Here is a 139,686-nt window from a genome sequence, read left to right on the forward strand (position 1 = left end):
GTTGGTTTGAGAACTTATGGGCCAAACCAGGGTTTCACACATGCTTGGGAGTACTACACCTCCAGCCCACCTCAGGATGGTCCTAACACATCCCTCCGCTCTCTTCCTTCTGTTGTGGCACTGCTCTTAACTGTCCCTTTCTGTATTTTCTTTTCTTTCTTTTTTTTTTTTTGGAGGGGGTGGTGGTTTCAAGACAGGGTTTCTCTGTGTATCCCTGGCTGTCCTGGACTCACTTTGTAGACCAGGCTGGCCTCGAACTCACAGGGATCCTCCTGCCTCTGCCTCCTGAGTGCTGGGATTAAAGGCATGTGCCACCACCACCCTGCTTTTCCCTCATTCTTAATCACTTTCTGTTTCAGGGAAGCGAGTTCCACCCAGTGACTTCCATCCCTTCCAAACCTGGAAGAGCAAGTCCTGTCAGTCCCCTCTGGTCACAGCCGGCTAGAGTTGGGACAAGCTGAATCCTGCTTATACCGGCAGAGAAAAGCTGAATCTGGGACCAGAGGGTAGCCCTCCGTTCACTTCCAGACTTTTCTTGTTCCCTTTGCTTTGTAACTTGATGACCTTATTGGCCGAGTCTTTCTTCTGCACGCTAGAGTCACCCTAGGCAAAGGCCTCGAGGTCGAGAACGAGCTTCGCCTGCTCAGCTGACTCTATCCTACTATGGAACAACCTCTGGCCGAGCACTCAGCTCCTAGTAAGGCCAGTAGTGCGCAGGCTGTTGACTCTGGAACACTGGAGGCCCTGTCCACGTCACAGAAGCACCCTCAGGACACGGACAGTGCAGAGCCTGAGGGAGAAGCTGGAGAACAGGAGCCAGGGGACCAAGCTTTGCCACCAGCCCAGGACGGCGAAAATCTTGAGTGTCCTCCTCCTGAAGCCGGCTCAAGTCCTCCTGGGCCGGCCTGTGGGGCGTCATCTGAGGTAGAGAGAATAGAGGCGTGTCCCAAGCCACAGGAGCTTCCCCAGTCTCCCAGGGCCCAACGGCCGGAACTAGATTTCTACTGTGTCAAGTGGATCCCTTGGAAGGGAGAACGGACCCCCATCATCACCCAGAGCAGCAATGGCCCCTGTCCCCTCCTGGCCATCATGAACACCCTCTTTCTTCAGTGGAAGGTGAGTGCAGAGAGCCAGTGGGGGGCAGGGCGCTGAGCAGTTTAGATGCCCACAGATCTGCCTTTCAGATATTCCTGCTGTATCCACACAGGCACCCCTTGCTGTAGAAAGCTTGCTACAATCTCACACACACAGACACCTCACCAAGTGCGGAACGGTTGGTTGGGCAGACAGCGATTCGGGGAAAGCCTCTCCAGTATGAATGTTTTGGGAGCTTCTTTTTTCAAGCTCAACCCACGTCCAGCATGACGCTCTATGGCAAGGCCAGAGGTGGCACTGTCAGAGGTCCCAGAAGATCCTTGAGAGCACTGGCCGACAGCTGGGCACGTGTGAAGTGGGCACGGGTGCTGCTGGAAACTTGAGGGTCCATGAGGCCAGAGCAGTCACACAGAGGCCAGTCTCTAAGTTCTCTTGTGGGTGTGTATAAACACAGAGCCTTGAGATGCCGGCCCCGGGAGTGTGGCGGTGTGACCCTAGGGTCACTTCCAAATCTCCAGTTGTTTTATTGCTTCAGTACTATTTGTTTAGTTGGTTGGTTTTGGTCTTTTTGAGACAGGGTTTCTCTACGTAAAAGCCCTGGCTGTCCTGAGCTCACTTTGTAGACCAGGCTGGCCTGCCTCTGCCGGGATTAAAGATGTGTGCCACCATGCCTGGCAGTGGGCATTAGTTTTGTGCTATTGCAGCTCACAGCTTAGAGCTGGTTCACTGAGAAGTGACTGCTGCCTTGGGGCTGGTTTGTTAATACATCAGGGCCTGCCTTCCGGCTGGCTCCTTATCATGCGAGCCTTAGGTTATTGTTTGTTTGTTTTTCGAGACAGGGTTTCTCTGTGTAGCCCTGGCTATCCTGGACTCGCTTTGTAGACCAGGCTGGCCTCGAACTCACAACTACCCACCTACGTCTGCCTCCCGAGTGCTGGGATTACAGGCGTGCGCCACCACGCCCTGGTCTGAGGATTTGAGACTGTCGGCCTCACTCTTCCTTCTACTGCTGCCTGATACTGGAATTACATGGTTAACCACCATGCCAAGATTGCAACACACACACACACACACACACACGCGCACGCACGCACGCATGCACGTGCACACACACACATACACATGCACCACACACATACATGCACACACCACACCACGCACATGCACACACCACAAAAAGCACACATCACACACCACACCACCTGCACACACACACCACACGCACACCACACACTACACCACATGCACACACACACCACACCACAAACACCCCCCCCCACACACACACACACTCTGTCCTGCTCCTTCACTGCTAGTAGTGAAAGCTCACCTAGGACCACCCTTCTCCTTCAGGTGAAGCTGCCCCCTCAGAAGGAGATGATCACATCAGATGAACTCATGACACATCTCGGTGAGTGACGTGCTGCAGGGGACCCTCGCTGGCACTCTGACGTGGCAGTGGAGGGTGAGGAAGAGCCGTGTCTTTTGTGTAAAGCTGGAGAGTAAAAAGCAAAGATGAAGGGGTCAGTATATTTGGGTTGCCGCACCCGTTCTGCCTGTACGCACTACCCCAGATCCCGCTGCTGGGGAGCAGACAGTGGGCGAGCGCTGTACCACGGAACAGCTGCAGACCTGGCCTCTGTCTGTAGGCCTTGCCATTACAACTGGGTGGGTCTTTTCAGCTCTATAAGTCTGTTTTTTTGTCTGAGAAATTAAAATCCTGAATTAGAGTTTGAAAACCTACGGTCCTGTGACATCACCCGTGTTCTCCAGAAGAGGCAGAAGCCAAGCCTTGGGCACAACGGGCATGCAGGGTAGGCTGATGAGTTTCCTGTCTTACAGGAAACTGCCTCCTGTCCATCAAGCCCCATGAAAAGTCTGAGGGCCTTCAACTTAATTTTCAGCAGGTGAGGCGAGAGGGCAGTGGACACAGGGCCTGCAGGCCTGTTGAGAAGCCTTTGTGGGTAACTCCTGAACCTCTCAGTGGGGAATGTATCTCCCTGTCTTAGGGGGAAAAAAGTTCATTTTTTTATATAAGATAAAGAGGGACTAAGGCGGCCCAGCATAATGAGGCAGAGGCAAGTAGATCTCTGCGGAGTTCAAGGCCACCCTAGTCTACAGAGTGAGTTTCAGGACAGCCAGGGCTGTATAGTGAGATCTTGGCTTGGGGGTGGGGGGGAAGAGGGATTGAGGTAAGAGAGGAGTGAAATGGATGGTGGCTGGACTAGCCGTCTTGTCTTCTCTCCTGTCAGAATGTGGATGATGCAATGACCGTCCTCCCTAAACTGGCCACTGGTCTGGATGTCAATGTGCGCTTCACGGGCGTCTCGGACTTTGAGTACACGCCCGAATGCAGCGTCTTTGACTTGCTGGGCATACCTCTGTACCATGGCTGGCTTGTTGACCCACAGGTGAGGAGAGGAGGCCCCAGCGAGTCTGGGCCAAGCTGGCATGAATAAGACCAAAAAAAGTTCTGGGGTGGGTGGCCTCTGGGAAGCGCTGGGTTGGGTTGGTTGGGGGAAGGGTAGGATTTGGAGACTGACGGGGCGGGCGGATGCGGAGCTCCTTTAATTTTAATACTGTTGGGTGGAGTCGCATCCCAGTACAAGGAACCCACACACAAATAAGATCAGGTCTTTGGACATCAAAAGTTCAGGAATCTTTGATCACAGAATCACAGTCCAATGGGTTTGGTTGGTTTCCTTCCTTTAAAACAGAACAGTTTATTTTTGCCCCACCCCATTGCACTCCCCAGAGCCCTGAGGCCGTGAGCGCTGTTGGGAAACTGAGTTACAACCAATTGGTGGAGAAGATCATCACCTGTAAACACTCAAGTGACCCCAACCTGGTGACAGAAGGTGACGGTGACACCGCGCATTCTTGTATCTCTCACGCGGAGGGCAGGGAGGGGGAGCAGGCTTAGTGTTGTTGTTTTGTGCAATGCAGAGAGAGGAAGTTTTTTGTTTTTGGTTGTTTCTCCTCCTCCTCCTCCTCGTGCTCCTCCTCCTCCTCCTCCTCCTGCTCCATACAGGGTCTCATGTAGTTCAGGCTGGCCATGAAATCACTACACAGCCTAGGCTAGCCTCAGTCTCCTGACCTCTCCTGTCACAGCCTCCTGAGAGCTCAGCTTACACTCCCACTCCTAGCTGTGTTGGTTGAATGAGTAAATCCAGCCAGGCTTTAAGGAAGGGTGCAGCCGGGCCTGTTAGCTCAGGCCTGCTTTGTAGCTGAGGATGATTTTGAACCTCCAAGTACCAGGATGAGAGGCATGCATTAACCAAGCCTGGCTCCAGGTTCTGTGTGGATTATGTGTGTGTGCTGCTGGGACTCAGAACCGGGGTCCTGTACATGCTGAGCACACAGCCTAACACTGACCTACCCCAGTGTATAGAAGGGGTTCCCCAAAGTGGGACCCAGGAGAGCACCTTGGGGCTTTTTTGGACAAACTTCCTTATTTTGGACTTTGTTTTGTTTGCTTTGGGCTATGCTCTGGCTTGTGTGGCCTTAGTGTTTGTTCTGAGGGTCTCTCTAGCCCTGGCTAGCCTGGAACTTCTGTGTGGAGCACAAATCAACCTGCCTCCACCTCCCCAGGCCTAGGATTGAGCTTAGGGTCTCTGTATGCCCAGCCCTTTGGTTGTGCTCTTTGCCTCTCTCACAGCGTTGGATTTTCTCCCATTCTCTGTCTCCTGGCAGGCTTGATTGCGGAGCAGTTCCTGGAGACCACTGCAGCGCAGCTGACCTACCATGGCCTGTGTGAGCTCACAGCAACGGCTAAGGAAGACGAACTCAGTGTCTTTTTTCGAAACAACCATTTTAGCACCATGACTAAGCACAAGGTGATGGGGCTTTGGGAGAGGGGAGCGGGAGCCGTGTCATTTCCCTATGGCTCCTCCTCTAGGTTCAGTGTGTCAGGCAAGATAAAGTGGGCCGAGCCACGGCGACAAATAACCACTAAGGTCTCTGTGGTTTACCACAGCAAGTGTTTGTTTCTAACTTACGGTGCATGACCAGTGCAAACCAGTCACGTCATGTCCTGTCTCATGCCGTCTTCACCCTGGGACTCAGGTTGACAAAGAAAGGTTTTGTATATGCAGGAACATAGGTAAGAAAAGAGAGTGGCGTGGCGCATCCTTTCACTGCCTCTGCCTGGAAATGGCCCGCCGTGGGCCTTGAGGGATAAGCTTGCTAGCACAGGACAGGGGAGTAGAGTCGTCCCCCAGAAAGGCACAGTGGGAGCTGAAGTTCTTTAGGAACGAGTGGAGTGGAAGAGAAAGAGATCTCTGCTTCTGAGGCGCGCGTGTGCGCACACGCACACATACACTCCACCTACCCCCATCCAGGTCTCACCAGGCAGCCCTAGCTGGCCTGGAACTCCGAGTGCTGGGATTAAAGGTGAGCACTGCCACACCTGGCCTTGCCTTGAACCGAGGCTAAGATTAGTCATGTGTCACCACCCCGTCTTTCTGGTTCTCAAAGGGTTTATGTCTGTGGACATCCACAGACACAAAGAAGCGGAGGAAAGAGGGCAGGAAGCTGAATTTGGCGTGACACTCTAGGATTCCTTAGCCACAGCTTACCCACCTGTGCCCACCCACCTGTCCTGCTCCCGTGGCCACACACGTATGAAATAGTGGGTGCTCCCAGTGCTAAACTCCAGTTAGCACATGGACAGATTCAGAAAGTCTCAAACTGCACCTTGGCTGTAAGCTGCCTCTGTGTCATCTGTCCCACCTGTGTGTGTATTTGTTTTGTTTTCTTCAGCTCATGGAGGGCTGTGTAAGGAGGCAGGGCACACCGGGGATCAAATCCAGGGAACTTGTCCTTGTCAGGCAATTGCTCTGACCCTGAGCTAAATCCCAGCCCCGGCTGTCTTTCTCTTTTGCAGAGTCACCTGTACCTCCTGGTCACTGACCAGGGCTTTCTACAGGAGGAGCAGGTGGTGTGGGAGAGCCTGCATAACGTGGATGGCGACAGCTGCTTCTGCGACTCTAACTTCCACCTAAGTCACTCCCTAGGCAAAAGCCAAGGGGCAGAAGGTGGCAGTGGCTCTCCAGAGAAGCAGCTGCAGGTGGACCAGGTGTGTGAGGCCTTGCAAATGGCGCAGAATGCTGCAGAATGCATTGGCTGTGGCATATAAATGGACTTCATTGGCTGGACAACACCCACACCTCTTCATGTTACCCTTGAGCCATGTCCTGGCTTGGCATATATTTCCTGGCACCACAGATAATATGCTTAACTGTGTTTGGTTTTTGTTTTGTTTTGTTGGTTGGTTCTGTTTGTTTGTTTGGTTTTTCTTTTTTTTGTTTTGTTTTGTTTTTTTAGGGAAAGTGGGGCTGGAGAATTTGAAGGAGACATGGTTTCGGAGTTTAGCCTGAATCTCTCTCCTTCTGGCCTGTGTCCATCTTGTGACTTGTTCTCTCTCTAGGACTATCTTATTGCCTTGTCACTGCAGCAGCAGCAGCAGCAGTCACCGCAAGGCATGCTGGGCCTTAGTGACTTGGAACTGGCTCAGCAACTTCAACAAGAAGAGTACCAACAACAGCAAGCAGTTCAAGCTGTGCAAACAAGGGCCCCTTCCCCCCAGGTGAGCCCCCCCTGTGAGCCTGCCCCCCCATCTTCCCCCCAAGTCAGCCTGCCCCCCCCCTTTGATAGGCAAGGGAGTTGACCTTGCTTGATGCATATGCTTTCTGTACAGGCCTCTGAAGTTTTCCCTCTTAACCTTCTTCGGTCTGTCTGTTGACCCCAACCCCCATATCTGTGACCTCTGCCAAGATTACTGGATAACTAATTGCTAAACCTTACACAGGGGAGAGGCACCTCATCTGGACGCCCAGCTGGAGAGAGGCGGCAAAGGTCGAAGCCGGAGTCAGACTGCACTCTGCTGTAACGCTGCCCCGTGCAGCGTGCATCTGCCCGCTTCTTCCAGAGGCTGTGACTAGTTTGCTGGCAGGACCCCCTACCTCAGACCCTGAGGCATACAGGGTAACAACCTATGTGCACTGTTGGGGATACGAGCAGACAGCAGGTGCCAAGGTCAGACTTGGTTCCATTTTTGCCCTTCTGTGTTGCTGGCTTCTCTTCCTCTCAGCAAGGGCCACGTGGTTATGGGGGGCTGCAGGGAGGACAAAGGTCTCTGGTTCCCAACAACCTTTCCTGGTATAGCCACCTGAATATACAGACGCAGGCTGCTTGGCGAGGTGCCCCTCTGTGAGGCTCCCTGCCTGCCTGGCGGCTCACGGGTTACCACAGGCCTGTCTTTTGTGTGTTTCAGGGTTTGACTTGAGTTTCCATCAGTTATTTTTAATGCTTTCCTAGGAGTTTGGAAATAAAACTTCTTTCCTGAGATAATGTTGTTTTCCTACCCTGGAGCGGTGGGGTTAAATATTTGACCCTGTTGAGGAATGTGAACAGGGGAGGCAGCGGGGAGGTGACAGGTTGCCTGTCATTTCTCACAGAGCCAGCAGAGGGAACCCAAAGGTGCCTCTTCTCTGGTTTTGGTAGGTGCCCTGTGGGAAGTCGTATTTCCAAATCCCTGCCATGGGTTGAGGGGGTGTGAGGGACTCCCAAGGCCAGGGGTTCCTGTAGATGGTCCTTTGCTAGTTCTGAGCCCCTGGTCCCTATTCTTGAATCCCTAGCCTGAGGTTTTCTAGGGAGGAGACAATGATGATGAGAGGCCCAGGGGTGGGGTGTGAGGGCAACTGGTAAGTGCGGTGCTGGGGCAAAAACAGGATTCCCGCTGAATAGCAAAGTGTACTTCAAAGGCACCTCCAACTGCAAGGCCTCTTCCTGGTCCATGTCCGGCTCCACGCACACTTTAACCGTGGAATCATAAGAAGACAGTGAATTTGCCAAAACGTTTGCCTACCAGGGAGCAGGGATTGGTGTGCAGGGCAGACTCTCTAGAGGCGTCCTGGAATGGAGCTGGGAGACAGCACTGTGAGAGGAGGGGAATCCAAGGATATCAAAGAAATTTTGAGGTCCAGCCTCAAGAAGTTAGGGTATATGGTATTCCTTGGAGGGGGGGATGTTTCCTATGTGTTCAGTCAAATACAGGAATCTCGGAGCATCACCACGCCTTTAATCCCAGCACTCGGGAGGCAGAGGCAGGCAGATTGCTGTGAGTTTGAGACCAGCCTGGTCTACAGAGTGAGTTTAGGGTGTGTGAGTGGTGGTGGGGGGGTCTCAGATGTCTTCAGCTCTACACAGGGCTAGTAGGGCTGAGCGACAGTCCCCTCTCACTGTATCCTGTAGGTAAGAGAAGCAGTGTTAGAAAAACTCATTGTCAGCAGCAGCGGCACCACAGTCCAAGCATTCTAACCCCACCCTGTGCCGATCATAGCTCAGTCAAGGAAAAGACTCCTCTCTGCTGCTTAGAGTCCACACTCAACCACAGGGAAGGTGGGTGGAGGGGAGAGCTAGGACACCAGGCCTCCAGGTTAAGAAATGTCCTGTAATCCCAGCACTCGGGAGGCAGAGGCAGGCGATCTCTGAGTAGGGGCCAGCCTGGTCTACAGAGTGAGTTCCAGGACAGCCCAGGCTATACAGAGAGACCCTGTGTTGAAGAAGAAGAAGAAACAGCTAAGGTTTACCTGGAGAGAGGAATACAGAGACTTCCCAAATCTCTTCTTGAACTCAGTCCGAATGCTGAGAAGGTCACTCTCACTCCGGGAGATGAGGACCCGCAGCAGCACTTGGAAATTGGGCTCAGTTTCCTGGTAAACAAACAGATTGGGGCAGCAACACGGGACATTCTCACCAAGAGCAGGGCTGAGTGACACACACGGACAGGAAGCAAAGGGGAGGTAGGGTGAGGAGAAGCAATAACGCAGAGCTAAACCATATCCTCACAGGATAAAGAATACAGATTTTTCTGTCCTTTTTTGGGGTACTGAGGGATCAAGCCTAGGGCCTTGAACATACTCCTGAGCTGCATTCTCAGGCCTTTTATTTTTGTGTTTGTTTTTTGAGACAGGGTCTCAGTGTGCCTCTCTGGCTGGCCTCAAACTCATAAAGATCCAAGTGCTGGGACTAAAGCTGTAAGACACCAGGGTCAACCCAGGATTTCTTTTTCTCCTCTCACCCGCAGTGGCTGTATGCTGACAGCCCAGATAGAATGCACATTGCAGATTTTATTTTTAGGTTTTTTTTTTTTTTTTTTTTTTTAAGTTTTTTGAGACAGGGTTTCTCTGTGTAGCCTTGACTGCTGTCCCGGACTCACTTTTGTAGACCAGGCTGGCCTCGAACTCATGGATGCACCTGCCTCTGCCTCCCTGAGTGCTGGACCAAGATTTGTTTTTTATGTGGAAGAAAAAGAAACTCTTAACCATTGAGCCCTCTCTCCAGCCCTATGTCTTTGTTTTTGAGACAGTGTCTCATGTACCTTAGACTGACCTTGAACTCACTATGTAGCTGACACTGGCCTTGAACATTTTTTTTTTTTTTTGAAGTAGGTCTCATCATGTGGCCCTGAACTCACACAGATTCAGAGATCCACTTCCCTCTGCCTCTAGACAGTTTGACTTTTAGGTGTGGGTCGCCCCGCCTTACAAGCCTTGGACTATTGAGTGTCTTAACATCTATTTCTCAGGTACTGGGATTACAAGTGTGTGTCTCCTGACTAGTCTGACTTCTAAAATAAACCTCTCATTTATAACCAGTAGTTCAGGTCTCATAATCCTGATACACCAGGATGTATGTTTGCATCCTTGTATGCGTGTCATGGGCCAAGCAAGTGCTCTACCATGGAGCCACTCCTAGCCTGTAGTTTTGTTTGTTTGTTTTTCAAGGCAGGGTTTCTCTGTGTAGCCTTGGCTGTCCTGGACTCACTTTTGTAGACCAGGCTGGCCTCGAACTCACAGTGATCCTCCTGCCTTCTGCCTCATGAGTGCTGGGATCAAAGGCGTGAGTCACCATGCCCGGCTGTGGCCCGTCTTTATATCAGTATCAGGAACTCATACACATAAAAGCACAGGTCTTCAGATGAACCCCGGTATTGACTCATTATAATGAGCCAGGCTTTCTCAGTTAAGTATAATCTGCTGTCAAGATGGGGATCTCTGGGTGATGGAGCAAGGGCGTGTGTAGACAGCCCTTTGTATAGTCATGGTGGGCGTGCTGCTGAAGGTTTCTTGTCTACCAGAATATGACACCTATATTACAGCTCTTCTTCCTCTTCTTTTTTTTTTTTTTTTTTTTTTTCTTTTGGTTTTTCGAGACAGGGTTTCTCTGTGTAGCCTTAGCTGTCCTAGATTCACTTTGTAGACCAGGCTGGCCTTGAACTCACAGCGATCCGCCTGCCTCTGCCTCCTAAGTGCTAGGATTAAAGGCGTGCGCCACCACACCCAGCCCCTCTTCTTCTTCTTAAGTAATTTATTCAGATTACATTCTTTTTGGTTTTTTGAGGCATGATTTGTGCCAGTGTAGCCCTGATTGTTCTGGAACTCTCTTTGTAGATCAGGCTGGCCTCGAACTCACAGAGATCCGCCTGCCTCTCTCTCCTGAGTGCTGGGATTAAAGGTATACACCACCACGCCTGGCTCCTTTTGTTGTTGTTTCAAGATAGAGTTTCTCTGTCTAGGCCTCGCTGTCCTGGAATGTTCTCTGTAAACCAGGCTGGCCTCAAACTTAGATCCACTGGCGTCTGCCTCCTGAATGCTGGGATTGAAGATCACCGCCTAAAGCAGGCGTGGTGGCGCACGCCTTTGATCCCAGCACTCGGGAGGCAGAGGCAGGTGGATTGCTCTGAGTTTGAGGCCAGCCTGGTCTACAGAGTGAGTCCAGGACAGCCAAGAGGGACCCTGTCTTGCAGAAGAAAAAAAAAAAGACCACCACCTAGCTATTATACTTCATGTAAATACACACACATGCGCGCACATACATACACACACATACATATGCACACACACACACACACACCCGTACACACATACACACATACACACACATACATATGCATGCACACATACACCACACACACATACGTACACACACACCCCATACATACACACACATACACACACGTACACACACACACCACACACACACATGTATACACACACATACACACACCACACGTACACACACATACACACACACACCACACACAGATATATACACACACACATACACACACCACACACGTACACACATACACACATACACACACATACATATGCACACACACACACACCACACACACATACGTACACACACACCCCATACATACACACACATACACACACGTACACACACACACCACACACACACATGTATACACACACATACACACACCACACGTACACACACATACACACACACACCACACACAGATATATACACACACACATACACACACCACACACGTACACACATACACACATACACACACATACATATGCACACACACACACCACACACACATACGTACACACACACCCCATACATACACACACATACATATGCATGCACACATACACCACACACACACACGTACACACACACACCACACACACACATGTATACACACACATACACACACCACACACACACACCACACGTACACACACATACACACACCCCATACATACACAAACACATACATATGCACACACACACATACACACACACACCACACACAGATATATACACACACACATACACACACCACACACGTACACACACATACACACATTCATTCTCAGAGGAGACCTAGTTCATCTAGCAGAATTACTAGATTTTGTTGGTGTAATCAAACCAAAGCCATCACTTTTTAAATAAATACTATGCCTGGCACTTTTTGTTTTGTTTTTGTTGTCTCAGGGTCTCATAATGTAGCCCTGGCTGTCCTGGACTCCCTATATAGACCAGTCTGGCCTTGAACTCAAGAGATCTGCCTACCCCTGCCTCCTGAGTGCTGGGATTATGGGAGTGCACCAATGCATCTGGCTCACTAGGCATTTTTTAAGGTGGCACAAAGATGGCATTGAGGCCTTGGGCATATGCAGCAAGTGCTCCTCCACTGAGCTCCAGCCCAAGAGGATAGAAAATAAGAACAAAATCCAGCCAGTGTGACCGGGTGCTGGTGGTGAGAACAAAATCCAGCCAGTGTGACCGGGTGCTGGTGGTGAGAACAAAATCCAGCCAGTGTGACCGGGTGCTGGTGGTGAGGACAAAATCCAGCCAGTGTGACCGGGTGCTGGTGGTGAGGACAAAATCCAGCCAGTGTGACCATGTGCTGGTGGTGAGGACAAAATCCAGCCAGTGTGACCGGGTGCTGGTGGTGAGGACAAAATCCAGCCAGTGTGACCGGGTGCTGGTGGTGAGGACAAAATCCAGCCAGTGTGACCGGGTGCTGGTGGTGAGGACAAACTCCAGCCAGTGTGACCGGGTGCTGGTGGTGAGGACAAAATCCAGCCAGTGTGACCGGGTGCTGGTGGTGAGAACAAAATCCAGCCAGTGTGACCGGGTGCTGGTGGTGAGGACAAAATCCAGCCAGTGTGACCGGGTGCTGGTGGTGAGGACAAAATCCAGCCAGTGTGACCGGGTGCTGGTGGTGAGGACAATCTTTAATGTCAGCATTGGGAGGCAGGCAGATGTCTGTGTCTGAACTCTACAGAGTGAGTTTCAGAGAAGCCAGGGCTACACAGAGAAATCTTGCCTTGAAAAACCAAATAAAGGGGGCTGGAGAGATGGCTCAGTGGTTAAGTGTACTGCCTGCTCTTCCAAAGGACCCAGGTTCAATTCCCAGTGCCCACATAGGTGGCTCACAACTGTCTGTAACTCCAAGATCTGATACCCTCACACCAATGCACATAAATTTAAAAAAATGTTTAAAAAAAAAAAAAGAAAAACCAAATAAATAAATAAATAAATCCAGCCAATGTGGTTATAGGAGGCTCCAGGGTGTTCAAGGCATTTAACAATTCTTTGTCCAAAAACAAATAAATAAAAATTGAGCCAGACACAGTGGCACCCCCCTGTAATCCTGGCACTCTGAGAGGCAGAGGCAGATGGATGGCTCTGAGTTTGAGGCAAGCCTGGTCTACAAAGTGAGTTTAGGACAGCTAAGGGTATGCAGAGAAACCCTGTCTTGAGAAACCAAAAATAACATGTCTTTGATCTTCACTTTTTTTTTTTTGTTTTGTTTTGTTTTTTGTTTTTTGATACAGGGTTTCTCAGTGTATCCTTGGCTGTCCTGTACTCGCTTTGTAAACCAGGCTGGCCTCGAACTCACAGAGATCCGCCTGCCTCTGCCTCCCGAGTGCTGGGATTAGAGGTGTGCGCCACCACGCCTGGCTTGATCTTCCTTTTTAAAATCTAAGTGAACAAGAACAGTGCATGAGCGGGCCGTGGTGGCGCACACCTCTAATCCCAGCACTCGGGAGGCAGAGTCAGATTTCTGTGAATTCGAGGCCTGGTCTAAGAAGTTAGTTCCAGGGCAGCCAGAGCTGTTACACAGAGAAACCCTGTCTCAGAACAGAACAGAACAGTGCCTAATTGTGAAGGTTAACTGAAATATAATATGCTGAAAATAGCACCGAAGTTCAGGGAGGTCCTGGCTGGCCTGGGACTTGTGACGCTCCTCCGTCTCCTGACTACTGAGATGACACGTTCTCCCCACGCCCACTCGAGAGCAGCAGTTCTCAGCCTGGGGGTCGCGACCCCCTTGGGGGCTGAACAGCCCTTTCACACTTACATTATGATTTATAGCAGCAGCAAAATTACAGTTATAAAGTAGCGATAAGAATAATAATCTTGACCAGGCGGTGTGGCGCACGCCTTTAATCCCAGCACTCAGGAGGCAGAGGCAGGTGGATCTCTGTGAGTTTGAGGCCAGCCTGGTCTACAAAGCGAGTCCAGGACAGCCAGGGCTACACAGAGAAACCCTGTCTCGAAAAACTAAAGAAAAAAAAAAAATCTTAGAGCTGGGGGTGAGCACATCACGAACTGTGTATAGGGCCACAGCGTCAGGGAGGTTGAGGACCGCTGCTCTAGAGAATCACCCTCGCCTCTGACAACAGCTAGAAGCGGGCAAAGCAAACTCACATCTGGGCCTGGTGCGTAGACATTATGGAGAACTTTGACGTTAGTGCCTTGTGGGTCAACTAACTTAGTTTTAACCAAAGCTCCCTCCTCTACCCATGACAAGACAATGTGTAAAGCCAGGGGAGGCGCTAGCGTGCAGGTTGCACGGTGGGTTCCGGAGGGCAGGAAGCGGCGTGTCTTACCTGAAGGGCTCGCTGAAGTTTGTCCGCGAAGTACAGTGCTGTGTTTCGCATCACGGACGCTAGAAGCCAAGGGAGAAGGATAGAGAGCCGTGCCAGGGGCCCAGCTTCGCATCCCCGGAAAATCCCTCCGGACACCCCGAGCAGGTACCCACCTAGGCTGAGCAAAGCCAGCTGGGCATCTCCATGGAAACAGTTCCTGATCGCATCCTCCAGTTCTTGCCCAGTGCATCGCCGATACCGATCAAACACTTCCGGTACGTGTGGGGAGTGGTTAGAGAGGTAAATTGGTGTTGGGACTGTTACTTAGCACAGAGAAGGGCGGCCCTCCCACCACTGGCCCCTCCCACCAGCAGAGCGAGCAGGCTGTGGATAAGAATGCTTGGGTACCTCGCATGAGGTGTTCAGGACTGCGTTGTGTAAGGAGCAGGACCCATTGGCCTGCTGTACTGGATCCAAGGAGTGCCTGGGGAAGAGGGGGGAATCAGTGAGGAGTGTGTTAGGATCAGTGGAGCCTCGGTTATGATGTCCCCCGAGATCCACTGTGGTGAAAGAAATGGGACCAAGGGTGGAAATGGGTAATTTAGTCCCAGTGCTCTGGAGGCAGAGGCAGACCGATTTCTGAGTTGGAGGCCAGCCTGGTCTACATAGTGAGTTCCAGGGCAGCCAGAAAAACAGGCAGGGTTAAGAAAGGGGCTCGGCTCAGCTGCTCTCACAAGCAACTAATCCCCAAGGTATGATCTGAGGAGGCTTGCTTGGTCCAGCCCACGGGAGGGGAGAGAATCTGCCAGCTGAGGAGATTGTGTCCTGTGAACTCAGAAGGCAGAGAAGGCAGGAGCAGCACAGACGGATGTATAGGGATCCGGGCCCTAGGACAAGGCAGAGGAGGGACTCTCCAAACTGCACATGGCGGCTACACACACCCTGAAGTTCCTCTAAGGCTCGCTCACCTGAACATCCTGTTCCTCCAGACTGTAGTCGATGATCCCAGAGTAGCTGTCACGGGCCCCCTAGGTGAAGACACAGCTCTCAGGAGGACTCTTCCTGGAAGGACAGGGTCTGTCCAGACCCGGGCTTCTTTCTCTGAAGCTGCCTCTTGTCTGCCACAGGACAGCAGGGCTCCCTACCCTGAGAGTCCGTGCCCAGCCCATGGAACAGAGCTCCCTTCCCTTGTGGGCCAAGCCTCACCTTGCTCAGGGCCAGAAGCAGGTCCTGCAGGATGCCATGGGTCTCAGTCCTGATATCTTCCTCAGCTTCCACCTGGAAATCTGGGGGAGGAGCAGGAACTCTTTGTCCCCTTATTTTCTTAGGGCAGGTAGCTTCAGGCCTTGTCTGCGCCTGACCTATTGGACCCTAATGGTCTTTCTTCTTCTTCTTCTTCTTCTTTTCTCAAATCTTTGTTTTTAGCCAGGTGCAATGGTGCACACCTGTAACCCCGGCGCTCAGGGAGGCAGAGGCAGGTGGATCTCTGTGAGTTCGAGGGCAGCCTGGTCTACAGAGTGAGTTTCAGGACAACTAAGGTTACACAGAGAAACCTTTTCTTGAAAAAAACATTTTTTAAAAAATTTGTGTGTGTGGTGGACAGTGCCTAAGGATGCTGGAGGAAGGCGTCAGGTCCCCTGGAGCTGGGGTTGCAGGTGGCTGTGAGCCATCTGACGTGGGTGCTGGGACCCACACTCAAGTGGCCGTCCAGCCCCCTACCAGGCCTTCTGCCTCCTCCCCAGAGCAGCTTAATAGCTAATGGTTCCTGGGATGGAAGGCCTGGGTGGGCACCTTCAGAGCTACTCGGAAAACATTCCTGAGCTGTGAGTAGAGAGGGTGGCCTCACCTCAAACCTTCCTGCTGGAGATTCCATCCATTGTTAACAGATTAGGAAGCAAGCTGGGTAGGCCCCAGCCCTCTAATCAATATCCAGGAAGTGATGTGTGAGGAAGAGAGTGAGCATGTCCAGCATGAGCCGAAGCCCTGGGTTCAATCTCCGGGACAGAAAGAAAGGAGGGGAAGAAGGAAGAGAGAAAAGAAAACAAAAGCAAAAAATGCCAGCCATGGAGTCACATGCCTGCAAGCCCAGCACCTGCTAAGAGGAGGGGGCCTGGTGGGGGGAGGGGGCCTGGTTGGGGGGAGGGGGCCTGGTTGGGGGAGGGGGCCCGATGAGGGGGCGGGGCGACACAGGACTAAGTCATGAGAATCCTGAACAGAGTATCTTACCTATGTGCAACTATACTGCTGGGATTGGGGGGGGGGAGGGGAGGAAGAAAGAGAAGAAACCAGAAGCAAGGGAGAGGGCATTGAGGGAAGAAGGAGAGCGCTGAGACATCTAAGGAAAACTGAAGAAGAACTGATGAGGGTGGGAAAAGCCACTCACAAATTAGTAGGCTAGGCAAGTGGCAGACAGGCGGGGACAGCAGCCTCTGACAGGTCACACTATGGCTTAAAAAGGGGGCAGCCGCCTGTCCCCGAGGCCTCGGCATGTGGTGTGATAGTAGAGACAGCAAGGGGCTGGGAAGGTGACAAGGGTACCTTGGGGACTTTTACAGTGACTAATTGTCATCCCTGTGAAATTGGCCCTAGGGCTCCAGACTAAGGTAATCATTGCTTCTGTTTCTTTAATAATCACTGTGGCTCTCTACCCTGGGGAAACTGAGACAGCGGCCGTAGGGGAGTGGAGAAATGCTGGGAGCACAGATCTAAGGAACTAGGGTCCCGGATCTCCAAGGACGGGAGGGGAGGAATGGACTGTGCTGCTACCCTTCGGCTCTCAGGGACCCTGGAACATTCTTACCGTGCTTATACACTGCCAGGCACTCCCGCAGTCGAGGCCCCGCTCGGGTGGCCAGGATTTCCAAGGCCACATCCTTGGAACCAGCAGAACCGGAGGCCTACAAGACATTGTGGGATCCCATGACCGGGCCATGTCATGAGCTCAGCAAGATGGCAGAGAGAGCTGGGGAGTAGGCGCTGACTGCCTCTCTACCTCAGGGTTACCACAGAGTCAAGGGGGCCTCTAGGCCAAGGCCAGCCAACTAACTGTCCTTCCTCCTCTCTGCGGATGTCCTTGCTCCCCAGACAACCCAGCAGTTGTCCTCTGCAGGTACCTTCAAAGCTGCCCTCAAGTCCTGAGCATCACACTGGGCTTCGGGCTGTAGGAGAGCCACCACAGTCTTCTCCAGGTTGCCAGAGAGTGCCGCCTGCAAGGACTTCAGCAGATCCTATATAAACGGGACCCGGACAGACACAGACAGAGGTCAAGGAAGGGCCCAGAACCGTGGGAAGCTCTGCCTTGGCCAGCAAGTCCCTGATTAGTCAGGAGGGAGGGGTTGGCCTTGGCTGGAGCTCAAGTCCTCCCCCCACCCCTCCCACCCCCTCCCCCACCCCCACCCCTCCCACCCCCACCCACCCCCGTGTCTGCCATGCCTGTGAAGTCAGTGGTCCCACCTGCTTGGTGCGCTCTTGGAAGGCTCGAGAAATGAGTTGCCTTTGCTCTCTGCTCCGATTTGTCAGTACGTCCACAATGGTGCTGTGGTCCACACCTAAACCAAGACAGAAGCAGGTTGAAACAACAGAGTTGGCAGCTGTGACTTCCCAGCTCCTTAGGGAAGGGAACTTCCATTTAATCTCAACAGAGAAAACATCCCGGACATCGGACATCATTTAAAGGGGCTGGAGAGGCGGCTCAGGGGCTAAGGGGTATGTAGTGCTTTTTCAGAGGACCCGAGTTCAAGTGTCAGCCTCCTCATCAGGTGGCTCATGACCACCTGCGACTCTGGTCTGGGGGATCCATTGTGTAAAGAATAATGTCACACAACAGAGCTGGTGTGAAAGGAGACTTATTGTATGAAGGGAGAGAGAGAGAGAAACAGACAGTGGGACAACATAGGTGGGGGGAGAGACAGAGACACGGAGGGAGAGAGGGACAGGCAAAGGGAGAGAGAAGTAAGAGAGTGTGCAGGATGGCTGGCCAGTTTTTTTCCGGCACCCCTGGTGGCAGCAGTGGTGGCAGGTGATGACCTCGGGTTGCTAGGCAACCGAGAAGCAGGCTATTGGGATAGCCTTGTGAAGGAACACAGCATCTTCTGGCCTTGGTATGCACTGCACACACACAACACACATGCACACACTTAAGTATTTAAAATGGTATGGGAAGCCGGGTTTGATGGCACACGCCTGGGAGGTAGAGGAAGGATGGCCGGATGATCAGTCATTAGGGGGAGCTTAATGCTAGCCTGGGTTACATGAGAAGGAAAGAGAGGGAGGGAGGAAGGAAGGAAAGAAGGAAGGAAGGAAGGAAGGAAGGAAATCAGATCAACAATGAAAGCTGGACCCTGAACGCCAAGGCCATGAGCTTACCATGGCCTGTAATGGCCTTTAACAGCCTCTGCACATCCTTGTCCACACTGAAGCTCAGGAAAGTCCTGAGGGTCCCCAGAGTCCCCCAAGCTGCGGTCTACAAGAGAACATGGTGCCATGAGGAGGGACCCACTGTCCTCCTCCCTTTTCCTTCATTGTTGTGCGTGGGCATGAGAGGTCGGAGGACAGCGTGAGGTGGGGCTTGTCTCCTTCCGTGAGGCTCCTAGCGATTGAACTCAGCTCATCAAGGCTTTTACCCTCCAGAGCCTCCTCCACTTCCCTATTCCCCAGCACCTCCTGACCCCCTGAGTTGACACAGTTTACTGTCAGGGCTTGGGGTGGGGCTCAGTGGTAGAGCACTAACCTGGCAAGGGTGAGGCCCCAGGAATCAGATCACCAGCACCACTGACTACGCAAATCAGTTTCCGAAGCCCCAACAGCCCGTACCTTGTTGGCAAGACCCAGGGAACTGAGGATCTCCTGGGTCAGGGATGTTCCCAGCGTCCCACAGCTGACAGACATGGTGCGACTGGCCTCCCTGTGGAAGGAAACAGGAGTCAACTGAGGGGAATGGCCCACTTGGGCTTGCTGATGGCCTCTAATCTGAGGCCTGGACTTTCTCAACCCATTCCTTTCCTTTGCAGCAGGAAATAAATGAACAAATAATAGGATACAGAACTAGCACTCAGGCCTGATAGCGGAAGAGGAGGGCAGGCACCGGCTTCCCTCGCTTCCCCCGCTTCCCCGCTGCCTTCACCTTCCCGCCAGAAGCCAGGATTGCCTACGACGCTGCCGGAACCAGCATCCACCGGCCGATTCCCTCCACGCAAGGCCCCTAAAGCCTTAGCCTGAGCCGAGGTTCATGTTCCTCCCTTTGCTGGCCTGGATCCTCAGGCTGCTGAGGTGATGCTTGGCAGAAGAAGAGTGGTCCTGGGTGGGAGGCAGCTCCTTTTCACACCTCCTTCCGCAGGTAAGATCCAACCTGCAGTGGCTTCCTGCCCGTCTGCCCTTGCTGCCAGGAGTGGCTTTTTAGACCAGCGAGTGTAATCTGGGCTGATGTGTGGGTCCTTGTAAGAACATGGGTACCTGGACATTCTCATGCTGCGAAAGGAGCTCATCCACTCCTCCCACAGTAAGTTCTCTCTCCCCCAGATCAGGGCTCCATTCCAGTACTTACCCCAAAGATGCTAGAAGTGGGGTGGGTGTTAGGGCTTGGTGGCTCGACTGTGTGGGCACCAGCTCCGGTGTAGCCTGGTGGAGGAGAGGAGGAGTGGACGGCCCAGGTGGAGCAGCCAGTCAGATGACCTCTCGCAGCCCAGCCCAGCTGTTGTCTCCAACTCCGGCCCCTCCCAGACGTGGGAGAGAACCAGGCTGTACAGGGTCTACAAGCAAACACCTCCCCGCCTAACGTCTTCTCCGCCCAGGAACTGGCCCTGAACCCACGAGCAGGTGCCACTTGCCCTGTGGCCTCTCAGCCCAGCCCAGGACACAGGAGGCTCTGTGCATTGCTTTCCCTGCGGGGCCAGGCTGGGACCACAGATACCTAAGTCTCTTGAGTCGGCATCTGACCTGGCTTTACCAATGGCTCCAGCTCCCTGGAGGTGAAGGGGGGCGGGGTGAGTGAGGGGAATGCAGGTCAGACAGGCTCCAGGCTGATTTCAAGGTTGATAGAGAAAAACCTGTTGGGACGCATACCATCAGGGCACCCCAGCCTGCACCCCTCAGGGGGGGTCCCAGCCCGTAAGCTTCAGTGATTTTTTTTTTTTTTTTTTGGCCTGAGGAAAGCCAGTATGGGTGGGGAGGCAAGGGAATTGTGTAATATCTGCGAGGAAGGAAGGGCACAGGTGATCAGGGGTCGGAAAAGATCCACAGAGTTGAGAGAGAAAAGCAGAGGGTGTTCCCTGCAGGCAGGCACAGCACTTGGGAGCACCCTGCTCCCAAAGGCAGCCAGCAGGTGGAAGAGGCTCACGGGGCCCGGGTTTCTCAGACTCCTGCTGCCTTTTAGCTGCCAGTGTTCCCTGGCTGTTTGGGTTGCAGGTAACGCAATCCCAACAGCAGAGAGCAGCAGGTGCACAGTCCCTCGGAGCCTCAGGGCACCCAGGCAGCTGTTGAAACCTCAGAGTTGGTGCCTTAGGGCTGGGGACTAGCCATTTCCCTGCTTCCAGTCCTTTGCTACTCTCCCAACCCAAGAGCGGCTCTCCTTGATCTCCCAGAATCCTGGAAGGAGAGGGTTGCGGCATATCCACTGTGATCCCATGAAAAACAAAGCAAAAATAAATAAATAAATAAATAAAAAGAAAGAAAGAAAAAAAAAAAGACTTTGGTGTCATCGCCAATTTTATTTCTCACTAAAATGCAAAATATACTTCAGTTTTAGAACCAGAAGATGCGTGATCAATCTCTAATTTTGATTTTATTTACTCATTTATTTGGTTTTGTTTGTTCATTTGTTTTGAGACAGGGTTTCTCTGTGTACCCTTGGCTGTCCTGAAACTCACTCTGTAGACCAGGCTGGCCTTGAACTCACAGAGATCCACCTGCCTCTGCTTCCTGAATGCTGAGATTAAAGGTGTGCGCCGCCACAGCCAGCAAGCTCTAATTTTTAGAAATGACTTTATTTATTGTGCATATGCATGCTGCAGCATGTGTGGAGGTGAGAGGAAAACTCACAGGCAGGGTCATCTCCTTCCTGCATGTGCGTCCCAAGGTGTTCAGGTTTGGTGGCAAGTGCCCTTCCTTACTGAGCTCTCTTTTTAACCTTTTCTGGTTTTGCTTGCTTATTTCTGGGGAGGCACAGGGTTTTTATTCTGTAGCCCAGGCTAGCCTGGAACTCATGATGAAGCCCAGGCTAGTCTTGAGCTCACAGCTCCTTTGCTTCAGCCCCAAGTACTGAGACTTACAGATGTGAGGCCTTACTCTGCCTCTTACAAACTGTAATCATTTTTTAAAAAAGATTTATTTATTATATATATATAATATATATTATTATAGATGGCTGTGAGCCACCATGTGGTTGCTGGGAATTGAACTCAGGACCTTTGGAAGAGCAGCCAGTGCTCTTAACCACTGAGCCACCTCTCCAGCCCCACACACTGTAATCGTAGCTATGCATTTCATAATCTCTAATTGGAGAGGGTGGCAGAAACTGCAGGGATGAGAAGAAGATAGGCTGGGGCATCTAAGGACAGATTTCTTGGGAGTAATAAATGAGGCACCGTGTGTGATAGCACATGGGAGTGTAAGATCGCCTTGTGAGTTAGAATAAGTAAATAAAAACATGCAGCTCCCAGTTAAATTAGTTCAGATAGTGAATAGTTGGTTGGTCTAAGTGTGACCCAAGTATTTAATGTGATTACTTCTGCTAACATTGTTTACTGTTTACCTGAAATTCTATTCTAATGGGATTTTGTCTACCTGACAACCCCCAAATAGGGCATAATCTCTGCACAGCGCCTAAAGCTGAAAAGTGCGGAGCTAGACCTCCCAGAGTCAGGATTCTGACTTTCTGCATGGTGCTGGACACATGTGGAGACCTTCCTGCGCTCAGTTTCCTTATCCTCAGAACAGAGGCTAAGGGCTGGGGCACAGGAAAGATGGCTCCATGGTTATAAGGGCACTGGCTGCTCTTGCAGGTCCCAGCACCCACATGGCAGGTCACAACTACTGTAATCCACTTCTGGGTCTCCAATGCCCTTTTCTGGCTTCTGTGGGCACTACACAAACAGAGTGCAGATATGCATACAGGCAACAGGCGAGAACATTCATATGTATAAAAGTAAATGCTTTGTTTGTTTGTTTGATTGAAACAGGTTCTTTCTATATAGTCCTGGCTTTCCTGGAACTTGCTATGTAGACCAGGCTGGCCTTGAACTCAGAGATCCTCCTGCTCCTGCCTCCCGAGGGATGGGATTAAAGGCGTACAACCACCACTGCCCAGCATTTATAAAACCAACCAACCAACCAACCAACAAACAAACAAACACAGTTCTGGTAGCGCACGCCTTTAATCCTAGCACTTGAGAGGCAGAGGCAGGTGTGTTGACTCTGTTTCTTAGCAATTAAACTTTATTATACAACCCAACTAGCTTATACAAGAAGGAAAAAGGTTAAAGGGACAAAAGAGTGAACCTTCCGGTAGCCGTTCCACGGGACGGGTCCTTAAGTGTCTCTCTGGCCTGCGTGCTGGTCCAGCTGGTCCGCTGCCCCTGCACCCTCTCTCTGCAGCCGATTTTGTTATTCTCTCTTCCCCAACTGCCTGAGTCACGTGGGAAGGACCGGCTCCTTCTCCCGGTGAGGGTCCATTAGAAAGACAATAGTCCAGGTGGGGTTCCCAGGTCTGCTTCCTGAATTCCAGACCCAGGATGGCTCCACTCAGTCTGTCACAAGGTATTCATGGGGTGCCCCAAGGGTAAAGCCCGGGTAAAGCCCGCCAAGACTGCTCCCACCTGTGACAAAGCTTAATCTTTCCCACACAGGTGGATCGCTGTGAGTTCAAAGCTAGCCTGGTCTACAAAGCGAGTCTAGGACAGCCAAGGCTACACAGAGAAACCCTGTCTTGAAAAACCAAAAACCAAACCAAAACAAAACAAAAAATCAAATGTGAAGAGACACCATGAAGATGGCAACACTTAAAAAAAAAAAGATTTTATTTATTTTATGTATCAGTGTCCTATCTGCATGTACACCTGCAGGCCAGAAGAGGGCATCAGATCACATTATAGATGGCTGTGAGCCACCATGCGGGTTACTGGGACTTGAACTCAGGAGCGGACAGTGCTTTAATCCACTGAGCCATCTCTCCAGCTCGACCATGGCAACACTTATAAAGGAAAACATACGATTGGGGCTGGTGTAAAGTTCAGAGGTTTAGTCCGTTATCATCACGGCAGCATCCAGGCAGACATGGTGCTGGAGAAGGAGCTGAGAGTTCTACACCCAGATCCACTGGCAGCAGGAAGAGACATTATGAGCCACTGGGCCTGGCTTGAGCTTCTAAGACATCAAAGCCCACCCCCTGGTGACAAACCTCCTCCAAATAGTGCCTCTCCCTATGAGCCTGTGGGGGGCCATTTTCTTTCAAACCTCCACAAGCATTGTTTATGTTACAGATTGCTGTGAGAATTAGATAAAATATATCTATATCAGGATGGAGGTGCAGTTCAGGGGCTCAGCCACTGCCTCTCTAGGACGAGGCCCGGTTCTATCCTTAGCAGCCCACCTCCAAATACGTATAAAATACTTAGAAAAGTGCTCGCCACAGAATGCTAAGTATGCATGTCAAAATGCTAACTTGTGGCAAGCGTTGATACAATCTTATTTTGTACTAGTAACTGTTAAATCCATCTTGACAGGCTTCGACTTCCTTCTGCCATTCCTCAATCGTGCCACAAGAGGGCGCAAGCAACCACTGAGAGTGTTATTGATACTTCACGTTCCTGGCCCCACTTGGACACATCCAGACGCCCTAGTTATCCGCTGGTGGCGAGGACCGCATCCCGAGTCTCAGGTTCCCGGGTGGACTTGGTGGGCAGCTCAGGTAAGAAGGAATCCCGGGGAGATTTACTACTTCCGACTTACCTACCGGCTGATTGGGGTGACCTCTGAGGACATGCCGGGGACACACCGCCCGCCTTCTGGCCCTTCCCCGGGTACCACAGCTCGCGGTGATGGGGAGGAAGCGGGAAGGAGGAGAAGGCACCTGTTTGCTCTGGCCAAAGCTTCCCCAGCCACGCCTGGCAGGAGTGTCTGCAAGTTGAGCTCTAAATTCCGAGAGGTCATGTGGAACCCTAGTTGTGTGGTGGAAGCCTCGGCGTGTGAGGGGTGTGTGTGCTGCACCCGCAGTGTATTTCACTGCTGCTCAGCCTTGAGTTTTGTCTTGTTTAACACTAGGAACAGGCAGGCTGTTTTCAGATTTACTACTCAACTTCAACTTCCATGCTCTACATTTCCTTTTAATTTATTATTATTATTATTATTATTATTATTATTATTATTATTATTATTATTATTATTATTAATTTTTGGTTTTTCAAGACAGGGTCTCTCTGTGTTAGCTTTGGCTGTCCTGGACTCGCTTTGTAGACCAGGCTGGTCTCGAACTCACAGTGATCCGCCTGCCTCTGCCTCCCGAGTGCTGGGATTAAAGGCGTGCGCCACCACGCCCGGCTCTTTAATTAATTATTAATTTATTTATTTTTATTTATTTTTTGGTTTTCGAGACAGGGTCTCTCTGTGCAGCCTTGGCTGTCCTGGACTCGCTTTGGAGATCAGGCTGGCCTCGAACTCACAGGGATTCGCTTGCCTCTGCCTCTCGAGTGCTGGGATCAAAGGTGTGCGTCACCACGCCTGGCAATTAATTAATTATTAATTTTTTGTTAATTATTATTATTTTTTTTGTTTTTCATGGCAGGGTTTCTCTGTGTAGCTTTGCCTGCCCTGGACTCGCTTTGTAGACCAGGCTGGCCTTCAACTCACAGTGATCCACCTGCCTCTGCCTCCCAAGAGCTGGGATTAAAGGCGTGGGTCACCACCTTCCAGCTGTCTTTCACTTTTTCATCGTTTAATGAGGTCTGGGTCACTTGTGGTGTCCTTACTGGGATACTAAGGCACAGCAATGCTGTCCGGGGTGCCTCTGGCCTGATGTTGTTTTTTTCTTTCTTTTTTTCTTCTTCTCTTGGGCCCTCCCCACTTTATTTATTTATTTATTTATTTATTGGTTTGGTTGTTTATATACATATATATGTATGTGTGTATATATATGTAATTATTTATTTTTTATTTTTTTATTTTTTGGTTTTTCGAGACAGGGTTTCTCTATGTAGGTGTGAGCCACCACGCCCGGCTTACGTGTAATTATTTTTTTTGGGGGGGTTGAGACAGGATTTCTCTGTGTGTAACCCTGGCTCTCCTGAAATCAGTCTGTAGACAAGCCAAGCCTGGCCTCAGACTCTCAGTGATCCTACCTCTGGGATTAAAGGCTGTGCCACCTTTTTTTTGTTTTTTTTAAGATTTATTTAATAAGCATACAATGTTTTGCGTGCGTGTACATCTGTATGCCACGAGAGGGCACCAGATCTCATTGTAGATGGCTGTGAGCCACCATGTGGTTGCTGGGAATTGAACTCAGGACATTTGGAAGAGCAGTCAGTGCCCTTAACCTCTGAGCCATTTCTCTACACACACACACACACACACACACCGTTTTTGTTTTTGTTTTTTTGAGACAGGGCCTTACTCTGTAGCCCTGGCTATGTAGGCTGTCCTGGAACTCCCAGAGACGCACTTGTCTCTGCTGGGATTAATTGGTACATTATGATGGGCAGGCTTCTATGTTTCATAATCTATGTTTCGCCATTAGGTTCTGTGTGTCTGTCTTCCCAGGAGCTTGCTTAGCTACCTAAACTCTGGCCCTATGGACTGTTCGCTGCCTTGGGACACCTCAGCAGCCTATTCAGAGGAAATGAGTCATCACAAGCAGGCCACACTTGGGGCATTGTGGGCATGGCTGTGCCACTTAGGGTGGGGGATGGGCTGGGAGGGCGTGGTGATGCTAATCTCCTGGTCCAGTCCTGGGTGTGTGGGGAACATCATCCTGGCCGCCCAGGCTCCACGCCCAGTTTCTCCCTGTCTCCATTTTCTCTGTTGTACACCTTATCTTGACTTCTCAGTCCCTCGCTATCCAGCCTCTGCCCACAAAACTCCCCACTGCTGTTTTTTGTTTTTCTTTCTCTCTTCCTTTCTTTTGATGTTAACTTCGCTCGTCCAGAGAAGCATTTATAAAGTCTGGTGCAGCTAGGTGCCTTGGTTCACACCTCTAAATCCAGACTCAGTAGATGGCTCTGAGCTTGAAACCAGGCTGGCCTACATAGTGAGATACTGTCTCAAAATAAAATAAAATAAAATAAAAATAAGTTCCAAGACAGCCAGGGCTGTACAGAGAAACCCTGTCTCGAAAAACAAACAAACAAACAAAAAATATCTGGTGGGGACTGTGGGAAAGCAAATAAGTCTTAAAGAAAGAAAGAAAAGTCATAAGCTAAAAGATAAATGGACAATTCATCCAGAGGTGTTGGGAGGGGCTGAAGAGGGAAGCTAGCTCTGAAGTAGCCAACTCTCTTGGAAAAGGGTGTGAGGGTGTGTGTGGCAAAGGAGCACTTTAGGAAGAGTACTGAAGGAAGACAGAGCAAAGTGCAGGGCACGGACTAGGGGACAGCCAGGTTTTTGTGATATATAATCTATTGGGGGAAGTGGACAAACAGGGTGGGGGTCATCTGCGGCCTCTACACGCCCCCAAAGAGACAATATCTGCAGCCAAACACTCCTCCTAAGACAACTGGCAAAGAAAATACTGGCCCTTGATTGCATTGTGAGGCAAGTCTCCACCACAGGTTTAGTGAGGGCTGGCGAGATGGCTGGGCGGTTAAGAGCACTGCTGCTCTTCCAGAGGACCTGGGTTCAATTCCCAGCACCCACATGGAGGCTCACACCTGTCTGTGACTCCAATTCCGGTGGATCTGACACCCGTACACAGACATGCATGCAGGCAAAATCCCAATGCACATTAAAAAATTTTTTTTTCTTTAAAATGCCACATCACGGCCAGAGAGACAGCTCAGCAGTAAAGAGCACTTGTTCTTACAAAGGACAGGGTTTGATTCCCAGCACTCAAGCGGCAGCTCACAACTGTTTGTAACTCCAGTTCCAGGGGAGCTGATCCCCTCACCTGACCTCCTCCCCTGGCACCAGGCGTTCGTGGTACACATGCATGCAGGCACACCACTCATACACATAACAGGAAGGTTTAAGGGGAAAAAAAAAAGATACTATGGGGATCCCATGCTTCATTTTTCCAAATGCTGGGACCAAGCTCGAACATGAGCCACCAAAGTTTGACCAAGTAGTTTTTATTTATTTTTCCCTCAGGTGCACCCGGATGGGCTCCTGGCTACGTCCTTCCCCTGCCGCCCAGTGAGGCGGTGGGCGGGAATTGTGGCCAGCAACCGGGGGAGGAACGGAGAGCTGAACGCCGGGCTGGGCTGAGGTCACTAACCATACCAGGGCCGCAGGGTGGGGCACAGGGCCAGGCCCTCCGGCACCTCGGGGGGGGGGGTCCCTGACCTCGTCCCGGTGGGTCGCACCCGCAGCACCCAGAGAGCCGGGCATCTCGCAGAGGCACGCGCCACCCGCCCCGTCGGGGCTCCTAAGGCTCCACCACTGGCGCAGCGCAGGGTTCCGGGGACCCGGCGGGCCCCTCCCGGCCGCGGCCCACGCCCAGCTCAACTCCCCTAACTGGGCTCGGCCTGGGCTCGCTGGGGCTCGGCGGGCAGAGGAGGAAGGAGGGAGGGAGCCGCGGGCGGCGGAAGGGGGAGGAGAGGACCCGGCCGAGCCTGTGCGCACTGGCCGGGCGCTGGAGGACGGAGACGGAGCAGCGGCGCCCGGGCCGGTCAGCTCTGCAGCGGCGGCCGAGTGAGTGCGCGCGCGGGGGCGGCGGGGGCGGCGGCGGGGGCGGCGGCGGGGGCGGCGGGGACACAGCCGGGAGGTAGCGGGGCCTCCCCCGGTTCATGGCGGCCGGCCTGCCGGAGGGCGGGCCGAGCTCTGCGGGAGCGGGCTTGGGCCTCGGCGAGGTCCGGTGCGCGCCCGGGGCCCGGAGAAGGCCTGCGGGGCAACAGGTAGGGGCCGGACTCGCCCAGCACCCGAGCCGCAGGCGCCCCTTTGTCGGGAGTGGGAGCAGCCGCGGGCCTTTGGCGCGAGGTCCACCTAGGAGCCCGCGTGCGTCCTGGGGCCTGAGTGTGGAGGCCGAGGAGGAGCAGTGGCGGCCCCTTGCCGCTGTTGCTGCCACTGCTGTGGCCGCCGCCGCCGCCTCTATGGCTGCTGCAAGGCCCCTTGTGCCCACCCCGGGAGGGAGGTCAGAGCGTCCATGTGCCCCGAACGGGAAGCAGGAAGGAGTACGCTCTTGAGTGTCCTGGCTCCAAAGGGCTGCGATTCTTATACCGTTATGGGGCGTGCGTGGCTAGCCCCAGGAGCAGCTGGGGAAACCAGCTTTACGGGTGGCAGCTTGCTAATTACAGGCTCAGAGGCCCTCAAGCTAGTTGGCTGTCTGCAGGAGAGACCTTTTTTTTTTTTTTTTTTTTGGCCTGAGCTTGAGAGTTCCTGTGCCTAAGACTCGCACCTGGCATCCAGACTAGATCTCTCTTATTTGAGTTGCCAGCGTCAACAATTAGCTGGTTCTAGGCATCGTGAGGCCTGGAGTGAGCCGATCTTCAGGGAAGCGAATTAGGGAAGGCCTCAGGCAGACAATTGCTTCACTTCGGTTTGTGTTAGAGCTGGGCTAGGAGGTCATACCCCATGCCAGGTGTAAGGATTCTGTACCTTGGGTCTGATTTCTGGCCACACAGTGCCTATTTTCTAAGGTGTGCGTGTGTGTATGTGTCCGTCTGTCTGTCTCTTGTCTGCACTGCTGCCCGTGCTCCGCTGTCCTCACTAGGGCCTCTGACCAGATTTCACTCCAGGAGGAGCAGGTCCCCCAGGGTAGGCGGGGCGATCCCTTGGGGTTCCTTGGAGCATCCCTAGCACTTACTACTTCAACCTGCGGACCTCTAACTGTCTCTGGGGGACATATTCTTACCCGGTGTTTGGGTTGGGTTTAGGGGACAGCTATAGGCCACATACAGCCCGAGGCCACAGTGGTCACCGCCTCACCTTGGTGCTGCACCGTGAGGCAGCTGACACACCTTTTTGCTTCACCCACTGTGCCTCACCTTCTAGAAAGAAGTCCGTGATTAGCCACTGTTACCTGAAAATAAAGTTTTTAACGAGAAAGCCCTCCTCAGGACTCCTTCGTCTTGTTTTATGGCTTCTCAGACTCGAGAGCCTGTGAAACCATCTCTTTAGCTCTCTGTGCAGAAAAAAAAATCTCAAGAATCTCTAGCACTGGTTTTTTTGTTTGTTTTGGTTTGGTTTTGGGGTTTGGTTTTCTTTTCTTTCTTTCTTTCTTTCTTTCTTTTTTTTTTTTTTTTTTGTTTGTTTTTCAAGACAGGGTCACTCTGTGTAGCCTTGGCTGTCCTGGACTCGCTTTGTAGACCAGGCTGCCCTCCAACTCACAGTGATCCACCTGCCTCTGCCTCCCGAGTACTGGGATTAAAGGCATGCACCACTAGTGCCTGGTGAGAAGTTTTTCCTTTTCCTTTTCTTTTCTTTCTTTCTTTCTTTTTTTTTCTTTTTTCTTTTTTTGAGAAGTTTTTCTTATAGGTTAAACTTGCACCACCCAGCCTCTGGGTCTGCAACCCATCTCCCTTTTCACTTGCTTAGGAGGGTCTTGGGTGAAGGATCAGTCAGAGTTGGAGCAAAGGTTGGAACCCTGCAAGAATCCTGCTTAAGTTCCCAGTAATATAATGCTTGTGAAATCCCTGCTGGGCTGGCACCTCTCCAGCGGGTCTCTGAGAGTGGCATCTGCCTCTGAGGCAGGCGCGTGTGTGAGGAAGGCAAATAGATGGACACACACACCATATCTCTTCCTGTGCGCAGGCAGTGTAATTTTTGGGAGTGGAGACGTTGCAGGTGTAATCAGCCCTTAGGGGCTGGAAGTCAGTTTTTCTCAGGGTCTGATATCTTGGTTATGGAATGCCTCCTCTTGGTGTGCCAAGCAGAGGGAGCAGACTGGTTCTTCAGAGATGTGTGAGGCTGACTGGAAACCCCAGTACCTTCCCTGACCCAGCTGAGTGCAGTGTCTCTGCCTTGGAAGTTCAGACTGGCAAGGGAGGTCACAGCAAGCTGGAAGCTGTGTGCAAACGCCCCATCACCTCCCAGTGACGCACGGCTTCAGGCATGAGTGGAAACGCACTGGGGCTGAGATAGATGTGCTGTTCTGGGAAACCCACTTGGGCTCACTCATCCCCTTAGCTTCTTACCTTCTTTGTAGGGATAAGACAGGGGTTCTCTCCATGTTCTTATGCTGCTAGAATCCAGGAGAGAGGCTCCACCCACCACTAGGGCCTTAGCTGTCAGCTAGCCCTCTGAATCCTTAGCCCTCAAAGGCTCTACCAAGAAAAACATCCTGCTAATGGGATGAGGTGGCCCAAGGCTAGGATTGCCTGCACGCTTAATTTTAGGTCTCACTGGAGAAAAAGTTAGGCAATAAGAAGCACAGTAGTCATGCGACAGGGTCAGGCATTGGTTCCCCCCACCTCTTATCGCGGTCACCCAGGAGGAGGAAGGGAGGGGGTGGTGGGTGTCCAGCTTGCCCCCCAGGTTGGCCTTGTGCCCTCTTTTCTTTCCTCAGTTTTCTACTTCTCTCTAGGAAGAGTGTGTGCTTGTGTGGGCAGCTACATTTAATCTTGTTCTGTTGAGAGGCTTCCTTTTCAACAACAACAACAAACCAAACCAAACCGAATTATTTATTCAGGTTAAGGTGGAGGGGGAAGTGGTAGTCCCCTCCACGTTGAGGCCTGAAATATGTAGTAGGTATGTGCAGCTAACAGTCCTTTCTTGTCTGTGCTGACCTCTGATTCCATCCAAAAGAGCAGTGACCAGGAGTGAGGACAAGAGGGTAAAGTCCTTGAGCTGGAATACTGACTGACCCGTGACATGCTGAGAGGGATTTCGAAAGCCCTTCTGTGGAGGGTGGAGGCGCCTCTGTGGAGGGTGGAGGCGGAGCTGTTGAAAGAGCCAAGCAGCCAGAGGCCCAGCCCTGCTCAGTTGTGTGTGGGCTGAGGGTTCCGCCTCCTCCAGCAGCTCCACATTGAGTGCCTGGTGTTTCTGCTTACACTGGCCCAGAAGCTCTCGCTCTGTCCCTCTCCATCTTCCTCCTGACACAGCTTCTCTAGGTCAGTCTGAACGCCGCCCCCTCTCCTCCCTGTTCGGAGGAGGAGGAGAGGCGGGGAGGCTGGAGGTCCCAGGGTCTCCCACTCAGCAAGTCTCAGTGTTTTCAGACGTTGTGCTGCTCAGTGACCCTTTGGAGACATCTGGTCGCTTCTCTACCCTGAACAGCTGCCAAGGACCATCCCTCGCCTCCTCTGGGTCCCGGTGGCCAGTGCTACATCGTTCTTTCCGTGGATGGACAAAGGGAGGTTGAAGACAAGCGCTCTTTTCTGGCTTGAGGATGTTGGTTGGTCCTTTTCTTTGTAGGCAGCTTTCTGTGTTCTGGGCAAGCCTTTGTGAGAAATGGGTTATGTCAGCTGTGGGCATGAGTTTAATTTCAGCACTTGAGCTGCTGAGCCAGTGGGATTGTGAGTCTGAGACCAACCTGGACCATGAAAGTGCTGTCTCAAAGAAGAGGAGGGCGAGGAGGGGACAGCTCAGCGTTACCAAATGTCTTGGTCTGCTGTCCAGATTCCCTGTCTCCTGTCCTGATTCTGTTATCTGTGCTCTCCCTCCTTCCCTCTCTCTGGTTTCTCTGTGTAGCCTTAGCTATCCTGGAACTCACTCTGGAGACCAGGCTGGCCTGGAACTCACAGAGATCCTCCTGCCTCTGCCTCCCGAGTGCTGGGATTACAGGCATGCGCCACCATGACCGGCTTCACTTCCTTCCTGAACGGAGGTTTACAGGTCATTTTCTGCCTCACATGTATGGCTGAATGATTTGGCATGGTGTCATTCTTGTGTAGGTACTTTGTGCTCACTGTCCTTTGGGGGTGTCCTGTTTCATTTGTTCAAAACTGAGCTGTCGTCCCCTCCTCCTCCTCCTCCTTTCTTTGAGACAGCGCTTATGCAGTCCAGGTTGGTCTCAAACTTAGGATCCTACTGGCTCAGCAGCTCAGGTGCTGAAATGAGACTCCTTGCATGGCTCACAGAACCTGTTTCTCACAAACTTTGTAGCCCAGGCTGTCCTGGAACTGGCTCTGTGGATCCACCAGCCTCTGCCCCCTGCTAGGGGATTAAGACCTGCATCCCCATGTTCACTCAACCTGATTGACTTTGCTGATTGTTGATTGACTTTCTCAGCCTGGGTCTTGCTTATCTTCCTGGTTGAGATCCAAAAGATAAGATTGATAAGAAAAGAGTGGCTGTTTTGTTTTTGTTTTTTTTGAGACAGGGTTTCTCTGTATAGCCTTGGCTGTCCTGGATTCACTCTGTAGACCAGGCTGGCCTCAAACTTACAGAAATCTGCCTACCTCTGCCTCCCGAGTGCTGGGGTTAAAGGCGTGCGCCACCACTGTCCGGCAAGTGGCTGGTGTCTTTCTTTTTTTCCCCTTCAGTGCAGTGAGTCATGCCTGAGTGGTGTCAGCACTACCTTAGGTTGCATCAAACTGTGGGTGCTGGAGCTGGGAAGCCACTGATTTCCTATTACAGATAAGGAGAGCAGCTCCTTCAACCCAGACAGTTTTGTTCCCAGGCTGTGTCCAAGACTTGAGTCACTGACAACCAAGACAGTGCTGACTCCTCCTGTTGCTTGCAGAGCTCTGTCACTTGGCCTTCTAACTTTTCCCCTCCTCACTTAGGATGCTCCAGACCCTGTATGACTACTTTTGGTGGGAACGGCTCTGGCTGCCTGTGAACTTAACCTGGGCTGATCTAGAAGACAGAGATGGACGTGTCTATGCCAAAGCCTCCGACCTCTACATCACACTACCCCTGGCCGTGCTATTCCTCATCATTCGATATTTCTTTGAGCTGTGAGCATGCCCTCAAACCTTCTGACTGCCAGCCAACCCATCAGACTACATGGTTGTTTCTGGCCACCCAGGTCCCTACTCACTGCTCCCACTTTCCCCAGGCCACCATTGTCTCCCTAAGGGCTCAGCACCCCCAGCCTTTTCCTTCAATGGTTGTTTGTTTTCACCCTGTACCCGCCTCCTTGCCTGGTCAACAGTGAACATAGACAGCTTTGTCAGCTGAGGGCAGCCCAGAGGCTAGAGGAGAGATGGTTGCTAGGCAACCTGGGAAACTGAGGACCAGAATTAAGATGCCTGAATCCTGCAGTACTTTCCCCTCTCCGTTTGGGTGTTAGGGGTGATCCAGGGGAACCAGACACCTTTCTCTCATCTCTTCCCCAGTTATGTGGCTACACCCTTGGCTGCCCTCCTGAATGTTAAGGAGAAAACCCGATTGCGGGCACCTCCCAATGCCACTTTAGAGCATTTCTACCTAACCAGCGGCAAGCAGCCCAAGCAGGTATGAGCCACAGAGGACTCTGGGATCTGCTGAGTTTGGGTGGGCCAGAGTTTGAAAGCCATAGCCCTGGAAGGTGAGGACTTGGCAGTGGGTGGGCCGGACTCAGGTTACTATGGGGAGAGGTTGGGCAGAGTTGGGGCACTGTTGATTGGAAGACTGAATTTAACAGCCTGACTATGCCTAGGTGGAGGTAGACCTTTTGTCTCGGCAGAGTGGGCTTTCTGGACGCCAGGTTGAACGCTGGTTCCGCCGCCGGCGCAACCAGGACAGGCCCAGTCTTCTCAAGAAGTTCCGAGAAGCCAGGTGGGGTTAGCTTGTGCCAGTGGGGCTGGGTGGTACAGTGGGGTTTCCCTTGCTGGGAGTATGCATGCTGTGGTGTGCATGAGAGGTGAGGGGATCTAGGGCCAGTGGGAAACTGCTGACCCACCTAGCCAGCTCTGCTTCCTCTTGCAGCTGGAGATTCACGTATTACCTGATTGCCTTTGTTGCTGGCCTGGCTGTCACTGTGGATGTGAGTACTGGCATGTGGGAGCAATCCTTTGTCAAGATGGGCTAAGGATGTGAGTTCTTCTTTACTCTTTTTGCAGAAACCCTGGTTCTACGACTTGAGAAAAGTTTGGGAGGGGTACCCCATACAGGTATGAGAGCAGCAACCCCGCTCCCCGACGGGTTCCTGGACCACATGGCAGGGGAGTTCGTCATGGGACAAAGAAGGGTACCGAGGGGCTGGAAGTGATGAGTTTGGAGGTGAGCCCCTTGGATCTCACTGTTCCGCCCTCCCTCACCCCTTTCCTCTCCAGAGCATCGTCCCTTCTCAGTACTGGTACTACATGATTGAACTTTCCTTCTACCTGTCCCTGCTCTTCAGCGTCGCCTCTGATGTCAAGAGAAAGGTGGGTGGAGAGGCTGTGGAGAGGGGTGGGATGAAACCTTTGGCCTCCTGGGGATCTGGGCGGAGCCGCTGGCATAGTGGGGAGGACGGGGAAGAGCCCCTTGGAGCCTGCATCTTCTCTGCAGGATTTTAAGGAGCAGATCATCCACCATGTAGCCACCATCGTTCTCCTCAGCTTCTCCTGGTTTGCCAATTACGTCCGAGCCGGGACCCTCATCATGGCTCTGCACGACTCTTCTGACTACCTGCTGGAGGTTAGGGTTCCTCACAGTGGAGGCCCCGTGCAGGTTCCCGTCCCTCTAGTCCTCTAGGGGGTTGAGAGGGTATAGTCACCGCACGTCTTAATGTCTGTTTATACAGTCTGCCAAGATGTTCAACTACGCGGGATGGAAAAACACTTGCAATAACATATTCATCGTCTTTGCCGTCATCTTCATCATTACCCGACTGGTTATCATGCCCTTCTGGTGAGTAGATGCTCAGGCCCTTTGCTCCTTCTTCACTCACCTCACTGTCTCACCATGCCGGCGCTGCCCCTCAGGATCCTGCACTGCACGCTGGTGTACCCTCTGGAGCTCTACCCTGCCTTCTTCGGCTACTACTTTTTCAACTTCATGATGGCGGTGCTGCAGACGCTGCAGATGTTCTGGGCCTACTTTATCCTGCGCATGGCCTACAAGTTCATAACTGGAAAGGTGAGGAAGGCCTCACCAGTCCTAACCCCAGAATTGCCCACCCTCCTTGTCGTACCAGCAGCTCTTAAAGTATGAGCTTCTGGGGGTTCACAGGAAACCCAGAGGCAGCCCTTGGGAACGGGGGAACACAACCCTTTTTATCCTGTTCACAGATGATAGAAGACGAACGCAGTGACCGGGAGGAGACAGAGAGCTCGGATGGGGAGGAGGCCACACCTGGGGCAGAGACAAAGAGCCGGCTGCTGGCTAATGGCCACCCCATCCTCAATAACAATCGCCCTAAGAGTGACTGAACCATGTCCTAGCTCCTCCCACATTAATACATGAAGCCAAGAACATGCCAACCCTCCCTTTAGGGGTATCTCAACGCTGGGGAGAAGGGATCTAAGGAGAGGGGTCCACACAGCCTCTCCTTACTCTTGTTGTCACCCTCTAACCAGGCAGAGAGGAGGGGTCCGCACGGCCTCTCCTCACTCCTTCTGTCACCCAGCTACCTACAAGCCCTCTAACCAGCCTGTCTCCAGGCAGAGAGGAGGCTTGTTATGTCCTGTCAGAGAGGGGATGGTCTTATTTCCCTCTCTAGCCAAGCCCCCCTTTCTCTTGCTAACCTCTCCTCAGCTCTGAGGGTTGGACATAACTCACATTCCTTATTAAGGATTGGAGCTAGCTGTTGCCTTTGACTCCCTGACTTCAAGCCAGGGTTGTGCCTTACTGTCCCTTCTCCGGGCCTCACTCTGCCAAAGCTGGACCAAGGTTCCACCTTTCTGAGCTCCCAAGCTCAGGCCAAAAATGCAAGCTGAGCTACTTTTAACTTTTGCTCTTCCTTAAACAGAAGTCAGTTAAGTGAAGGAGGGTACACACACCCCTCACCACACCCCAGGGACCACAGTTCCAGGATCTCACTGCCTCCTTTCTTTGGTCTCTTTCCCCTCCCTTCAGCTAAGACAAGCTGGCGTGGAGTAGAAAGGCAACTAGTTCTGTTATTTATTGAACATTTGGGGTTTCAGTTTTAAAGCCAGAACTACAGCTACAGCCTGGCATTTTGGCGAGGGACCATTTCAGACCAAAATGTACTGTTAATGGTTTTTTTTTTTTTTTAATTAAAGTATATTAAAGGTAAAATAAAACATGACAGTGTGTCAGACTATTAAAATGAGAAAGGGCCGGGCGTGGTGGTGCACACCTTTAATCCTAGCACTTGGAGGCAGAGGCAGGCGGATCTCTGAGTTCAAGGCCAGCCTGGTCTACAAAGTGAGTCCAGGACAGTCAAGGCTACACAAACCCTGTCTGGAAAAACCAAAAAGACTTGAGAAAAGGGATAGTCTTCTTAGGCTGTCCTCAGGGTTATGTAACACTTTTTGTTAAAAATTACACAGGGCAAATAGAAGAGAGGATTCAGAGTAATTAATGATAGCTGCCCACTAGGAAAACATGGGTTCTCCTGGGAACATCTAGACAGGGACTGAGGAGAGAAAACAAGTCACAATCTCTAGTATATTATCTTGTTACAAGAATTTCAAGAAACTATACAAACCAGAGATGGCAGATACACAACCCAACCCATGGGGGTCATGAGCACACAAATAAATCAAGGGGGAGAGGGATCTCAGACCAAGGCTAGAGTGGGCATGTCTCCACCCTAGTGCCTGCTAGCACCACACTGGCAAAGTCATGATCCAGAAATCCCCAATTCTATCTACTAGGAGTTGGGGAGAAGCCAGACCAGAGACTTGGGGTCAAAGTTCAAGAGTCAGGAAGACCCAGTTCCTGGGGGAAGGAATCCAAGGATTTCCAAAGTTACAGGAGAGTTTTCCTCTAAAGAAGCCGTCCTCTACATTCAATGGCCCCACAGCAGCACAGTAGTTCTTTGCCTTCCACACTGCCCACTTCGTAGTTGTAGTCCCAAGTGAGTTCTGTTCCAGCCCGGATTCTCCTTAAGAGGGAAGGAAGGAGGATGTGGTAAAGGTCTGAGCAGTGACGCAGGCCACCTGGGCTAGAGCTTAGTGGTAAGGCAGAAGCTTGAGCACAGAGGCAGGCAGCCCCCCTAGCCTCCCGGGACTGCCCCTTCCCACTGTCCCCCTAGCCTCCCACAGGATGGCCCCTTCCCACTGTCCCCCTAGCCTCCCACAGGATGGCCCCTTCCCACTGTCCCCCTAGCCTCCCACAGGATGGCCCCTTCCCACTGTCCCCCTAGCCTCCCACAGGATGGCCCCTTCCCACTGTCCCCTAGCCTCCCACAGGATGGCCCCTTCCCACTGTCCCCCTAGCCTCCCACAGGATGGCCCCTTCCCACTGTCCCCCTAGCCTCCCACAGGATGGCCCCTTCCCACTGTCCCCCTAGCCTCCCACAGGACGGCCCCTTCCCACTGTCCCCTAGCCTCCCAGGACGGCCCCTTCCCACTGTCCCCCTAGTCTCCCAGGACTGCCCCTTCCCACTGTCCCCCTTACTTGCTGGCAAAGAAGGCCACCCAAGGGAATCGAAGGTCATGGGTATCCACGAAGACATTCTGGACAAACAGGTTGGGGCTGCAACTGTGCTGTAAGTTTAAGGATGACAGTTACTCAACCAGAGAAGCATCTGGTGATAGAAGGATTGAAAGAAAAATGGTCTACCCCATCACACATCATAGCAGTGATGTTCCCGAGAGACGCTTACTTCGTTGAGATCAACTTGTAACAAAAAAAAAAAAAAAAAGAAAAAAAAAAGAAAACAAAGCTGGGCGGTGGTGGCGCACGCCTTTAATCCCATCACTTAGGAGGCAGAGGCAGGTGGATCGCTGTGATTTGAGGCCAGCCCGGTCTACAGAGTGAGTCCAGGACAGCCAAGGATACAGAGACACTATCTCAAAAAACAAAACAAAACAAAACAAAAAAAACCCAAACCAAACAACAACAACAAAAGACAAAAAAACAAGAAAAAGTGGGTTTATATAGTATTTTAGGAATATGGAATTTGAGGGCAATGGAATAACCCTGCACCTAGAAGTGGTTCAGGGCCGGAGAGATGGCTCAGTAGTTAAGAATACTGGTTGGCTGGGCGTGGTGGCGCATGCCTTTAATCCCAGCATTTGGGAGGCAGAGGCAGGTGGATCGCTGTTGAGTTCGAGGCCAGCCTGGTCTAAAATTTGAGTCTAGGACAGCCAGGGCTACACAGAGAAACCCTGTCTCGGGGGGAGGTGGGGTAGGGGTTGGGGGGAGGAGGAGGGAATACTGGCTGTTCTTCCAGAGGTTCTGAGTTCAATTTCCAGTAACCACATGGTGGCTCACAACCATCTGTAATATCATGTAGATGTACAGGAAGACAACACTCACACAAATAAACAACTATTTTCTTTTCTTCCTTCCTTCCTTGACAGGGTTTCTCCACCTGCCTCTGCCTCCCGAGTGCTGGGATTAAAGGCGTGAGCCACCACCACCACCAGGCTAAATAAATGGATCTTTAGGAAAAAAAGAAAGGAAGAAAGGAAGAAAGGAAGGAAGGAAGGAAGGAAGGGTGGGTTCGGAGTCTTACGTTGAGGTAGCGGCCTAGGTTGCCTTCCAGCTTGGCATCAATGATGTAGCAGGACTCCTCTCCATCATAGAACTGGCGTGTGTTCTTACGAACCGGAGCATTCTCCCCCTTGTCCACAGACGCCATGTTGGTTGATTTAATGGCGATCCCATGGGTTGATTTAAGAGCAAAGCCTCGAGTTGATTTCACTGCTACCTGGCGCTTCGCTGGTCCTGGAAAGCAAAGAAAATGGGGTCAGGGCTCATCCCAACTCAGGACTAGACACTGTGCCTTCACTATAACCCAGGCTGCTCTCCAACCTCTGATCCTCTGCCCCATTTCTCCTCAAATGTTTATTCTACTCATTGCAGTTTAGGGATAGCAATAATCTAGCTAAACTTCAGGCTAAGACCCTAAGTAACTACCAGGCAGTGGAGGGGCACTTGGGAAGCAGAAGCAGACAGATTTCTGAATTCAAGAATTCTGAAGTCTACAGAGTGAGTTCCAGGACAGCCAGGGCTACGCAGAGAAACGCTGTCTTGGGGGAAGGCATGCGGAGGACCGTAAGTCACACTATTTCAAATACGTTCTCATACAACTCAGGGTGGCTTCTAACCCATACGCCTCCGGCCTCAGCTTCCCAGGTGATGGATTACAGGACTGAGCCACATGGTAAGCATTTTAGTCACACTTTTATTAAAAGCACAACTAAATGTGTTGAACTAAGGAGCTGAGGAGGAGGAGGGGGACAGGGAAGAAAGGAAGAGCACGTGCGTCAGTGTAACAGTTTAGCTGAGGCAGGAAGTCTCCCCAACTCTTAGAATCCAAATTACTTCTTTTAAAAATGCTTTCCTACTTTCCTGTTTTTTCTTACTACTCCCCAAACATTTTCAGACTACCAGACAAGTTCTTCTTGTCCTCAAAGTCATCGCCATCAGAGCCAGAAGAGATGGTCTGGATGTCATCACTGTCAATGGCTGTGGCTGAAGTCTGACCAGCAGTGGGCTTTCGGCTGGTTCCGCTTTCCCCCTCACTTTCTGTGCTGCTGGACAGGGTCAGGATGTCCTGGGAAGACAGAGGGGCATGTGGAAGGAAGAGAAGCCAATAGAAAGGTGGCTCAAGTTCTTGCCTTTACCTATGATTGGACAGCAAGGGCTGTGGTGACAGGAAGATGAGTAGATGCTGGAGAACAGGGCGCAGAGTCAAGGCCAAAGAAAGAACAGACTTAAAAGCCATCCTAGGAAAGGACTTGGGGTGGGGCTGTGACAGTTCCTTTACTTGGACTAAACAAAACAGAAGGCAGGATAAGCTTAAGGTCACTCACATCAGCGTTTGACTGAGTAGAAGCCACAAGTAGCCGGCTTTGGGGCACGCAGGATTTGCTAGCTGGCCGGCGAAGCCCTTCAGACTTGTGTGCATGGTTCTGAGGGCCTTCAGGAAACCTAGGGAAGGGCCAAGAACGAGAGGGTCAGGTCACTGGCTGTTTCTTAGGCTTCTTTTGTGAGCTTGAAAGGAAAGGGCTGACTCAGAAGGATAAGAAAGCAAATACTTACACTGACATCTTTTTTCGATCATCACTGTCCTGGAAAGGAACATATAAAGGTTAAATGCTCTCATGGTCCAAGGTAACAGAAGATCTCCAAAGACAACATTGGCACAGGAGTAAGAGGCACACTAAGGCAGGGGATATGAAGAAATCCCGTGTCCTGCCTGGTATCAACAACCATCCTCTCAACAGTCTGCGCCCCTGGCAAGGGCATTTAACCTTTCCCCACAGTGGGACATTGCAGCACTCTGAGCAAATTATTCCAAAGACCCACAGCCTCACTATCTGCTATGGTTATATTTCAACATCAGAGATACACTTGTATAGCAAACGTCAGTCTAACCTGGATTGCACTATGACCCTGTCTAAACAAAAGCAATGAAAAACAGAAGCAACAAACCCTATATACTTGGAATCAATTTTTTATTTCTTTGGTTTTGAGATGAAGTCTTGAATGAGGTGACCCCTGCCTCAACCTCCATTTGCACCAATATTTTATATTTTAATTAATTAATTAATTAATTTCTAGCTTTTCAAGACAGGGTTTCTCTGTGTGCTTGGCTGTCCTGGACTCGCTCTGTAGACCAGGCTGGCCTACAACTCACAGAGATCTGCCTGCCTCTGCCTCCTAAGTGCTGGGATAAAGGTGAGTGGCACAGCGCCTGGCTGTCATTGCTTTTAATATGGATTCTTGCCATGTTACTACCTTACATTGCCTCGGGAATCCGCCAGCCAGAGTGCAGCTTTATACCTCCAGGGTCATGGATCAAAGTAAGCAATTTTGGGGAGGGAGCGAGCTGCTCTCAAGTGCGCCCAGCAACTGCTCACCTCTTTCTTAGGCTGCTTGCTGTCTCCTTCATCCTTGAAGCTCAGGCCTGAGGCCTGAGCCTCTCCTCGGCCTCCCCCACCTTCACTGGTCTTGAAGGAGGAGCGGCTATCAGAGTCGGCAAATGCCCCTTCACTGACGCTGTTGCAGCTCAGCCACGAGGCCACCTTGTTCTTGGGTGTCTCTTCAGAGGAAGGTGGATTGCAGCCCCCGAGAGATGCTGAGGGCGGGATAGGGACGTGTGGAGGCCCGAGGTCCGGGGGGCGGGAGTCCTTGGAAGCCACCTCAGAGAGTCCGTTCTCCTTCTGACCCCGGGTCTGCCGCCGTGTGGCATAGCTCCGCCACACTGAGCTGGTGCTAAAGTCCTCGTCTTTGCAGAAGTTGTCATCCGAGCTGTCATCATTGGATTCTTCAGGGTCCTCTGAACCGCTGTTGCCATCTTCCTGGTCCTTCATATCCACCCCGCTGCTGTCAGAAGTAGTGGGAACATCACTCTCATATCCTTCCTTGAAGTTCTCCACACTTTCAATGTGGTCCAGGTTTGCAAAGTACTCATCACCCATCTCCAGCCCTTCTTTGTCTGCAAAGTCGTCTGTTAGGATTTTGCCTGAGAATGAAGAGAACTGAGTCATCAGCACCACGCCCACGAGCAGGGTGAATCCTGTACTCTGTGCTTCCTCTGGATGCCACCAGTTTTCACCATACGAGCACTGTCACTGCAGCCTGTCACTTTGCCCTCTGACTTTTCCATGTTTCTGTTCAGTCCTTGACACTTCCTAGCTATGCTAAAATATCTCTGGGAGAAAACAACACAGTGGAATGGAAGTTTCTCATTTAAAGAAACATCAACAGCCAAAATGTGCTCCTGCTCCCCTGTCCATGAAGCACCCGTGCCCTCCCTGGCTGGTCTGTACACAGGTGCGTCACTCATCATGTCCTCTTCCTTCCAGCTCAACTGTCAAGCACTTCCTTCACCCACCCTTCTGCTCTGTAGTTCTAGGGATGAATCTAGCATCTCCTGCAAACAAAGCACATTTCCACTCCTCAAACAGTTTTCTGAGTCAGAGTCTGGGTACGTAGCCCAGCTTACCTTCAAATCTCAAAATCTCTACCTCACCCCCTGAGTGCTTAGATTACAGACGTATGCTACTGTGCCAGCCAGTGCTTTGCTGCACCCAGCGTTTCCCTGACCTAACATGTCCCAAACCCCACAGGGTGACAACCCTCCTCTTCCATCACTAACCTGCATAAATACAGACAAAAGAGCCTTTGGCAATGTCATCCAGGCAGCGGATGCCCCAGCCCTTGTTCTGTGTCTTGAATAGCTGTAGTCGAACCTGCAGTCCATGCTGTACCAACCGATTTGTGCACATGTTTGGGTCACATTTGCAGCGTTTGTTACACTCATAAACCCTGGGAGGTTAGAATACAATCAATGACACGATCACTACAGTACTGAGATCTGTAAAACACGTCATGAGGAAAGATCATGAAGCGAGCTGGGTGCAGTGACTCACACCTTTAATTCTGGCCCTCAGGGAGGCAGAGGCAGGTGGACTGCTGTGAGTATGAGGCCAGCCTGGTCTACAAAGTGACTCCACAACAGCAATGCTACACAGAGAAACCCTGTCTCAACGTCGCCCCCCGGGGGGGGAAGATCATGAATAGATCATGACCTCAGTGACCGGATTTTTTGGAATGATCCATGTTCTTGGATTCTTTTGAAAATAAAGACAAGGAACATAATTCAGAAGGGAAAGTATGTCACTGCTCATAGTAATACTGTGCATAAATCACCTCTTGGAGAAAGGATTAGCAAACGCTGACGTAAATCAGACTGCAGACATAACTTTATAGATTATTTCCATTGATACAAGCAGGGAAGCTGATGAGCTGGCTCAGTGGGTAAAAGCCCGTGCTGCCAAGTGTGATGGCCTCCAGAGCTCAAGGCCTCGAGTCTGCATGTTGGAGGGAGGGGGAGAACTAATCTTGCAAGCTGTCCTCTGACCTCTGCATACCTGCCCCTGCCATAAGTGTAAAAACAAACAAACAAAACAACAACAACAAAAAACCCTTGACACCTAGAAATAGATACAGAAGACAAACAGAAACCAGATTACATATACAAAGAGGAAGTAGGAAAACCATAATGTTGGTACACAATTGTTTTCTTAAGACAGAGTTGATATTCTTTCAGTAAATACTTTTTTTTGTTTACTTTCCCTTTTTTTTTTTGGTTTTTAAGACAGGGTTTCTCTGTGTAGTCGCAGCTGTCCTGGACTGGCTTTGTAGACCTGGTTGGACTCCGACTTGTAGAGATCCAGCTGCCTCTGCCTCCCGAGCGCTGGGATACAGGCACGCACCACCACGCCCAGCCCTGTTTACTTTCTCTGAGACAGTCTCTCTCTACACAGCTGTCCTGGAACTCACTACATAGACCAAGCCTCTCTAGAGCCCACAGATCCAGCTGACCCTGCCTCCCCAGTGCTGGGATTAAAGGTGTGTGCCACTATGCTGAGCTGTCAGTAAACATTTATTAAACAAAAGTTGTGTCAAACATTGGGAATTGTAATCTTGACCTAATATTCCTAATTCAACAACTGAAGAAAAGAAAAAAATATCATGGGAGGCAGAGGCAGGCAGATCTGATTTCAATGCCAGCCTGGTCTACACACTGAGTTCTAAGACAGCCCAGACTACCAAGAGAGACCCTGTTTCAAATAACAAAAATCCGACCCAGCTGGGCATGGTGGCGCACGCCTTTAATACCAGCACTCGGGAGACAGAGGCAGGTGGATCGCTGTGAGTTCGAGGCCAGCCTGATCTACAGAGTCCAGGACAGCCAAGGCTACACAGAGAAACCCTGTCTCGAAAAATAAAAAAACAAACAAGCAAACAAACAAAAAAACCCACAGAAATCCAACCCAAAACAAAAACCCCATACTAATAAGTACAAATAGTTGCCAGGTGGCGGTGGCACACACTTTTAATCCCACCATGTTGGAGGCAGAGGCAGTGGATCTCTGAGTTTGAGGCCAGCCTGGTCTACAGAGCGAGTTACAGGACAGCCAGGACTATAAGAGAAACGCGCGTGCGTTTGTGTGTGTGTGTGTGTGTGTGTAGCATGAGGTCACATGATGTTGACCTCTGGCCTCCATATACACTGTCCCCATGACCATACACACCCACCCACACCCATGAGGACAGGGGATCTAGCTTATCATGCAAGAATCCCAAAATTAGGTTCCTAGCACCACATACACCGGTGATGGTGGTATGTCCCTGTAAGCCCAGCATTTGGGAAATGGATGTAGGAGGTTTAGGAACTCATGGTCATCCAGGCAACATTGAGAGTTCAAGGCCAGCCTGGGCTATCTGAGATCCTGTCTCAAAACACAAAACCAGAGGCTGGAGAGATGGCTCAGGACGTGAGGGCACTTGTTGCTCTTGCAGAGGATCTGGGTTCAACTACTAACATTCATAGGGTGGCTTACGTGCTCACAGATGCGGGTATGAGAGACATATATACACTCAAAGTAAAAATAAATCTAAAACAATTCAATAATCAAGTAAAAATCCCCATCAACTTTAGAAAGCACTGTTAAAATGTGGAAGTAGCGGGGGGGGGGGGGGGGGGCAGCTACCCTTACCTGACATAAAGACCTGGGCTTGAGCTGGGCAGTGGTGGTGCACTCTGGAGGCAGAGGCAGGTGGATCTCTATGAGTTCAAGACCAGCCTGGTCTACAGAGCCAGCTCTAGGACAGCCGAGGCGAAGGCTACATAAAGAAACTCTATCTCAAACAAAACAAAACAAAAAACAACAACAAAAAAACCCGCAAAACCTGTATAGACAGGACTATAGCTCAAATTCTCAGAAACTGAATACCATTTATCAGCACCTCCCCAGGAAACAGGTTTACTGTGTACAGCTTCCTTAAAAGCCTTTTATATGTAGTGGTTCATGGCTTTAGTCCCAGCACTTTAGAGGTAGGAGGAGGCGGCCCTCAGTGAACCTGAGGCTTGCCTGGTCTACACAGGACGCTCAGGGCTAGGCCTAGGGAGAGCCTACTGAGACTCAGGAGGCCATTCCTGTGCATGTATCTGTTAGCAGCACAGGAAGCTTCAGAGCAGCTACACTAAGTATCATTCCTTCATTGCTCAGAATGTCTTTCAGTGGCTGCTCTGCAACACTGCACTAGACAACGCCTGGTGATACAATGTGTATGAGAGTCAAGACAAGCCGGGTGGTGGTGGCGCACGCCTTTAGTCCCAGCACTCGGGAGGCAGAGGCAGGCGGATCACTGTGAATTCGAGGCCAGCCTGGTCTACAGTGTAAACCCAGGACAGCCAGGGCTACACAGAGAAACCCTGTCTCGAAAAAACAAGAAATAAAACCAATAACAATAACAACAAAAGACAGACAGACAGGGCGCAGAGAGCTTACATTCTAGTGGAAAAAAAAACAAAACTGAGTCAACAAAGTTGTTAGGCTACACAGAGAAATCCTGTCTGGAAAAACCAAAAAAAAAAAAAGAAAAGAAAAGAAAAAAAGCACAAATGCCATGGTGCTGCAAAGGAGAAGCCAAGAGTGAAATGGCCTATATACTAAGTGTGTGGCAAACACCTGCCGCTCCAGCACTTCAAGTGGGGGCAGAAGGACAGCTATGCAGTTGGCTGGAAGCTAGCCTAGGCCCTGAGACCACATCCTTCAAACAAAACAAAACAAACTCTCAGGGGTAAAAGGCCTACTTTTCAAGTGCCCAGGGACAGGCTGAAAACAGGAGAGTGAAACTGAGAGATCAAGGTCAAAGAGAACCAAACAAAAGCAGTGGAAGGTGCCAGGAACACAGCTCCTGCACCCAAAAAGCCAGAGGCTGGAAAACCCTGAAATGGATTGACGAAATAATGAATATAAACACTTCAAGGAACTCTAGAGAAAAAGAACTAGGAAGGGGCTAGGCTAGATAGTTGTCTTTTCTTTTCTTTTTTTGAGACAGGGTTTCTCTGTGTAGCCTTGGCTGTCCTGGACTCACTCTGTAGACCAGGCTGGCCTCAAACTCACAGCGATCCTCCTGCCTCTGCCTTCCGAGTGCTAATTTTTATTTTTTTAATAATTTATTCTGATTACACCCCGATTGTTATCCCCTCACTTGTATCTTCCCGTTGCCCCCTCCTTTCCTCTTTCACCCTCTTCCCCTCCCCTATACCTGTGATAGAAGGAGACCTCCTCCCCTACCATACGATCACAGCCTGTCAGGTCTCATGTAGATAGCCTGCCTCCCAAACGGAACCTTCTCTGTACTGCTCCAATTTTTGTACATGTGCTGCCAAAGCGGGCGCTGTTTTTGATTTTTCAAGACAGGGTTTCTCTGTGGAGCTCTGGCTGCCCTGGAACTCTCTCTATAGACAAGGCCGGCCTCAAACTCAAGAGATCCCCTTGCCTCTGCCTCCCAAGTACTGAGGTTAAAGGCGTGCACCACCATGCTCAGGATTCCAGTATATATTTTGGTTATTGTTTTTTGAGACAGGGTTTCTCTGTGTAGCCTTGGCTGTCCTGGACTCACTCTATAGACCAGGCTGGCCTCGAACTCACAGTGACAGACCTGCCTCTGCCTACTGAGTGCTGGGATTAAAGGTGTGTGTCACCATGCCTGGCTCCAATATGTTTTGATATTTAAAACTGTCTCTATATATTTGCGATGGGGTCCAATGTAGGTTAGGCCGGCCTCAATCAGTGAATTTGACCTTGAATTCCTGCTTCCTCCTCCGCTAGAATTGTGTGCTTTCAGGCCTCACAGGCATGCACCACATTTACTCAGTGCTGTGGACCAGACCCACTGCTACATGAATACCAGGCAAGCACGGCACGAAGCTGCACTCTTAGCCCCCACTTTTCTCTCAATTTTTCAGACTTCTGGAGGGTCTCCGTTTCATGCAGCACAGGCGGCCTTGCATTCCTGACCCTGATGGTCCTCGTGGCAGGCTGTCTTCTCAGACGAGGTCTCACTGGAGCTGACTGGCCTCCAATTCGCTACTACTCTGCTTCAGCCTCCAAAGCTCAGGGTTATAATAAGTGTAGCGACAAGTCTGGAATTTTGGTTTTCTTAAAAAACAGAAATAGCCGTGCATGGTGGCGCACGCCTTTAATTCCAGCACTCGGGAGGCAGAGGCAGGCAGATCACTGTGAGTTCGAGGCCAGCCTGGTCTACAAAGTGAGTCCAGGACAGCCAGGGCTACACAGAGAGACCCTGTTTCAAAAAAGAAAAGCCAAACCAACCAACCAACCAAAACCCCCAGTGAATTATTATAAGAATGTGCTTTTGTTTTAATCCCAGGTGTCGAGCGGGGGCTGCCTTGGACTGTCCACAGAAGCCTTCACTTGCCTCGTGCTCTAGCAGAGGCACGGCTTTGCCTGCTGAGAACAGTTTGATTACAGTTTGTTGGTTGTTGTGCTCGAAGAAGAAATGAAAGGAAGGGAGTTAGATTCGTGAATCTGGGTCTTTGTTTCTCTTATCTAGTACTAGGGGATGAAGGGGAGAGGGGTGCTGGGGGAGGGGGTTGGGTATAAAGGGCGGGAAGAAGAAGAGCCCACAAAGTAGCAAAGACCAGAGACATGTAAGCATATGCTATCATACCTGACATGGGAATACTTTTCAAACATGCACCAAAGAGTAAGACAGTGGTGGCGCACACCTGTAATTTTAGCACTTGGGAGGCAGAGAGGCAGGCGGACTGCTGTGAGTTCGAGGCCAACCCGGTCTACAAGCATTTATTTATTTAATGTGTATGAGTGCGCTATTTGCATGTATGCTTGTATGACAGAACAGGATGTCAGATTCCATTATAGATGGTTATAAGCTACCACATAGTTGCTGGGAATCAAACTTAGGACCTCTGGAAGAGCAAGAGGCCAGTGCTTTTAACCCCAGAGCCATCTCTCCAGCCCTCCACCATCCCCTTTCCCCCCCAAGTCTGGACTCACTTTGTAGACCAGGCTGGCCTCAAACTCAGAGATCCCCCTGCCTCTGCCTCCCGAGTGCTGGGATTAAAGCGTGCGCCACCACGCCCGGCCCAAGCTGCTATCATGTCATTATTATTTCATTCCTGGGCATATTAGCCGTGCTCTCTATTGAGCTGCGCCCAGGCCTACCCCCCCCATTTCTGCCACCGTTTCTACTCTGGCACATCGCCTATCTTCCACTACTTGATAATTTATTCCCCTAAAACTATCTAATTGGTCTTTGAAATTCTATTTCTGTTGATCTAAGATATATAGATGCCTCCCGCCCCCCAATTTTTTTTTAAAGGCTACTCACAAAACTAACTACTATTTATTGTACCATGATTCTGTTTTTTTGTTTGTTGGGGTTTTTTGGTTTTTCAAGACCAGGTTTCTCTGTGTCGCCTTGGCTGTCCTGGACACATATTTTAGACCAGACTGTCCTTGAGTTAATCTTATGTACATGAGTATTTTGCTGGCCTGCATGTCTGTACCAGATCCTGTGGAACTGGAGTGACAGGTGGCTGTGAGCCTCTCTGTAAGTGCTGGGATCAAATGTAGGCCCTCTGCAAGAACAAGGGCTCCTAACTGCAAGAACAAGAACACCAGCAATGCCACTTTTTTTTCTACACAAGTTCTTGCTGCACAATCCAAGCTGACCTAGAAATCAAGTGTCCTTTTGCATCCACCTCCTATGGGCTGGGATTTCAAACACATGCGACCACACCCTTCTATGTTTTCTATATGAGAAAACTAGAAACTCTCTACTCACCCTCTGTCGTTTTTTGAGCCAGGATTTTGCTATTATAGCTCAGATGGGTCTGAAACTATTTCCTGCTTTGCCATCCGAAAGGCAATAGCTCGCTGAGGTTGGAATCACAGGATGTCTCACCACACTCACGACAATCCTCAGGTTCCCAATGGTTCTTACAAACAGGAAAATAAGAACATACTCCTCTTAACTGAGGATCTCACCAACCTGACTACTCACCCTGTGGGCAGACACTCTTCTAGTCTTTTGTACTGGTAGCCAGAGTTAGGGTTGATTTGACCTCCTGGGGTACAGGCCGTGGCCTGGATAGTTAGCTGATGGCAGGCACATTTGGATCTGTAGAGAAAAGGATGACAGCTAGAGCTGGGACTTTCTTTGGGCACCTGAAGCATGGGAGCTGTACTGAGTGATGCAGATCTGTAATCCAACACCTGAGACACGGAGGCGGGAACATCAGGGCTCAACCACCAGCCTCATCTACACAGTGAGTTCCGGGCCGGCCTAAGCTACAGAAGACTGAAACCAAAACTGAGTCCAGAGCCCACAACTGCAGCCACTCGTCTCTGGCCAGGCTCTGCCACACCACACCCGAGGTGCCCCATGTGTGACAAGGAGGTGTACTTGTTGAGTGACTTTTCTGGCAAAGCTTGCACAAAATGTGAGAACTATAGAAAGACTTGACTTCAACCTCCATGGGCCAACCCGAATATGAAGCAAGCCCTATTGTGGGCAAGGTGGAGCCAAAAGACACCACACCCAGCTTTGTTTCTTTCATTGAGACAGAGTTTCTCTGTGTAGCCCTGGCTATCCTGGAACTCTCTTTGTAGACCAAGCTGGCCTTGAACTCAGAGATCTATCTGCTTCTGCCTCCTGAGGGCTGGGATTAAAGGCGTGCGCCACCATGGCTCGGCAAAAAAAGCACCATGCTTCAGCTCACAACTGTCTGTAACTCCAAGATCTGACATTCCCACAGCAACGTACACAAATTAAAATTAAATAAATATTAAAAAAATAAATAAATAAACGGACTTCTAAAAAGCGCCATGCTTTAAGGCAGTCTTTGGTTATAAAAACACTCTCTCTGACCAGGGAGAAGCCAAGACCTTACCCTCAGTCACCAGGGACTCTCAGGGGTCCTTCATGTCCTCAATAAACTTGAAGTTTAGGGTGAAAAACAAACAACAAAGGATGGGGACACGGTAATAGCAGCGAAATATTTTCTTCTTCTTCTTCCTTTTTTTTTTTTTCCCCCCAAGACAAGGTTTCTCTGTGTGGGGACAGAACACACAGATATATATGTTCCCAGGATCACTGGTGGGGCCATACCAGACTCTTAGACCCTGGTCTTCCTACTTGATGACTTTTTCTTTTTCCTCTTTTCTTTCTTTCTTTCTTTCTTTTTTTTGAGATAGGGTTTCTCTGTGTTGCCCTGGCTGTTCTGGACTTGCTTTGTAAACCAGGCTGGCCTCGAACTCACAGAGATCCACCTACCTCTGCCTCCATGACTTTCTTATTTTCAGTAAAATCTCACTATGTAGCTAGCCCAGCCTACCTTCAAAGTTGTTATAAAGCCCAGGCTGGCCCAAAACTCAAGATGCTCCTGCCTCAGTTTCTCACATGCTGAGATTACAGGTATGTGCTATTACACCCAAATTCTCTCTGTATTTTATGGTGTCTTAGCAGAGTTCTAGCTGAAAGAGGGGGAAGGAGAAGGAGAAGGAGGAAGAAAAGGAGGAGGAGGAGAAGGAAGAAGAGGAGGAGAAGGAAGAGAAGGAGGAGGAAGAAAAGGAGGAGGAGAAGAAGGAGGAGGAGGAGAAGGAGGAAAAGGAGGAGAAGAGGAGGAAAGCAATTCAAATAAAAAGAATAAGAGGTAAAAAGCTGAAGGCAGAAAAAGCAATCCCCGCCAACCCCGCCAACTCACTTATCCCGACACCCATCCTTGCAGTCACAGCCAACCAGAAACTCAGGGCCTGTGTTAATGAAAACACCCTTGCCAGGGATGCGCTCCTTGCTGTATGCCACCTGGGGTGGGGGAGTCGTGTCAATCTCATTAACACAGGACAAGGGAACATCTTCCTTGCCGTAAGTGATGTCCAAAATGTAGTAAAAAGGCTTAAAGGGCTGGAACTTTCTATCAACAAGAACATATGGATCCAAGCAGAACATCTCCAGGAACAGGAAGTCACAGCCAGTCTCAAAAAGGTAGCGTTCTATCTCCTGCATTGTCCGAAGGCAGAGACCACAGGGTGTCTTATAGATAACATGGAACCCCATCTTGCGGTTAACTCTCCGCCGGGCTGTCATCCTCCGGAAGTCATACAGGAGCGGGACTAACAGAGGGTTCTTGCCCCGGTACTGCGCACTCCTCATGGGTCTGACCCGCGACAGACAAGTGTAACTGCAGACATGAGGTAAGTAGAAAAGCTTCTCCATGGGGGCACGGTAGGACGGCTCGGCTGGTGCCCGCTCTAACATGCCATGGAAGGCTGGAGGAGCCGCAGGCCCTGCGGGGGCTGGGGTAGATGTCACTGAGGCCAAAGGTGATCTACAAATTAAGTGCAAAATATCAGATCAGAAGGTAACGTGCCTCTCTGCTGCACAGTCATCCTTCCTGTCATCTTTTTTTAAGGACAGGGTCTCATCAAGTAGCCCAGGTTACCCTGCGGCTCCCAACCCTCTACTATCGTCCCCATGCACCAGCTGTGCTCTGGGTGCTAAGGGAAAATGGCAGAGCCCTTGCCTTAGCAAACAAGCCTGGACAATGATGCAGTGACACCCGGTTTACTCGTCACAGACAGAGTTCAGCGGGCTGCCTTTCCCTAGTGCATGTCTTACGCTATGAAAGTAGTCTAGTCCAGCACAGCGCCTGTGTGCTTTGTGTCCTCAGCGCCCCGGCCGACTGCGAAGGGTCTGCTGAAGCAATGATGAGGACCCCAAATTCCAAAGTCTCGGCAAATGACTCTCTGATGACAGAGTTTCTTAGACATGACATTTCTAATTTAACCACTCTTTTCTTTCAAGACAGGGCTTCTCTGTGTGGCTCTGGCTGTGCTGAAACTCAGAGAGATCCACCTGTTTCTGCATCTGAAGTGCTCGGTTTTAACTTAACTATTCTTATTACCAAATTCTCAGAAGTTGCCTTTTTAAGTCCAAGTTTCTCACTAACATAACTTCAAAGGCCCTTAGAGACCCCGACAGCGGAGCACCTTGTCAGGCTGCCCGGAGTCTGGGGTTCCCTTACCTGTGCGTCTGGTTGATCCCAGGTTTCCCAGCAGGCGCAGTTTCACTGAGTGTGGGTGAGGCCGGGGAAGAATGGCCAGAGCCCACAGACCCTGGCCGGAACGACGTGCTCTTTTTGGCCACTTGCTTCCGAGACTGAGAAAGCTGGCTTTCTAAGCTTCTAGCAGGGTTGAGAAGAGACCATATAGTGAGGATTCAGATGATATGTGTGGTTAAAAACAAACAAAACAGTTGGGCTGTGGTGGCTTATGCCTTTAATCCCAGCACTCAGGAGGTAGAGGCAGGCGGATCTCCATGAGTTCGAGGCCAGCCTGGTCTACAAAGTGAGTCCAGGACAGCCAGGGCTACACAGAGAACCCCTGTCTCGAAAAACAGAAGAAAACAAAACCCAAAAATAAAAACAAAAGTAGGAAAAAGAATGAGAAGGACTCACTCGGTGTCACCTGCTTGCGGGGAAAGAGGAAGTGCAGCGGGTGGGGCGGGTGGGGCAGGTGGGGCTACAGGCTGTGGGGGCTCCACAGGCTTGAACTGGGTTCCAGTGCTTGTTAGATCCTGTGTGTACTGAACCACAGGGCCTTTGCTCCTCACAGCACCTACAGAAAAACAGACAAGGGCTGACTGCTGAGGGGCGACAGCTCTGTCAAACATTCTTACTCACACGCCCGATCAACTAATACATGAAAGGGCAGCACATGGCTGGGCAGGGCACGCCTTTAGTCCCAGCCCCGGGGAGGCAGAGGTAGGGGCATCTGAGGTTGAGACTAGGCAGAGAGAGTTCTAGGACAGAGAAACCCTGTCTCAAAAAACAACAACAAAAATGCAACAATGTAATGTGGAGATGGCTCAGCACAACGAGCATAAGGCCCTGACTGCAAATCCACAGAACCTACATAGTAAAGTCAGGCATGGGGCTGCACTGTGTTATCCCAGTGACCCTGAGGAGAATGGAGAGTCCTCAGCGCAGGCAGCTCGCCCTGCACGCTGCAGCAATGAACAATGGAGCTTGGCTTAAACAAGGAGGGAGACAGGCACTAACCCAAGACTGTCCTCGGCCACAGAAGAACTTGGACATGTGCCAGGCGTGGTGGCACACGCCTTTAATCCCAGCACTCGGGAGGCAGAGGCAGGCGGATCACCTGAGTTCGAGGCCAGCCTGGTCTACAATTCAAGTCCAGGACAGCCAGGGCTACACAGAGAAACCTTGTCTCAAAAAACCAAAGAGGGGAAAAAAAAAAAAAAAAAAGAACGTGGACATGTGCATGCCTGTATCTATACACAATATGACAAATAACAATTTTCTAAGTGTTAAGATTATTTGTATTCATTATTTCTACCAGTAAGGATGTGTACTAGAACACTGGTTTTGTTTTGAGGCATGGTGACACGGACCCATGGATGGTCTTAAATACCTGGTATTCCCACTTCTGCCTTCCAAATGCTGGGACTGGTTACAGGCGGCCTTATGTGATATTTAGAGAGACTCAGAGCCACAGAAATGTAGTGGCAGCTCCACAATCCATCACCACTAGTGGAAATACTCGGGACACACAACGCTATCAGTGAGGCTGTGGCGCTGCTCTGGTAAATAAGAGGCTAGCTGCCGTCCGTGATCCCCTCCGCTGCTCTGTCCTGTCCCTCCCTTCCCTGGGCGTCTTTTAGGACGCACCCACATTAGGGCGGGTTCTGAGCTGCCCCGCTTGCTTCTTTTCCATTGCAGAGGCTGAGGATGTCTTCATGCTGAACATAGGCTCCAGGCGTGTGGAGCCTCGGTAGATCCACTCACATCTTTTGTCATCCTGGGAGGCAGAAGGAAAGGAACGCAGAACAGCAGGCTCAGGGTTAGAATCAGTCCTGTCTCCCGTGGAGGCCTGGCCACGATCACCTCTGATCATCGGGCCTGGCAGCCACCTGCCCCTCAGCCTGCCACAGCTCTTCTTCAGAAGAGCATTACCAGAAACAGGATCCTAACGAGGCTGCCGTCCACCTCTTCCACGCGAGACTTCCACCATGTGCCCTCCCACTCAGTCTTGATAAGCTGGCCGCTCTTGAGAAGAACCATGGGGCGGTTTGGATAGGCAGTGATGTACTCCTCGATGAAGTCCCGGCAGGAGCTGTCCTCTATGTCCTCCCAAGTCTTCTTCACTGTGCAAAGGAAAGCAGCACAGCTGAGGACAGGAAGGACACGGATCAAAAGGGAAGAATGGGGGCACTTTTAAAACTGAAAGAAAACAAATAACTTCAAGGGAAGCAAAACCAAGACCATCTTTTTTTTTAATTTTCTTTTTTTGAGACAAGGTTTCTCTGTGTAGTCCTGGCTGTCCTGGACTCACTTTGTAGACCAGGCAGGCCTCCAACTTGTAGAGATCCACCCGCCCGCCTCCCGAGTGCTGGGATTACAGGTGTGCAACACTGCCACCCGACTGAGATCATCTTAAGTATAGAACCTAATGTGCAAATGCAAATAAAATCAGGTAAATATTAAATCAAGCCATACACAAATCTAAGCAATTATGTAAAACACAGACATTTCACTTTATAGAGATTCTTACTAACTAGTAGATGAAATAAAAAATTAGCGCCCCCCCCACACACTTTTTTTTTAAGGCACGGTCTCACTATGTTTGCATCTTCTTCTTTTTTGGTTTTTTGAGACAGAGATTTCCTGTGTAGTCTTGGCTGTCCTGGAACTCACTCTGTAAACCAGGCTGGTCTCCAGAGATCCTCCTGCCTCTGCCTCCCTGAGTGCTGAGATCGAAGGAACGCACCACCACTGTCTGGCTTACTTCTTTTTCTTATCAATGTTGAGGTGATCAAGCCTAGAGCCTTCCACATACAAAGTAAGAGCTCACCACCACTGAGCTACACTACTGCTTACTGTTTCCTTTTTCAACTCCTAAAAACCTTATTTCTTTTAAAGAGTTATTATTTTTATTTTAGGTATGAGTGTTTTGTCTGTATGTATTTCTGTGTATCATGTATGTGCAGTCAGTCCCCAAAAAAGTCAGCAGAGGGCATTGGGTCCTGTGGAACTGGAGTTATAGACAGCTGTGAGCTGCCAAATAAAAGTGCTGAGAACTGAACCTGGGTCTTCTGCAAGAGCATCAAGTGCTCTTAACTGCTGAGCCATCCTCAATCCACACTCACAAGGGCTGTGTGACACAGCACACGCCTGCAACTCCAGCAATGTGGGGGGAAGGTGGATCCAAAGAGTCTAACGCCTCACCCAGCAGCAAGCAAGCCAGCCTAGGGCCCCCCCACACTATAGTCATGAGGGGCACCATGTATCTATAAGCCTGGCATTCAAGGCCAGCCTTGGTATGCTAGGAATTCAAGGCCAGCTGCACCACTGGAGAGACAGCACCTGCTACACAGGCATGACAAGTGGAGTTCAGGCCCACGAGCCCTGGAAAGGCCAAGTGCTGTGCAGGCTGCCTAGAGCCCGAACACTCAGGGGGCGGAAACACAACGTCCTGAGGGCAGCCTGGCTAGCTGGGGTTGGCTTAGCCAATAACCTTACAGTAAGTAGATAGTCATTATGGAAGGCATACAATGTTGATGTTGGCCTACACACACGCCCAAACACATGTGAATATGCAAACATAAAACTTAAAAACTCAAAACAACAACAACAAAAAACTTAAAAACTCAAAAGATGCTGTTTATTTCCATGGTAACACTGATAAGCAGAAAACTACTCTTCTGCAATTGAAAACAATTGTGGATCTAGGGATAGCTCAGTGGGTAAAAACTCTTGTAATTAAAGTGTGCATGTGGACATGTGCAAAAGCTTCAACAGTCATGTGAAAGAGCTATGTGTGCCTGTAACTGCAGCCTTAGGGGTAGATACAGGTGCATCCTGGGAGCTCTCTGGCCAGCTAACCTACTCAAAATGAGCTGGCTTCAGTGAGGTCAAATTTCAGGCAACAAGGATGTGAGTGACAGAAGACACGGGGCATCTTCACCACCCGGCTCAATGGGAGTGCACAAGTGTAACACACAGAGACTAAAAATAACTGTGGGAGCAGGTGTGCGTGGTGGGCACGCCTGGAATCCCAGCACTGAGAGGTAGAGGCCACAGATCTCTGAGTTTAGAGGCCAACCTGGTCTAAAAATTGAGTGCAGGACAGCTAAGGCTACACAGAGAAACCCTGTCTCTAAAAAATAAAACCAAAAACCAAAAATAACTGTGGGAGGTACAGGCAGGTAGGCCACTGTAGGCTCGAGGGTCCCCTGGTCTGTGTAGTTCTAGACAGCCAGGACTACGTGGACAAGCCCTGTCTCAAAAGGTAAGTAAAATAAGCACAGTTATGAAGGCTGCGGGGCTAACACAGCTGTTAATGTGCCTGCTTCGCAACTATGAAGATCTAACCGTGCGGTGTGCACTTGCACTCCAGTGTCAGTCCAAATCCTAGCACCCAATGGCAGCTCAGAACCAGACCTAACTCAGTCCAAGGAGACGCACATGCACATATGTGGCAGCACACTCTCATCCAAATACAGTAAAGCATTAACACGAAAACCAAAGAAGGTGGGCACACCACAGGAGTAAAACCCAATGCTGCCACACACACACACGCGGGCATGCACACACACACACCCCCACGCGGGCATACACATGCCTGCACGCACACGCTCACACAAACACACACAACACACACACACACACACACACACGTCTGCACACACGCACACAGCTTCTTAGACAACACTAACAGAAGTGGGAAACGTGAGGACAGCCCTCTTTAAGCCTTAGTGTCTGGAAATCAAAGCACATCTGTAAGATGCAAATGTCAAGGGCTGGAGAGATGACTCAGAGAGTAAGAGCACTGTCCGCTCTTCCAGAGGTCCTGAGTTCAATTCCCAGCAACCACATGGTGGCTCACAGCCATCTATAATGTGATCCGATGTCCTCCTCTGGTGTGCAAGTGTACATGTAGGCAGAGCACTATATACTTAATAATAAAACACATCCTTAAAAGAAGAAGGAGAGAAGGAGACTGGAGCTGAGGAGGTGTGTAAAGGACACTTACGTGGCCGGCAAATGGGGTACAGCTCTGCCTGCGTAACATAGGAAGCATAGCCATCATCAAAAAAAATGAGAAATCTGAAGGGAAAAAGAAAAAGCACACGGATGTTATAGAGAACACGTTTTCCTACGACTACATTATAACACTTTATACAGTCTCTGAATCACAGCAGTCCAGTCTTTTACTTCCATCCAAAGTTTTTTTTTTTCTTATACTAAGCAAGAATCCACCCTCTTTTCTAAAAATCATTCATGCTTTCAGGAATGGTGGCATACACCTTTAATCTCAGCACTCAGGAGGAAGAGGAGGAGGATTTTTATAAATTTCAGACCAAATCTACACAGTGAATTCCAGGCCAGTTAGGGTTACATGGAAGGCATGTCTCCAACTCCAGCACTCAGGGGACAGAGACGGGAGGCACATGAATCCCAGACTGACCTGGCATACACAAGAAACACGACAGCAGCCTAAGCTACGCTATATTTGTACATGTATATATATGTATATATGTATATATATTTATTTAAAATTACATAAGACATATGCATATATAACGCACATGGAAAAACAGAAGGCTTTTGACCCTAAGGGACTGAGAACACAAAAGCCAACGGTGAAATCTGGACCACAGGCCACAGCATGTGCAGATGGGCACTGTGCTCCCCCCTCCTGCTCCCTATAATTTACAGTCCTTGTTCACATACCGGAGCTTGTTCTTGACGTTGGGGGTCTCAGCTACAATGCCCGCGTAGAGCCAGACCTGACTGCCGTCTTTGTACTTGGCCACCACTCGACTGCCCACAAACAGCTCGTCAGCGGGAGGGTGGTAATCATAGGCAATATGGTTCCCAGACAGCAGACTCTTTCCTTTGTTGTCAAATTTCACTTTGTATTTCTTTCCTAGCCCTGTGTAAAAACAAAAACAAAAACAAACAAATAAAATTTTAGAAAAGAAAAACAAAGAAGCGCTCCTTTCTCTGTAAGTCCTGGCTGTAACACAGGCGACAAAGGACAGGCTTTTGGGGAGACTCAGCAATGGAGCCCTGCAGGCCGCCCGTCCCCGCCTCCTTCCTCCTAGTGGGGCATTCATACCGACAGTCTGGATGGCGATCAGGGTGCCCTTGTGCCACGTCTTGGTCCTCTTCTTGCCCAGGATCCGCATGCTGACTACCAGGTCTCCATCTTTGCTCAGCTCTCCAGACATCTGACCCAAGGCTCCTATACACAGACCTTTGTTATACAGCGATGTTAAGGTGGGATGGAGAAAGGACATGTCAAGAGACTGGGCTGGGAGCAGGGGCGTGGCTCAGCTGGTGGAGGGCTTGCACAGCGAGCACAGCGCTCTGAACCTGCACCTCAGCTCTGCACACGGCGGCACAGTAGTTCAAGCACTCACATAGGGAAGGCAGAAGGACCGAAAGGTTAAGGTCATCCTCAGCAAGATAGCAAGCTCAAGGCCAGCCTGGGACATACCAGATACAGTCACAAACAAACAGAGAGTAATATGCAAACTAGGGCAACAGGTATTCTGTGACCATTAGCCACTTTTGCTGAACCCCTGCACAGGGGCAGAAGCACAAGACAACTCAACTGTTTGTGCGAACAGGAGAAACTTCCTACAGAACACCACGTGTTTCTCACTCCTTCGGCATACCCTACCAACAGCTGCCACCACAACGCGTAGCCCTAACTCCTTACTGACAGCACAGCAACAACAGTCAACGGCCGAGTCACCCCATCAATCAACAGCAGACTGACTGTGGACACAAAGCTAACGTTACAAGAAGCAGACAAGTAAGACAGGGTTTGGGATGCAAAGCCGACCGCCGGTGACACCTCACGAAGAACTCTCCTCTGTCCATGCAGGCACGCCTCCACACTGACCTTTATGTAGATCCTGAGAACTGCTCTTCTTGTTGACGGCGTCCATGAACTTCTGGACATCTTGGGCTGATTTTCTTAGTGCAGCCATAGCTTCACGGAGCTGCAGGAAAATAGAAGACAAAGAAAAACTCAGTATCATGAGGTAGACACACCGTGAGACGCCAGGGACTCAGGAGGCAGCACTGGCATGTGGCCCTGGTTCACATCGCTGATCCTGCCAAGCCAGTCAGTCAGTGAGGAAAAAGAGCGCTTCCTGTGAGCAGCCTGTCTTCAACACTTAAGATGGATGCAATTATATTTGGAGGCCAGAGTGAGGCAAACTCCCCATTTTTCAATATTCTTGACCATCTACCTGAAGATTCCAACTAACGAGGCTTCTACATGGGGAACACAGCGAAGCGTCACAGACAGTGCTCAGAACAAGACTGATTACCACTAGCAAAGCCTGCTTCATTTCATTTCACGTCCATTGGGGTTTTGCCTGCATGTTCATCTGTATGAGGTGTTGGATCCCTAAAACTAGTCACAGACAGTTGTGAGCTGCCATGTGGGTGCTGGGAACTGACCCTGGGTCCTTGGAAGAGCAGCCAGTGCTCTAGACCCACTTCTTTTTCTTCTTTTTTTAAAGGAAAAGGTCATCTTTTTTCCCTTTTCTTTCTTTCTTTTTTTCCCCCAAGACAGTGTTTTTGTGTAGCCTTGGCTGTCCTGGACTCACTTTGTAGACCACCTGCCTCTGCCTGCCGAGTGCTAGGATTAAAGGCATGCACCACCACACCTGGCCTCTTTCTCTTTCTCTCTTTTTTTCCCTTGGTTTTTCGAGACAGAGTCTCTCTGTGTTAGCCTTAGCTGTCCTGGACTCACTTTGTAGACCAGGCTGGCCTCAAACTCACAGCGATCGTTGCCTCCCGAGTGCTGGGATTAAAGGCGTGCGCCACCACGCCCAGCCCTTCTCTCTCTTTTTTAAAAAATTTAATTAATTTATTCAGATTACATCTAATTTGTTATCCCATCCCTTGTATTCTCCCATTGCTCCCTCCCTCCCACTTTCACCCTATTCCCCTCCCTATGGAATGCTTCAAGAATTTGCGGGTCATCCTTGCGCAGAGGCCATGCTGAGCTTCTCTGTATCATTCCAATTTTAGTAAACGTGCTGCCGAAGCGTGCATAGGAAAGGGTCATCTTCATCCTAGGCCTCTGAGGCTTCAACTTCTGACCTCCCTCCCTCCCTCCCTCTCTCCCTCCTTCCCTCTCTCCCTCCGTCCATTTCTCTTTCTCTTTTGATTTTTCCAGAGAAGGACTCTCTACGCAGCCCTGGCTGTCCTGGAATTCTCTATGTAGAACAGGCTGACTTTGAACTCACAGACATCTATCTTCCACGGCTTCTCCAGGGCTGGGATTCAAGGCTTATGCCACCCTGCCTGGCTTTAAGAATGTTTTATATCGCGAGGCGTGGTGGCACACGTCTTTAATCCCAGCACTCGGGAGGCAGATGCACTGCGAGTTCAAGGCCAATTGGTCTACAAAGTGAGTCCAGGACAGCCAAGGCTACACAGAAACCCTGTCTTGATAAACCAAACTAAACCAAACCAAAGAACCCCACAAAATAATGTTTTATGCCTGTTTAATTGTGTATAGTGAATGTCACTTCTGTGTAGGTACCTGCAGAATCCAGAAAAGGGTACTGGCTTCCTTGGAGTTAGGTTACAGTGGTTGAAGGCTTCCCACCATGGGTGCTGGAGCTGAACTCAAGTCCTCCAGAAAAGCAGTGTGCTCTCCGTAAACACTGATTCATCCCTCCAGCCCAATTTCATTCTTCTTCACTGCCTATACCCAGCCCCACTCACCTTCTGGTCCTTTGGAGTTCTGCTGCCAGCATCACCTATGGAGCAAAAGAACTCGAGTGAGTTTGTAAAGATGTCGGCGCTGGAATCCACAATGAAGCAATAACGCAATGCCCTCACACCCCGAGTGGAGAACATCATTGACAGAGCAATTTAACATCTGGAGATGGAGCACAGGGCAGAGTGCTGGCCCAGCATGTGTACGGTCCTGGGTTCAATCCTAGTACCAATAAGAATAACAAAGTATTTTAAATAAATATATATAAGAAAGAAAGTATCGAAGGAAAGCAGGGTCTGGAGTCAAAGCCTAAAAAGCCCAGCTCTGTGCAAGGCTGAGCCAGGAACACGGCACCTGCAAAACCTGCCTTGGCTATAGAACAAGAACTGGCTACACTGGGCAACTTAGACCTGGTGTCAAAGTAAGAACAAGTAGGGCAGGAGGACCATAGCCTAGTTAGGGCAGCCTGCTAAGTCAGGGGGTCTACAGACAGACACGGCCAGTGCCTGCCAGTGCTCACCTCTGCATAAGTACTGAGACAGACAGTAGATTACAACACTGAAGGTAGTCATTGTCCATTGAAATTTTATAGCAGTAGTTTATTAATTATTCACACAATTTAAAAATGAGACAAAGTTATAGAACTTGAGCAAATGCTTATTTCAAAAAGCATGGTGTAACAGAAGTGCTGATGATGACAGAAATGCCCCAGAAATATCACTGTCCACGCCATTAACACCTGGCTCTTAGTGTATGTGAAACATGGCTACTTTATCTAAGGAAATCATTCTAAAATTCACTTAATTTTAAAAATTCTTACTACCAGGCAAGGTGGCACACACCTGTAATCCCAGCACTTAGGGAGGCAGAGGCAGGTGGATCGCTGTGAGTTCCAGACCAGCCTGGTCTTCAGAGTGAGTCCAGGACAGCCAGGGCTACACAGAGACACCCTGTTTGAAAAACAAAACCCCAACAAGTGCTGTGCCCCTGAATGTGTGTCTCACAGGCATGCACAGCAGTTAATGAGTGGCTCCATGTACATGTCGCCCCTGATGAGTGACACTGAGCATCTTCTCATGTACTTACTGCCATTTGCCAATCTACGAACGCCAACGGTGAGGCACCCATGTGCAACCTCGGCGTTTAGCAGACAGGCAGAAAGATCAGGGAGTTAGAGGCACCTTCACCCACACATGCAATTCTAGGCCTGCTTGAGTCACAAAAGACCCTGTCTCAAAACAAACATATTCCAGACCCTCCATCCAGCGAACAGGAAACAACTCCTAAGTATCCACGCCCAGGCCTTGCCCTTCCTCATTCGGAGACAGGGTCTCACTCTGCAGTCCTGCCTGGCCTGGAACTTGCTGTGCAGAGGAGGCTGTCCTCAAACTCAGAGAGATTCACCCATCTCTGCCTTCTCAGTGTTGGACAAAAGCATGAACTACCATATCCAGCCTCCAAAAGGTTTACAAAATTGTCTTCACCATTATACAATTCTTTCTGTGTCCTCGGTAATAACAGACCTTTCAAATATCACCCTATCTTTGCTTTTGAGATGGCTTCACTCCGACACCAAGGCTGCCCTGTAACCCTTGTGGCTGTCTCCAGGGGGGTGGGGGGGGGGGAGGCAAAAGCGAAGACAAAGCCTGTGAGCAACAATCACTGGTAAACAGTGGCAGCCTGGAACTCTCACACTCCAACAATGAGGACCATGTCTCTGTTTAGGCAAGTGTTCTACCACTGAGAAGAATGTCCCCAGCACTCACAAGAATATAACCTGGTAACCAGCTCTCAAATACCTCAGCAATTTGGCCTAAGGAACCAAACATCTATTAACTATGATGCCCACAAAATCGTTTAAAGTCAAATGTCCACAGCAGCATCCTAATAACCCAAACCGGAAAGAGGCCAAATGTAACACAGTCCTGGGGACCCCGCTCAAGCCAGGGTGTGATAAGCACCTTCACTGAAGGAGCCACTTCGCTAGCCCTGCGCTCAGCTGTGGCCAGAGAGGCCTGTAGCAGTGGGCAGCAGTTCATGGGGAGGCCTGTAGCAGTGGGCAGCAGTTCATGGGAAGACTCATAACTGGTCAAAGTACTGAGAACAAGGGACTGTTGAGTGCTCAGCCCTGAAAGGACCCTGTGAGCTCCCCAGCCAACGCGGATCAGGACAGCTTCGAGGAGGACGGTGGGAAGGAGCGTCGGCAAAGCCATCTTCTGCACGTGTTAGGGCCTAGGACTGACCAACCCACAGCAACTCTGGTTACCTGGCCTTAAGACCTGTACAAGATCAAGTCAGCCAACATTCCAGCAAGGATGGGAAAGGGGCTCCAAGCCTCACCCCTCCTTGAGAACTCCTGGCAGTTACCGGGGGCGGGGGGGGGGAGCAATTTTTCTTGGGGAACATAGCTACTAGTAAGTTGTCCATGACCCAGTAAGGAACCCCACAAGCATGCACGAGCAAGCAACCTAAACAACTCAGTGGGTTACAAACTCAGTGAGACACAGAAACAACACATAAAAGGAGGATAGGGACAGACAAGTTAGCTGGAGAGATGAAAGACAGATAGAATGGGCAGGGAGCAGTCTATGTAATCAATGAGATAGAATGGGCAGTGAGCAGTCTATGTAATCAATGAGATAGAATGCGCAGTGAGCAGTCTATGTAATCAATGAGATAGAATGGGCAGTGAGCAGTCTATGTAATCAATGAGATAGAATGGGCAGTGAGCAGTCTATATAATCAAAATAAGTTGTTTTCTTTTGCTTTTGGGTTTTTGTTTTGTTTGTTTGTTTGTTTTCAAGACAGCATCTCTGTGTATCCCTGACTGTCCTGGACTCACTTTGTATACCAGGCTGGCCTTGAACTCACAGCGATTCACCTGACTCTGCCTCCCAATTGCTCGGATTAAAGGCATGCGCCACCATGGCTGGCTCAAAATACGTTTTTATATATGTATGAACCTATCAAGGATAAATAGAAGCATATAATCTAGGCCCTTGATATTGGCCCTTGGAAGCTGGGGGAACAGGTAGGAGGATCAGGAGTTGAAAACGAGTCTCCATCACGTGGTGAGGTTGAGGCCAGCCGTGGCTGTAACAGTGCCTAAGATTTTTATTTTAAAAAACTAAGCAACAGAAGAATATATATTGCATGTGTGACAAAAATACAGAGAAGACAAGATATGTGGTTATTGAGGGTGACCACGGAAACAAGGAAAATATGCAAAAGGGATTCTTGTAAGGATGTATTTATTATGTACACAGTGCTCTGCCTGCATGTACCCCTGCAGGCCAGAAGAGGGCGCCAGATCTCATTACAGATGGTTGTGAGCCACCATGTGGGTGCTGGGAATTGAACTCAGGACCTCTGGAAGAGCAGCCAGTGCTCTTAACCTCTTACTCTCTGAGCCATCCCTCCAGCTCCAGGAAAGGAATATTTTGAAGATATACTAAATCCTAAACTAAGTAATTCTAAACTTGAATTAGTACATAATGTACTAAAACTTAAATCATATAGCTAACATGTATGTGCTTTATGTTATAGGAATAACAGCTTAATGAAATAACAAATCCCAGCACACAGGAGGCAGAGGAGGCGCTTCACTTTCAGCTTTAGGCCACCTTGGTAGCAAGTTCTAGGCCAGCCAGAGATACATAGTGCGGCCCTATCTCAAAAACAGCAAAGGGCTAGAGGGATGCTCAGCAACTGGGAGAACGGCTCCGTGTCCGGAGGACACAGGGTTAATTCCCAGCACCCACAGGAATGCTCACAAGCAGACAAGGTTCCAGTTCCAGGGACCCAGTGTCCTCTTCTGGCTTCTATGGGCATCACACATGGTAGACATGGTAGACACACAGACCTGTAGGCGAAATACCCACGCAAGACAAAGAAAGGAAAAAAACCACACTCGATGGAGAAATAAATCAAACAACCTCCTGTTTGGGATGGAGTCTAAATAAATGCTAAAGTTACCTAGTTAGGTAGGCCATAGGGCTGGAGAGACGGCTCAGAGGTTAAGAGCACTGTCTGCTCTTCCAGAGGTCGAGTTCAATTCCCAACAACCACACGGTGGCTCATAGCCATCTATAATGAGATCTGATGCCCTCTTCTGGCAGAGCACTGTATACATAATAATAATAATAAATAAATAAATCTTTATAAAAAAAATGGTAGGCCATAAACCACTGCAAATATTTGGTGTGTTGGCCTATAATCATAGCTCTTAGAAAGCACAAGTATTGCTGCGAGTGATAGTGCACATCTTTAGTCCCAGCACCCAGGAGCCAACGGCAGGCGGATCTCTGAGTTTGAGGCCAGCCTGCTCTACAGAGCAAGTTCTAGGACAGCCAGGGCTATTACACACAGAGACCCTGTTTGTAAAAGCAAAGCAGCAATAACGAAGCAGAACCGTTGCTCCAAGTGTGAGGCTAGCATGATCTAAACATTGAGTTCCGATATAGTGAACTCCTATCTCAAAATAAAAGGACTAGAGAGACGGCCTAATCGATAAATGTCCCAAGGTCTGGAGTCTGGACCCTCCGAACACAAACCTGTAATCATGGCACTCAGACAGACCCACTGTGAGCTGGCTATCTACACACACGAGAACTGTCAAGCTTCTGGTTCAGTGAGAGCCTGCCTCCATAGTAAAAGGAAGGGAGATCAAGGAGTAAACCTAACGTAACCTCTGAACTCTGCATCAATGTGCAAGCACACTGTGACCGTTAACGTCCACTTGACAGAATTCTAAATTACTCGGGAAATGGGACTCTGTGTGGAGGAGGAAGGACCTGCCCTCTGTGAGTGGTACCGTTCCGCAGACTTCATAGCTGGAGAAGGGCTGGCTCAGCAGCAGGAGGCGGCATCCCACCGTTTCCAGACTGCAGCAACAACGCAAGCAGACTCTTATGCTCCAGAACTGTGATTCCCCACCATGGACTAGGATCTGGACACGTGAGTCAGGAAAAGCCCCTATACGCTCCAGCTGACTTTGTCAGGTTAGGGTTAGGGTGTAACAGAAAAAGAAGCTAAAACACAGGCAAATCACACAGAAACACATGAGGGGAAAGGACAGAAGAGACATATACTTTCTCTGAAATGGGACAAGGAAGCAACCAGAACATAGGACACATTTATAACATTTATAGTGCTAATAATACATGCTTTGGGCTATAATAAGTGAGTCAGGTAATTTGGCACATGGAATTAGTGACAATATGTTTCCTTATCTTCTATCTGCTCGCACTGTGAGATAGTTTACCTGAATCAATACTGAGGACATCATCATCTTCGTCAGGGATCTCAATTATTTCTGTAGGCTGTGAAGCTTCATCCTCCGAGCTGCTGTCGTGATACTGTAGTCCCAGCGTGCAGTAGAAGTCCCTCACCAAAGACTCACAGTTAGTCACTGCCCTAATATTGGAACACAGGTAAAAGATCAAAGTCAGCGGAGAAAGTAAAGTATTAAAATTTATATATATACATTTACGTAATGCCAGGCCTGGGACCTCATGTAATGTACATGTACTCCCAGTACTTAGAAGCCTGTGGTGCCAGGATTGTCGAGGTTTGAGGGTTGTGGGATAATACAGTAAGTTCATGGCCAGCATGCCCTATATAGAGAGAAATCTTTAGAAACAACAAAAACAGCGGTAGCGCACACCTTTTTATTTATTTATTTTGGTTTTTTGAGACAGGGTTTCTCTGTGGAGCCTTAGCTGCCTTGGACTCCGTTGGTAGACCAGGTTGGCCTGCCTCTGCTTCCTGAGGGCAGGGATTAAAGGCTTGAGCCACCACACGGGGCTTAGCACACAACTTTTGTCCCAGCGCTCAGGAGGCAGAGGCAAGCAGATTTCTGCACGGTTCAGGCCCGCCTGGTGTACAAAGCTAGTCCAGGTCAGCCAGTTACAGAGAAACATTGTCTCAAAAAGCAAAACAATAGCCTCAGCACTCAGAATGTACAAAGGCAGCCTCAGAAGGTCAAGACTATGCTGAGCTACAGTGCAAATTCAAGGTCACATGTCACCCTAATCAACCTAACAAATGAGGGTGCTCTCATCACACCCTCTTCAAGTGTCAGGGCCAGGTACAGAGAAACGGAAGACAGCAACGCCGCCACAATCCTCACTTCCTGGTGATCTTACCAAGGAAATGAAGTTTGGTACAGGAATGCAAGCCTTTCTTTCATCTCCCTAGGACTGACCGTGTAGCAGCTGCCCACGGGTGAAAGGCGGACGCTGCAGCTCTGCACCCTAAACTCACGGAAGCCTAAGGTTCCCCCATGACTGAACTGCGCAAAGCGGAAAGCGCTCCCTTCAACGCCAGGAGCGGCCGCTCCGGGAAGCCTGCAGGCGGGCACCTCCGCCATCTCCGCCGCGGGCACGGATCCTTTCCTTACCTGGACGCGTCATCAAACAGCCGATCGACATGAGCCACCTCGGCCTCCTTGTGCAGCACCCACGACTCCAGCTCGGCCAGCTGCTGCTTGCGCTGCTGGATGCAGTCCATCTTCTCCAGCTCCTCATCGATGACCCGGCGCAGCTCCTCCATGGAGATCCCCAGCTCCTCAACCACCGCCTGCTGCAGCTCGGCGATGTCCTCAGACTCCGCTGCAGCGCGGGCTGCATCCAAACTAACGCCCCCGGGGAGGGAGGACATGCTTCCGCCCTGTGCACAACAACCAGAGGCCGCGACCACTCAGCTCCTCGGACGCCGCCTGGCTCCCGGCGGGACGCAGCCCTCCCCTGCAACCTCTCTCGGCCTTCTCCAGGCGGGAGCCGCGGACTTTCTGAGCAACCGCACCTCCTGCCACAGACCAAAAGCCCAAAGCCTCAACACCACCCAGGGGCGACCGGCAGCTGCCTGGGACGCTGCTTCCAGGCCTGGAGCGCTCCTCCGCAAAGGCAGGCATCTCTGCGGGACGATGCTCCTCCATCGCAGCCGGCGCCCCCGTCTCCGCACTGCGTCTCATCTCCAGTCCCGCCTCAGCGCGGAGCCCGCTCGCTCGTGTGAACTAAGCCCCGTTGGGCGCTTCCAGCCCTTGCTTTTCGCGCGTTACTTGGTTGCCCTGGCGGAAGCCGACTTTAAAGACTCCCACCACCGAGCGCGGGGCTGACGGCTGCGCGGGCTCTCAGCGCCCCGGGCCCGGAGGCCACGCCCAGAAGGAAACGACAAACCGAGCCGCAGACCCCGGGCTTCCGCACGGCGGCCGAGCGAGGAAGCCGCGGCGGAGGCGCCCGTCCCGCGCCCACACGCCCGGGCTCGCGGCGGCCGGGGCATGGCGGGGACGGCCTCAGGCCCGCGTCCCGCGCCCCCGCCGCGCTCGGCCCCACGGCCCCCGCCGCCCCCGCCGCAGCCCGGTGCGCCCGCCCGCCCGGCCCCGCCCCCGCCCCGCCGCTCTCCGGGCCGAGGCTGCGCGCACGGCCCCCGCCGCCCACCTCGGTCCGTGCCCCCCGCAGCTCCGACTCCCGACCGCGCGGACCCCAGGTTTGCCTCCCGGGCTGGGCCTCGCCGACCGACGCGCAAACTGAGGGGAGAGACGGCGGGGGAGGGGAAGCAGCGTGAGGGAGACTAGGGAGAAAGCAAAAGGAAGGCCCGGAAGCAATGTCGGACGTCCTTCCGGCCCCTGCGACGGGAGCCCGCAGGAGTCAGATTTCATGGCGTAGCCCGGCTGGGGAGGGCTTGTGGGAAACTAAGGAGACCACGCATGCGTTAAGCAGACCTCTTCCCGGGAATGGATTGGTTGGGCAAAGCAGTCTGTAGTGCTTTATTTACTAAAGCTCCTCCCCTACCCGTGGCCAAAATTTGTTCGTTTATTATTTATTTTGAAGGCTGTTATTTTGTTAGCAAAATTAATGTGTGTTCATTTTAGGAAATATGGAAAATACAAATAAACAAGAAAATCTCAATTCCACGGAGATTGTGTGGTCTTTCGTTCTTTGCAAGTTTTTGTGTGTCCGTCCCGCCCCGCCCCACCCCACAGTCAGGGTTTCTCAGTGTGGCTTCGGCTGTCCTGGACTAATTTTGTACACCAGGCTGTCCTTGGAACTCACAACAATCCTTCTGTCTCTTCCTCCAGAGCACTGTGATTACAAGTTTGCACCACTAGGCCTGGCTTACCTTCACAAATTTTTTTGTTTGTTTTTGTTTTTGTTTTTGGTTTTTGGTTTTTCGAGACAGGGTTTCTCTGTGTAGCCTTGGCCATCATGGGCTCGCTTTGTAGACCAGGCTGGCCTCGAACTCACAGCGATCCACCTGCCTCTGCCTCCCGAGTGCTGGGATTAAAGGCGTGCGCCACCACGCCCAGCTTTTTGTTTTTGTTTTTGTTTTTCGAGACAGGGTCTCTCTGTGTAGCCTTGGCTGTCCTGGACTCGCCTTTCACAAATTTTTAATGTGCGTCTTTTTAAGTAAACAAAGGGACTCTGCCTTTTAGTTAATTGGCTAATAGTTTGTCTATCTTGTTGATTTTCTCAAAGAACCAGCTCCTGGTTTTGTTGATTGTTTTATTTGTTCTCTTTGTTTCTAATTTATTGATTTCAGCCCTGAGTTTGATTGTTTCCGGCCGTCTACTCCTCTTGGGTGTTTCTGCTTTTTTCTAGGGCTTCCAGATGTGTCGTTAAGCTGCCTGTATCAGATGTTCCCAATTTCTTTATCAAGGCGCTTAGTGCTATGAATTTTCCTCTTAGCACTGCTTTAAATGTGTGCCATGGATTTGGGTATGCTGTTCCTTCATTTTCATTGAATTTCAGGAAGTCCTTAATTTCTTTGTTTCTTCCCTGAGCCAGGTGTCATTAAGTATAGAGAGTTGTTTAGTTTCCGTGTGTGTTGGCTTTTTGTTGCTTCTGTTGTTGTTGAAGTCCAGCTTTAGTCCATGGTGATCTGGTAGGATACAAGGTATTATTTCAATCTTCTTGTAGCTGTTGAGGCTTGCTTTGTGCCACTGTGGAATTGAAGTTAACCAGAGCGCTTTCAGCTTTAGCCAGCGTGCAGCCAGTATGCTTTTAGCTTCTTTAAGATTCCAGCTTTATTTTCTGAATATACTATGTTTTTAATTGCCCGCCATAGCCTCTAACATCACATGGCTGGCTGCCATGTTGATTCAGTGATAAAAAGGGTGGGGCCATAGCTTCACCGCCATCTTGGTTAAGGACAGTCACATGACTAGCAGCTGTTTTTGTTGTGGGAGACTCAAGCCTCCCTATTGAAAGCTGCCAAGGCATTCAGCTGCCTTGCATTGGCTCAATAAAATTCCTTTGCTTTTGTATCGACTCTGGACTCAGACTCTCAATTGGGCTTCCAGGGATAGACTCTGAGTCTAAAAACCGACTATATGATCAATTTTGGAGAAGATTCCATGAGGTGCTGAGAAGAAAGTATAATCTTTTGTGTTTGGGTGAAAAGTTCTGAAGATATCTGTTAGATCCATTTGATTCATGACTTGGTTAGTGTCATTATTTCTTGGTTTAGTTTGTTTCATTGACCTGTCCTTTGGTGAAAGTGGGGTGTTGAAGTCTCCCACTATTAATGTGTGAGGATCAATGTTTACTTTGTTAATATTTCTCTTACAAATGTGGGTGCCCTTGTATTGGGGGCATAGATGTTCAGAATTGTGATGTCAGTTGGTTGGCTTTACTTTTGCTGAGTATGAAGTGTCCTTCCTTGTCAGGAGCCATAGGACCTTGCCTGACCTGCCCCAGTGGCTGAGAGGCCCTGCTGGCTGAAAGCCACAGCTGTCTGCATACTTGAGATAATTATTCTGCCTGGCAACCACAAAAGATCCAGGCTGACCTTGAGAAAGAGAACATTCGGTGTATCGCGACTTCTGAATAATCGCCCCACTCCACACCTGCTGTCCTTGGGCCTGGCCCAGAAGATTTTGTAACTTTCCACTGCATTCCTTCCCACCCCCTGCCCTTTCAGAAGCTTACTTTAAATTTGGATACCCCCTTACAATAAACGGCCCCCGATAAGCAACGTTTTCCTGGGCCCGTGTCTCTGTTCTCGTCCATTCTTTATTCACAGGTCGCGACCCTCCTCGCCACTCCACGAATAACTGATCCCGCGGGTCGGGGACACTTCCTCATCTCTTTTGATTAATTTTGGTTGAATGTCTATTTCATTAGATATTAAAATGACTGCACCAGATTAGATTGCTTCTTCTGTCTGTTTGCTTGGAATACCTTTTTCTAAGCAATACCTTTTCTTGAATGCAGAAGAATGTTGGGTCTGGTTTGTGCATCCATTCAGTTAGCCTGTGTCTTTTTCATTGGAGATGTGAGACCATTGATGTTGAGAGATATTAATGACCAATGACTGTTAAGTCCCTGGATTTTGATGTTGGTTGCAGTAGAATGTTTATGTGGTTATGTTTTGCAACAGTTAAGTTATCTATTTCCTGTTGTTGTAGTTTGTCACTTTGGGTTGGAGTTTTCCTTCTAGTTAACTTCTGTAGGACCTGATTTGTGGGTAGGTACTGTTTGAATTTGATTTTTGTCATGGAATATCTTGTTTTCTCCATCAATGGTTATTGAAAGTTTCACTGGGTATAATAGTCTGGCTTGGCATCTGTGGTCTCTTAGGATTTGCAGGATCTCTGTTCAGACTCTCCTGGCTTTTATGATCTTTGCTGAGAAGTCGAGTATAATTGTGATAGGTTTGCCATTATATGTTACTTGGCCTTTTTACCTTGCCGCTTTTAATATTTTTTCTTTGTTCTGTACATTTTGTGTTTTGATTATTATGTGACAGGAGGATTTTCTTTTCTGGTCTATTCTATTTGGTGTTCTGTAGGCCTCTTGTATGTTTATATGCATTGCTTTATTTATTTATTTATTTATTTTTGGTTTTTCGGGACAGGGTTCCTCTGTGTAGTCTTGGCTGTCCTGGACTTGCTTTGTAGACCAGGCTGGCCTCAAAATCACAGTGATCCGCCTGCCTCTGCCTCCCAAGTGCTGGGATTAAAAGCGTGCACCACCATGCCCGGTGCATCTCCTTCTTTATTTTACTTTTTTAAGACTTATTTATTATTTATACAGTGCTCTGTCTGCATGTACACCTGCAGGCCAGAAGAGGACATCAGATCACATAATAGATGGTTATGTGGTTGCTGGGAATTGAACTCAGGACCTCTGGAAGAGCAATCAGTGCTCTTAACCTCTGAACCATCTCGCCAGCCCGCATTTCCTTCTTTAAATTGGGGATATTTTCTTCTATGATTTTGTTGAAGATATTTTCTGGGCCTTGGAGCCAGATGTCTTCTCTTTCCTCGATGCCTATTATCCTCGGGTTTCCCTTTTCATGGTGTCCTTGATTTCCTGGATGCTTTGTGCAGGAATCTTTCAGATTTAACATTTTCTTTCATGGTTGCATCAAGCTCTTCAATTGTATCTTCTACTCCCAAGATTCTTTCCTCCATCTCTTGAATTCTGTACCTCTGTATTTCCTGCTTTCTTCTCTAAGTTCTCTTCCGCCCGTTTTTCTTCTATTTGTGCTTTTATTATTGCTTCTATTTTCCTCTTCAGATCTCGAACTGTTTTATTGATTTCCTTCATCTGATTGTTTGTATTTTCTAGAATTTCTTCCAGGGCCTCTCTATAGACCTCTTTAATGTCTTCAATCTGTCTGGCTGCATCTTCCTGCATTTGTTTATGGATTTTATTAGTTTCCTCCATTATCATCTTCATTACTAAGAATTTGAGGTCATTTTCTTGTGGTTCATTTGTGTTTGAGTTCTCAGGGTTGAATTCTTTGGGATAGCTGGATCTGAAGATGCCATATTGTTTTGGTTTTTGTTGTTTTGTTTTTTCACACTGGCCTTTAGTCATCTTGCTGTTTCTGATGTTGGGAGGTAGTTTCTGGTGTCCTTTACTGGTTGTTGAGTTCATTGGTGAGTGTCTATAGGTTGAGAGCCCTCACCTGTAGGGATCAGGGAACCCTTCCCTGGATCAGGCAGGTGACTTGGTTTCACCTCCTGAGGGCCTTACTCCACACCCTGGGGTCCTCACTGGGTCAGCAGAAGCTGGTGCTGGTGCTTTGCAGCCCAAGAATCAGTTCAAGATAATGTAGATAAAGCCGGTTATCCTGCCTTTGGCTGACCTTGGGCACTGCAGCTTTGCGGGCCTAGGCTCAGTCCACCCTAGAGTGCCAGAACCCCTGATGGATTGTGGTGGTTGGCTAGGCTTCTGCCTGATCCGTCCAGGCCTTAGTGCCTAGGGTTCAGTCCCCCCTGAGAAAGCAGATACTGCCCTCTGGCTTGTGGTGGTTGGCTAGGCTTCAGCCTGATCCCTTCAGGCCAGTTCAGGCCGGTCTGAGTGCCCAGGAACTCCCTCTGGGTTGTAGCATCTGGCTAGGCTCCACCTGAGCTTGCAAACGGCTCCCTGGGTTGGGGCAATTAGTTAGGTTTCTGCCTGATCCCCTCAGGCCGGTTCAGTTCTGCCCATGTGTGTGGGAACAGTCCACTGGGGCGGCTGGATAGTTTTCTGCCCAGTCTGTTCAGACCATGCAGGCTTAGATCAGTCAACCTGAGAGTATGCCTAATGCAGCTGTATCTGCAGAACGTGTGCACAGCTACCTGGGTCCCCGTGTGGGCCCTGGGTCCCTCCGTGGACTGGCGGGATGATCTGAGGTCAGGTCTATCCCAGACCCACACGCTCGGCTCCCCCTGGGCCAGCAAACACTGACACTGTTTCTCTGTGGCCCACAGATCAGTCAGAGAGGGAGAGAGAAAGAGTGCAGGTACAGCTCCCCGCACTTGGCTGCGCTGGGCTTTGGGTACTGTGCCTGCGTGGTCACCAGGCCCTGTGGCTTTCTGTGGACTGGTGGGGTGATCTGAGGTCAAATCCATCCATTCCCCTGAGTTTTCCCCAGGCCAGTAGCTCCAGACTCTGATGCTTCACTGCCCACAATTCAGTCCTAGATACGGAGTCCGTGATATACAGCACAGCTGCAGCTTGTGGGCCGGTATGGGTCTAGCCTCTGGGGACTAGGCACCTGTCCTCCTCCATGGGCCATTCAGATGGCCTGAGGCCAGACCCACCTGGGCTCTGCAGTGTGTGGACCCCTCTCACCTGGGGATCTCCAGGTCTTGCCATCGGTAGCTCCCAGCTGGGTCCCTAGTCCCTGTCCCACAGATCAGAAACCGTGCGTGTTTGGTGCCACCATCTTGGATCCTCTATTGTGGTTTTAACACAGGGTCTTACTATGTAATCTTGGCTGGCCTGAAACTTGCTATCTTGACACAAAAAGTTCCACCTGCCCTCTTTTTTTCACGTGCTGGCATTAAAGGTGTGAGCTACCATGTCCTGCAAATTATCTATATAAAATATTTTTCTCTGTAACCTTGTGTGTCTGTGTGTGCATATGTGCACAAGAGTGCAAGTATCCTCAAAGGCCAGAAGAGGGCACTGTATCCTCTGGAGCTGTAGTTACAGATACTCGTGAGCCATCCAACACGGGTGCTAAAATCAAAACTCAAATACTCTGGAAAATCTGAAAGTGCTCTTCCATACTGAACCATCTGTCCAGCTCTTGAGTGTGTATGTAGGTGTAGGTGTGGGTGTGTCTATGTATGTGTGGTGTGTGTGTTTTTTTAAATTAATGCTTTAGTAAGTTCAATAGAGTTTTAAATAAAAAAATTAAAGTATTCGGAGTGTTTCGTTTTTTGTTTGTTTTGTTTTTTCAATATAGAGTTTCTCTGTAGCCTTGGCTATTCTGGACTCGCTTTGTAGACCAGGCTGGCCTCAAACTCACAGCCATCCACCTGCCTCTGCCTCCCGAGTGCTGGGATTGAAGGTGTGCACCACCACGCCTGGCCTTGGAGTGTTTCTTTAATGCTCAAATATTTCTATTAATTTGAGAGACTTGTCAAGGAATCTGAAACACAACAATGTGTCTCTAAATTTTCTTTCTGAAATTAAGATATAATTACATTGGGCTACGTGTGATGGCGCACGTCTTCAATCCCATCACTCAGGAGGCAGATTCAGGTGGATCTCTGTGAGTTCCAAGCCAGCCTGGTCTACAAACTGAGTGCTAGAAAAGCAAGAACCATGTGTGGAGATTTTGCTTAAAAAAATAAATACACACACACACACACAAATAAATTAATAAATAAAAATAAATAAGTACATAGCTAGGTGGTACTGGTGCACCCCTTTAATCCCAGCACTCAGGGAGGCAGAGGCAGGTGGATTGCTGTGAGTTCGAGGCCAGCCTGGTCTACAAAGCGAGTCCAGGACAGCCATGGCTACACAGAGAAACCCTGTCTCGAAAAGTCAGAATAAATAAATAAATAATAACACACCTAAGTTTACACACACACACACACACGTCTTTGGGGTTTGTCTGGTACTATGCATTCAGATGCTAACTTGCCGGCCCCCAGAGTCTGACCGCCACCCAGAGGAGCGCATTCTCACACAGCCCCCTCCCCAAGTGACATGGTGAAACTTTGCTAATATTCTCTGACTGGTTAAATAAAGTTGCCGACAGCCTGTAACTGGGCCGAAGAAAAGTAGGAGTGTACATTCTTAGTCCTGGGGTCAGATGGGGACCATGAGGAGGGAGACAAGGAGAGGACGCTAGGGAGAGAGACGTCACCCTGGGACAGTGTGGACCATGAGCACATGTCCATGAGTGCTGGCCTGACGGGACAGAAGCAGCCGAGGCAAGAACAACCATGGCAAGTAACTTGGGGTGCGTAGCTGGGAAACAGCAAAGTATCTTAGAGGATTGATCTCTGCCTGCTGTTCACTGTCTGGCGATGGCCTAGGATCCGGCGTCTGGTGGGCTTGTTCAGGTGCCGTTTGCTCCCAGAAAACAAATGGACCTCAAGATCAAAGGTTTCACTTTTTGCTCGGGAGTGGCTTAGAGCTCTCAGGGTGAGGCAGTGCAGGAGGTGAGGATCCTGGTCATACTGGGGAGTAGAAATTGAGTTTTCCACTGGGTGTTACAGTTAGCTTTTTTAGGATGAAATTGCTGGCCAGGCGTGGTGGCGTACACCTTTAGTCCCAGCACTCAGGAGGCAGAGGCAGGTGGATCGCTGTGAGTTCGAGGCCAGCCTGGTCTACAAAGGGAGTTCAGGACAGCCAAGGCTACACAGAGAAACCCTGTCTCGAAAAACCAAAAAAAAAAAAAAAAAAGTTAGAAAGAAAAAGAAATTGCTGGTATCAGAGGGCAGGAGAAACTTGGGTGTCCCACAAGCCTGTGATGGTACCAAAAGGGTTATAGTCCTTTGTTAGCTGCCATGCTGGGCATAACAGAGGATGCCAGGAGAAGCCCAAAATCGACCAGTGCGGTCCTCAGGTCCGGTGAGATGCAGGCCTGGCAGGTGCCTTGCAGAGTCAGTATCTAGCGGCAACGGGCAGGCGGTTCTGCCATGCTGCCTGACTGGCAGTCGGTAGTCAAAGCCATCATTTTGGTGGCCCAAAGAGGGAAGCCCTTCCAGCATTTTCTGAATACCTGATTGCCAGCTTTCGCATCCAACACTAGCTGATTGGTGAGTCCTGCCCCCCCTTCTGATTTGGGATAAATGATCCCCTTTATCTGGAGAGACAGCTGGCATCTCTGTTTCACTGAGGAGCAGAGGCGCCCCAACCACAGTCCTCACGGACCTTCAGTTAGGACTTTTCCCTTTGGGTGAGATCTCCTCTCCAGCATTGTGTCGTTCCCCCCCGTCCCCCCCCGTGTCCCCCCAACCTCCGAATTCCCCCCCCCCCACTGCTATAATCCTGGTGTGCTAGATGAATTGTGTCTGTGCTCTGTCCTGTTTGGGCTGTGCATTTGGTCTCTGACTGGCACCGACAAGTTCGTGGAACAGACTGCACCAATTTTTGAGCTGAAATCCTTCCCTGCGGCCACCCAAAAGGATCCCTGCCTCCACGTCCCCATGGGAACGGTCCACTGGACCATTCCTCCAGGCTCCCCTTTGGATGCCTTCTGGAGAACTTCAAATCCCTGTGCCCAGCACTCACCTTAAAGGCATCTAAGCTTACAGGCCTCTGCAATTAAACCTGGCCTCAACATCCCCTTAGGTAATGGATGAAAGGGGCCAATTATAACAGCGCATTAAATCCTAATATCATGTGGGATCTTTGTAATTACTGCCAGCAGTCGGGTGAACAGAAGGAGGCTCCTTGCATTCAAGAGTTTTCTCTCTTTCACCTTTCCTCTGCTCTTCCTGTTCTAGCTATAAAGCCTTGACCTCAAGAATCCCCGCCCCTTCCGGTGACAACCCACAGCTCCTCCTCCTCAATGCGCCTTCTCCTCCTCCTCAAACTCCTTTTTGCCATCCCGGGGCTTTTCCTTGCCATCTCCAGGCTTCTTCCCCTCCCTCCCCGGCTTCTTCAGCCTCCTCACCTCCCCCTCCAGCAACAGACCACCCTAACCGCCCTACTCTGGTACCTACTTTCACCCCACCAGCAGTTTCCAGTCCCCTCCCCGCCCCCCACTACCCACTCTTGCTCTGCAGCAAAACCTCCTTTTTTCTTCCCCTACTCAAACTAAAGCAGCTTTAGTTCTTCCTTTGAGGGAGATGGCTTAGGGTGCATGTTCCTTTCTCCCTTTCTCCCTCTCCCTCCCTCTCCCTCTCCCTCCCTCCCCCCCCCTCCCTCCCTCTCCCTCTCTCTCTCTGTTTTTTTTTTTCGTGACAGGGTCCCTCTGTGTAGCCCTGGCTGTCCTGGACTCGCTCTGTAGACCAGGCTGGCCTCGAACTCACAGAGATCTACCTCCCTCTGCCTCCCGAGTGCTGGGATTAAAGGCGTGCACCACCATGACCAGATAATTCTTCTACATTCCTTAAAGAATCTCACTACGTCACTCACTCCTGCAGTCTCACCCTCCATGGTACATAATGCTTCTTACCAACAGGCTCCTACCTGAGTCGCACCCGCTAGGAGTGCGGACGAGGTACACCAAACTACTACAGCACGCCCAGTCAGGGCTCTGGGTGCCTGACCAGGACCCACAGTGCAATTATAATACCCCAGAAGGCATTTTAGCCAGAGACCAGTTTATGCCCTGCCTCCTGGCCGGTTTCACAGGGATGCCCTCAAGCCAATAAATTAGGAAAAACTCCAAGAGGTCATTCAAGAGCACTGAAAATCTTTAATTCCTACTTCAGCTTACAAAGGACATCTTACAATATACCGATCTAGACCCTGAACATCCAGAGGGTTCTTTCTTTCTTTTCCTTTCTCCTTCTTCTTCTTTTTTGGTTTTTCGAGACAGGGTCTCTCTGTGTAGCCTTGGCTGTCCTGGACTCACTTTTGAAGACCAGGCTGGCCTGGAACTCACAGCGATCCGCCTGCCTCTGCCTCCCAAGTGCTGGGATTAAAGGCATGTGCCACCATCTCCTGGCCTCAGTCCCTTTAAAATAGCCACTTTTTCACCTCTCCTTCTTGTTCCCTTATTGGTGGGGTCAGGGGATGGCCTTGCCAACCTCCCGCAACTCTACTACCTAACTGCGTTTTCTTTTCTTTTCTTTTTTTTTTTTTTTAAAGATTTATTTATTACATGTACAATGTTCTGCTTGCATGTACGCCTGCACACCAGAAGAGGGCACCAGATCTCAGTATAGATGGTTGTGAGCCATCATGTGGTTGCTGGGAATTGAACTCGGGACCTCTGGAAGAGCAGTCAGTGCTCTTAACCACTGAGCCATCTCTCCAGCCCCTAACTGCGTTTTCAAGGGTGTTCTCCAACCCATCCTTCTTTTAGGAACACCAGCCTGTCCTGCTCCCTTACTGAGAAGGGACCAGCTGGTTAAACTTGGAGCCTTTATCTCCTTTGCTCCCAAAATTCGCTTAACGCCAACCTCACCTACAGCCTCTGTCTTCCTTTGGCTACACAGCCCTACCAGTTTATAAGCCAGCCTCTCAGGTGGACCCCCAAGTCTGGGATGTCCAAACCCCCTCCGCCATTAGGCACTGTTCCCCTGTGGTCATCCAGCTACAGGACCATTCCTGGTATGTCACCCAACCCCAACACCCGCTCCGTCTCGAGAGCCTTGGGGGACTCAATCCTATTACATCTGACCTACTAAGAAAAAAAAACTTCTTTGCCTTTGAACACGCCCACACCTGCAGCTAAGACCTCCAGCTTCTCAGCCCTGCGGGGGTCCCCTCTCCCCGTGTGGGTAACCCTCATACCCTTCACTCCACTATCCCTCCAGGGGCCTCCCATTTCTCTCAGTCCTGGATCACAAGGATGAATTCTTCTCTATCCCCCTCGATGTCCAGTCACAAAAACTTCTTTGCTTTCACCTGAACCGACCCTGTCACACACTTCTCTACCCAGCTCACCTGGACTGTCATGCCCCAGGGGTTCTGGGACAGCCCACACCTGTCTGGCCAGGCTGTGGCCTCTGGTCTACTCTCCTTTCTTTCCCTGACTCTAAACGCGTACGGTGTGTAGATAATCTTCTCCTCTGCAGCCCATCCCTACAAAGCAGCCGAACTAACACCTCTGCCCTTCTAAATTTCGTGTCTAGCGGGGGCTACAGAGTCTCACCTTCTACGGTCCACTTGTCCACCTGTCAGGTCACCTACTTGGGAATGACAATTTATCCCAACCCACAAAGCTATTACCTTTGATAGAAAGCACCTAATCTGGTCCTTAACAGTTCTCATCACTAAAGTGGAGATTTTATCATTTCTAGGAATGGCTGACTTTCTTCTCCTGAGTTTCTTCCTTTTCCCTTCACACCTGCCCTATAAGGCAGTCCAAGGCCCCCCCGACATGAACCCCTTCATACCTGCCCTCTCTGTGAGGCAGCCCAAGGCCCCCAAAACATGAACCCCTACTCAAAGCTATTAAGAAGCCCTTTCACAGGCTCCAGCAGGCCCCCTCCAGGCCCCAGCTTTACATTTCCTGCCCCTTCTTCCTCCAAGTAACAGAAGAGGGGCATACCCTAGGGGTGTTAGGCCATCAGCGGGGACCTTCCTTTGAGTCTGTAGTATATCGGCCAAAGAAATCAGACCTAACAACCCAAGGATTGGCACCTCCCATGTGTGCTTTAGCTGCTACTGAGTTCCTTATGCATGAACCCAAAAAAACTAACTTTCGGGCTCCCATTACAGTCTTCTCTTCTCACAACCTGTCCCACCTTTTAATGTATGAAGGTTTACAGACTCTACCTCCTTCAGGGTTCCTCCTCCTTCTCCTCTCTCCAGGTGGCACTAGCAGAAGACTCTACACTTACTTTCCACCCATGCCCACTTCTTTGTTTGTTTGTTTTTGGTATTTTGAGACAGGGTTTCTCCGTGTAGCCTTGTCCTGGACTCACTATGTAGACCAGGCTGGCCTCAAACTCACAGCGATCCACCTGCCTCCGCCTCCCGAGTGCTGGGATTAAAGGCGTGCGCCACCACTGCCCTGCTCCATGCCCACATCTTAATATCTCTAATCTTCTTCCCTGACCTATTTCCTACCTCATCTCTGCACTGAAACCTTGGAGGGACATTTGGCCCAGCCTTCACACATACAGAAGGGCACACTGCCCCACGCCATCCACACCGGGCACACAGATGGTAGCTCCTTGGGACAGAAAGGAGCCAGATAAGCTTGGTATGCCACAGTATCAGGTACTGAGGTGGTTGAGGCACAGGCCCTCCCTTCCCACACCACTAATCAACCAGCTGAATTAATAGCTCTCACCAGTACCTTCCAACTGGCCCAGGGACAGCCCATAAGAATCTACACAGACTGTAAATACGCCTTTCACGTCCTCCTGTCCCATGATGCCGTCTGGAGAGAACGTGGGTTACTTACAACAATGGGAGGATCTATGACTAATGCAGACCAGATTGCAGCCGTGCCAAAAGCCTCCCATCTCCCCACAGTATTGGAGTTGTCCACTGTAGGTCACACCAGAGTGACAATTCCATAATCTCGAAGGGAAGTAACCAGGCTGATGAGGCAGCTGGAGCTGTGGCCCTGGAGGCCTCGACTCATCTCATCCATCACAGGAAGCTCTTACACTGCAACCCACACACCCGGCACCTCCTGACATGCGTCAAACTCTGTGCAGTCAGGGCCGGGCGTGGTGGCGCACCCCTTCAATCCCAGCACTCGGGAGGCAGAGGCAGATGGATCGCTGTGAGTTCGAGGCCAACCAGGTCTACACAGCAAGTCCAGGACAGCCAAGGCTACACAGAGAAACCCTGTCTCGAAAAACAAACAAACAAACAAATCTGTCCGATCTACACCACCTCTTCCATCCTAATAGGCGAGCCTTGTCTAACTTTGTTAAGACCCACCTACAGGCCACTTCTGAGGACTTGCTTACAATTCTTAAAGATTATTACTGCCTCCTGTAAAACCTGTCAGAGCTCAGACCCCCAACTCCAGATAGCGTAGCCTTCCTTTCCCAGGACTGACTGTCAACTTGATTTTACCCACATGCCCACAGTCAAACCTGCCCGGTATCTCCTGGTCCCGATGGATACTTTCTCAGGATGGGTGGAGGCCTTTCCCTGCACTAACAAAAGGCCCAGCAATCTCTGACCACATCCTCTGAGAGATCATCCCTCTCTTTGGAGTCTTTGCCTCCCTCCAGTCAGACGACGGTCCCAAGTTCACCCCTCAGGTTTCCCAGAACGTATCTGACACCTTAGACATTCCTAGTTATTTTCACATCCCATTCCACGCACTGTCCTCAGGAAAGACAGAACAAATTCTTTGATCCTTTATAAATATTCTTACCGGGCAGGGTATGGTGGCGCACCCCTTTAATCCCAGCACTTGGGAGGCAGAGGCAGGCGGATCTCTGTGAGTTCGAGGCCAGCCTGGTCTACACAGTGAGTTCCAGGACAGCCAGAGCTGTTACACAGAGAAACCCTGTCTCAAAAAAACAAAACAAAGAAAGAAAGAAATATTCTTACCAAACTGTCAGAGGAACGTCACCTCGACTGGGTGACACTCCTGCCTCTAGCCCTTCTCAGGCCATGGTCTCCCCCTAAGAGACCTCTTTTTATTTCACCCTTTGAGCTCATGTACGGATGACGGCTTCTTCTAACTCCTGCATCCTCACCCCCCATCATCTGCTCACCCCTCACTCGGTCATCTCACTCCCCACTATGGGACTTCACTGACCACTGTCTCCCATGCCCACACACTAACCTCTGTCCCTGTTCTATCACCATCGGAGACCAGGTGCTCCTGTCTCCTCTGGACCAATGACCAACGTCCCTCAGCTCTTTCCCTTAAATGGCAGGGCCCCGTCAAAGTAATTCTTGTGACGCCCAGAGCGGCTAAGCTAGAAGGCTTCCCTAACTGATCCACCTAGCTCACCTCAGGCCCCTTCCTGCATATGGACTCCAACAGGACTCTGCTCCCTTAAGCTCCAGAGGACGCTAAGAACAGCTACCCTGTCTCCTATTCCAGAAGAATGACGCTTTACTCCTGCAGCCGTGTTCGACCCTACGGGATTGGACACGTGTTTCCCTCCTCCCGTTGTTGTCTGTTACTGCCCGGCTGGCGCTCCGGAGAGGTCCAGGGTCGGGTCTCTGGGGCTGGATGCGGAGGATGCCCTTCCAGTTTGCTTCATCTCTTGGGTGTCCAGGGCTGATGGTTCAGGCAACTGATCAGGACTGAAAGAGGAAAAAGGAAAGGGAGCCTAGGGACTGGCTGTACTGCGGCTGAGGAGGAGGGCTTAAACGGACCACAAATGTCCTATGGCTGAGGCTGTAAAAGCAGCTTCTGGCTAGAAGCTGCACAGGGGTCATAAAGGGAGGCTCTGTGATCTGTAGACAGGCCTCTGCGGAGATCTCCAATAAATTGGTGTAAACTTAGGCTGGGTAAAAAGCCCTGAGTCTGCTAACTTATTTGTGAATCTGCAGCGAAGTAAGAAATAAGAGAGACCCTGTCTCAAAAAAAAAAAAAAAGAAAAAAAAGAAAAGAAAAAAAGAAACAAGAGAGAGATAGAAAATAAACCACTCACACACACACACTCAAGAGAAAAGGCGGATGGAATTAGGCATCTTGACTGCAACTGAAGTCAGTTTCCCAATCTCCAGCACATACATTCAAGAGAAAAGGTGAGCCGGGCGTGGTGGCGCACGCCTTTAATCCCAGCACTCGGGAGGCAGAGGCAGGCGGATCGCTGTGAGTTCGAGGCCAGCCTGGTCTACAAAGTGAGTCCAGGACAGCCAAGGCTACACAGAGAAACCCTGTCTCGAAAAACCAAAAAAAAAAGAAAAGAAAAGAAAAACCAAAACCGAGAGAGGGAGAGGGAGAGGGAGGGAGAACGATTTAGAATCTATACTAACATTATGGTCTAGAGCTGTGTCTCCATGTCGTGCAGCATCTCCTTTTGCCAATATGTGTGTGTGCACGAGTGTGCACACGTGTGTGTAAAACCTTGCCAGGCTCCCTCCCATGCCAGTCTGAAACTCCAATAATTCTGCACACACTATGATGACGGATGTCACTTGTCAACCTGACAGAGCCAGGACCATCCTGACCGCACGAGTTGGGGTGAATCGGCCCGCCCACTGTGGGTGGGGCCGTTCTCTCTTCTGAGCACCCTGCACTATGTAGGAGTAGAGAGGTCAAGTTGAGCACTCACTACCAGGCTTTCCCCACGCTTCCCTCCTGACTGTGCATATAATTTAAACAGCTGCTCCAAGCTCCTGCTCCTGTGACTCTCCCCACAACGGTGAGAGGCCATGTGCCTTGGACTTTGAGCTAACATAAACCCTTTTTCCCTTAAGTTGCTTTGATTGGAGTATTTCATCCTAGCAACAAGAAAAGAAACTAAGATACGCACCTGTGATAACTTGTAAATTAAGCACAGGAGATTAGCAATCATAATTAATACAATAAAACAATTAAAGCAATTTCCGGACTGAGGAGTCATTCTTACCAGAGATGTTGCCGATCTTCAGCCTACGAGTTTTTAAAATTTGCTGCTGTTATTGTTGGGTCTCTCTGTGTAGCCCTGGCTGTCCTGGACTCGCTTAGTAGACCAGGCTGGCCTTGAACTCACAGAGGACCATCTACCTCTGCCTCCCAAGTGCTGGGATTGAAGGCATGCGCCACCACTGCTTGGCCTTAAAAAAATTTTTTTTTTTTTTTTTAAATTTGGGAGTCAAAGGATAAGAGCACCTGACAGAGGTCCTGGGTTCAGTTCTCAGTGCCCGCACGGCAGCTCACAGCCATCTGTAACTACAGTTCTAGGGCTATATCATTGACCAGGCACATAGATGGTACACAGACATACATGCAGGAAAACACTAATTAGACTCATACACATGAAATAAAAATTAAAAATCTAAAGCATACTTAAAATTTTATTTTTTATGATTCTTTTTTTTTTTTTTATGGGTTGGGTGTGGTGGCACACACCTTTGATCCCAGCACTAGGGAGACAGAGAAAGGTGGATCTCTGTGAGTTCAAGGCCAGCCTCGAACATGGTGAATTTCAGAACAGCCAGAGCTACATGCTGAGACCCTTTCCTCAAAAAGCAAAGCAAATAAAAAATATCTTTATTATTTTTGATTATGTGTAGGTGCATTTGAGTGCAAATGGCTTCAGAGGACAGAGGCATTAGATTCCCTGGAGCTGTAGTTACAGACAGCTGTGAGCTGCCCTGTGCATACGGCAAACTGACCCTGTGCCCTCTGCAAGAGCAGCAAGTTCTCTTAAGCGCTGAGCCATCTCTCTAGCTCTTTTTTTCTGTACTAGTTGAGAACTTTTGACTTTGCACTTACAGAAAACACTTTACAGTGTTGGGAGGTGGGGGGTTGGGGTGTAGTTCAGTGGTAAACACTTACCTTTCATGTGATAATTTCTGAGTTTGGGCTTCAAAATTCTGAGCAGTCCTGTGAGCACAGGGGGAGGCGCAATTCAAGGCTCCGTCACTTCCTAAACAATTATAGTGGAATATAGTGCCCTATCCTCAAGATAGGAGGCCTTGGCTCCCAGCATTACTGCAGTCAAAATCCTTTAGAACCTTTCAGAGTGTGGTGATACAAGCCTGAGGTCCCAGCACTTGGGAGCTGAGGCAGGAGGATAACTGAGAGTCTGAGCTGAAAGCCAGGCAGGACCTGGCCACCCCATCCCCAGCCCTATGGTTATTTTTGATGCCTGGATGGTTGAATGCTGGGATGTGGAGGGGTGACTAGGGCAGTGTACAGCCTGGCCCAGCAGGGGTCCAAGTTTCCTCTGAGACGACTGCTTGCTGGTCAATGTGGTTCCCAGGTGACATAGCAGAATCACACTCAGGATGATGGCTCTCAGTTCACACTCACAGGGTAGCTTCCTTTGTCTAGAGTAGTTGGTGGGCATGGCTGGATGCAACCATTTTTATTCTCCGTTGCGGCCACAACAGAGCCAGTCCTCCTTAGAGTAGCTCTTTTTGAGCTCCAGCAGACCAGATGCCCCCTTTCTTCTTCTTCTTCTTTTTTTTTTTTTTTTTTTTTTCTTTTTCTGAGACAAGTCCTCTCTGTGTAGCCTTGGCTGTCCTAGAGTCACTTTGTAGACCAGGCTGGCCTTGAACTCACAGCGATCCACCTGCCTCTGCCTCCTGAGTGCTGGGGTTACAGGCGTGCGCCACCAAGCCCGGCTCGATGACCCCTTCCTTACTAGCCAGTTCCTTTGTGGATTTTCTTGCCAACCCACTCTCAAGTTTCTCTACCTTCACACTTTAGACAGTGGAGACTTACGATTTCCTTTTTGTAAAAAGCTCTCTCAGGCTAGGTGTGGTGGTGGCACTCACCTTTAACCTCAGCACTCAGGAGGCAGAAGCAGGTGGATCTCTTTAAGTTTACGGCCAGCCTGGTCTACAGACTGAGTTCTAGAACAGCCTATCTCCAAAAACCAAACCAACCAAACAAAAAAGGTGGCTGGATAGCTGAGCGTGGTAGCACATACCGGGAGTCGGGACACAGAGGCAGTTGGATCTCTATGGGTTCAAGGCCAGCTTGGTCTACACAGCAAGTTCCAGGACAGTCAGAGCTGTTACACAGAGAAACCTTGCATTGAAAAAACAAACAAAAAGGTCTCTGGAAAACCGGTGACAGGGTGACCTATCAGCTTCCTGTGATTGTCACAACAAATTGGCCACACTTCCTGGTGTGACGAGACAGACGTGTATTCTCTCACAGCTCTGAAGAGCAGAGATCTGAAGTCAAATAGCTCCTGGCCTTTTGAATAGCATCATGTGAAGGAGTCCACACCCACGCTGCAGTCGAGGCCGCGCCCCGGAGGCTCCCGCGAGAATTCTTGTCTCTTAGCTTCTAGTGGTCTTTGGCCTGTGGCTGCATAACTGAGATCTCTGCCTTCATCTTCATCTTGCTGTGGTTCTCCTCTTCCCCAAGCCTCCCATCTCCTGAGGATGGCTTTAAAATAGATCTCTGACCCAACCTAAGAACTCAGTCCTCGGGCTGGAGAGATGGCTCAGAGGGTAAGAGCACTGGCTGTCTCCCAGAGGCCCTGAGTTCAATTCCCAGCAACCACGTGGTGACTCACAACCATCTATAACGAGATCTGGCGCCCTCTTCTGGCCTGCAGGTGTATGTGCAGGCAGAGAAGGGAGCAGATTTGACATGAAGAGGTCTTGCTGGATGTTTATTGTAGTGAGAATTTTGTTGTTGTTGTTTTAACACTGAAATGTTTTGTGAATATGTTTTTGTTTCATTATTTATTTATTTTACTTATTAATTTTTGGTTTTTCGAGACAGGGTTTCTCTGTGTAGCCCTGGCTGTCCTGAACTCACTCTGTAGACCAGGCTGGCCTTGAATTTACAGTGATCCGCCTGCCTCCGCCTCCCGAGTGCTGGGATTAAAGGCTGCGTCACCACGACCAGCTATGTTTTTGTTTTAATCCCAGATGTAGTATACAGGGCTGCTTCAGATTGTCCAGAACTGATAACTATAATTTGTCTCGTGCTCTGGCAGAAACTTGATTTTGCCAGCTGAAGCTAGTTTATGTTTGGAACTCTGGGGCCTCCTTAGAGAGCATATCAATGCCAGAACCCTAAAAAGCAGTGGCTGCTGCTCCTGCTGCTGCTGTTTGTGGCTGAGTTGCTGCTTGCTGGTTGGACATATCCTGACCATGAAGATCAAACTCTCTCCAAGGAACTCGACACCCTTAGCCATCAGGAATGGTCTAATGCTATCAATGCCCCCTTTCCCCTCCAGCCTTTCCCATTCACCCAGTGATGGGGGTTGGAAGGGATGGGGGTGGTGTCAGGAGGTAGGAAAACAACCCAACCAAGTAGCCCAAGGCCGCTTACACTTTACCATTTCTGCATACCTTATATTTGTAAGGAACAAATCAAATTGGCAACCTCCAAGTCAGCTTCTAGTTCAGACGGGCCTCAGCAAACGCAGTGTTGTATTACACTAGATCATTAAGATGTTTGTTTTGTTTTGTGTAGGAATCTTGAGATTCCTGTGTACTTGCTGCAGAGCACAAGATGGGAAGTTTGAGAAATGTGGAGGTAAGAGATTATAAAAGTCTGGATCATACGCAGCAATATAAAAGATTTGAAATCTCGTGATGGAGCATAGTTTGTAGTCCTGGTACTTAGGAGGCGGAGGAAAGGGAGGGTTGGGTTTGAGGCAAAGCCCTGGCTGCCTAAGCTCCTGCCAAACATACCCCCCCCCTTAGAAAGATCGCGAGTCTCTGGTGAGGGGGTGGACCAGCGTTTATGGTTCTTTAGCTCAGGGATGAATCTGTGGTTGCAGAGCTGGCCTCATAGGGATTCTTCACAAACTTTATACACCGAACAACCATCACTATTAGAAACAGGATCACCAGGACAACAAAGGCAATGGCAAAGCCTTTGTCCACATCGACACCAAGGGACAGGCTCGGGTCTTCCATGAGTTCACACACCTCCTACTATCTTCCAGATGCAGCTACCTCCTAAGGTGTATCTTCAGATTTGTCATGTTTCTAGGAAAAGTAAAAAAAAAAAAAAAAAAAAAGAAAAGAAAGAGCATTAACAAGTTCGTTTTTCGTCTTGTGCATGTTTGCGCCTGCATTAGCCGTTTGTGGAAACTAAAGGGACCAAGGGTTGAAAAAAAAAATCAACATTGATTTATGAGCCGGGTACGGTGGTGCATGTCTTTGATCTCAGCGCTCGGGAAACAGCGGGATCAATTTTATTCCTGATGACTGAGGGTTACATAGAACTTTGTGGGGGTGTAGCTGGCAAATCCCGGGTGGGTATGTCATTGGCTGAAGGGCTGAGATGCCTTATTAACATGATAGGAATCCTGAGTGCTTGCTGGGTGGAGAAAGGGAGTTGTGTCACAGACAGGAGGACACGTCGGAGAGCCTTTGCTTGACAAAGTTCCACAGGCCCCCGACTGTCCAGCATGCTCTCCAGACATCCAGAGCAGCTGATGAGGCTTTGGTTGACAAAGTTCCAAAGATCTGTGGCTGATCACCACTGCCCTTAAATGTTATGTATGTCCAAGTGTGAAAACTACCTTGAAATCTGCTTTTTCTTCTAAAACTTTCTATTTCTCACTTTGACTGTGAGCCCTGATGAAACTTACACAGGGAAAACTTTTCCCAGAGGGAAGGTTGAAAGAAGTCATCTGGCCAAAGGCTGGAGACAATGACAGAGTTCCTGGCTCTGGCTGTGTGCACTCAGGCAGAAGCTGCTTGGAAGAAAGTTAGGACCTTCACATAACAGTACCTGGCTGGATACTATTTACAGTAGAAAAGTTTCTTTAGAATCTGCTTTGAGAGCAATAGAAGGTGGGCTTGGAACGTCATGCTTTACAGAGATTTTACAATAGAGGACCCTTTGGCACTTGGCCTAGGCATGGATAGCACACCTCTTGGTTTGAGACTAGAAATAGTCAAGTTTTTCTTTTTCTTTTCTTCTTCTTCTTTTTTGTTTGTCGAGACAGGGTTTCTCTGTGTAGCCTTGGCCATCCTGGACTCACTTTGTAGACCAGGCTGGCCTTGAACTCACAGCGATCCGCCTGCCTCTGCCTCCCGAATGCTGGGATTAAAGGCGTGTGCCACCATGTCCGGCTCTTCTTTTCTTTCTTTCTTTCTTTCTTTCTTTTTTTTCTGAGACAGGGTTTCTTTTTTGTTTGTTTGTTTGTTTTTGGTTTTTTTTGTTTGTTTGTTTTTCTTTTTGGTTCTTTGAGACAGGGTTTCTCTGTGCAGTCTTGGCTGTCCTGGACTCACTTTGTAGACCAGGCTGGCCTCGAACTCACAGTGATCCGCCTGCCTCTGCCTCCTGAGTGCTGGGATTAAAGGCGTGCGCCACCTGCCCAGCAAGTCTTTTATTAGAGAACATTTAGCTCAAGCTAAGTTGCTATGACAATCACAATAGCCTTAGCCTGGGGAAATTTATGATTAAACTTTCCTGAGCATTGTTTAAGAAATAATCAGGTTATGCTGACCATTGCTTGGAAATTGATTTTTACTATATGCTTTATTGTAGGTTATATAAAACTGTTTGTATTTTCTTGTTAGACTGTTTTCTTGCTTTGTTGCTTTTTGAATGCCCTAATGTTTGTAAAAGATGAGAAAAATCAAGCCGGGCGTGGTGGTGCACACTTTTAATCCCAGCACTCGGGAGGCAGAGGCAGGTGGATCCCTGTGAGTTTGAGGCCAGCCTGGTCTACACAGGAGTCCAGGACAGCCAAGGCTACACAGAGAAACCCTGCCTCAAAAAGCCAAAAAGAAGAAAGAAAGAAAGTACTGGGGTTGGCCCAAGGGTAACAATAAACAAGTGGCAGAGACAGCGAGGAAGCATGTGAGAGACAGGAAAATAAAGTTCTCAGCTTTAAGCCTTCGGTTCCTCGTTCCTCAGCAGCTGGCTGCTCTAGGCAGTTGTTCCCCAATGGTTGGTCTCCCTTAACCAGCTGCTCAGTTCTCCCCACAGTGGATCCGCTAAGGCTTTCTCTCCTCTGCTTTTCACTGTTCCCTGAGCTGGTCTGCGGGAAAGCTGGACCTGTAATTTCCCTAAGGACTACATGAATTTCCTCAGGTAGGTTTGTGGGGATCCCGGATTCCCCCCAGGCAGAGAAGAGGAAGTGTAGCCAACAAAGGGCGTCCTCCATTTTGCACAGAGCTCAGGGCTTTCTGGTAACGGCTGCCTGCGACCTTAGTAGCACGGTTTCCCAACAGGTCTACATCACAAGTACTTGGTCAGCTGGAGTTACACAGTGAGACTGTTGCAAAAACAAGAACAAAAAACCCAAAACACTTCAATTCCATATCCCTCTCTGACTTTTCTTCTATTTCCTAGAAAACCTATTGTACAAAATTTGTGTAATTTTTCTTTGAAACAGGATTTCCTGGCTGGCCTTGAACTCATGAAAATCATCTTTCCTGTTCCTCTTGAGTGCTGGAATTAAAGGCCTGCCCTGTTGCAGGATCTTTGATTCCAGAGATTGTGAGCTGTAAAAACCTGTCTTTTGGACTGGAGAGATGGCTCAGAGGTTAAGAGCACTGGCTGCTCTTCCAGAGGTCCTGAGTTCAATTCCTAGCAACCACATGGTGTCTCATAACCATCTATAATGTGATCTAATGCCCTCTTCTGGCATGCAGGTGTACATGCAGGCAGAGCACTGTATATATAATAAATAAATCTTTAAAAACAAAACAAAACAAAACAAAAAACCCACCTGTCTTTTGTTTGGTACAGTTGAACCCTAACACACACCTTTAATCCGAGATTTTTCTGTACCCAGGATTTAATAAAGTTAACCCTAGGTCAAGAGGAGAAGCAACAAACCAGCTGGCAGGGATTAAAAAGTAGGAGGGAGTTCTGTTTTGTTTTTTAAGATTCATTTTTATGTGTACAGTACTCTGCCTGCATGTACACCTGCAGGCCAGAAGAGGGCACCAGATCTCATTATAGATGGTTGTGAGCCACCATGTGGTTGCTGGGAATTGAACTCAGGACCTCTAGGAAGAGCAGCCAGTGTTCCTAACCTCTGAGCCATCTCTCCAGCCTGAGTTGAGGTGGATTTAAGACAGCAAGTAGAAGTAGAAGAAGCTCTTGTGCTTTTAGCTTTAGCTCTTGAGCTGCTCAGCTCTTTGGCCTTTGGCTCTTTTGACTTTTAGGGCTTTGAGCTAGTAGACCTTTGGCCTTGGGTTTTTTGGCCTTTTCCTCCTGGGCTGTCAGCTGAGCTAGTGAGCTTTTGGGCCTTTTCCATCAGGACATGAGCTGAGCAGGAAGGTCAGCTGGGTGCTTTCTCTGCCTCTCTGAGCTAGCAGGTTTTCACTGCAGCATCTGGCTCCTGAGTCTTTATTGGTAAAGCAGAACATTTGAGGTTTTCATTGAAAACAATGCCACCACTCCTGGCTTCAGTTTTCTTTTTCTTTTTTCTTCTTTTTTGAGGTTTATTTCTATTTTTATATATGTGTGTGTCATTTGTATTTGTTTGTGTATGCCGTGTGTGTGTGTGTATGCCATGTGTGTTTGTGTATGCCATGTGTATTTGTGTGTGCCATGTATGTTTGTGTATGCCGTGTGTGTGTGTGTGCCATGTGTATTTGTGTGTGCCATGTGTATTTGTGTGTGCCATGTGTGTTTGTGTATGCCGTGTGTGTGTGTGTGCCATGTGTATTTGTGTGTGCCATGTGTGTTTGTGTATGCTGTGTGTGTGTATGCCATGTGTGTTTGTGTATGCCGTGTGTATGTATGCCATGTGTATTTGTTTGTGCCATGTGTGTTTGCGTATGCCGTGTGTGTGTGTGTGTGTGTGTGTGTGTATGCCATGTGTATTTGTGTGTGCCATGTGTGTTTGTGTATGCCGTGTGTGTGTGTGTGCCATGTGTATTTGTGTGTGCCATGTGTGTTTGTGTATGCTGTGTGTGTGTGTGTGTGTGTGTGTGCCATGTGTATTTGTGTGTGCCATGTGTGTTTGTGTATGCTGTGTGTGTGTATGCCATGTGTATTTGTGTGTGCCGTGTGTGTTTGTGTATGCCGTGTGTGTGTGTGTGTGTGTGTGTGTGTGTGTGTGTGTGATGTGTGTCTGGTGCCCATGGAGGGCCAAAGAAGGAACTCATATAACCTGAAGCTCATGAGCATCCAACTAGGTGCTGGGAACCCAGCTCAGCACTCCTGGGGAACCCAGCTCAGCACTCCTGGGGAACGAGTGTCAGGTGTCTTAGCCAGCGCACCATCCTCGAGCCAGCTGGGTAGTAGCGTAGCATTGTTCCAATCATTCTTTACTGTATTGTTATTCTCAGCCCTTGATGAAATTTCATGTACATCCAGAAATCAATTTTCCATGATTAAAATTTAGTTCAGCAGGGCTAAGCTTTTTATTTATTTTTTTGTTTTTCGAGACAGGGTTTCTCTGTGTAGCCTTGGCTGTCCTGGACTCTCTTTGTAGACCAGGCTGGCCTTGAACTCACAGCGATCCACCTGCCTCTGCCTCCCGAGTGCTGGGATTAAAGGCGCGCGCCACCACGCCCGGCTCGTCAGGGCTAAGTTTGATCGCCTATCATTACAGCACATCTGGAGCAGAAATGGAAGATTCCTCCTTGCAGGCTTTCTCTCATAATGTGCGAAGGTGCTGATGGGCACTGGGGTTGGGAGGAGTTGTGAACAAACTGGCACAGTAGTGAAGAGCGTTACTACTCTCGCAGAGAAACTGGGTTTGGTTCCTAGCACCCATGAGGCAGTCGACAACCATTTTTAAGTCCAGTTCTGGGGAATATAATACTGTCTTCTGAGTCTAAGCACACACAGGATACACACACACACACACACACACACACACACACACACGTACATGCAGGCAAACATTCCTACACGTAAAAAAAAAAAAGTTTTACATTTTACGCACTTATGGGATCCTGTGTGACGTACAACTGAACTGCCAGGTACCGTTGTGTTCACTGTATCGTTGTATGACAGTTATGGGGTATTGGAGGATATCTGATCTCATCACGAACTGTAAAAACCTGTCTTTGATCCCAATGTGATCCATGAAAGTGAACTGTAACTCCGTTTCTTGTGGTTTGTTGAATTAAGCGCCCCAACACACACACACACACACACACACACACACACACACACACACACACACACACTCCCCAGTGTTTCCCTCAGCCTTCTGGGAATCTAGCGCAAGGAGCTGCTCCTACCCAGGCACGCCTGCCTCCGCGCTTGGAGCCCTGGAGAAGCTGGCTGCCTGGGGGCTTGTTCTGAGAACCGGTCCCAGGAAGGGCTGAGAATCCCAATATCATCCTGCACTGTGGGGGAAGGGCGCCCAGGGCTTGAGGGGGTGCAGGGTAGCGGAGCTCTCTTTTCCAGAATAAGACAGCCCAGAGACAAAGAACTAGGTTTTAATTCATGTGCTAACTCTCATACATTCAGTCTAGGGATGAGAGGCCTAGCTAAGCTAACAAAAAGGGAGACAAAAAGCCAGAAAAACCGGAGGAATGGCCAAAAGGCAGAGAGGACACGGGGAAAAGGACAAAAAGCGCTCCCCACTTGGGGACCCCGGGTTTTTAAAAGCCTGGGTTGTGGAATGGAAGGGGAGAACCCGGGAAATCTTCCAGGGGCTAGTCTCCGGATTGGAGTCTCTTGCTAATTCAGAGGCTGCTTTGAAACGGAATGGAAGCAGGTGAGTTTGTGGCCAGCAGCAGCCAGGAGGCAGGAGGGAGGCACTCCTTTCCTCTGAGCTCAGGAAATCTGGCGCTTGACCTCTGTCCCTCAAAGCCCTAACACACCTTAATCTAAGAACTTTCTGTCTTTTGTAAACAGGTGACTAACGTGTGGTTCAGCCAGCCTTACAAACACCTTTAATCCAAGAGCTCTCTGTACACAGGATTTAATAAAATTAGCCCTAGGTCAAGGGGCGGAGCAAGAAACCAGCTGACAGGGATTAAAGAGTAGGAGGGGCTTTGAGTTGAGGGGTGTTTAAGGCAGTGTGGAGAAGCAGAAGAGGCTTTTAGTCTTTAGCCTGAGCTTCAGCTTGGCTCTTACAGCTCCTCGGCTCCTTGGCCTTTGGCTTTTTGGTGAGCTGAGCGAGCAGGCTTTTGGCCTTGGGATTTTGGATTTTAGCTGTCTTTTTCCTCTGGGATGTGAGCTGAGTAGGAAGGGCAGCTGGGTGCTTTCTCTGCCTCTCTAAGATAGCAGGTTTTCACCCCAGCATCTGACTTGGGATTTTTTTTTTTTTTATTAGCAACAATAGGGTAACCAATGGCTTTCTGAGTAACCTTGAGGCATGTTCCACAGGAGGGAATTTATGCTCGGTACTGTAAGCTGGTCACAGTCCTTCAACTGGAGATGTCATACGCCCTAGTGTGGCAGCTACTACTGTTTTTTGTTTGTTTTGTTATTGTTGTTGTTACATTCGACATGCTGTGCCTATCTGTGTCCTGCCCTCCTCTGAGCTCCCGGGAAGCTTGCTGGGGGGGGGGGCGGGAAGCACCCATCAGATTACATTTGTGTTTATGGATTGGTGCTCCTCTCTGTAGACGGATTTTAATGCAGCAACACGGCTGCTCTGGTAAAGGATCACATCCAAAGACCTAAGTCTCCGTGATCCGTCTGGAATGCAGACTGGATTACGTGCCATCTGGCTGCAGGACTGGCATGCCTTTCCTATGCACCTTTAATCCCAAACAATATACAGTGAGGCTAATTTGTAGAAGGCGGCAACCATGTTTGAAAATAACGTTTAGGTGGCTGGAGAGATGGCTCAGAGGTTAAGGGCACTGACTGTTCTTCCAAAGGTCCTGAGTTCAATTCCCAGCAACCACATGGTGGCTCACAGCCATCTACAATGAGATCTGGTGCCCTCTTCTGGCCTGGTGGCTCACATGCGGGTAAAATACTGTAAAATGAATAAATAAATCTTGAAAGAAAGAAAGAAACAAACAAAGAAAGAAACAAGAAAGAAAGTAACGTCTAATTGAGAGATAGACACAGTGACAAACCATAGAAAGATTTGACAGAACAGGACATGTCCAATGCTCACAAGAACAGAGAGGAAGTTGTGTTCGGTGGCGCAGGCCTATAATCCCAGCACCTGGGAGGCCAGCCTCAGTGAGAGTTCCAGGCCAGCCTGGTCTACAAAGTGAGCCCAGGACAGCCAGGGCTACACAGAGAGACCCTGTCTCGAAACAAAACAAAAAGTCACTTTAAATTTTTGGTTTTAGAGCTGATTCAGGCCTTCATAGCTCCTCTTTCTCTGGACGCCCTAGATACTCCCAGGAGAAGCAACAGGAAGAAAGAAACCGGGAGAAGTCAAGTGTTCCTCGCTTAGTGAGCTGAGTGTGGCTACAGTGTGCCGATGGCCTGGTGGCGTTCTGGTTAAATCTGGTTGTGTTTACGTGAACAGCATCTGTGGCATGTTTTTTGTTGTTGTTGTTGTTTTTGTTTTTGTTTTTGTTTTTTTGTTTTTTTGTGCAACGTTAATCTGTCATTGACTCTTTTAAAATAGCACTGTCTCGGCAGAGTGCACCGTCACATGCCTCCGATCTCAGTGCGTCGGAGGCTGAGGGGGTGGGGGAGGGAATAGCATTTCTGCTTGCTGACCTCATAGCAAGACCTGTCTCACACAGCAGCAAACTTGTCATCCTAACAGGAATGCCTCGCTGATGGTCGCCATGGCCTGTGGGCACTGCCCCTGCTCCTGCTCCTGAAAACCATGATGCCCTTTAAGAGGCATTGTTAGGCCTAGGGATTGCAGAACCAGTCTTATTTTTTCCCCCTAGGAGTATTTTGCCAGTGTTTGTACAGCCCCCGCTGGCACTGGTTACAATAATGGCTTTCACCTTCAGAGCCCTCTAGCCAAATTTCTATGTAGATACAAGATAAGTGTACACGTACTTTATAGTTCACTGAGTCTTGATTGAAGTGGGTTGGCAGGTCCTGGGGGCATTGGTCAGTGGGTTAAAGTGCCTGGGTTCTGATGCCCAGCACTCGCATGAAAGACACATAGCTCTTGGGGTCTCCCTGGCCAGCTGGTCTAACTGAAATGGCTACTCCTAGGTTCAGTGAAAGATACTATGTCTGGGACTGAAGGCATGCGCCACCACCGCCCGGCCAGAGCACTTATCCTTGCAGAGGACCCTGGTTCCAGTCCCAGCACCCACGTGGTAGCTCACAACTGTCTGTGACTCTCATTCCAGGAGTTCTGAACCCTGTCCTGACCACGGGCACCAGGCACTCAGGTGGCACATACACATGCTTGTGAACAATGTACTCACACATAAAATAAAACACAACTTAAAAAAAAAAACAACTAAAAACAGCTGGGCGTGGTGGCCCACACACCTTTACTGCCAGCACTTGGGAGGCAGAAGCAGGTGGATTGCTGTGAGTTTGAGGCCAGCCTGGTTTACAAAACAGTGCAGGGCAGCCAAGATAACAGAGAAACCCTGTCTTGAAAAACTAAAAACAAAATAAAACAACCCCCCTAACAAATGTGGAAAGTGTGTAAGGTGGTAATATATCTTTAATCCCAGCACTCGGGAGGCAGAGACAGAGACAGGGGGATCTTTGTATGAGGTCAGCCTGGTCTACACAGAGAGTTCCACGACAGCCAGAGCTACACAGAGAGACCCTATATTAAAACAAAACAAAATGAAACACAAAACCCCAAAACAATAAGGTGGGGAAGCAACTGAGGAAAACATCCTGACGACATCTACCTCTGCCTCCACATAAACCTGCAAAGGCGCGGTGGCGCACGCCTTTAATCCCAGCACTCGGGAGGCAGAGGCAGGCGGATCGCTGTGAGTTCGAGGCCAGCCTGGTCTACAAAGCGAGTCCAGGAAAACCAAGGCTACACAGAGAAACCCTGTCTCGAAAAACAAAACAAATTGAAAAACTATGTGGGGCTGAGACTACGCCTCAGTGGATGAGTGCACATGCTCAGCATACGCAAGGCCCTATGTCCAGTCCTCAGAACCATTACAAACAAACAACAACAACAAAACAAACCCAGATGTGGTAGCATATGGCTACAGTTCCAGTATTTGCGAGAAAGTGGCAGAAGAATCAGGAGTTCAAGGTCACCCTCAACCAAAAGTGGCAGGCACCGAGGGAACTGCTCAATGCCAGAGTGTTTGTTTGGAAGGCACAGCGCCCTGGGTTCAAGCTTTAACACAATAAAAGTATGAAAAAAATATAATCAAGTATGCTATTGTGGTAATCAAATATTCTAAACAAGGATGGAAGCAACAAAAATGTCCCTTGACAGAACATATATAAAAGGCTACTAAAATGAGACTATCTCAATTCCAGATATGATAGAAAAACCAACTTTTTAATTTGCATTTATTCATTTTTTTTAATATTTTGAAACCATAGCTCTGGCTAGATAGATACTCACTTTATATTTGAGAATGACCTTGAAATACTGGTCCTTCTGTCCTCACTTCCCAAACACCATGATTACAGACACAGCTAGTGAGTCTAGGTTTTTTTTTTTTTTTTTAAAGACAAGGTCCTATGTTGCAGCCCTGGCTGACTCAGAGCTTGCAATGTAGGCCTTGACCCCTCCAGGCCGCTCTTGCCTCAGCCTCCTGGGTGCTGGGGCGACAGACATTGGGCATCTGTCTGTTCCTTTGTGGATTACAGATATTCTTGCATTTTGCCCTTTTCACTTAATAATAAGTATATCTTGGAAGGGTTGGGGATGTAGTTTAGTGGTAGAAGTTGAAGGACCAGGGTTGAGTTTGTAGCAATGGAAAAAAAAATTCCTATAGCTAGCTACAACAGTGCCTGTTCCTCACAGCCTTAACAGTGAAATGGGGCATCTGCAGCAGTGTCTGCAGCTCAGGGGCATGGTGACTGTGTCACTTGTGTAAGGCCCTGGGGTTCTATCCCCAGCACCATAGCAAGTGACTCAGCAGTTAAGAACACTGGCTGCTGTTTCAGGGCAGTTCCCAGCAGCCGTAAGGCAGATCACAGCTTGTAACTCCTGTCCCACGGAATCTAACCTCTTGTGCCCTTAGAGTACACGGCACAGATGTGGTGCACATGTGAGGATGCAGGCAACACACACACACACACACACACACACACACACACACACACACGGCAAAAATAAATCAGTCTGTACCAAATAAAGGTGGTGTTTTTTATAATTTGTGATTTTAGCCAATATAGATAAAGCGTTGTATCCTGACATAGATATAATTACAGTATTTTATAAGTGATATTGAGATGAGTCTTTTAAATTTTGTGTGTTTGTGCCAGGCAGTGGTGGCACACACCTTCAATCCCAGCACTCAGGAGGCAGAAGTACGCAGATCTCTGTGCGTTTGAGGGAGGCCAGCCTGGTCTACAAGGTGAATTCCAGGTCAGACAGGCCTGTTATGCAGGGAAACCCTGTCTAAAATAAAAAAAAAAAAAAAAAGCCATAACAAACAAACTTTGTGTTCATGTTTATGGGTCTGTGTGTGTCTGTGTGTGTGTGTGTGTGCATGCGAGTGGGGGGCAGAGGACAACCTTGAGTGTCACAAGGAACATTCTCCACCTCCATTGAGACACAGTCTCTCCCTGCCTGGACAGCTGGCCAACATCTCCAGGATCCCTCACTTTCCAGCTCCCCAGCTCTGGGTTTACAAGTGTGGTACTCGCTGCCACAGCTGGTATTTCTCAGGGGTCCTGGGGGGTAACCTCGGCTGGGGGGTAACCTCGGCCACACATGCTTTTGCAGCACTTGAGCGACTGAGCTATTTTTCGCCCAGAGCCACAGTTACATCTTTTTTGAGTAATAGTTTTTGTCTTAGTTTCCTTCCTGTTGCCGTTATAGACCCCACGACCACAAGCAACTTAGGGAGGAAAAGGTTCATTTTATCTTACACTTCCAGGTAGCAGGCCCACTCTGTAAGGAGTTAGCGGGAAAGGCGTTAGCGGCAGGCGCTGATGCAGACACCGTGGAGGAGTGCTGCTTACTGGCTTGCTCCTCAGTTTAAGCTCAGCCTGCTCTCCTATCCAAACCAGGACCACATGACCAGGCCGGCAGTGGACCCGGCGGCTGGGCCCTCACAGGACTCACTGGTTAAGAGATCAGCAGCTACAATGAAGGCGTTTTCCCGACCAAGATTCCCTCTTCCCAGATGGCTCAAGCTTCTGTTGACAACAAACTAACCAGAATGGTTTTCCTGGTATATTTTACACACAGTAATATACAAATACACACCTTTTCTTTTTCTTTTTTTAAATAGAATTTTATGTGTATATGGGTGTGCCTGAGCATCTGTCTGTGCACCAGGTACACAGATCTCTTGGAACTGGGTGATTGCAGATGGCTATAAACTATCCTGTGGGTTCTGGGAGCCAAACATGGGTCCTCTGTAAGAACATCAATGCTCCTTGCTGCTGAGCTATCTCGATAGCTCACACACACTTTTTTTTTGAAAGAGGGTCTTGCTCTATGGCTCAGACAGGCCTTGAGCTCACGATCTTCCTGCCTCATCCTCCTGAAAACTGCAATTTACAGTTAAATGCCATCACCAATGGCTAATTTAAAGTATACAGAGTTATTCATACGTCATCAAGACCAATGTTCCTATCACCTTAGACTTCCCTTGACCTGAAATGACCACTAACCTACTCTCTGTCTTTGGGGTTTTTGTTTGTTTGTTTGTTTTCTTTTGGTTTGTTTTGGTTTGAAGCAGGGTTTCTCTATCAAGTCCTGGCTGTCCTGGAACTCGCCATGTAGACCAGGCTGGTCTGGAACTCACTGGTCTTGAGTTGCAGATCTCACTGTCTCAGCCTCCCTGAGTAAAAATATTCACTGGAGGCCTTATGGATCAACCATAGGACATCTGACCCCAAGAGCAGGAATGTACCATCATGCTCTTATTGAGAGAGAGAGAGAGACGGAGACAGAGAGGCAGAGTCTGTGTGTTCAGGGCTGCCTGTGGAGGTTGGAGGACAACTTGAGAGATTTGGTCCCCTGCTTCCACCACGTGAACGATCAAACTCAGTTGTCCGGTTTCATGACTAGCTCCTTTATCTGCTGAGCCATCTTGGCAACCCTGAACATGACGTTCTTATTTTTGGTTGTGAGCCTGGCCTTTAGCTGCTGAGCCATCTCTCCAGCCCGTGGAGTTCTTATTTATCTTGAGCATGTACGTACACGTAGAACAACTTGGTTGTACAGAAGTAATTTAACCATCTGAAGAACCACTAGGGTGGCTAGAGTACAGACATACACCAGGAAGATTATGTACCACGGCCACATTGGCTATATCAGTCAATATGTGATAAATCATAGAAAAGGACTTAAAGGCAAAGTTCACACGATCATCTCAATAGACACAGAAAAACCCTTTGACAAAACCCAGCTTCATGATAAAAGTCCTAGAGAAAGTAAGGCTAGAAGGGAATACACCTCTACACAGTAAAATCTACCTATGAGAAACTCACAGCCAACATCTTCCCAAATGTCGAAAAGCTTGAAGCAATCCTTTTATTTTTCTTTCTTTTTTAAAGATTTATTTATTTATTTAATTTGTACAGTGCTCTGTCTGCATGTACACCTGCAGGCCAGAAGAGGGCACCAGATCTCATTATAGATGGTTGTGAGCCACCATGTGGTTGCTGGGAATTGAACTCAGGACCTCTGGAAGAGCAGCCAGTGCCCTTAACCTCTGAGCCACCTCTCCAGCCCTTGAAGGCAGAACAAGACAATATTGTGCTTGAAATGACTGCTGGAGCAGTAAGGAGGAGAAGGAAATTCAACAGATGCCAACAAGCGTTCAAGAGGAAGTAAAACTATCTACTTGCAGATGAAATGACACCGTGTTAGACATCCCCAAAATTCTACCAGAAAATGTCTAGGAATGATAAGCAACTCCAGCAATGTGGCAGGATAGAGAATCGGTAGCTTTTTAAATGCACCACCAACAAACATACAGGGAAGATTATAGACACAATCTCATTAACAGCCTCAGAGAAAACAAAATATGTAGGAATAATCCCAAACAAGGAAGCGAAGGATCTATACACTGGGAACTTTAAACCTCTCAAGAAAGAGATAGAAAGAGACACTAGAAAATGGGGAAGCCCCGTGCTCACGGAATGGCAGAGCTATTGCAGACCCAGTGCGACCCCAGCCACATCTCTCACCTCCATCTCCACAGGGTTAGGACACTATTGCTAAGATTTATGTGAAACCACAAGATACCCTGGATAGTGAAAACAAACTCGAGCAAAAAACAATCCTGGAAGAATTACAATCCTAAATCTCAAGATATATTACAGAGCATTTGTAAAAAACATGATGGCAAAGGCACAAAAACAGACGTGGGGACCAATGGAACAAAACCGAAGGCCCGAGAGTGAGTTAAACTTCAACCACTTGGTCCATATGCAGAGGAGTTATCAAGACCCATAATCATCACATTGTGCAGATCACTAACTCCAACTGGGCAAAAGGCCTCAACATGAGGCTTGGAACATGGAAAGTGCCAGAAGAAAGCATAGGCAGTACCCTATATGGTGCAGGTGCAGAGAAAAACAAAAAACAAAAAAGACCTCGCTGGACCTGGTGGTGCATGCCTTTAATCCCAGCACTCAAAAGGCAGAGGCAAAAAAAAAAAAAAAAAAAAAAAAAAAAGGCATAGGCAGGAGGGATACTGTGAGTTCCAGGCCAGCCTGGTCTACAAAGCGAGTCCAGGACAGCCAGGGCTACACAGGGGTCTTGGCGGGGGCGGGTGGGTGGGTGGGAAAGATAACTAGAAATGCAGTTCTTCTGCAGCTGTGAATGCACTCAGTACAAAGAAAATATAAGGCAAGGGGTGAGCGTAGGGAGCACGCTGGATGGAAGCTTATCAATCATTGTTAGCTGTGTAAGCATTGGCGGAGCCCACCCCCCACCCTGCAGAAACAAAACAACACAGCACTATAGCAGGCGGGAAGACACAGGAAGGAAGGAAGCGATAAATGATAAAATTGTGAGGCTGCAGTTTATAAAGCCGAAAGAAAAATATTAGGTTGCCATTAGTTGAATCCCTCATTTTAGAAATAGATGGTATTTGCTATGATTATGACTGATTTAGTTTGGGGCAGGAGAGGCAGGTGGATCTCTGTGAGTTTGAGGCCAGCCTGGTCTACCTAGTGAGCTCCAGAACATTCAGGGTTACATAAAGTGATCCTGTCTCAAAAAAGCAAAAACAAGCTGGGCATGATGGCACATCCTTTTTTTTCTTTTTTGAGACAGGGTTTCTCTCTGTGTTGCAGGATATTTGTTTCCATTGTGAACCCTGAGGCTGTGAACTGTTTTTAAAAGCCTGTCTCCTAAACTGGATGCGATGGCACATGGCTGTAATCCCAGCACTCAGGAAGGCAGAGGTAGAGGGATCTCTGTGAGTCTGAGGCCTGCCTGGTCTACAAAGTGAGCCCAGGACTATTATACAGAGAAACCCTGTCTTGGAAAACAACAACAACAACAGTAACAACACCCTGCTTTTAGTTGTGGAGTAGCTCAGCCCTAGCACACACCTTTAATCCAAAATTTTTCCGTAAATAGGATGAAATAAAATTAGCCCTAGGTCAAGAGGCCGAGTAAGTAGCCAGCTGTCAGGGATTAAACAGAAAGGAGGGAGGTTGAGAGAATGGCATGAAGAAAGCATGGAGAAGAAAGGCTTTTGGTTTTTCCTTCTGGCGTGCTGGCTGAGCAGGAAGGTCAGCTGGATGCTTTCTCTGCCTCTCTGAACTAGTAGGCTTTCACCTCAGCCTCTGGCTCCCGAGTATTCATTGGTCAAATTGAATGGCTGGGATTTTCTTTCTCTATAACAACACTGTGTAGCCCTGGCTGGCTACAAACTCACAGAGATCCACCCGACTCTGCCTCCCAAGTGCTGGGATTAAAGGTGAGTGTCACAGTCGCCTGGCTGAGGCAGGGAGGCAGAGGCAGGTAGATCTCGGAATTTGAGGCCACCCTGGTCTACAGAATGAGTTCAGGACAGCCAGGACTCCACACAGAGAAACGCTGTCTTGAAACAAAGGGTGGGGGGGGGGGGAATCCCGAAGGTACTCACAGAATTGCTCAGGAGACACATCGTTATGTGGGACTGGGAGTCAGGAGTTACCAAAAGCAAAATCTTTGTAGTTGAAAACCACCCAGGGAAGCTGACTTGACGTGACAGCAGGTGAGAGAACCAGAGACAGCGGAATGTTTGTGTTGTGAAGGGAGAGATCATAGAAGGGTCATAAGTGGACATTCTGACTCCGGCAGGGTGAGGGGCACGAGACTGAGGAGAGAGGCAACACAGCAGAGGGTACCCTGCAGCCTTCAGATCCCGTAACCCATGGGGTCTCTCTCAGCGTCCTCTCTCCTCAACTAGGACATCGGGATGCGCTGGGCCCTGCATCTCATTTACCTGTTAAGACTTCTCTTGCAGGGCTGGAGAGCTGGTTCAGAGGTCAAGAGCACTGCCTGCTCTTCCAGAGCTCACAACCATCTATAATGAGATCTGCTGCCCTCTTCTGGACTGCAGGTGTACATGCAGCTAGAGCACTGTATACATAGTAAACAAATCTATCTATCTGTCTGTCTGTCTATCTATCTATTAAGACTTCTCTTGTAAAAGGAACTTTTATTCGCCTGTTTTCAGTTGTCTCAGAAGCTTACCGCCTCTGTCTGCCAACGTAGGCCTAGTCCTGGAAGCTTCTAGCCTCCCTACGACGTAACCTAGGCCTAGAATGTTTTCAGCCTCTGGGACTTACTGCTCTGGCCTGGCTGGTTCAACTCAGCTGTTCTGGCTCAAACTCCTCTCCCAGGTGACTTATTCTTTCTGGCTTCTCTCCTCAGCTCCTGAATTGCTCTGCTTGGCCTCAAACGGACTCCAGCAATCTGCTCTAGTCTGGCTTGTTCTGGCCTCACCTGTGTCCAGCTTGTTCGCTCACTCAACCCCTCTCTGTAAAACTCTCCTGGTAGAACTGCCTCCTCCCCCTCTCTCTGCATTGCTCCCTCAAGTAGCTTCCTTTCTCTTCCTGTTCTGGTGAGAGCTGGGCGGATCCTGTTCTGTAAAATCTTTCTCTGATTCATCATGTTTTCTGCCACTCAATTAGACATCTCTTTCACACACGGGTGATTTCTTTTACAAACTAATTTTACCTTCACAGTTTGGGAATAAAGACATGTACCTCTATTCCTGGACCTAAGCTTTTCTTTACCTGACACTTGCTCTATACCAGGCTGGCCTTGAACTCAGATCTGCTTGCCTCTGTCTCCTGGATTTAAGGTGTTTAAATTCCAGGCGGATCACACAGACCTAGAAGGTCTTTGGATATGATCTCTTGCCAGAGCAGCTGTGTTCTGAATTAAAATTTCTCTATATTGTCACCCAGAGCTGTGAGGCTCATAACTTTCTTGTCTCCCCAAAATTACAAATAAAAATACCTTTGCCTCTTATTTTTATTTTCATGTGCAGAGTTCTAGACTTTATGGGACCTAATGTTTACAACCTTTTTCTTTTTCTTTTTTTTTTTTTTTTTTGAGACAGGCTTTCTCTGTGTAGTTCTGGCTGTCCTAGAACTCTCTTTGTAGACCAGGCTGGCCTCGAACTCACAGAGATCTGCCTGCCTCTGCCTCCTGCGTCCCAGAATTAAAGGAGTGTACTGCTGCACCTGGCTTACAAACATTTCTTTAATAAAAAGGACATAAGTGCTGAAGTACCAAATTAAGTGTTTTTGCTGTGGGTATTTTAAGACAGGCTGTCACACTGGAGCTTGCCTTGTGGTCCAGGCTAGGCTCAAACTGGTGATACATCTGACTCAACCAGCTAAATTCTAAGATTGCACATGTGCGCCACCACGCTCAGGTCTAAATACTTTCTTTCTTTTTTCCTTTTTTTTCTCAAGACAGAGTTTCTCTGTGTAGCCCTGGCTGTCCTGGACTCGCATTGTAGACCAGGCTGGCCTTGAACTCACAGAGATCTGCCTGCCTCTGCCTCCCGAGTGCTGGGATTAAAGGTGTGTGCCATGACCGCCCGGCCTAAATAATTTCTTAAGTGGAAAGGAGTCAATGAATTGTTGGAAGCCAGTTGTGGGTGGCCAGGTCTTTACTCAAGCATTCTGAGGGCAAAGAGAGGTAGGATGTAAGTGAGTTTTACAGTAGAAGTTCCGGGCCAGTGTGAGCTACAGCCTGACACCCTATTGAGAGATAAAACAAAGCAAAGTCTTTACACACAGTAAAGAAACTGTGATGTGACTGCTCTTTGATATGGTTGAAGGTTTTTTTTTTTTTTTTAATATTTAAATTTATTTATTATGTATATAGTTCCTACATGCCAGAAGAGGGCACCAGATCTCAGTATAGATGGTTGTGAGCCACCATGTGGTTGCTGGGAATTGAACTCAGGACCTTTGGAAGAGCAGGCAGTGCTCTCAACCTCTGAGCCATCTCTCCAGCCCTAAAGGGTTTTTTGTAGATTAAGAGACCAGCTAAAGGCATCTAAAAGAGTCCAGAGCAAAGAAAGAAGAAGACTGGACATGGCCAGAGCTAGCCAGGGAACTGGGAGAGGTTAGTGGAGCTAGAAAGACAGCGAGAGATAGAGCATAGAGGAGGAGAACGGCTAGGATGCTGCTGCCCACGGCAGGATGTATGAGAGGTACTTAAGGTATTGAGGAGGCCTGGAGGCCAGCGTGAGCTTTGATAGGCTGACAGGTGCCATGGGTAGCCACATGTCCCATCGGCCCTCCATAAGGGACATGACTCCTGTGGGCATGATGTTCCTGTGGACTGTGCACAGTTCACCCATTCAGATGTTTATTTCTGCAGCCCACTCTCTGGACCAAGCCAGACACCGCATTGTGGTGTTTATTCTAAGTATCTCCTGTCTCAAGTTTGTGTAAACATGTCGCCATTTGTTCTCTGTGTTTTGCCAATAAAAGCAAAATAGCCCGTGCTGAGCAAGACAGAGAATAGGGTGGGGCATCCTGGTCCAGTGAGGGGAGGAGAAAGAGCCGGAGGGACAGGAGAGATGCATATGGAGAGGACCAGGAAGCACCAGGAGGAATGAGCTGGACCTAGGATGTGAGAAAAAAGCACGTATAATGTGGGAAATCTGAATGGGAGGGAGCTACACCAGCTTGGAGGGTTAGGATGGAGTAATTATTGTGCAGCACTGTGCCCTAAGCTAGTTAGATAGATCCCAGTCTCTCTGTGTGGTTGTTTGTGCACAAAGCTGGTTAAGGAGCAATGCTGATTTATTTCAAGTATAAATAAATCAACATTAAGTATTAACAATCCCTCAACAGACTCCCTTTGGCAAACAGGAACTGGTTTCACAAGTTCCTGAGGAATTCTGGCTTTTTTCTATCAGAAATACGTCTATAATCCACGTTGAGTCGTTTCTGGATATTTGGATTACCTGAGGACTAATAAAAACAACTTTTTTAAAAAATCAGGGTTTTGCTATGTATCTTATGCTGGCCTTGAACTCACTATGCAGCCCAGGCTGGCCGCATATTTCCAGGAACCCTGCTCCAGCACCCGGAGTGTGCCTGGATTACAAGTGCAAGTTACGACACTGGGCAGAAACAGTTTTTCTTGAAGAGTGCTCTGGCTCACACCTGTGGCCAAGCCCTCAGGAAGCAGAGGTAGGAGGTTCAGCTATAGGTTGTGGCTAGCCTGGTGTACAGTGAGGGTCAGTGAAGCTTGCAGAGTGAAACCCCGCCTCAGGAAAAAAGTGGGTTTTTATTGACAGATACAGGATCAAAAATGGCACAGTCAAAATCTGTTTTCCAAAGAGAGGTCCTGTTGTAGGCTTTTTTTCTTCTTCTTTTTGTTTCGTTTGACCCAAATAACAGTGCCCAGGACTAGAGTGGAGGAAAGAAGATGAGATGTGAATCTCCTGGTTAATGTTGAGTTTGGTCCCACTACTGTAAGAGACACAACAGCGGCATCTGCGACCTTATGCCACGTCAGTCAGCCCACTTTGACTTTCAGGAAGACCAGTCACTTCTTTTTCATGTGTTTTCTCCCCAGATCCCTCCATCCTTCCCTCAGGCAGTAACCTGCCACTCCTACGGGGAATCCAAACTAGAAAGAGGTGGCAGTGAAGAGTCGGACTTCTGAGTTCTGTTGCACTATGTAGCCCTGGCTGGCCTAGGATCTCTGGGTAGTCTAGGCTGTCTCAAAGCCTGAAGCAATCCTCCTGCCTCAGCCCTCTGGAGTATGAGCGTACAGGCACGTAGTGTAGCGTGTCATGCGGAGATAACGAGAGTCTCTCATAGCATTTCCTAAAATCAAAAAGAGGCCATTCCCAAGAGGGATGCTGCAGTTTCTGAAACAAAGCCCTTACCGCCCTCTAGTGGTCCCTTTCATATTTTCACGATCACGAGAGGCACTACTAAACTGAGAAGGAGTGGGTTTTTCCCCAGGGAAGGCACCGTGGGCAGCCGCTCACCTTTGGGAGAGGCCGGGCGGGTTGTCTGTTGCCACAGCAGTCTCCTACTCAGGCAGTCTTCTTGCTCTTGGCAGCCTCCCCCTTTCCATCACCCGCCGCTTAGAGAGCAGAGAGAGGTTTGTTTGCTCCGTCCCTTCTGACTGGCACACTGCACGCAGAAGGTTCATGAATACTTCAGCTAAAGCCGAATCGAGTTTCAGACACTCGCCGAGAGTAGGAAAATGATCCACTGCGTTGAACCCGAGCCCCGAGCAGCCAATGGACGTTTCTGAAACTCTTCCAGGCTTGGGTTTGAATGAGCATGGGGCCATAACACTCGGGCGCGCTTGGTCCTCAGCGGATGAGCTGTCGGGGAAGGGTTAGCAGGTGTGGCCTTGTTGGATGTGTGTCACTGGGAGTGTGCTTTGAGGTTTCAAAAGCTCACACCAGGTCGGGCGTGGTGGCGCACGCCTTTAATCCCACCACTCAGGAGGCAGAGGCAGGCAGATCGATGCGAGTTCGAGGCCAGCCTGGTCTACAGTGTAAGTCCAGGACAGCCAGGGCTACACAGAGAAACCCTGTCTTGAAAAAAAAAACACCAAAAATTTGCATTATAGAGAGAATTCTGTAATCTTGGAATTTTGGATTCGTAAACACACACACACACACACACACACACACAGAGAGAGAGAGAGAGAGAGAGAGAGAGAGAGAGAGAGAGAGAGAGAGAGAGAGAGAGAGAGAGAGAGAGAGAGAGAGAAATAGTTTCATGGTACTGCTTCGGGCTGTCTGCAGCAGCGGAGCACGATTTGCCTTCATGCTCTCGCAGAGGCATGTTTTTGCCAGTAGCAGATAGTTTCTGCCGTGTGACGTTTGGAATTCTGGGAACTTTTCAGAGGGTACATAAACGGGAGGGCTCCGAGAGGTGGGAGGTGGCGGTTGTTGGTCGTTTAGCGGGGTTGGTTTGCAGTCTGTTACGGTCTGTGGTCAAAGAAGAAACAAAAGGGAAGACTTTAGATCGAGGGCTTTCCCTAATTCCTCTCCTCCCTCCTTCCTTGCTTCTCTCCTTGAGGGTTAAAGGACGGGGAAGTACCGAGGACCACTAAGAGGAAGTCTCAAGCACGCTGAGCTGTCCAGAACAGGCTCAGACTACTGTTCCAGCTTCCTGGAAAAGGAAGAGACCAGCTGAGCGGCCTAGAAGAAACATCCTCCAGCGTGTCCCGCTGCCAGCCGGTTGTGCACTGAGCTGCTGGTTTCCAGCTTATGTGAGCTGTCGCTTATGCTGAGGTGTGCTTTTCCTGGTACAGCGGCTTTGAGTCACGCCTGTTCCTGTAAGCAACCCTTCATTTGAGGGCTTTTAATGATTCCAATAAAAGTTCACCAAGTTGGACTTCGGAGGTGCCCTCGCTTCGGTCTGTCGTGGGCTCCCTAACTGGGGCGAGAAGACACTTTTTCACGTCTCCCAAGGAATAGTGTCACGCAATACTGAAAAACATGATTTTATAGAATTTGTTCGGTATGGCAAAGAATGTCGTCGTAGTGGCTTACCGGGGGACTGCGAAGAGTTGGAACTAACGTGAGTGTACAAGCACAAACAGGTTTTTATTAGTAGCAACAGTAGAATTGTCTTTTGGAGGGAGGGTCTCACTGTGCAGCTTTTGGCTGACCTAGAACTCGCTGTTAAGTCAAGCTGGCCTTGAACTCGCAAAGTCTCACCTGCTTCCTCCTCTCCAGGGTTAGGATCAAAGGCGTGCGCCACCACGCCAGGCAAATTACAGACAGTTTGTAACTGAAGATAGCCTTCAAGATTTTGTCATATTCTAAGTGAAAGAAAACAAACAAACAAAAACAACAGAGTAACCTCAAAAGTTGAGTGCTTCAACTTGAGAAAAAGCAGGAGTTGGGCTCAGTTGCCTCAGTCTCTGGAAAGTATTTCCCCATAGGGCTGTAACACTAGGCTGTGATTTGAAATGTTCTCGGTAATGTTTCATGTCATGAACAGTGAAAATTATTGTGTTGGAAAATAAACCCTAGATGGTCAAGGCATTCATTTCACAGTGTGACCTTCTACAAAATCTTGAAAAAAAAATTCTCTCTCTATATGTGCCTGAGTATGTGTGTGAGCACCACGCGTGTTCAGTGTTCCCTGTGGATCAGAGGCAGGCATTAAAAACTCTGGAGTTATGCCGGGCGTGGTGGCGCACGCCTTTAATCCCAGCACTCGGGAGGCAGAGACAGGCGGATCACTGTGAGTTCGAGGCCAGCCTGGTCTACAGAGTGAGTCTAGGACAGCCAAGGCTATACAGAGAAACCCTGTCTCGAAAAAACAAGACAAAAAAAAAAAAAAAAACAAAAAAAAAACCCTGGAGTTGGAGTTACAGGCAGTTCTGAGGCACCGCATTGTGCCAGAAACAGATTCTAGGTGCTCTTAGCCACTGAGTCACCTCTGTGGCCACTCTGTGGAAATATCAGTGCTCTCTTCTGATGTCAGAGACCATGGATTTCGAAGGCAGACATGGTGGCGTCTTTAGTCTCAGCACTCGGGAGGCAGAGACAGGCAGATCTAGGAGAGCTGGAGGCCATCCTGGTCCGCAGAGCGAGTTCCAGGACTGCCAGAGATACATAGAAAAACCCTGTCCATAAAAGGAAGAAAGCGATACTGGCAGAGTCGATGGCCAAATTCTGCCAAGACAGGGTAAGCAAGTCCTCAATAGTTCCTGCCTCACACATATGTCTGCAGATATATTGGGCCAGAAGGCTGAAGATGATGCTCCTTCAGTCATTTTTTATTTTTTTCACTTTGGAAGCTGCTAACCTGCACTTCCTGTTTACTCAGTAATTAATGTTTTCCTTTTCAAGTCTCTGATGGGCTTGAACACCAGATAGTGTAGTTTTGCAATTAAGCTTATGTGTTTAGGGGTTAAGATGTTTTTAGATCTAGAAAGATTTTTAAATTTATTATTATATATACAGTGCTCTGCCTGCACATACACCTGCAGGCCAGAAGAGGGCACCAGATCACATTACAGATGGCTGTGAGCCACCATGTGGTTGCTGGGAATTGAACTCAGGACCTCTGGAAGGGCAAACAGTGCTCTTAACCCCTGAGCCATCTCCCCAGCCCCCTAGATAGATGTTTTAAGTTGATAAAGATGAAATATGGTAGACATTGATTTACATTCAAATTTTTAGACTCACCAAGATAGGAAAGTTGTTTTCTTCAAGGTTACCAAATACAAATAGCCAAAACACTATGAATGTAACATTAATATAGTTTGTGATCATTTCATGGTTCTTCTTGCTGTAGGTAGTTTACTTTACATATGTGTAATAATATAAATGTATATGTAAAAAAGATATTTAAAAAAAGAAAGGAAGGAAGGATGAGAGAGAGAGAGAGAGAGAGAGAGAGAGAGAGCACCTGGCTTTGGGATTGAGGAGATGGTTCAGAAGTTAAGGCTGCAGACTTCTCTCCAGAATACAGCTATGGCCCTTTATATGTCCTGCTATGGTAATTTGTTGTGCCAACTGAAGGAAGCTTAAAGATAACGCTGACTACCATCCCATGGACACATGCACGACACACACCCCAAATAGAACCTATAGGAGGGTATACACGGGTATGCATAAACACCATGCTATTTTATATAAGAGACTTGAGTATACATGAATTTTGTTTTCCATATGTACTGAGAATAACCATTGACCCTTTATAGTGATTTCTGGCGATCAAATTCAGGCCATCAGACTTGGCCAGAGGAGTCCTTATTCACTGCGTCATCTCACTTGCCTTAAAAAAAAAATCATTACAGGGCTGGAGAGATGGCTCAGGGGTTGCGAGCACCGTCTGTTCTGCCAAAGGTCCTGAGTTCCATTCCCAGCAACCACATGGTGGCTCACAACCATCTATAGTGAGATCTGGTGCCCTCTTCTCACCTGCAGGTGTACATGTATATAAGAATACTGTATAAATAAAAAATATATATATTTTAAAAAAACATTACATGTATTTATTTAGTGTGTGTGCGTCTGTGAGTGCCTTTACCTGAGGCTGCCCCATGGCTTCCCTTTTTGGAGTAGTTTTGTTCCTTGATGTTTCAGTCAATCATGACCCAAAACTATTAAATGGAAAATTTCAGAACTAAACATTTTCATAACCCATGCGTTCTGAGTCACGTGCCATTTGGGCAGTATGATGAAATCTGACAGCGTCCTGCTGGGCTGGGGTGGTGTGAAGCCTTCCCCAGCATCTGGGCTGGGGTGGTGTGAAGTCTTCCCCAGCATCTGGGCTGGGGTGGTGTGAAGCCTTCCCCAGCATCTGGGCTGGGGCGGTGTGAGGTCTTCCCCAGCATCTGGGCTGGGGCGGTGTGAAGCCTTCCCCAGCATCTGGGCTGGGGCGGTGTGAGGCCTTCCCCAGCATCTGGGCTGGGGCGGTGTGAGGCCTTCCCCAGCATCTGGGCTGGGGCGGTGTGAGGCCTTCCCCAGCATCTGGGCTGGGGCGGTGTGAGGCCTTCCCCAGCATCTGGGCTGGGGCGGTGTGAGGCCTTCCCCAGCATCTGGGCTGGGGCGGTGTGAGGCCTTCCCCAGCATCTGGGCTGGGGCGGTGTGAGGCCTTCCCCAGCATCTGGGCTGGGGCGGTGTGAGGCCTTCCCCAGCATCTGGGCTGGGGCGGTGTGAGGCCTTCCCCAGCATCTGGGCTGGGGCGGTGTGAAGTCTTCCCCAGCATCTGGGCTGGGGCGGTGTGAGGCCTTCCCCAGCATCTGGGCTGGGGTGGTGTGAAGTCTTCCCCAGCATGCCCAGTGGGAACGCAGCACACATGTGCAGGAGCTGCCTCGTGGTGCTCCATTCACATGACCCCTTACTTTGTGCAATACTGGCCTCAAAGGTTATTCACGCCGGCTATTTCAATGTGCCGAACCAAAGCCACAAAGTGCTTTTCTGTTCTCTTTCCTTTAAAAAAAATTTTTTTTTATTTCAGCCCCGTTGAAATTTTATTATATTTTAATACAGACTTAATCAGGAGGGCTAGGAGAAAGAGACCTTTGGAAGAAAATAAAACATGAAGAGAGGCTTATACTGTGGGCTTCTTAAAGATAAGTTTTGATTTTTGTTTTTTGGTGGGGTGTGGGGATTGTGTGGTCAGAGCTTGCCTAGATTTCAGCTCAGACTTGGTTGTCCTTTTGTCTCAGTTTGCCAAGTGCTGGGACCACAGGCCTGTGCTACCATGCTCTGAAGGATTCTACAGGATTTTGACTTCAGTGGTGCAGGTCATGCTAGGAGCCAAAGCTCTGCTCCCTTGATGGTGGGGAATTGTTCCTGTTGCAGTGCATTTGATACCATTGTGAACGCCAAGATTATGAACTGGGAAAAACAAACCAACTTGTTTCTTGTTGTGGTGTGGCTCAGCCCTAGCACACACCTCTAACCCAAGTGCTTTCTGTAAACAGGATGAAATGAAGTCAACACTAAGTCAAGAGGCAGAGAAAGAAACCAGCTGACATATGAAAACACAGGAAGCGGGGGCATTCAGTTTGGAGGGTCTTAAACACAGCACTGAGAAGGGCAAGGGGCTCTTTCCTATTGGGACGGGAGCTGAGCAGGAAGGTCAGCTGGGTGCTTTCTCTGCCTCTCTGAGCTAGCAGGCTTTCACCCCAACACCTTGTTCTTGAGTCTTTATTGGTAAAATCAAATGTTTGGGACTTTCTTTCTTTCTTTTTTTAAAGATTTATTTATTATTTATATAGCACTCATACCAGAAGAGGGCCCAGATTGCATTATAGATGGTTATGAACCACCATGTGGTTGCTGGGAATTGAACTCAGGACCTCTGGAAGAACAGACAGTGTCCCTAACCTCTGAGCCAGCTCTCCAGCCCCCAACTTTCTTTCTTTATAACAATATGTTCCATTATAATAATTTGTTTAGGGATGCTACATTCCTCCAACACACTTCTTTTATTTTTAGTTTTTTTTTTTTTTGAGACAGGGTTTCTCTGTGTAGCCTTGGTTGTCCTGGACTCCCTTTGTAGACCAGGCTGGCCTCGAACTCGGAGATCCGCCTGCCTCTGCCTCCCGAGTGCTGGGATTAAAGGTGTGTGTCATGACGTCTGGCCAGCTTCTTCTTTCTTAAGCCAGTGAGGAGACTGAGTTGTGGGCCTCCCTTTTACTTGGCAAGCACCACAGCAACCAACTGAACTACACTCCTCACCAGCCTTCATTATCTTTCAAAAACCAGATGAAAGATATTTATTGTTTGAGTCAGCCATGAAATTACCAATCTCTAGAAACAGACATCCGCATTGCTTCCAAATCTTCTCCCGTTTCTTTTCCTCTTTTTTCTTTCTCCTATCTTTTTTTTTTTTTTTTCAGTTCTTTGAGAGGGTGTCATATAGCTTGGTCTTAAACTTCTGATCTTATTTTCTCCCTCATGTAGAGAGCCAAGGCTAGCCCTGAACCATTTATCCTGTCTCCGTTTCCAAAGTGCTGATACTTTGTGCATCCGCTGAGGAAACCCACTATCCCTGAAAGAAAGGCACGCTTTGACTGAGTGGCCAAGAGCACTTGCTGCTCCTGCAGAGGACCTGGGTTTGGTTCCCAGAGCATACACAGGAGCTGACAACCACCTACCAATCCAGTTTGAAAGCATCTGACATCCTCTTCTGGCTTGAGGCACACATGTGGTCCACATACGTGGAGTTTCCATCTGATACCAGGTTCCTTCATTTCTGCATGTGGCTTTGTATGAGGCCAGGGTAAGGAGAAAACAGCTTGCCTGAATTTTGCAATCTGAAAGACTGCTCTTTTGTAATGCTTGATGTTAAAACAATTGGGGGAAGGAAACCAACTAGTTTTGTGCTGGAAGTAATCATAGGGAGAAAGATGCAAAGAAGGAAGCAGGAGAAACACACAAGATCAAAACAAAACTAAACAAAAAAAGAGCTGGGCATGGTGGCGCATGCCTTTAAGTTCGAGGCCAGCCTGGTCTACAAAGTGAGTTCAGGACAGCCAGGCTACACAGAGAAACTCTGTCTCAAAAAACAAAACAAAACAAAAACAATAACAACAACAACAACAACAACAACAAAACAAAAAAAAAAAGAAAGAAAGAAAGAAAAGAAAAGAAAAAAGAAACCCCACCAAGGGAAGGAGACTCAGAAAGGAACCTTCAGGAAGAGCCCAAACTGAGGCAAACCCAGAGCAGGAACCGCACGAGGAGAAGAGAGTAAGAAGGAATCCTTATGTAAAGGCTGGTTCAAGATCTGCAGGGGCAAAAAGGGCACATAAAAGCAAGGAAGACACTCTGAGAAAAGTGCGTGAAACAGACAGATAAGGGGCCCGAGAAACAAACAGTGACGCCTCGGAAGGCTAATCGAAACCATCCTTACTCTTATGAATTGGAGTTTGTTTTGATTTGTTTCATCTGATGTTACCATGGCAACATTTTTTCTTTGTTTGTTTTTTGAGACAGGGTTTCTCTGTGTAGCCTTGGCCATCTTGGACTCACTTTGTAGACCAGGCTGGCCTCGAACTCACAGAGATCCGCCTGCCTCTGCCTCCCGAGTGCTGGGATTAAAGGCGTGCGCCACCACGCCCGGCTCATAGTTCTTTTTTTTATTAGCCCTTTTTTGGCATATTTTAACATGCCTTCTTACTTAGAGTCTGTTGCTGTTAGTAGTTATAGATGTGTCTTGTCTTGTTGTTTATTATATTTGGAACCAATCTCCAAGTCTCTGGCCTTGAATAAGAACAGCATTACTGGTTTATTAAAAAAAAAAAAAAAAAAGCAAGCTGAGAGAACTTACAAAGTAATGTAGAATATTTAGGAAAGACAAGAGTCCCTTTGTATGACACAGATGCTCATAAAAACTCGTGAAGGAGAAAGTGGTACAATCTCAGTGGTAAAAAACAAAAAACACAAACAAAAAACAAAAACAAAATCTCTGTGGTAGAATTCACAATGATTTTTTTTCTGTTTATTTGTATTGTCCATATTCCTAACATGAACTAGTTTTTTCCCCCCTAAAAATAATGTAGGTTTTTATAACTGGAACTGGAGAGGAGCCTCAGTAATCATATGCCCGTGTTGCTCTTGTAAAGGACCTGGGTTTCCCCAGCACCCATTTGATGGTTCACAAGGATTGATAACTCCAGCCTCAGAGTATGGTGCCCACTTCTGACCTCTGTGGCCACCCAGCAGGCACAAAGTGCACACATATATGTAGGGGACAGTTCCACTGAGCAAGACTAAAGACCAGTATCCCAATTCTTTGGTCAAATTTTGCAAGCTTTGCTTTCCATTAGACAGAGCTATCTTCCTAAATCCCAGAGTTTGGGAAAACAGAATCAAACATGTGAGAAAGTGAGGTTTATACAGCACTCCCCCCAAAAAGCAAGTGTTGGAGATTCCCAGAGGAATTTTGGTTACCTAGGAACTTGGCTGAACACTCCAAAATTACTTGACATACCATCTTATTAGGGTGGAAAAGCTTGGAACATGTTGAATTACAGAAATTGTGCCAAAACGTAGTCAAACCCAAGCTTTACAGAAAACAGAAATGAAATTTATTTTGACCTTGTAACAATATTGACGTTTAATGGAGTCAGGCTGGTCCATCGTAAAGAAAAAAATCTGCCTGCCTCAGCTTCCTTGAGTACTAGCCTGCCTCCAAAATCTACTTTTTTTTTCTTGGATTTTTCGAGACAGAGTTTCTCTGTGTAGCCTTGGCTGTCCACAACTAACTTTGTAGACCAGGCTGGTCTCCAACTCACAGCGATCCGCCTGCCTCTGCCTCCAAAGAGCTGGGATTAAAGGTGTGTGTCTGGCTTCCAAATCTATTTTTTTTTTTTTTTTTTTTTTTTTTTTTCTTTTTTTTTTTCGAGACAGGGTTTCTCTGTGTAGCCTTGGCCATCCAAGACTCACTTTGTAGACCAGGCTGCCCTCGAACTCACAGCGATCCGCCTGCCTCTGCCTCCCGAGTGCTGGGATTAAAGGCGTGCGCCACCACGCCCGGCTTCCAAATCTATTTTTTAAGTATGAAAACTATATACATATGCTGTGTGTGTATGTGCCAAAACTTTTTTGAAAAATTTTCAACAACAATAAATGAACCATTGTATCCAATACTGGAACAAGGACCTTTTAAAAACATTCTAGACAGGGCTGGAGAGATGGCTCAGAGGTCAAGAGCCCTGTTCTTCCAAAGGTCCTGAGTTCAATACCCAGCGAGATCTGGTGCCCTCTTTTGATATGCAGGAACATACGCGGACAGAATACTGTATAAATAATAAGTAAATTTTAAAAAATTACAATCCAGGCATGGTGGCGCACGCCTGTAATTCCAGCACTCGGGAGACAGAGGCAGGCGGATCGCTGTGAGTTCAAGGCCAGCCTGGGCTATAAAGTGATCCAGGACAGCCAGGGCTACACAGAGAAACCCTGTATCGAAAAACCAACCAACAAATAAATAAAATAAATGAATAAAAATAACAAACAAACAAATAATAATAAAAAATAAAAAGAAATTATAGAGAAAGCCTGCTTCGCCCAACCAATCCATTCTCAGGAAGAGCTCTGCTTAACGCATGCGTGGTCTCCTTAGTTTCCCACAAGCCCTCCCCAGCCGGGCTACGCCATGAAATCTGACTCCTGCGGGCTCCCGTCGCAGGGGCCGGAAGGACGTCCGACATTGCTTCCGGGCCTTCCTTTTGCTTTCTCCCTAGTCTCCCTCACGCTGCTTCCCCTCCCCCGCCGTCTCTCCCCTCAGTTTGCGCGTCGGTCGGCGAGGCCCAGCCCGGGAGGCAAACCTGGGGTCCGCGCGGTCGGGAGTCGGAGCTGCGGGGGGCACGGACCGAGGTGGGCGGCGGGGGCCGTGCGCGCAGCCTCGGCCCGGAGAGCGGCGGGGCGGGGGCGGGGGCGGGGCCGGGCGGGCGGGCGCACCGGGCTGCGGCGGGGGCGGCGGGGGCCGTGGGGCCGAGCGCGGCGGGGGCGCGGGACGCGGGCCTGAGGCCGTCCCCGCCATGCCCCGGCCGCCGCGAGCCCGGGCGTGTGGGCGCGGGACGGGCGCCTCCGCCGCGGCTTCCTCGCTCGGCCGCCGTGCGGAAGCCCGGGGTCTGCGGCTCGGTTTGTCGTTTCCTTCTGGGCGTGGCCTCCGGGCCCGGGGCGCTGAGAGCCCGCGCAGCCGTCAGCCCCGCGCTCGGTGGTGGGAGTCTTTAAAGTCGGCTTCCGCCAGGGCAACCAAGTAACGCGCGAAAAGCAAGGGCTGGAAGCGCCCAACGGGGCTTAGTTCACACGAGCGAGCGGGCTCCGCGCTGAGGCGGGACTGGAGATGAGACGCAGTGCGGAGACGGGGGCGCCGGCTGCGATGGAGGAGCATCGTCCCGCAGAGATGCCTGCCTTTGCGGAGGAGCGCTCCAGGCCTGGAAGCAGCGTCCCAGGCAGCTGCCGGTCGCCCCTGGGTGGTGTTGAGGCTTTGGGCTTTTGGTCTGTGGCAGGAGGTGCGGTTGCTCAGAAAGTCCGCGGCTCCCGCCTGGAGAAGGCCGAGAGAGGTTGCAGGGGAGGGCTGCGTCCCGCCGGGAGCCAGGCGGCGTCCGAGGAGCTGAGTGGTCGTGGCCTCTGGTTGTTGTGCACAGGGCGGAAGCATGTCCTCCCTCCCCGGGGGCGTTAGTTTGGATGCAGCCCGCGCTGCAGCGGAGTCTGAGGACATCGCCGAGCTGCAGCAGGCGGTGGTTGAGGAGCTGGGGATCTCCATGGAGGAGCTGCGCCGGGTCATCGATGAGGAGCTGGAGAAGATGGACTGCATCCAGCAGCGCAAGCAGCAGCTGGCCGAGCTGGAGTCGTGGGTGCTGCACAAGGAGGCCGAGGTGGCTCATGTCGATCGGCTGTTTGATGACGCGTCCAGGTAAGGAAAGGATCCGTGCCCGCGGCGGAGATGGCGGAGATGCCCGCCTGCAGGCTTCCCGGAGCGGCCGCTCCTGGCGTTGAAGGGAGCGCTTTCCGCTTTGCGCAGTTCAGTCATGGGGGAACCTTAGGCTTCCGTGAGTTTAGAGTGCAGAGCTGCAGCGTCCGCCTTTCACCCGTGGGCAGCTGCTACACGGTCAGTCCTAGGGAGATGAAAGAAAGGCTTGCATTCCTGTACCAAACTTCATTTCCTTGGTAAGATCACCAGGAAGTGAGGATTGTGGCGGTCAGTCCTAGGCCCTATCACTTGCAGAAGATGGCTTTGCCGACGCCCGTCCCACTGTCCTCCTCCTCGATGCTGTCTTGACCCGTGTTGGCTGCGGAGCTCACAGGGTCCCTTCAGGGCTGAGCACTCAACAGTCCCTTGTTCTATAATGGTGAAGACAATTTTGTAAACCTTTTGGAGGCTGGATATGGTAGTTCATGCTTTTGTCCAACACTGAGAAGGCAGAGATGGGTGAATCTCTCTGAGTTTGAGGACAGCCTCCTCTGCACAGCAAGTTCCAGGCCAGGCAGGACTGCAGAGTGAGACCCTGTGTCCGAATGAGGAAGGGCAAGGCCTGGGCGTGGATACTTAGGAGTTGTTTCCTGTTCGCTGGATGGAGGGTCTGGAATATGTTTGTTTTGAGACAGGGTCTTTTGTGACTCAAGCAGGCCTAGAATTGCATGTGTGGGTGAAGGTGCCTCTAACTCCCTGATCTTTCTGCCTGTCTGCTAAACGCCGAGGTTGCACATGGGTGCCTCACCGTTGGCGTTCGTAGATTGGCAAATGGCAGTAAGTACATGAGAAGATGCTCAGTGTCACTCATCAGGGGCGACATGTACATGGAGCCACTCATTAACTGCTGTGCATGCCTGTGAGACACACATTCAGGGGCACAGCACTTGTTGGGGTTTTGTTTTTCAAACAGGGTGTCTCTGTGTAGCCCTGGCTGTCCTGGACTCACTCTGTAGACCAGGCTGGTCTGGAACTCAGAGATCTGCCTGCCTCTGCCTCCCAAGTGCTGGCCTTGAATCTCAGCACCTGAGAAGCTATGGAAGATAGATGTCTGTGCGTTCAAGGCCAGCCTGTTCTTTGTAGAGAAGTCCATGATAGCCAGGGCTACGTAGAGAGACCATGGCTCAAAAAACCAAAAGAATAATAACTAGAAATAATAAGCCTAGCTGTGCAAGGTGGTGTACACCTTTTACCTCAGCCTCGGGAGGCAGAGACCGGTGGGCAGGTGGATCTCAATGGCTTTGAGGCATCCTGGTGTATATAAGGAGTTCCAGAATAGTTAAAGCTACAGAGTGGGTCTGGGCATTTAGCTCAGTGGTAGAACGCTTGCCCAGCATGCTCAAGGCTCTGGGTTCAGTCGTCAGCTCTGAAAAAACAAAAACAAAACATCAAAATAAGAAAAAATCTACAAAGTAAGACCCCGTCTCAAAACCCGCAGTAATAATACTGTGTGGCTAGAATGGCAGCTCTGTGTTTAAGAGCACTCACCACTCTTGAAAAGGACCGGGTTCTGTTCTCAGCTCCCACATGGTGGCTCATTCCCGTCCCTGACTCTAGTATAGGGATGTAGTGTCCTGCCTTCGGCAGACATGTATGTGGTACACTTACATACAAGCAAAACACTCCATGTTAATTGTCTTAAAAAAAAAAAAATGAGTCAGTTGTCTAAAAGAGTATGTATGAATTGGATGGGCTATAAATGCCGGCCATTTGGTCCATGCCTGCCTGTTACGTCGGAAGCCTTGGCCTCAGTTCCAGCACTGTGCCACCAGCTTTTGGAGGTGCGTGCCTATGATCCCAGCACTCTAAAGAAATGGGGGCAGAAGACAGGCGTGGTGGCACCTTTACTCCCAGCACTGGGAGGCAGAGGCAGGTGGATTTCTGTGAGTTTGAGGCTAGCCTGGTCTACAGAACAAGTTCTAGGACAGCCAGGGCTACACAGAGAAACCCTGTCTAGAAGAACCAAAAGAGAAAGGGAGGGAGGAAGGGAGAAAGATCAGAAGTTGAAGCTCATCCTCAAAGGCTTAGGATAAAGATGACCCTTTCCTTTAAAAAAAGAAGAAAAAGAACTGGGTCTGGGGCTAGAGAGATGACTCAGAGGTTAAGAGCACTGTCTGCTCTTCCAGAGGTCCTGAGTTGAATTCCCAGCAACCACATGGTGGCTCACAGCCATCTATAATGAGATCTGGTGTCCTCTTCTGGCATACAGGTGTATGTGCAGGCAGAGCACTTATACATACTAAATAAATAAACATTTAAAAAGAAAAAAAAGAAGAAAAAGAAGTGGGTCTGGAGCACTGGCTGCTCTTCCAAGGACCCAGGGTCAGTTCCCAGCACCCACATGGCAGCTCACAACTGTCTGTGACTAGTTTTAGGGATCCAACACCTCATATAGATGAACATGCAGGCAAAACCCCAATGGACGTGAAATGAAATGAAGCAGGCTTTGCTAGTGGTAATCAGTCTTGTTCTGAGCACTGTCTGTGACGCTTCGCTGTGTTCCCCATGTAGAAGCCTCGTTAGTTGGAATCTTCAGGTAGATGGTCAAGAATATTGAAAAATGGGGAGTTTGCCTCACTCTGGCCTCCAAATATAATTGCATCCATCTTAAGTGTTGAAGACAGGCTGCTCACAGGAAGCGCTCTTTTTCCTGACTGACTGACTGGCTTGGCAGGATCAGGGATGTGAACCAGGGCCACGTGCCAGTGCTGCCTCCTGAGTCCCTGGCGTCTCACGGTGTGTCTACCTCACGATACTGAGTTTTTCTTTGTCTTCTATTTTCCTGCAGCTCCGTGAAGCTATGGCTGCACTAAGAAAATCAGCCCAAGATGTCCAGAAGTTCATGGACGCCGTCAACAAGAAGAGCAGTTCTCAGGATCTACATAAAGGTCAGTGTGGAGGCGTGCCTGCATGGACAGAGGAGAGTTCTTCGTGAGGTGTCACCGGCGGTCGGCTTTGCATCCCAAACCCTGTCTTACTTGTCTGCTTCTTGTAACGTTAGCTTTGTGTCCACAGTCAGTCTGCTGTTGATTGATGGGGTGACTCGGCCGTTGACTGTTGTTGCTGTGCTGTCAGTAAGGAGTTAGGGCTACGCGTTGTGGTGGCAGCTGTTGGTAGGGTATGCCGAAGGAGTGAGAAACACGTGGTGTTCTGTAGGAAGTTTCTCCTGTTCGCACAAACAGTTGAGTTGTCTTGTGCTTCTGCCCCTGTGCAGGGGTTCAGCAAAAGTGGCTAATGGTCACAGAATACCTGTTGCCCTAGTTTGCATATTACTCTCTGTTTGTTTGTGACTGTATCTGGTATGTCCCAGGCTGGCCTTGAGCTTGCTATCTTGCTGAGGCTGACCTTAATCTTTCGGTCCTCCTGTCTTCCCTATGTGAGTGCTTGAACTACTGTGCCGGCGTGTGCAGAGCTGAGGTGCAGGTTCAGAGCGCTGTGCTCGCTGTGCAAGCCCTCCACCAGCTGAGCCACGCCCCTGCTCCCAGCCCAGTCTCTTGACATGTCCTTTCTCCATCCCACCTTAACATCGCTGTATAACAAAGGTCTGTGTATAGGAGCCTTGGGTCAGATGTCTGGAGAGCTGAGCAAAGATGGAGACCTGGTAGTCAGCATGCGGATCCTGGGCAAGAAGAGGACCAAGACGTGGCACAAGGGCACCCTGATCGCCATCCAGACTGTCGGTATGAATGCCCCACTAGGAGGAAGGAGGGGACGGGCGGCCTGCAGGGCTCCATTGCTGAGTCTCCCCAAAAGCCTGTCCTTTGTCGCCTGTGTTACAGCCAGGACTTACAGAGAAAGGAGCGCTTCTTTGTTTTTCTTTTCTAAAATTTTATTTGTTTTTGTTTTTGTTTTTACACAGGGCTAGGAAAGAAATACAAAGTGAAATTTGACAACAAAGGAAAGAGTCTGCTGTCTGGGAACCATATTGCCTATGATTACCATCCTCCCGCTGACGAGCTGTTTGTGGGCAGTCGAGTGGTGGCCAAGTACAAAGACGGCAGTCAGGTCTGGCTCTACGCGGGCATTGTAGCTGAGACCCCCAACGTCAAGAACAAGCTCAGAATCTGACATGGTGGCGCACGCCTTCAATCCTTGCACTCTGGGAGGCAAGATTCAGGCGGATGGCTGTGAGGCCAGCCTGCTTTACAAAGCGAGTCCAGTACATCCAAGGTTACACAGAGAAACCCTGTCTCAAAAAACCCAAAAACAAAAAGCCAACAAGCTCATGTATCTGGCCAGGGATTGCAGAATGAAGGAGCAGGACTGGGGAGCACAGTGCCCATCTGCGCATGCTGTGGTCTGTGGTCAGGATTGTACTTTTAGCTGTTGTGTTCTCAATCCTTTATGGTCAGAAAGCTTTTCTCTCTTTCCATGTCTTGCCTCTGCCGCCCTGAGTGCTGGGATTGAAGGTGTGGGCCATTGTGCCTGGCCACACTTCTTGCTTGTCCTAGCTTGGTCTCAAGTTCATAACCTCCTGCCTCTGTTTCATGAGTACTGGGATTAGAGATATGTGCCGCTGTCCTGGCCCTTCAACGATAAAAATCTTCACGGAAACTATAAGGTTAATCCAGATTCATTAACGGTTAGGGAGCGCTGCGGCAAGAAAGGAAGTGGAGAGCAAATGGTAGCCTAGAAATATGATAGAAAACATTTCAGGGTTTCTCTGTGTAGCCCTAACTGCCCTGGAACTTGCTGTAGAGTAATTTGGCCTTCATCTCACAGAGATCTGCCTGCTTCAGGGAGTTGAGTGCTGGGACTAAAGGTGTGTGTTCCTGCTGCTTGGCTTTGAGATGGTTTGTTTCATCTCACCGTTCCAGTAATAGTCCACTATTGTGGTAGGAATTCAGTCAAGGCTGGAAGCAGAGCGCATCAGAGATGCAGCCTCCTAACATTCTTCCAATTGTTTGCTCTGCCTTCTTACTCTTTTTTTAAAGATTTTTTCCCTTATTATTATGTACACAGTGCTCTGCCTGCACATACACCTGCAGGCCAGAGCAGGGCACCAGAGCTCATTACAGATGGTGTGAACCACCATGTTGTTGATGGGAATTGAATTCAGGACCTCTGGAAGAGAAGACAGTGCTCTTAACCTCTGAGCCAACTCTCCAGCCCCCTGCCTTCTTTTTCTATACCATGTAGGACTAGCTGCTTAGGGTGCCCCTCCTACGCCTGTGTGGGACCATCACACATTAATCAGTAGTCATGAAAATGTCATACAGGCTTGTCTACTGCGTAGTGTAATGGAGTTTTTTCTTTGCCACAGGGTCTCCTAACTAAGTGGCCTGAAACTAGCTATATTGACCAGGCTGGCCTGCAATCAGAGTTCCCACCTGCCTGGTATGCACCACAATGCCAGGATGCTCAGATGATCCTAGTTCGTGTCACATCTACAAAAAATCATGCAACACACCTGCATTTAAGAAAATGTTGGTAGACTGGAGAGATGGCTCAGTGGGTCAGAGCACTATCTCCTCTTCCAAAGGACCTGGGTTCAATTCCCAGCACCCACATGGCAGCTCACAACTGTCTGTAATTCAAGTTTCAAGGAATCTGACACCAATGCACATAAAATAAAGTTTAATATATTAAAAAAAAAACAAAAAAAAATGTGGTTTAGCTGGGTGTGGTGGTGCACACGTTTGATCCCAGTACTTGGGAGGCAGAGGCAGGTGGATCTTTGTGAGTTGAAGGCCAGCCTGCTCTACAAAGGCAATTCCAGGACAGGCAGCACTGTTAACACAGAGAAACAAATAATTGTAGTTAAAAATAATCTTGTTATGTAACAGGCATAGTGACTCAAACTTACAATCTAGTAGTCAAAAGCTGTGGCACAAGTGTCACTTCAGGTTTGGTGATGCTCTGGGCGACGCCGTAAGGTCCCGGGTAGCCCGAGTGACAGTGTGATGTCCTGTCCACGACAGTATCAGTTGTAGCTTCCTGTGCTCAAGATTGCCAGGAATCCCACAGTCTGAGAAGCAGAAGTAAGAAGGTCTCCAGGCCGTGAAGGTCAGTAGCCCTACACATTAGGACCCTGTTTCTACAGATAGGTGGCCAAAGAGGGTCAGTGGTTAAGAGCACTTACTGCTTTGTTTTGTTATTTTGTTCTTGTTTTTTGGTGACAAAAAAGTAGCCCTGGCTGTCCTGGACTCTGTAGACCAGGCTGGCCTCGAACTCAGTGATCCGCCTGCCTCTGACAATCCAACCAAACAAGAAGCCAGCATAATTTCTATTCTCTCCCTGTTCCTTTTTAGTGGATGATTTATTAAGCTTTTATTTGCTGTTTTCTCTTTGTTTGTTTGGTGGGGGGATGATCTGCCTGCTTCACCTCCTGAATGCTGGGATTACACCCGGCTTGATGGCTAATTTGTAAATATTTGGTGAATTAGATGGTGAGGAAGAAGGCAAGACAAGGCCACACACTGTGGTCCTGACATTGGGAGGAGAGACAGCGGGTCAGGAAGTGAGGGCCTTTTCTCATGCATACAGTGAATTTGAGGTCCTCTGGGCTCCATGAAACCTTTCAAAGGACAGAACTAACCCCTCCCCCAAATGCATATATACATGGGAATGAGTGTGACAGGTTTCGTGTGTTGTGCCTTCAGCTTGCTTGTCACCCTGGGTTAATTTGCAAAGTGTCTTTGGTTTTGTTTGTTTTTGTTTCATTTGGTTTTGAGACAGGGTCTTTGTGTATAGTCCTGGCTGTCCTGGGACTCACCAAGCTGCCTTTGAAGTCACAGACACCAGTCAGCCTCTGCCTCCGGAGTGCTGGGATTAAAGGTGTGCACCTCTACTCTGGCCTTTCTGTATTTCGTGATCTGTAAAGTTGTCAAATTTATCTCATGGTGTTTTGAGAATATAATGTGTCTGTCCTGAATTGCCCAGTTCTTAAAATTAAACAATAATTCTGTGTGTGGTTGTTACCTTGTCATTTGTTTAAACTTGCCACTTGGTCCTTACTGACATAGGAGGATACTCCATTTTTGGAGTGCAGAGAAAGGGACTAATTTCATTTTGTAGCACAGGCTAGTATCTGCCTTCTAAGTGCTGGAACTCCCTTCTTAATCATTTATTCATTGCTCCTGTTTAGCCTGTTGACATCTTCGGTACCACATGATTATCACCCAGCTCCTTTCATCTACCAGGTTCAGAGCAGGCTTTAAAAATTTAGTTATCAGACTTTTACCAGGGAAAACAGTCTAGAAAGGATTAGAAATCGCTAAGAGAAGTTGACATGTTAGAACGTATAAAGAGGATTACATGACAAATCTGTAGAGACCATATGCAGACAAGCCCACTAGGACAGGAAACTTTTTAGTAAAATGCTGGTTTTCATTGCATCTCACTGACGTCAACTTGGTCAGGAATCTCTGACGCCAAAAAGGCAGGATTAGGCAAACAGCTGTAGGCTGCCCAGTCTCCTCTCTGCGGACTCAGTGTTTCTATTGGTCAGTTCCCCCCCGGGGCTGTCCCGGGGCTGGCCGCGCCCACGGCGTGGGGCGTGTCTTCCCGGGCGTGGGGCGTGCCTTCCCGGGCGTGGGGCGTGTCTTCCCGCCCAGGATGCGGGGGGGAGGGGGCCGGGCGTCCGCCATCTTGGATTCCGCGGCGGCGGCGGTGGCGGCGGCGAGGCGCCGAGTGGAGAAGTTGCGCTTCCTCCCCTCCCCCAGCCCGGTGGCGGCGGCCCCTCCCACTGAGGGTGGCGCAGCGACGGTGCCATCGCGACCATGGCGGCGACTACGGCCAACCCAGGTGCGGACGCTGGGGGCACTGACAACCGCGCAGGGCCGCGGCCGGGGGTGGTGGGGGAGGGGCGCGGGGCGGCGCCGCGCTCGGGGGAGCTGGGGCGCGGGTGGGCGGCGCGGGGCCCGCTGCCAGCTGACGTCCCCTGGCGCCGGGGACCTGGGCACAGTGGTTCCGGTGACTGCGGGGCTCAGGACCTGGGCTGTAGACGTGGGTCCCCATTCCACAGTTGGAAAACTTGACATTTTAAATGGAAAACTCGGTGCTTTGAGTATCTGCTCCGATTCCCGTGGCCGGGAACTCCCACCCTCCACCCTCCCCCTCGGGCTATACTTTGAAACTTGGAGTTTGTGTGTTTCAGCGTAGTTAGCCTGCTCGCTGCTGAAGGCGGAGGCTTGGGGTTCGGGTACTGCGTTCAGGACGGGTCTTTTCGTCCAGATCCCAGGTTTAAATTTTGTTAGGTCGAGGTGGAGCAATTCCTATTCTTTCAGGGGAAAAAAAAAAAAAAAGGTCCTGTGCCATTTGTCTGCGGACGTCCTCTTGTTTGCTTGCTTCTTTCTTCTTTCTTTTTACTTATTTTGAGGCAGGGTCTCACTCTAGCCCCAGGTTGGCTTTGAACCGCTGCAGTCTCCTCTCAGCTTCCCAAGCAGTGGAGTTAGCAGGCGTGCCCCAGCACCCCTGACTGCCCAGCCCTCTTTACTACACTACATGTACTTCTTAGGGACTTTCATTTTATACTCCTAGTTTTCCTTGCTGTTCTCCGATAAAGTAAATCGATTATTTTCCAGAAATCTGTATCTTCACAGCCTTTTAGAAAACAAGGGTTTTGGCTGTTGTTTTAGAAAACAGTACATTGACATTTAAGTTTTACTTACTGTCTGTGAAAAGCTGTATTGTGTTGCAGTGACAGGATTTTTAATCTATTATGTACACATGCAATAGTTGAGTCACTGCAAATGTACTGTTTTTCCCATTATTTCTCGAGATAGCTTTTTGTTGTTGTTCTTGATGTTGGTCTCTACTTAGCCCTGGCTGTCCTGAGGTCACTATGTAGCCCAGGCTGGCCTCAAACAGCGATCATATGCCAGTATCAGGTTCGTTTTTCTTAAACATTTTTTAAGTTTAAACAATTATGTATATGGGTATGTTAACACATGAGTGCAGGTGTGGGAGGAGCCCAGAACAGGGTGCTGGCCCCCTGGAGCTAGTTTCAGGCAGTTGTGAGCCACATGATGCGGTGCTGGGAACTGACCCAGGTCCTACAAGAGCCACACATGCTCCTGACCGCGCAACTGTCTCTGAATATCAGGGTTTTTGTCTTTGTTTTTTAATAATCCTAAGTTATTTTTTTTTAACATGAAAAAGAGATAAAATAAGTTGTCAGGATTCTATTGTCGTAATTTTTTAATTATAGAGCTGAATACTTTCTAGAAAATGTTAGGGAAAACCAGACCTTGTAGTAAAATAGCCCGTGTCTGATTTAGAGAATAAGCAAGATTTCGAACAGATCACATTGTGTAAAATCCTTGGATCTCTGTGAGTTACAGGTCAGCCTGGTCTACACAGAGAAACTCTGTCTCAAAAAAAAAAAAAAAGTGCCAAGGATGAACAAATTGAGCTGTGTGGGTGACTGCCTTATTTGTTCTGTTTTAGTCAAGTTACCTGAATGACAACCTCCTGATCAGATTTTCATTTCCTGATCAATATTAATTTAAGTCTCTAAGCAGGAAATAGTAATCTGTTGTTTTTTTCTGGGTGAGGATTTTGAGAGGCTGGTCTATGTAGCGTTCTCTGTAGGTCAGGTCTTCTTCAAGACCTGTAGCTGTGTGTGCTACTGTATATAAACTAGCCTTTAAAAAAAAAAATGAAGACTCCTTCTAAATGAAACAACTGATTTGTTTGTTTGCTTTGGTTTTTCGAGACAGGGTTTCTCTGTGTAGCACTGGCTGTCCTGGAACTCGCTCTATAGACCAGGCTGGCCTCGAACTCATGGCGATCTGCCCACCTCTGTGGCCCAAATGCTGGGATTAAAGATGTACGCCAGCACCGCAGTTGATTTGGTTTATTGTCATTTGGTTGCTTCCTTCTTCAATTTTGAGATTGCATTTTGTTTGGTTTTTGGATATGGTATCTCTCCGGTGCAGGATAGGAAGACAGGAGACTGTGGGACCATGGGAGGGAAAGGAGCCCCTTCACGGTCTGGCTGGAGACACTGTAATACTTGCTTAATGCCTTTCTCTTTCCCAATTGTAAAATTTGATTTTCTAGAAGTATCACCAGAGACTGACTTTATAGTAAGTACAAGGGCATGTTCTGAGTCCCTCGTGATCCCTGCCCAGCTCATGAGTGAAGAGTCATCCTAGGTACTTTCACAGCAACAGGAGGACCAGGCCTGAACGCTAGTCCTTGCACAGGCAGGAGGGTATCTGAGTTCAAGGTTATCCTGGTCTACACACGGAGTTCCAGGCTACATAGACCTTGTTTCAAAACCAAAAGCCAAGCCTGGTGCAATGGCACACGCCTTTAATCCCAGCAGAGGCAGGCAGACCTCTGAGTTCGAGGCCAGCCTGGTCTACAAAGCGAGTTCAGGACAGCCAAGGCTACACAGATAGACCCTATCTCAAAAAAACTAAAAACAGAAACACCAAACCAAAAACAAAACAAAAAACCCAACCAAAAACAAAAGCCAAACCAAACCAACCAACCAAACAAACAAACAAACAAACAAAACCCCCTAGAAGAGTTAGGAATAGGTTCTTAGCAAACCTTTGAGAATTAACCTGGGAATCTTTAAGAGTTGTAAGACACCAGCTGCTGCTCTTCTGTGGTAAGCCCATACTCACGCTGTAGGGTGTCTTTTTTCCTGAATAGCTTTTCTTTTTGTTTTGTGTTTAAATCCTTGTACTTAAAATCTCTATTGTATTTCCTTTTAAGAAACTTCAATTTTGCATCATTCTGTCTGGTTCTGAAATCCTTCTCTGAATACAGTCAGGGATCCTAGGCAGGGAGCTCTCCAGGCTGCTGTTAGTGACTGCTGAGACACCCCTATGTAGCCCAGGCTGCCCCAGCCTTGTGCCTGGTACAGCTGACACCCCTATGTAGCCCAGGCTGCCCCAGCCTTGTGCCTGGTACAGCTGACACCCCTATGTAGCCCAGGCTGCCCCAGCCTTGTGCCTGGTACAGATGACACCCCTATGTAGCTCAGGTTGCCCCAGCCTTGTTCTGTTACAGCTGACACTCCTATGTAGCCCAGGCTGCCCCAGCCTGTGAAGTGCTGGGCATTACAGGCATGGGCATAGAGCCACCACGTCCAGTGAGACTGACCCACTGCTCTTGCCTCTGTCTTTCCACATTGTGTACATGATAATTAAGTCAGAAAATAATGCCTTTTTGTTGTTGTTTTCCCCCCTTTACCCTTTTGTGTCAAATAGAGGATATGTTGTGGACTTTTTGCATTTTGTAAAATTAGATTCATGACTGGAGGGACATAGGATGGGAAATGTATTATGTTCAATGAAAAAAAAGTAAATGGTTCTCGTGTCCAAATTTCCTGCTTTCTTGAAAGCAGGCCAGCCTGGAACTCATTATGTAGGCCAGGCTGTCCTCAAACACTGTGACGCTCCCTCGCACAGCCATATGGGATTACTCTGGCTTAGGAACATTGATTTTTTTTTTTCTCCTTCTCTATTGCTGCTCAAGTAAGCTCTGATTATATAATTTTTGAAATTCTTTCTGGTTTTACCTTCAAATGCCTGGGTTTCTTTTAAGGTAGTATTGTGTGCATATGTGTGATATGTTGCTCATGCTGTGCTGTGCAGTGTGGAGGTCCGAAGACAACTTCCTGAAGCTGGTTTTCTCCTGCTCATGCCTGGGGGTCCAGTTCTTGGGAGACTGAAGCAGGAAGATTGGTGCAGGTCGCAGCCAAACAAACAAAAAGACTTTTCTTTTTAAACTTCACTTAAGTTAATAGTTAGGGTTGGAAACATGCTTGTGGCTTGTGCAGGCTGACGTGTCCTGCGTTAGGTGGTGCAGAAGAGACAGTGGTTATGAGGGAGTCCAGGTTCAGTTCCCAGCACCCACGTGACTGCACACAGCCATCTCTGCCTCCAGCTCGAGGGGATCTAGTGGGCATCCCTGGCTCTTTATTTGTCGTTTTCGACAAGGTCTTATATCCCTCAGGCTGACCTGGAGCTTTGCTTTGTACCTGAGGATAAGTAGGAGTTCAGCCCTCCCTCCTCTACCTCCCAGGTGCTGGGGTTACAGGTGTACAGCACCACACCAGCCAGGGAAGAAGTGCACATTCAGTGTTAGCTGTGAGTGTTGGGGACACACGTGACGGTCAGAGCACTGGTCAGCTCTCTCTTTCCACTCGTCGGGTCCCTGAGATTAAACTTGGTTCTCAGGCTTTTGTAGCAGTTCCCCCCCTGAAGTTACTTACTTAAAGGTTTATGTGTATGAGTGCTTTGCTTGCATATAGGTGTACCTCCTGCATCCAGGGCCCGCAGAGGCTGAGGAGGGCATCAGATCTCCCGGAATTGGAGTTAACGGATGCTTGTGAGCCACTGTGAGTTTGCTAGGAATTGAGCCCAGGTCCTCTGCAAGAATTGCCTGTGCTTTTAACTGTTGGCCAAGAAAAAAAGAGTTAAGTGTAACTTTTATCTGTATAAATTAGAGCTTTAAAAGCTTCCGTACCTTTATTTACTTTTTTTCAGATACAGGAAAACAAAAAAATCAGGCAGTGTGAAATTTAGATGTCAGGATGCTTTTATTTTGGTCACACTGGGGACTGAACCCATGTTCTTGTGATAGGCCCTGAACTGTATCCCTAGATATGTATCTGACTGTCTGTACATACCACATACATGCAGGAGCCCAAGTAAGTCCCAAGAAGAGGAAAATCCTGTGGAACTAGGTTTAAGGTAGCTGTGAGCTGCTGTGTAGTTGCTAAGAACCGAACCTGGGTGCTCTGCAAGAGCACTCTTTTTTATTCTTCATTATTTATTTGTTCATTTTATGTTCCAATTGCAACCCCTCCTCCCTCCCCTCCCAGGCCCACCCTCCCATGCACTTCCCCCATAACCTTTATCCACCCTCAGAACCCCTGCCCCCTACCCTACAGTACCAGCCCACTCTTTCACATCAGGTCCCACAGGACTAAGTGCCTCCTCTCTCGCTGAGGCAAGGCAAGGCAGCCCTGCCAGGGAAACATCCAGAGGGAGGCAGCCCTGCTGCAGTTGTCAGGGACCTACTTGAGGACCAAGCAGCCCCTTGGCTTCATATGTGTAGGAGGCCTAGGACCTGTCCATGCATGCTCTTGTGGTTGGTGGTTCAGTCTCTGTGAGCCCCCAGGCCCAGGTTAGTTGGCTCTGCAGGTCTGATTGTGCTGTCCACGTCCCCTCTGGCTCCCTCAATCCCTCCCTGACTCTTCCACGAGACTCCCTGAGCTCTGCCTGATGTTTGGCTGTGGGTCTCTGCATCTGTTTCCATTTTCTGCTGGGTGAAGCCTCTCAGATGACGCTAGGTTCCTGTCTGCAAGGATAGCAGAGTATCATTAATATTGTTAGAGGTTGGGGCTCTCCCATGGGGTGGGTCTCAAGTTGGGCCATTCCTTCAATTTCTGCTCCATCTTTTAGCCTTGCACATCCTGTAGCACTCTCAACAGCTGAGCCATCTCTCGAGCGAGCCAACCTGGGCTTCCAACATTTTACTAGTTACGTTAAATGATGATTCTTTTTTTTTTTCTTCTTTTTTTTTCTTTTTTCAAGACAGTGTTTTTATGTAGCCTTAGCTGTCCTGGAACTCACTCTGTAGACCAGGCTGGACTTGAACTCAGAGATCTGCCTGCCTCTGCCTTCAGAGTGCTGGGATTAATGGCATTCAATGTCACCACTACCTGGCATAATTTTTAAACATGTTCTCACACTATAGCTCAGGCTGATTTGGAACTCACAGTGAGCTTTCTGCCTTGACCTTCAAGTGTTAGCATTACAGGTGTGAGCCATCACACCTTGTTCCCTTGTAAATATATGTATGCATAGATCCATATGGAGGCCAGAGGTCAGTTCCTTAGCGTCGTCAGCTTTCTTTTTTTTTGGTGTTTGTGTGTGTGTAAGGAGTGGGAGGAAGTGTATAGTATATGCCCAGGTATAGGTGTCCATACCTGTGTGTGCACTGGTGCACAGGCCAGAAGGCATTGGTTGGTCACTGCTCTGCCTCTCTGCCTTGAGGCAAGGTCTCTCCCTGAACCTGGGGCTTGTGTGTTTTGGTAGGCTGGCCGTCAGCAAGCCTTCCAATCTTCCTATCTTGAACCTTTAAAGTTCAGGGGTTACTGTTGGATGGAAGATTGTACCAGGCTTGTTATGTGGGTGCTGGGACCCAAGCTCAGGTCTTCAAGGTTGTGTAGAAAGTACTCTTTTTTTTTTTTTTTTTTAAGATTTATTTATTTATCATGTGTATAGTGCTCTGACTGCATGTACACCTGCAGGCCAGAAGAGGGCATCAGATCATGTTATAGATGGTTGTGAGCCACCATGTGGTTGCTGGGAATTGAACTCAAGACCTCTGGAAAAGCAGATAGTGCTCTTAACCTCTGAGCCTCTGTCCAGCCCCGTAGAAAGTACTGTTAATTACTGAGTTATCTTTCGTTCCAACCCCCACCCCACCCCTGCCCACCTCATGGTTAGCGATGAATCTCCAGTTCAGATTTCCCAGTGTTGGAATTACAAGTAAACAGTCGGATGCCTTGCCTCATGATGTGGTTCAGGAGGTTAATATGGACCTTACTGCTTGATTGGCAAGTCTCTAGAAATTGTGTTATCTCCCTAGTCCTTTGTTATATATTAATTTTTAAATTAAACACTTTGTTTTGTGTATGTGAGTATTTTGCCTGCATGTATGTCTGTGTACCGCGTGAGTGACTGGTGTCCAAAAAGGTCAGAGAGGTGTTGGTTTCCCTGCGGTTGGGGTCACAGATGGTTGTGACCTGTCCTGTGGGTACTGGGAGTTGAACACAGATCCTCTGGAAGAGCAGCCAGTGCTCCAGCCATCTCTCCAGCCTTAGCAATAGATTTGTGGTACCATTTCTCTCCCCCCCCCTTTTCTTAGAAATTAAGAAGTGAAGACTTATGTCAGGCATTGTGGCCTTGCATCAGTAAACAAAGAAACAAAAGGCTGGAAAGTGGCTCTGTCTTCAGGAGCACTGGCTGCTCTTGCAGAGGGCTCAGCTTGGTTCCCAGCACATACACACGGTGCCAGCCATAAGTGTAATTCCAGCGGATCTGTTGCTTGCTCCTGGTCTCCATGGCACCAGGCATGTTGCGTACATGCAGGCACCTCACTCACACACAGAAATACAGAACAGAACAGTTCTCTGGTGTTACAGTAGTGTAAAGACTCTTGAGGAACATTTGTGCTAGGGCTATCTAGTGTTCTGCCAGCTATGCAACTGCTTAATGTCAGTAAGGCCCCTTTGGAAACGCAGGGCGAGAACTCAGTGGTACCCGAGCCAGCTCTCCCACTCTCAGCTGTCAGGCCCCGCTGCTGTAACCCCTCGGCTGTCAGGCCCCGCTGCTGTAACCCCTCGGCTGTCAGGCCCGGCTGCTGTAACCCCTCGGCTGTCAGGCCCCGCTGCTGTAACCCCTCGGCTGTCAGGCCCCGCTGCTGTAACCCCTCGGCTGACAGGCCCCACTCCTGTAACTTTCTGGGTGAACTGCTTGAGTTGCTGGTTTGACAGGGTGTGGATATGTGGTTCAGGCTGGACCTAAAACCCTCCCTCTTCCTGCCTCAGTCTCCCAGGTGCTTAAAAGATGGACCCTGGAGCCTCAGCACATAGTAAGTTCAAGGCCAGTCTCTGGCTAGATGAGTCTGCCTCAGCTTCCCCAGGACCAGGTTATACGCTTGACCTGCCATGCCTGGCTAGATCCCTCTATTTTTAGGAATGCTGTCTTATTTTCCACAATGACTTCAATAAGTAGAGATCAGAGAGGGAATACATTGTAAATAAGACAGCCCTGTCTCTGCAAGCGCTTCAGTGCCAGCAAAGATCTGTGAAGTCTGAGGCCAGAAATTTGTACAGTTGAGACCCTGTCTCAAAAACAAAAACAAAGAGTGACAACTCTTCTCATTTTACAATAAGGAAGCAAATCTAGAGAAAGAAATGAACATATTTATTTAAGCATTTATAGTTTTTTTCTGTGTGCCAGGCTATGCCTTACTATTTTGTTGGTTACTCATTATATTATTTATTTTTAAAATATTTATTTGCTTTATGTGTATCTGTGTGCCTGAGTATATGTCTGTATACCACATGGGTTTGGAAGCCATTCATGTCAAAACAGGAGGACTTTAGGGTTCCTGGACCTGGAGCTGCAGGTGCTGTGGGCCTCTGTGTGGTGCTGGGACTTGCACCTTGAAAGAGACAGCCAGTTCTCTTAACCCGAGGTAGCTCTGTAGTTCTTATTCTTGGTGTTATAAAGTGTCTTCTACTTACTTACTTCCAAATAAGTTATAAATTTAAAAAATTTACATCTCCCTACCCAGATCTAGCCAATGGTCAGAACATTCTCCACAGTTGAGTGGAGAGTGGGATATGACTTTCTCACGTACTCTGGTGCCTCACATTTGACCATGTCCCCTGGAGGGGAGACCTGGTGGCACTCAGAGGAAGGACAGCAGGTTACCAAGAAGAGACTTGATACCCTATGAGCATATACAGGGGGAGGTAATCCCCCTCAGGAACAGTCATAGGGGAGGGGAATAAGGGGAAAATGGGAGGGAGGGAAGAATGGGAGGATACAAGGGATGGGATAACCATTGAGATGTAACAAGAATAAATTAATTTTAAAAAATTAAAAAAAATTTACATCTCTTTACATCATCTTTTAACTTAACTATTTTCCTTTCTCATTTTCACTGCAGTTGGATGACCACAAGTAAGGTTTTGGATTTTGTCTGTTTGTTTTCATTTTGTTGTTATCTTGTTTTTGTTTTTTTAAAGATTTATTTATTTATACACCTGCATGCCAGATCCCCTTCCTGTACTGCATTGTATCATTAGGTATAGTGGGCTCAAGGCCAGCACTTCATGCGTGGTAGGCAAGCACCTAGCTGACCTACATGAATTCCAAGTCAGCCAGGGCTAGGGTGAGGTCTGGTCTTTAAAAAATAAAAATGGGCCAGGAATACAGTTCAGTTAGGAGAGCTCTTGCTTGTCAAGCACAAGATCCTGAGTTTACTCCCCAGTACAATGCAAGCCCCACCTTCCTCCAACCACCAGGTAGTTTCTCAGCTGGATGTGGCGGTGGCTTACTGGTTTTTGCCCTTCCTTCCTTCCTTCCTTCCTTCCTTCCTTTCTTTTTTTCTTTTTAGTTTTTGGAGACAGGGTTTCTCTGTGTAGCCTTGGCTGTCCTGGACTCACTTTGTAGACCAGGCTGGCCTCGCACTCACAGCGATCTGCCTGCCTCTGCCTCCCGAGGGCTGGGGTTACAGGCGTGCCCACGACGCCTGGCTTCTTCCTTCCTTCCTCTTCTTTCTCTGAGACTAAGTCTTCCTCTGTAACTTAGCTGGTGTGAAGCCTCCTGTGAGCTCGCCGTGACTCTCTCACCTCTGCCTCCTCACTGCTAGAGTTACAGGCCTCACAACTGACGAAGGAAGGAAATTCTGGTTGGACACTTCCCTCAGTTCACTGCTTTTTTCATACGTATTTATTTTGTTTTATCATTTTTTTTTTTTAAATGAAGAGGGGCCAGTATTGTGGATTCATAACACACCTTAAGTCCAGACGCATAGACACAGTTCCATCAACTTTGCTGTTTCCCTTTGACACAGGGTCTCAGGATGTAGCTCTAGCAGGTCTGGAGTCTGCTGTGTTGACGAGGCTCAAAATCCTCCTGCTTCTGCCTCCTGATATTAAAGGCATTTACCACCACACCTGTAATTTTGCTTTTAAAGTACTTATTTTTATTCTTTGTGTGTGTGTGTGTGTGTGTGTGTGAGTGTGTGTGCGCGTGCAGGCGCGCTGCACATGCAGGTGCCCTTGGAGGTCAGAAGAGGTGTTGGTTCTCCTGGTGCTGGAGTTACAGACTGAGCTGCCTTATCTAGGGAACAGAAGACGGCCTGAGTAATGTGTGCTGCCGACACATGCATGGCTGCATTAAGGTCTCCAAGGCCTCAGACCCAGGGGGAATTGGCAAAGGCATTGCCCATATGGACCAGATGTGCATGGCTGGTACGCTCACTCTATCGTAGACTTTTGTGCACATGTGCGTATCTGGGTATGTGCTTGGAGTGTAGTGGCCCACCTGTGGCTGTGAGCTGCCCAGCATGGCGCCTGGAAGACAACGCTGCGTGAGCAGCACATGCTGCGCTTGCACATAGGGTAGCGTGTTGGAGCCCTTTTCTTTTGAGACTTGGACTCATTCATTAACTGTGTTGTTTCCTCTCCAAGTTTGTAGAGATTTTCCTCTCTCTCTCTCTTTCTGGAACTTGGTATCAGGGGGTTGAACTCTGCTCCTTTAGTGCTGGGATTCAAGGTGTGTGCCGCCACGCCTAGCTCTAGACGTTTTCAGTTTGTCTGTCTGTGTCTTAGCATAAAAGAACATGTCTCTATGTTGGCTGTTTCTTTAGGTATTAAACTATTCTAGTTCATACTGTTTCCTTCCATTTTGTCTTAGATTTTCTAATTGTTGTTAGAGAGAGATGTTCAAACCTCCAGATACGGGTTTTTCTTTTAGTTGTGAGATTTTACAACACATTTTGTTCTGTTTAGCACAAGTGCATTGCTGTGCTGTTGTAGGTGGACTCTCACTCTGTAATGTCCAAAGTGTAGGTGTAGGTAAATTATTTGCTGTCTTATCTGATTTATTTGTAAATACATCCCTTTCTTTTCTTCTCTCTCTCTATCTCCTTTCTTTTCCCAGCATTGATTTATTATGTATACAACATTCTGCCTGCAGGCCAGAAGAGGGCACCAGATCACATTACAAGTGGTTTTGAGCTACCATGTGGTTGCTGGGAATTGAACTCAGGACCTTTGGAGGAGCAGTCAGTGCTCTTAACCTCTGCGCCATCTCTCCAGCCCCCAAATATAGCCATTTCTGTAACCACAATTTTAGGAAAGAAGCTTAGGCTCTCAGTGTCAGCTGGCTCAGTCACTAAGGTGAAGAAACAGATCTACTCATTGTGGCCACTTGGAAAAGGAACAGATAAAACGGTCCAGTGACCCCTGTTACTGACCTGAGCGTTAGGTTTAGTTAGGCCAGCAGGTGAGAGGGTAAGCCGCCCTGGACACAGCGTCTCACTGTCTCAGGTGCTGTTAGGCAGATGAGTTAAGTTGTTGCTGGGCCAATTTGCCTTCTACAAGATTGTTCATCTGGTGTAGCCCTGTTCGTCACAGGTAATTGTTCTCATTTGGGGGTAGTCTGCTGTCTCAGCTTAGGCATGCTGTCAGTGCCTTAGCTCGTTTTTGCAGAGGAAAGGATTTATTTCGGCTTATGCCTCCACATCTACACCACAGTCTACACTTAAGGAAGTCAAGGCTGGGGCTCAAGCAGAAGCCATGGAGCGCTGCTGACTGGCTTGCTCCTCGTGCCTTGCTCAGCCTGTTTCCTTATAGCACCCAGGACCACCAGCCCAGGGGTGGCCTTGCCTACAGTGAGCTGGGCCTCCCATATTCATCACTAAGTGAGAGAGTGTACCACAGGCTCGCACACCAGTCTAGCGGGAGCATTTTCTCAGGTGAGGGTCCCTCTTCCAGTGACTCTGGCTTGTGTCAAGGTGACATGAAGCCATCCAGCATAGCCTTGAAGCCTGTTGCAGTCCCACTTTCCTTTGAGTAATGTGTTTGTGATGGGCTTTGTTTGTGTGTGCGTTTGAGGCAAAGTCTCATGTAACCGAGGATGACTTCAGCCCCCCGGCCTCTGAGTGCTGGAATTATCGGGGGGCGTCAATACACCAGGGACTCTAGCATGCTAGGCAATCACTCTAGTGGCTGAGCCATACCCCCAGCCCCACATTGTGACACAGGGTAGGTCCCTTTAGTAAGTTTTTGATCTCATGCATAAAAGACTCAAGATGCTAGAGAGATGGCTCACTAGTTATGAGCACGTGTTGCTCCTGTTGAGGACCTGCGCTTGACTAAGTGCCCACATCCGGTGGCTCACAACTGTCTTGCAGTGCCTTTTTTTTGGCATCAGCAGGCAAACAAACATCTGCCCTCAAATGTACACCTCCCCCTAACCCCACAAATAATAAAAATAAAATCAATTTTTTTTTAAAAAAATGCACTCAGCCAAGCAGTGGTGGCACACACTTTTAATCCCAGCACTCGGGAGGCAGAGGCAGGCAGATCTCTGTGAGTTCAAGGCCAGCCTGATCTACAAATCTAGTCCAGGACAGCCACGGCTACACAGAGAAACCCTGTCTTGAAAAACAAAACCAGAAAAAAACAAAGAAACAAACAAAAAACCACCCCAAAACAAAAGAACCAGGGCAGGCAAGCTGGAGATCTCATACTGTCTGGAGGAAGGAGCTGTAAAGAAGACAACAAGGAGAAAGCCACATCCATAATAGCACCTTGGAGGGCAGGTGGACACGCCAGAGGAGGAGAGGTGGACACGCCAGAGGAGGAGAGGTGGACACGCCAGAGGAGGGCAGGTGGACACGCCAGAGGAGGGCAGGTGGACACGCCAGAGGAGGACAGGTGGACACGCCAGAGGAGGGCAGGTGGACACGCCAGAGGAGGGCAGGTGGACACGCCAGAGGAGGGCAGGTGGACACGCCAGAGGAGGGCAGGTGGACACGCCAGAGGAGGGCAGGTGGACACGCCAGAGGAGGGCAGGTGGACACGCCAGAGGAGGACAGGTGGACACGCCAGAGGAGGGCAGGTGGACACGCCAGAGGAGGGCAGGTGGACACGCCAGAGGAGGGCAGGTGGACACGCCAGAGGAGGGCAGGTGGACACGCCAGAGGAGGGCAGGTGGACACGCCAGAGAACGGGTGTCAGAGCCTGTCACCACACTGTCCTCTCATGGCCAAGAGGGCTGTGGTGCAGATTTACTTATTTCTGTGCTTATGAGACAGTCTCACCCTGTAGCCCAGACTGGCCTAAAACTCACACAGTAGCCTGTGCCGGCCTAGAGCTCACTGTAGCGCAGGCTCGTGTTGGTAGCCGTCCTCCTGAGTGCTGAGCTTGCGGACAAGAAGCTCCACACTTGGATGGGAATATTAGTGTTGTTGGGTTTAGGTTTGTAGTCAGTCAAGAGTTGTTCTGGGTGGCCTAGGACTCCGACTGTGTCTAGAATCATAATAACTAGCTGCGCTAGTGTTGTTGTTAGTCTACTGTCTAGTTTTGTTAGCTTTGGGCTAGGAAGGAATAAGTAACAGTTTTGAATTATGTCAATTTACCTTTAAAATTTATGTGAATTCTTATGTGTGTGTTGTACACCAGAGGAAAGCCTCAAGTGTCTCTTAGACGAATCTGCTTGTTACTTGAGAGCTGGAGCTTAGCAAGTAAGCTAAACTGGCCAGCTTGTCTGTACCTCCTAGCCTGTACATCAGTGCTGGGGATCTGAACTCACATCCTAAGGCTTGCGTGGTAAACCCTTAACTGTCTGAGTCATCTGTCTCCTTGACCCCAGTTTGCCTGTTAGTAAAGGCTGATTTAGATTAATTTAAAGTTCATATCATTGGCTCATTTAAAATTTTCTTTGCAT

The 139,686-nt window shown here is 49.2% G+C and overlaps 6 protein-coding genes and 1 non-coding gene across 7 annotated transcripts; 3 read left to right on the plus strand and 4 right to left on the minus strand.

Annotated features, from left to right (window-relative positions):
* Positions 1 to 648: 648 nt before the first annotated feature.
* Positions 649 to 7,023, plus strand: Mindy1 (MINDY lysine 48 deubiquitinase 1). Its single transcript, XM_051156885.1, has 9 exons — positions 649 to 1,116; positions 2,449 to 2,506; positions 2,938 to 3,002; positions 3,348 to 3,506; positions 3,851 to 3,953; positions 4,789 to 4,931; positions 5,981 to 6,172; positions 6,524 to 6,682; positions 6,905 to 7,023. The coding sequence occupies exons 1-9, from the start codon at positions 664 to 666 to the stop codon at positions 6,983 to 6,985; spliced, it is 1,413 nt and encodes a 470-aa protein (XP_051012842.1). The 5' UTR covers positions 649 to 663; the 3' UTR covers positions 6,986 to 7,023.
* Positions 7,024 to 8,251: 1,228 nt separating this feature from the next.
* Positions 8,252 to 20,125, minus strand: Anxa9 (annexin A9). The gene is made up of 13 exons (XM_051156886.1): positions 19,846 to 20,125; positions 19,116 to 19,206; positions 18,669 to 18,765; positions 17,757 to 17,851; positions 17,417 to 17,530; positions 17,104 to 17,200; positions 15,510 to 15,589; positions 15,272 to 15,331; positions 14,712 to 14,787; positions 14,477 to 14,572; positions 14,325 to 14,383; positions 8,688 to 8,810; positions 8,252 to 8,343 (listed from the first exon to the last, which is right to left on the minus strand). Exons 2-13 carry the CDS (start codon positions 19,188 to 19,190, stop codon positions 8,281 to 8,283), a joined length of 1,035 nt encoding a protein of 344 aa, XP_051012843.1. The 5' UTR covers positions 19,191 to 19,206; positions 19,846 to 20,125; the 3' UTR covers positions 8,252 to 8,280.
* A 7,687-nt stretch (positions 20,126 to 27,812) lies between these two features.
* Positions 27,813 to 35,799, plus strand: Cers2 (ceramide synthase 2). The gene is made up of 11 exons (XM_051157696.1): positions 27,813 to 28,133; positions 33,104 to 33,277; positions 33,659 to 33,776; positions 33,961 to 34,079; positions 34,230 to 34,287; positions 34,364 to 34,414; positions 34,577 to 34,669; positions 34,794 to 34,922; positions 35,029 to 35,135; positions 35,210 to 35,363; positions 35,516 to 35,799. The coding sequence occupies exons 2-11, from the start codon at positions 33,105 to 33,107 to the stop codon at positions 35,654 to 35,656; spliced, it is 1,143 nt and encodes a 380-aa protein (XP_051013653.1). The 5' UTR covers positions 27,813 to 28,133; position 33,104; the 3' UTR covers positions 35,657 to 35,799.
* An 889-nt stretch (positions 35,800 to 36,688) lies between these two features.
* LOC127199552 (histone-lysine N-methyltransferase SETDB1-like) lies at positions 36,689 to 67,663 on the minus strand. Its single transcript, XM_051157697.1, has 21 exons — positions 67,389 to 67,663; positions 66,252 to 66,403; positions 60,994 to 61,028; positions 59,150 to 59,249; positions 58,358 to 58,495; positions 57,970 to 58,171; positions 57,269 to 57,342; positions 54,190 to 54,380; positions 53,905 to 54,034; positions 52,672 to 52,831; positions 52,240 to 52,398; positions 50,920 to 51,543; positions 49,218 to 49,334; positions 42,469 to 42,638; positions 41,228 to 41,832; positions 40,407 to 40,435; positions 40,178 to 40,295; positions 39,753 to 39,918; positions 38,875 to 39,086; positions 37,812 to 37,900; positions 36,689 to 37,296 (listed from the first exon to the last, which is right to left on the minus strand). Exons 1-21 carry the CDS (start codon positions 67,646 to 67,648, stop codon positions 37,179 to 37,181), a joined length of 3,849 nt encoding a protein of 1,282 aa, XP_051013654.1. The 5' UTR covers positions 67,649 to 67,663; the 3' UTR covers positions 36,689 to 37,178.
* Positions 60,209 to 60,313, minus strand: LOC127199735 (U6 spliceosomal RNA). The gene has a single exon (XR_007831999.1). It is a non-coding gene; the product is annotated as a U6 spliceosomal RNA (small nuclear RNA).
* A 19,985-nt stretch (positions 67,664 to 87,648) lies between the features above and the next one.
* Ctxnd2 (cortexin domain containing 2) lies at positions 87,649 to 87,882 on the minus strand. The gene has a single exon (XM_051157713.1). It carries the CDS (start codon positions 87,814 to 87,816, stop codon positions 87,649 to 87,651), a length of 168 nt encoding a protein of 55 aa, XP_051013670.1. The 5' UTR covers positions 87,817 to 87,882.
* A 30,026-nt stretch (positions 87,883 to 117,908) lies between these two features.
* LOC127199092 (histone-lysine N-methyltransferase SETDB1-like) lies at positions 117,909 to 122,314 on the plus strand. The gene is made up of 4 exons (XM_051156945.1): positions 117,909 to 118,186; positions 121,001 to 121,128; positions 121,783 to 121,920; positions 122,100 to 122,314. Exons 1-4 carry the CDS (start codon positions 117,924 to 117,926, stop codon positions 122,306 to 122,308), a joined length of 738 nt encoding a protein of 245 aa, XP_051012902.1. The 5' UTR covers positions 117,909 to 117,923; the 3' UTR covers positions 122,309 to 122,314.
* The last annotated feature ends 17,372 nt before the right edge of the window (positions 122,315 to 139,686 follow it).

Source organism: Acomys russatus, chromosome 15, assembly GCF_903995435.1.
Source record: "Acomys russatus chromosome 15, mAcoRus1.1, whole genome shotgun sequence".
Taxonomy (NCBI): Eukaryota; Metazoa; Chordata; class Mammalia; order Rodentia; family Muridae; genus Acomys; species Acomys russatus.

Coding starts and splice junctions, on each gene's coding strand:
- Mindy1 (XM_051156885.1), top strand. CDS start 664: ATGGAACAACCTCTGGCCGAGCACTCAGCTCCTAGTAAGGCCAGTAGT. Junction 6,173..6,523: donor AGCAGCTGCAGGTGGACCAG/GTGTGTGAGGCC, acceptor TTCTCTCTCTAG/GACTATCTTATTGCCTTGTC. Junction 6,683..6,904: donor CAAGGGCCCCTTCCCCCCAG/GTGAGCCCCCCC, acceptor AACCTTACACAG/GGGAGAGGCACCTCATCTGG.
- Anxa9 (XM_051156886.1), bottom strand. CDS start 19,190: ATGTCTGTCAGCTGTGGGACGCTGGGAACATCCCTGACCCAGGAGATC. Junction 17,201..17,416: donor ACTTGAGGGCAGCTTTGAAG/GTACCTGCAGAG, acceptor AATGTCTTGTAG/GCCTCCGGTTCTGCTGGTTC. Junction 15,332..15,509: donor TGCTTCTGGCCCTGAGCAAG/GTGAGGCTTGGC, acceptor GTCTTCACCTAG/GGGGCCCGTGACAGCTACTC.
- Cers2 (XM_051157696.1), top strand. CDS start 33,105: ATGCTCCAGACCCTGTATGACTACTTTTGGTGGGAACGGCTCTGGCTG. Junction 35,136..35,209: donor CTGGTTATCATGCCCTTCTG/GTGAGTAGATGC, acceptor GCTGCCCCTCAG/GATCCTGCACTGCACGCTGG. Junction 35,364..35,515: donor ACAAGTTCATAACTGGAAAG/GTGAGGAAGGCC, acceptor TCCTGTTCACAG/ATGATAGAAGACGAACGCAG.
- LOC127199552 (XM_051157697.1), bottom strand. CDS start 67,648: ATGTCCTCCCTCCCCGGGGGCGTTAGTTTGGATGCAGCCCGCGCTGCA. Junction 59,250..60,993: donor GAACTCCAAAGGACCAGAAG/GTGAGTGGGGCT, acceptor ATTTTCCTGCAG/CTCCGTGAAGCTATGGCTGC. Junction 40,296..40,406: donor GATCGAAAAAAGATGTCAGT/GTAAGTATTTGC, acceptor GCCCTTCCCTAG/GTTTCCTGAAGGCCCTCAGA.
- Ctxnd2 (XM_051157713.1), bottom strand. CDS start 87,816: ATGGAAGACCCGAGCCTGTCCCTTGGTGTCGATGTGGACAAAGGCTTT.
- LOC127199092 (XM_051156945.1), top strand. CDS start 117,924: ATGTCCTCCCTCCCCGGGGGCGTTAGTTTGGATGCAGCCCGCGCTGCA. Junction 118,187..121,000: donor TTTGATGACGCGTCCAGGTA/AGGAAAGGATCC, acceptor CACGATACTGAG/TTTTTCTTTGTCTTCTATTT. Junction 121,921..122,099: donor GATCGCCATCCAGACTGTCG/GTATGAATGCCC, acceptor GTTTTTACACAG/GGCTAGGAAAGAAATACAAA.